The 142,857-nt window shown below is 44.5% G+C and overlaps 5 protein-coding genes across 11 annotated transcripts; 1 reads left to right on the forward strand and 4 right to left on the reverse strand.

The window, feature by feature from the left end:
- Window positions 1-2,439: 2,439 nt before the first annotated feature.
- POPDC2 (popeye domain cAMP effector 2) lies at window positions 2,440-13,665 on the reverse strand. Its single transcript, XM_077921707.1, has 4 exons — window positions 12,807-13,665; window positions 9,842-9,950; window positions 4,094-4,613; window positions 2,440-2,796 (listed from the first exon to the last, which is right to left on the reverse strand). Exons 1-3 carry the CDS (start codon window positions 13,295-13,297, stop codon window positions 4,131-4,133), a joined length of 1,083 nt encoding a protein of 360 aa, XP_077777833.1. The 5' UTR covers window positions 13,298-13,665; the 3' UTR covers window positions 2,440-2,796; window positions 4,094-4,130.
- A 3,545-nt stretch (window positions 13,666-17,210) lies between these two features.
- Window positions 17,211-22,248, reverse strand: COX17 (cytochrome c oxidase copper chaperone COX17). The gene is made up of 3 exons (XM_028712733.2): window positions 22,086-22,248; window positions 19,203-19,320; window positions 17,211-18,008 (listed from the first exon to the last, which is right to left on the reverse strand). Exons 1-2 carry the CDS (start codon window positions 22,217-22,219, stop codon window positions 19,236-19,238), a joined length of 219 nt encoding a protein of 72 aa, XP_028568566.2. The 5' UTR covers window positions 22,220-22,248; the 3' UTR covers window positions 17,211-18,008; window positions 19,203-19,235.
- A 2,759-nt stretch (window positions 22,249-25,007) lies between these two features.
- CFAP91 (cilia and flagella associated protein 91) lies at window positions 25,008-49,625 on the forward strand. 4 transcript variants are annotated; one of them, XM_077921141.1, is made up of 18 exons: window positions 25,008-25,148; window positions 29,501-29,577; window positions 29,868-30,025; window positions 32,112-32,195; window positions 32,770-32,826; window positions 34,049-34,230; window positions 35,021-35,198; window positions 36,364-36,521; window positions 36,631-36,813; window positions 37,070-37,209; window positions 38,752-38,868; window positions 39,576-39,647; window positions 41,140-41,286; window positions 42,283-42,504; window positions 44,636-44,784; window positions 45,693-45,784; window positions 46,793-47,073; window positions 48,193-49,625. In XM_077921141.1, the coding sequence occupies exons 1-17, from the start codon at window positions 25,049-25,051 to the stop codon at window positions 47,071-47,073; spliced, it is 2,397 nt and encodes a 798-aa protein (XP_077777267.1). In that variant the 5' UTR covers window positions 25,008-25,048; the 3' UTR covers window positions 48,193-49,625. The 4 variants fall into 4 exon arrangements, with proteins under 4 accessions (XP_077777267.1, XP_077777269.1, XP_077777268.1 ...); XM_077921142.1 differs by lacking the exon at window positions 25,008-25,148 and adding an exon at window positions 25,976-26,184; XM_077921143.1 differs by lacking the exons at window positions 46,793-47,073; window positions 48,193-49,625 and adding an exon at window positions 46,609-46,767.
- Window positions 49,626-52,009: 2,384 nt separating this feature from the next.
- On the reverse strand, window positions 52,010-113,182 carry GSK3B (glycogen synthase kinase 3 beta). Of its 2 annotated transcripts, XM_028712053.2 has the most exons (12): window positions 112,473-113,182; window positions 91,560-91,753; window positions 88,763-88,846; window positions 87,035-87,145; window positions 82,006-82,136; window positions 80,064-80,170; window positions 77,837-77,934; window positions 76,203-76,298; window positions 68,486-68,524; window positions 65,275-65,461; window positions 59,674-59,772; window positions 52,010-54,756 (listed from the first exon to the last, which is right to left on the reverse strand). In XM_028712053.2, the coding sequence occupies exons 1-12, from the start codon at window positions 112,558-112,560 to the stop codon at window positions 54,689-54,691; spliced, it is 1,302 nt and encodes a 433-aa protein (XP_028567886.1). In that variant the 5' UTR covers window positions 112,561-113,182; the 3' UTR covers window positions 52,010-54,688. The 2 variants fall into 2 exon arrangements, with proteins under 2 accessions (XP_028567886.1, XP_028567888.1); XM_028712055.2 differs by lacking the exon at window positions 68,486-68,524.
- An 8,104-nt stretch (window positions 113,183-121,286) lies between these two features.
- GPR156 (G protein-coupled receptor 156) lies at window positions 121,287-141,240 on the reverse strand. Of its 3 annotated transcripts, none has more exons than XM_028712831.2 (10): window positions 140,464-141,240; window positions 137,641-137,872; window positions 136,713-136,846; window positions 136,136-136,271; window positions 134,844-134,954; window positions 130,768-130,893; window positions 129,596-129,691; window positions 127,483-127,719; window positions 126,045-126,206; window positions 121,287-124,077 (listed from the first exon to the last, which is right to left on the reverse strand). In XM_028712831.2, exons 2-10 carry the CDS (start codon window positions 137,758-137,760, stop codon window positions 122,797-122,799), a joined length of 2,403 nt encoding a protein of 800 aa, XP_028568664.2. In that variant the 5' UTR covers window positions 137,761-137,872; window positions 140,464-141,240; the 3' UTR covers window positions 121,287-122,796. The 3 variants fall into 3 exon arrangements, with proteins under 3 accessions (XP_028568664.2, XP_028568663.2, XP_077777252.1); XM_028712830.2 differs by having other exon boundaries at window positions 126,045-126,209; XM_077921126.1 differs by lacking the exon at window positions 140,464-141,240 and having other exon boundaries at window positions 126,045-126,209; window positions 137,641-138,388.
- Between the last annotated feature and the right edge of the window lie 1,617 nt (window positions 141,241-142,857).

A 142,857-nucleotide genomic window follows, 5' to 3' on the forward strand; every position in this document is an offset into this window, starting at 1 on the left:
CAAGATGCAATAATGGCTACCATCGTGGATGGCTTTAAAAGTTGTTGTTGTTTAGTCATGTCCGCCCCTTCGTGACCCCCTGGACCAGAGCACGCCAGGCCCTCCTGTCTTCCACTGCCTCCCGCAGTTTGGTCAAACTCATGCTGGTAGCTTCCAGAACACTGTCCCACCATCTCGTCCTCTGTCATCCCCTTCTCCTTGTGCCCTCCATCTTTCCCAGCATCAGGATCTTTTCCAGGGAGTCTTCTCTTCTCATGAGGTGGCCAAAGTCTTGGAGCCTCAGCTTCAGGATCTGTCCTTCCAGGGAGCACTCAGGGCTGATTTCCCTAAGAATGGAGAGGTTTGATCTTCTTGCAGTCCATGGGACTCTCAAGAGTCTCCTCCAGCACCAGAATTCTTTAAAAGAGGAGTAGGCAAATCCATGCAGGATAGAGCTATCCGTGGCTGCTAGGCATGATGACTATGTTCTGCTTCCAGTCTTGGAGCCAGGATGCTCCTGAATCTCATTTAAAGTGGGGATTCCCAGGTCTTGCTTGTGAGCTTCCTGTCTCAGAGAAGCATCTGATTGGCCACCATGAGAACAGGATGTTGGACTGAATGTGCCTTTGGCCTGATCCAGTTGAGCCGTTCAACTGCTTACAACTGCCAACATCCCTGGCCTTTGGCCATGTCAGATCTTGTTACCGGATGCAGCATCTAGAGAGCAGCTTAACTCTCCAATTCAAACTTTATCCTAACAGTTTTCCTCAATGTTCTTGAGTTGCCCTGGAGTCACCCTTTGGCTCACATCTACATTCTGTTCTCCTGCACCCGATTTACAGAGCCATCAGTTCACAAACTACCAGTTTGTACCCACTGGCGGAGGAAGGGGTGGGTGCTGTGTGTGGCCCACCCTGGGTGTCATCCCTGATGGGGGGGGGTGACATCGCCGCCCCGCCCCCCAGGGACACTCGCTTCTGGCTGCAGGCAGCACTCCCTGCGAGTAGCTAACCCTGCCCCCCCCTGAGTGCACAGCATGGGGGCCGGAGCAGCTAGCTCCGCCTCTGTTTGTACCCCCAGTTGAGGTAAAAGTCACTCTACTGCAAGAAAGGTCAGTCATATACGCAGGTTATGACTTCCTCTTTCCACCCATCCCCTCTTAAATTTCAGTTCCAGCTAGGCAGCGTTTATCCTTCGTCAACCAGATCAGAAGACATGAAGAAAAGAATACAGTGGTACCTCGGGTTACAGACGCTTCAGGTTACAGACGCTTCAGTTTACAGACTCTGCTAACCCAGAAATATTACCTCGGGTTAAGAACTTTGCTTCAGGATGAGAACAGAAATCGTGCTCTGGCAGCAGCAGGAGGCCCTATTAGCTAAAGCAGTGCTTCAAGTTAAGAACAGTTTCAGGTTTTTAATGTAAGATGTTAACTTAAAGACATGCCCATATTGTACTCCTACTGCCAGCGGACTACAGACTGCGTGTGATCGAGATCACAAGTCACTGTGTGCATTGTCCCATAATCTTTGCTTTAACGTCTTTAGAGCGCCTTCATAACCCAGGTAATACAGTTGGGGGGTGACAGACCAATAGAGGTGGCTTTTTCTGCAGTGTTGGATGGCAGGTTGAGAGGAGTTCCCTACCAGGACAGACTTTGCTCGTGTGCTCAAGACATCGATTCCATAAAACATATTTTGTTGCACTGTGCAAAATATGAGCAAGCCAGGCCTGAACTGATATTACCCTTGCTGGTTCCTTTCCCAGGAAAATCAGAGGCTCACCATGTCAGGTTCCTATTGGAAGACCGGACAAACACTAGAACATTAGCAGTGGCAAAGTTTTTATCAGTGGTTGCAAGAACCAATGATCCCTATATTCTGAACAAAATGCTTGTTTAACCTGGAGGTAAAAGGTAAAGGTAAAGGTACCCCTGCCCGTATGGGCCAGTTGTGTCCAACTCTGGGGTTGTGCGCCCATCTCACTTAAGAGGCCGGAGGCCAGCGCTGTCTGGAGACACTTCCGGGTCACGTGGCCAGCGTGACGAAGCTGCTCTGGCGAGCCAGCGCTGCACACGGAAACACCGTTTACCTTCCCGCTATAAAGCAGAACCAATTTATCTACTTGCACTTAGGGGTGCTTTCGAACTGCTAGGTGGGCAGGCGCTGGAACCGAACGACGGGAGCGCACCCCGCCACGGGGATTCGAACCGCCGACCTTTCGATCGGCAAGTCCTAGGCGCTGAGGTTTTACCCACAGCGCCACCCGACTGGAGGTAGGCTGTATGAATTGTGTATTGTGTAATAAAGATTGATTGAGTTTCAGGTTAAAAACGGACCTTGAGAACGAATTAAATTCTGAACCTGAGGTGCCACTGTAATTCCCTCCTACCATGTTTTGCAATAGAAGACTACTCAACAGCCCCTCAACAGAGAGCAAATTCCATTCATTAGCTATAGATACCATTTCCAAGACGTTTAATGCACCTCACAGCAGAACCGTACGGCAAGTGCTCAAGAATACAATCAGAAATAGCCTGGTGCCACTACAGGTCAACAATCTGTGGGAAGTGTTCCAACATCACACTTCAGTCTCATGCATGCACTTCCAAGTGCGCCATGCGGGTGCTGGTGCAATCCACGTGTCGACACACAAGTAATGAGCCCCATTATGATCAGCCGTAAGTGACCATCTGGTGACGTGTGGGTCTTTGAGAGTCCAAACTCTTTCTCTAGAGTTCTGGGGTCTGCGTAGGAGCCAGAGGGGCTCGTCTTTTGGCAGAGGCCTGGCGATTACTCCTCGGGAGGCTTCCAGAAGCTGCAGGACAAAAAGCATATTGTCATTCTCGTTAGAACTATTTATCCACACTGTTATGCGTTTGTGGGGTCCAGAGTTTATGGGTGCAATACACCCATGATTTGTGGATCTAGTAAATGTTGGCGTTTAATCAGCGCTTGGAGTATTGAAATGGGCTGGCGGATGTTGGATTGAGCTAAAATACAGGCCAAACCTGTGCTCAGGAAATTGCCGGGGTGAACCATCAAGGAGATACAGTGGTACCTCAGTTTTCGAACTTCTCCGTTGACAAACATTTTGGTTTATGAACACTGTAAACACAGAAGTATATTCTTCGGTTTTAGAACAAGCCTCAGAAGTCGAACATGCCACGTGGCTTCCGCTAAGTGCAAGATCCAGAGGCCTAGCTGTCAGCTGTTGAGTCTTCGGTTTTCAAACATTTCAAAACTAGGACCCACGTACTTACGGGACCGCCTCTCCTGGTATGCCCCGCGGAGGACCTTAAGGTCCATAAATAACAACACTTTGTCAGGTCCTAATTTGCAACGTCTTGAACTGGCTTTGAAAGCTTATGCTGAACCTACATGTCTAGCAGGTATAACCTCCAGGCAGGCTTGAGGCTCAAACCTCACATTTGAAGCTGCTTGGATTGGGGCCACTTGTCAGGGACCGTGCTGAGGAGGACTGCACTGAGAAGGAATGGTGGGAGCCTCCCCCTCCCCCTGTTCCTGAATCTTCCCAAGAGCAGGAGGACAGTATAGATTTGGAATAGCGGTTTGCAGAGGGGCATAGTTCAGAAGGCAGAAGCTGGGAAATACTGGATGGGGAACAGCTAGCAGAAGAAACATTAGAAGAGAGAGTTAACAGATTCACAGTCTCTGGACAGCATTCACCCCCCTTCTCCAAGGACATGGAGAGCTCAGAAAGTGTTAGAATGGAAAACGCAGAAGTTACAAGCTCAGGTTACAAGACGTAGGAGTGGCGTAGATTAATAGGGACAAAGGGGGAGGAGTGACCCATTTCTAGGAGACGTGCTCTTTGTTCTCTCAGTGTGATTATTAAAGATTCTAACTGGTAAGACACTCCTTTCGTTTGATCTTTTGTTACTGCCATGGGGGAAGAAGCCAATTTCCCAAAGCCTGACACTACTTCATGCTGTAAGGAGGACTCAGACTAGCCTTTTGGAGTCTAGATGTGCGTCCTTCACATCCTGCAAGGAAAACCAGCACAATGGTGTGCACAGCATGCTGGACACATCAAACACCACCTCCCAGCACACACAGTTGTGTTTCTTCCTAACATCACAAAGAGTACTTACTTACACAGGGTGATGTGTGCCCATGTTAGAAGTGCCCTCACTTCATATATTCCCCTTCGCTCAAATAGTCCATAAAGGACCCTGTCAACTCAGCAAAATCTTCCATTACAAGACTGGTAGAATCCTCACCAGACAGGTCACTGTCAGGCCGAGGTCTCCTGAGATGGGCAGGAGGGGCAGGAGGAGACACAGTGCAAGGGGCCGCAGGAGCTGTCTGGACAAATGTGGGTGCATGGCCCGAGGGCACTGCTGGACCCTCGCTTTCCTCTGGTTCTTTCTCCAGCTCCATGTCAGAAGAGGCAGGTCCCAGGACATGGTAGAGGCTGGGAAGGCGGATGTCAAACCGCAAGCCGAATTTAGCAAAAAGCTTCTCATTCAGGGCATACAGTTTCTCTGAGATGTCAAAGCCAAGGAGGACTGAGAAGAGGCGGGCGATATAGCGCTCTTTGGCCAGGAGCAAGTAGAGATCCTTCCTTTGCCAAGTGATGAAGCTACAGTCAGTCTCTGCTGTCAGCGTTACCTGCAGAGGGAAGGAGAGAGGAGAGGTGGCTACCTCAGACCTTTGTATCGAGTGTAAAAAAAAGTCACCACACTGTCCAAACTTCTGCTGCAATACTGTCCCTGTTAAGTTGTGGGCGAACATATCAGACGACACAGCGATTCTTCAAACAGCCCTTGTTTATTCAGAGGCCAGAACAGAACTGAACTGAAGGGTTCAGCCAGCCTGCTTATATAGAGCTCCAGTACAATGTAACTTTAACAATTTTCTAAAACTATCCAATCACTGAACATCACTTTCGATCCCTTACAGTGGTGCCTCGCAAGACGAAAAGAATCCGTTCCGCGAGTCTCTTCGTCTTGCGGTTTTTTCATCTTGCAAAGCAAACCCATTAGCGGCTTAGCGGATTAGCGCTATTAGCGGCTTAGCGGGCTTAGCGGATCAGCTGATAAGCGGCTTAGCGGCTTGGGAAAAAGGGGGGGGGGAGGAAAAAAACCCTGCAGGAACTCGCAAGACATTTTCGTCTTGCGAAGCAAGCCCATAGGAAATTCGTTTTGCGAAGCACCTCCAAAACGGAAAACCCTTTCGTCTAGCGGGTTTTCCGTCTTGCGAGGCATTCGTCTTGCGGGGCACCACTGTATTTCAATAACTATCTACAGTATCCCCCTGCTGGCCCAGGGTGAGAACTTCAGTACATAACTTTTGAATTCAAATGTTTTTGGAAAGGAGATTTTACAATAAATATGCCTGGAAAAGTTTGTACTGTACTGTAGGAATGTTTTTTACTATAAAACGCCTTAGTACCTGAAAGATAACCTCTTCTCATATGTATCATCTACCTGTGCCCCATGATTATCAATCAGCTGAGGCTCTCCTTCAAGTATCCTCACAATCAGATATATGGGAGATGTTGACACAGAAGAGGACCTTTTTAAGAGTGACACACAAATGCACACTACTGTGGAATGTTCTTCTCGAAGAGGCTTACCTGTCATCAACCATAATGTATTTTTGGTGGCAGGTGAAGATCTTTTTATTTTCAGAGTCTTTAAAAATTACTTAAAATTATGAAATAGTGGACATTAACATTTTAATCTCTGAATCTCACTGTGATTTTAGGAGGTGTTTTGACATCACAAAGATGCTCTCTGCTGCTCTGCAAATAGCTACACAACAAATCCTAAAATCCATAACAAATTATGTTCTAGCAGAGTTCATACAGACAAGTTTCAACCACAGCTTAATAATATGTGGCTGAACTGTATGTACAAACTCTGCTGGGACATAATTTCTTTCAGTTTTTAGGATTTTTGTTAGACCTTTTCTTAGATTCGCAATTGTTTAATTTGTTTATCGCCAAGAGAAGTTTGGTGATGAGGCCTCCGATAAATGCAATGAATAACATTTGCCTCCACTGTGTGCGTTATGCTAGCACAGGTGTAAATAAAGCAAAAATCGCAAACCACCGTATGGTGCCAATTCTCTCTGACACCCAACAACACCGTTCCTGTATTTTATCTGAAATCATTTAAATGAGAGCTGCTTCTTTTGTTTTTACGGGGGAAATGTAAAACTCTGGCAAGAGAGAAAAGATGTGTGTTTCCCCAGACTTTTGAAATGTACACAGGATTTCATTCACTGGAGTGGGCAAATGAGACGTTGGCATGTGCAGGGTGGCAAGAGCTCAGCCACATTCTCCTGGAGGCCTCCCTGGGTCCAGGAATCTCCTTGGCCAAGACCCAAGGAATGGTGGCTTGGGAAGCAGAACATGGACAGGCGACACGCCATGTCCTTGAGTCTGATATTTAAGGCTGCTGCCAAGCAAGCAGTTGCTTCGGCCTCCTCACTGAGGGGAGCCAGAATAGGATCGCTTTCCGAAGGGAGCTCTGAAAGACTTCCAGGGATGAGAAACCCATTTTCAAAGCAGCATTTTCCAGCCCATTAGAAAACTTGGTCAGCTTATAGTGAAATCATATAATGTTATTCCAATGCAATAAAAATCAGTTTTTGCTGTTTTCTACAAGAAACGCAGTCAAACCTAATAGGGGAAAAGGATCGGTTTCTAAGGGAAGCAAGAGGAACGCTGCTGTGCTTGTTTCCTTGATACAGCCTCAGGCTTTAAAAATAATCTGATGCTTCAAGGAAATTTCAGCCAGTTTACGAGCTTCAGGGCAAAATGAGAGATGTGACAAGCTGCCCAACTGACTCCCTGTTGTTGTTGTTTTAAAAAAGCACACACACAGAAAATGTTGATTATGAGCAGAAAAATATCCAGAAGGGAATGGGTTAAAGTGTGTGTGTGTGTGTGTGTGTGTGTGTGTGTGTGTGTACGTACGCACGCACGCACGCGCACACACACACACACACACACACACACGTGTTCTTCAGAGCCTCCCATGTCTGTTTTTTGTTTTGTTTTTATAATAATATTTTATTAGAGTTTTCCAGAGAATTAACATCAACAAAAATCAACAAAAAACACAAAAAACAAACAACAGAAATCAAAAATCCAAACAAAAAAACAGAAAAAAGAAAAATACAAAGGAAAAAATTTAGCATAAAAAAAGAACACTCTTTCATATTATAACTTTCAAAACCTTATTCTCTTTGCTTTCACCCGCCTTCCCTTCTTGTATTCTACTTTAAAAATTAGTTCAGCAAGATCGTTCATTATTCATTTTAAACCTTTTTCCCTCCCTTTATAATCTTATTTATCTTAATCGCTAGAACCCCTTCATTTCATTTTCAGAGCCTTCAACATTCTCCCATGTCTGTTTTTTGGTTTAAAAAAGAAAAAGAAAACTGAGGAAATATAATGTATGTCGCATTTTTAGTTTAGGCAGCAACAAAACAGTACAGAACGTACGAAAGAAGTACGGTATGATGTCTGTGATGTTGAGCCCGTGAATTTGGAAAACGGCAAGCATCAAAGCACATTGCAGCCTCTGCAGTCACAGACAGCTCAGACTTGAAGCATCCTGGAAAGGGCCCAAATTTGCCACCTCCTTTCCTCCTAAAACTGTGTCCCATATCTTATCTACATCCCCCCTTAACTTTTGTAGCACAGCTATTCCATGAAGACGTTCGCCTCAGAGGCAGCTGCTGGGCACTCCGTACAGGAATGGATATTTGAGATTTTTCCGCAGCTTGTCATTGTGCGTTCTATTTTAAAGTTCCCTGCAGGCCGTCACCGTCCCATTGAGTATAGTGAACAATCCATTTATCAGCCCAGACGACAAAACTCTTACCGTGTCACAGATCCTGACTCTGAATTCTTAAAAGGACCTCAGACACAGGGCGGCACCACTCATTCCAAACATTTATGCAGGAATTGTACTTGGACTTACTGAGTGTTTTAGAAGAATTTTTTGATAGAGCAATCTTATGGCGTGTGGAGTTGTCCAGCGTTAAAAATACTGTGACATGGATGTCCCATAATAATGAAAGTTACAGATAGGTAGCCGTGTTGGCAACTCATTACCAAACTTAAAACCATGGAGAGACCTGGTCTGAACAAAGACATTGGATTCTTATCTCATTATACATGACAAAGCCATTTTTCACCTTCTCACCCCTTGCTTTTCCCTGTAAGACCTATTGCAGTCGTTAAGAGTCGTCAACAGGCTCATCACAGCTATCTGCCAATCACCCATTCCCACCACCCTTCTGAGTAATACCCCTCCCCACCTTCTCACTATATAGAAGGATCTGGCAACTTCCGTTTCAGTGTATCTGAAGAAGTGTGCATGCACACGAAAGCTCATACCAAGAACTAACTTAGTTGGTCTTTAAGGTGCTACTGGAAGGAATTTTTTTTTATTTGACCATAATAATGAAGTTAATCCCAAAGTCAGCTTTCCTCTGGAATGTCATGGCCATTTCAAACATATACAGCTGGTCTCAAGAGAATTTAAAGGCAAGCTGAACCCAGGAGAGCTCAGCTTTGAATCCCAACCCTTGGGCTTTGGGAATCCAGTTGCTTTGGAGATCCAAACAGCTATTTTAAGCATCCCCAGTTTGGATGTTCACCTTTCTTTTCTCTAACGGCAGATCTCCATAGATCACCACAGACACTGCTTTTGAAAGTCTCCTCGCTTTCAAAGTACAGTCGTACCTCGGCTCCTGAACGCATTGGGAGTCGAATGTTCCTGCTCCCGAAAGATTGAAAACCAGAAGTGAATATTCCAGTTTTCGAATGTTCTTTTGGAAGCCGAACGTCTGATGGGGCTTCCGATTGGCTGCAGGAGCTTCCTGCAGCTAATCAGAAGCTGCGCTTTGGTTTCCAAACATTTTGGAAGTCGAACGGATTTCCAGAACGGATTCTGTTCGACTTCCGAGGTATGATTTGTATGCAGCTTGCTATGTGGCATCAGTGGGGTAGAGGTAGGATTACTAAGAAACATAAGCCCAAAGATTTTTTGAGTGCATGGAATGACTAGAGCAGTTCTTTGCCTCTATTACACCCTCCCATCAGATGTCAAGGAAATAAACAACTACAGTGGTACCTCTAGATGCGAACGGGATCCGTTCCGCAGCCCCGTTTGCATCTAGAAGCAAACGTAACCCGAGTCCACGTGTCTGCGCATGCATGGGTCATGTTTTGGCGCTTCTGCGCATGACATCATTTTGAGAGTCTGCGCATGCACAAGAGGCGAAACCCGGAAGTAACGCGCTCCGTTACTTCTGGGTTGCCGCAACTCGAACGCACTCAACCCGAAGCACATTCAACCCGAGGTATGACTGTACAGTCAAACCTTGGCTCCCGAACGGCTCCATTTTCGAACAATTCAGCTCCCGAATGCCAAAAACTCGGAAGTAAATGCTCCGGTTTTCAAACATTTCTTGGAAGCTGAACACCCAATGTGGCTTCTGCTGAGTGCAGGAAGATCTTGCAACCGACCAGAAGCTATAATTCAGTTGTTGGAACGTTTTGGAAGCCTGGAACGGGCTTTCAGGACGGATTACGTTTGACAACCGAGGTTTGACTGTATCTGATTTTTAGAAGACATCTGAAGGCAGCCCGGTATAGGGAAGTTTTTAATGTTTGATGTCTCACTGTGTTGTAATTTGTTGGAAGTTGCCCCGAGTGGCTGGGGGAACCCGGTCAGATGGGTGGCATATAAATAAGTTGTTGTTCTTGTTGTGATATGATTCTGACCCAGAAAGTAAACAAAGAAACAAAAACCACCACACACACAACACACAATCTCAAAACCCCCCAAAGATGCAATTGTGTTCTGTGAGGTTACCTGAAATGTTCCCTCTTCGGAAGGAGGCAGTGATTCCCACTCAGGGGAATCCAGGAACTGATATGGGAAGACATAATGTAGAAATTGTCCGTCCTGGCTCACTCTAACCCTAATTGGGGCAGGGGGGAAGAAAAAGACATATTTTAAAGCAGATTCATTTTTTAAAAATTCTTCCCAAAGTTTATACAGCGCATGATAATACCTGCCCCCACCCCAAGGTGGATCTCAACAGAAATTACTCTTGCGCCGCTGGCCTCGCATCTGACGGTAGGGGCGCGGGGGAAATGTTCTGGCAGGTATACGAGGGAGCAGGTAAGTGGTCCTCATGCAGTTGCGCAAACATTTTTTAAAAAATATGTATTATTGCATTCACATCCCACCTTTGCATTAAGGCAGTCAAGGCAGTTTATAATACAAAATATTAACCCATCCTAAGAAATGCATACCCTCCAACATTTCTCCGATGGAAATTTGGACGTCCTGGTACAAAATATTATCAGGCGAACTTCAGGAGCTGATAGGCGTTTGGTTCAAGGCCTGAGTTTCTCTTAGGCCTTCCCAGAGAGCATCCACGTCTTGAATAGCTCCGGAGTGGGGGTGGGGTGGGGTGAGGGGCCCCCGACACGTCTCTCAGGGTTGCAAAACAGAAAGAGATGGCAAAGAGCTTCAAAAGACCCACTCCAAACGGAGTGAAGGCTTTTCGACATGAGTTGCACGGCAAAATATCACTTGATAAAGATAGGCATCGAAATTTCTGAATAAAACCCAAAAAGAAAAGGACAAAACAGCCCCTGGAAGGCAGGACACATGCTTATTATAAGCAGCACATGTGTACAGCACAGGATAGACAGCAATAGATGGCACCAATTGTGGATAATTTGCATCAGCAAACAGGCAGAGGGTGGCCTCTGCTGCAGTAGCTCAACTTCCGCTTAGGCAGTTGCATCGTTATCATTATCATCATCATCATCATCATCATCATCATCATCATTATTTAATACAGTATCATCTATGCAAATGACATTTTACAAGATTAAAGGCTGCATTGAGAATGGTGTGATAATGGCAATTATTATTCTATATTACAGTGGTACCTCGGGTTAAGAACTTAATTCGTTCCAGAGGTCCGTTCTTAACCTGAAACTGTTCTTAACCTGAAGCACCACTTTAGCTAATGGGGCCTCCTACTGCTGCTGCCGCGCCGCCGGAGCACGATTTCTGTTCTCATCCTGAAGCAAAGTTCTTAACCCAAGGTACTATTTCTGGGTTAGCGGAGTCTGTAACCTGAAGCATCTGTAACCCGAGGTACCACTGTATTCTATATTTATACACCGCCTTTCCCCCCTGATGGGACAGTATGGTCTTTGGTGCAAAAACTGGCCATGGACTCTTCATTTCTGATTATCTAAGCAAGTTTCAGGCTCTATACCAGGAAACATGTCTCTGTTTTGTTTTTCTGTTGTTGGGGGCTTTTGATGGAACACACAAGCAGGAAGAGAAGGGAACTATAGCTCAGTGGCCAATACAGATTGCAAATCCCCTTCCCACCCATTGTACAACCATCTCCTTTCCCTTACGCTTTATGTGCCCCAACCCTAATTCCTCCAGGTTGTGACAACTGCAAAACAGTCTCCAAATTCTGCATCACAGCATAAACTAAAAGAAGCCAACAAATCAAGCAAACTAGATAAAACCTGGCCCACGGGAGAAATATTTTTCTTTTTTAATGTAAAATTCCAGATCCCTTGAGTGTGGAACACTTCAGACATAACCGACATATGGCAGAAAAGAATGGAATAGATACAACCCAATTACGGCAACTGTTCCCACCATACAAAAAACCCTGAACCAAACTTCTGCTGCCACATTTAAAGCTTGTATTTTTTTAAGCCTTTGAGAAGGTGCAGCATCCTTGTTGTTTGCCAGCTGCTTTATCTGCTTTGTCAGGTAACCTTACCTGAAAACAAGGATTCACTTGCAAGGAGCCATGACCTTAATTTTACAGTACACCTCTCTCCCTAAACGCTGAGGGCCAGATTACATGACTGCAGGGCCATGCGCAACTGTAGCTCAACAGTCCTGCCAAGCATCCTCAGGAGGAGACCATTTGCAACAGAAAAGCATTGTGGATCCTTAAGCCCTCACCCTCCTTCCCCTTTTCCCATGGATAGCCATGTTGAGAAGGTAAAAAAAAAGCCTAAATCTGTAAGAAGGTAAAGCTGGGCTGCACAACTTCAGCATACAAGCTGGGACTTCAGAACCTCCAAGTGTTCCTATTTTCCAGGGATCCTGGATTTACAGAAGACATCCCGGTTTCTGATTTGATCCTGGAATGTCCCGGTTTTCCTTAGAACGTCCCTATTTCCATCAGAGAAATGTTGGAAAGTATAGAGTTATGTGACCCCCGAGCCAAGGAGATAAGTAACGATACAACCTGTAGAAGACATCTGAAGGCAGCCCTGCATAGGGGAGTTTTTTTATGTTTACTTTTTAATTGTGTTTTTATATATGTTGGAAGCTGCCCAGAGTGGCTGGGGCAACCCAGTCAGATGGGCAGGGTATCAATAATAATAATATTATTATTTTGTAATAGGACGTCCTTATTTTCATTGGATAAATGTTGGAGGGTATGGGATGGAATGCTTCTTCATACATGCACACAAAAGGAGCCCTCCATTAAGAAAACTAGATGCCAGAGAGGAAGTTCTAACCTAGTCTTCTCAATGGCATACAAGGTCTTTTTGGAGAAAATGACAAGAAGGGTGTACTCCATCACATGAGTTGAGTCCTCAAATGCAGAGTAAAGTGATACAGCCAAGACACAGGTTTTACCACCTATGTGAGAACTTGGAGAATGCATGGGTTGGTTTGTTTTTCATGCCACTCCATCTATTTTTCCAAAGCACCAGTTGGGTCAGTTTTCTAATGCCCAGAAAAAATATTGTCAGGGGAAGGTGCGGCCTACCTGCCAGACAACAAGAATGACAGACGATCAATTGACGTCTTGCCCTCCACAGCATAGTTCTGGTCTTTGGCCAGGGGCAAAACCTGCTCCTCACAACACTTGACGATTTCTTTGTAGACCTGAGGTGGCACTTGCAGAGGCTGGCACAGTTGCTTGTAGAGCATGTCGAATTCTTCCGGGAAGGCGTGTTGACGGAGTTGGTAAACTAGGTGAGCCAACTGAAGGAGACAGATCAGAACGAAGAGCATGTTCCAGATGAAGATGTCCAGTCCACAAGCATCTAGCCAGCCCCAGAGCGCAGCGCAGAAGAAACCAGCGGTCAAGACGCCAAAGATGAAGATGGAGCCAACCATTCCACTTCCTCCCATGAATCCCAAGAGGAGGAGGAAGCCAGCAAGGTGATAGATCGCTCCTTCCATATTCTGCTTCCATCCCTCACATAAAATTGGGTAGAAAACAATCCGATCCAAGAGGGTGCTGTTTGTACTCATTTTCCTTGTCTCCTAACCTCTGCACCAATATGTCTTGAAAAATTATACTGGAGAACTTGTAAAACCAGTTCCTAGAACTGGAGCTGAACAGTAGCTATGTCTGAGAGCAGCCTTTCTCAGCCTGTGGGTCCCCAGAACATTTTCAAAATTATGAATGTGTTTGCACCAAACACCCCCAGGAACCCCTTCCCCCAAAGTGGAAGACCAAATGTGGTTTGCAGGAGTCCAGTCTCATACCAATCAGCTGCACCAACTTGCAGAAGCACCAGAAATTCAATCTGGAAGGAAGCGACGCCTTTCAGTTTGAGAACTCCCGGGAAGAAGAGCTGGGAAGAGTTGCCTGCGGCTTGCTCCCTCGCCGGCCGTGTGAGAAAATGAAAATAGACTCGGGGAAAGAGCAGCAGCCAGGGCAGAAGGGGCGGGGAAGGGAGCAGCGGAGGGTACTTGTGTTTAATTTGGAATGTATAGCACCCGGCTACGGAAAGAAGAGCGACCCCAAATAGATAACCATGTTTGGAATTGAAATCCAAGAAGCAGAGGCCGAGAGGCGAAGAGAGGCCAGCCGGGCGATGGCCACTTAACATAACCAGAGAACTAGATTACACAGAGTATTGTCTGCGTAGATGCTTTCAGTCTGTTCCCAGGGCTTGCTTGGCAGAACAAATCCCCTCTCATATCACAAGGCGGGGGGAGGAATTTCCTCTATCATGAACTGCAAGCCGCAGAAAACAAGATAAGGTAGGGTTTTAGGGAGGGGGGGTGTTGGCTATAGACCACAGTATCCAAAGCAAGTGGCAACAGCTGGGATTTTAAAAATTAGACAGAAGCTGCGGATCAGAGTCTGGTCAAACAAGCTGCAATATTTCGAGGCTGCAAATTTTATAAATGATTCAGACAGAAGACTGGAGTGGTCAACGAAGGAAGTTTGCTTGACCTTTAACAGTGATATATCAAAAGAACAGCTCCTTTGCTGTCCCATTTCTTGCTTGGTGTTCCCCAGAGCTGCTTCCTTCCAGTGCTGGAACGCTTTGATTCCTATTTTTCAGCCACTAGAAGGACGCAACAGATGCGGTGGAGTGGACTTTCCACTTTTAATATTATGCTACCGATCTTAAAGCCACCGCTGTGCTGGGTCTGACTGCAGAGAAAGAGAGAACAGCAGAGCTTTCAAAATTTGTGTCATGACATTTTAATGTGTCGGCTTTAGTGTGTAGCTGTGTCACGTAAATGCTCCCGGCGCTCCTCCCGGGGCTGGAAATGGGTTGTTTTAACCTCCCTTTTGCTAGGAAAACTCAATTACTGTGTCACGAACTGAAGCACGTCTAAAAAGTGTATCAGCGACGTGAAAAGTTTCGAAAGCTCTGGAGTGCCGGGGGTCTGAGGGGGACAAGTATCCCTGTCTTTCTCTGTGAGATAGGAAGACAGCTGAGCTGCTGTCACAAAGCAATGTCAGACAAGCCTTACCTTACATTATATACTGGTGGTTTTTCTGAGCAGGAATGTGAGCAGGTTTATGTGTAAATACTGCATTGGGCAGGGAGGGGGGAAACGGAAAGAGATGAAAATTATTCCATTAAAAATGGATTAAAATATAGTCTTTTCCCTTTCTTTCAAAATAGAGTGATCCCCAAGAAAACAGAAGCTGGCCGTCCTACAATAAGGCATTTTCATTTATGATTTTATGTGAAGTGGAAAGAACTATCAGGCAACAAGGAACCCAGGATTAAGATGGTATTCAGACTTCAAATTACCCTGTAAAACCCGCAGAGTTAAACTGATCTCACACTTCTGAGCAGATAACAGTGTGGTATACTTCACATTTTTCTTGGCTTCCTTGAAAACAAGTGGCAGTATGCAAGGACTGGAGTTTTAAGAGTTTGAAATGCAAAACAATGTCCTAAATAAATTATGGTTGGTGCACACCTTAATCATTTTGTGTCACCAAATACAAAATATCAGGTTGACCCTTTCATCAAGAGGGACAAAAGACACCTCACACACTGCAAGATAACATGTCCTTGCAGATTTAAGTTATCCAAAGTAAGTTTTGGGTGCAAAGATCTCAGTATTCTCAGAACATCTGAAGTGTGTTTAATCTTGCCTGGCCTCCTTGGGAACAGGTATGCAGGGCCCAATCCAAAGTGTTGGTGCTGACCAATGGAGCCTTCCATGACTCAAGACCTGAAAGACAAACCTCTTCCCACATGAACCGACCCAGACCCTGCACTTGTCACCCGAGGCCCTTCTCTGTGTCCCCCTCCCTGAGAGATTTGGAGGGTGACAGGAGAACAGGCCTTTTCTATGGTGGCTCTCTCTCGAGGCTCGCCTGGCGCCATCATTAAATGTCTTTAGGCTCCAGGCAAACATTTGTCATTATCCAAGCCTTCAGCCATTAAATATTCTTGTTTAGTCGTTTAGTCGTGTCCGCCTCTTCGTGACCCCCTGGACCAGAGCACGCCAGGCCCTCCTGTCTTCCACTGCCTCCCGCAGTTTGGTCAAGCTCATGTTAGTAGCTTCAAGAACACTGTCCAACCATCTTGTCCTCTGCTGTCCCCTTCTCCTTGCGCCCTCCATCTTTCCCAACATCAGGATCTTTTCCAGGGAGTCGTCTCTTCTCAGGAGGTGGCCAAAGTCTTGGAGCCTCAGCTTCAGGATCTGACCTTCCAGTGAGCACTCAGGGCTGATTTCCTTCAGAATGGAGAGGTTGGATCTTCTTGCAGTCCATGGGACTCTCAAGAGTCTCATCCAGCACCAAAATAAATATAAGATTGTCCTAATAATTTATTCTAGAGGGACGCGGGTGGCGCTGTGGGTAAAAGCCTCAGCGCCTAGGGCTTGCCGATCAAAAGGTCGGCAGTTCGAATCCCCGCGGCGGGGTGCGCTCCCGTTGCTCGGTCCCAGCGCCTGCCAATCTAGCAGTTTCGAAAACACCTCCGAGTGCAAGTAGATAAATAGGGACCGCTTACTAGCGGGAAGGTAAACGGCATTTCCGTGTGCAGCTCTGGCTCGCCAGAGCAGCTTCGTCACGCTGGCCACATGACCGGGAAGTGTCTCCGGACAGCGCTGGCCCCCGGCCTCTTAAGTGAGATGGGCGCACAACCCTAGAGTCTGTCAAGACTGGCCCGTATGGGCAGGGGTACCTTTACCTTTATAATTTATTCTAATTTCAGAATTTAGGATTTCCATACATAAGGCCTTTGTGTGAGAGTTAGAAATTCTAATCTATTATCAGACTTCAAGGAAAAATACTAGTGGAGAATACAGAAAATGTATCAGAATGCAGAAGTCAACAGTTGTATCCAGTGCTTTTTCCCTGGGGGGACACAAGGGTACGCATACCCCTAAACATTTTGTGAATCTTTGTACTTTTTTCCATTTACTGTATTTATTGTTCCCAATTTGAACTATAAAATGGTGATTTTCTTGAGTGAAAATGAGAGTACCCCTAAACATTTTTTAGTAAAAAAACAACACTGGTTGTATCCATGGTGGCTTTTGTCTGAGCAAAAATTAAGTTTTCCTCTTGCAAGTTGGGTACCAGATTTTTAGTGAACCCCCCCTACTGATTTTTAACGCCCAGGCACCACCCCAAAAGCTGTTCCTGAGGGACCCTCTAGCTATAATAGGACATGACAAGGACACTGCAAAGGGGAGGGGGGGAGAGACCAATAAAAATCTGGCGCCTCAACTTGTAGGAGCACATTTTGCTAAAGCCACACTGCCAGTGGATGCGATTCCACAGAAAACGGAACTCCATCAGGCAGCTGCTCTCAGGTAAGGAGAAAAACAAGGGTTACATTGAGCTAATTCTGTTTAAGTAATATTGAGCAGACTAGAATTCCCTGAAATTTACAAGAACTGGAATGTCTTCAAGTGTCTTTTTCTGTTTTACATGCATCAGAGTCTGAAGGTGTCAGAAGCAGCTTTCATTTTATTTATTTATTGACAAAATAATTCCATCCACAAACTTGACACAGGCCAGGACCTGTCCTGCACTTCAATATAAGGTCACTTGGAAAGCTTTGCATCTTACCCTGAAAGCCCTGACAGAAAGATTAAATACAAATCTAACAAATAAAAGAAAACAAACCAACCAACCAAGCCAGCTTCACCACCCAACTACGCAGTTGACATTTGTGCAGCTTCGCTATGGATTTACTACAGCAGCCCCTTCTCCAGAGAGGTAAGTTATGCAATGCTGGAACCCATGAATTATATTTTTCACACACAAAGTATTATTATGTCCATCTACCCAGCTGGGTAGCCATGCAGCCTACACACAGCAAATCTACAATTTGATTTTGACCTCTGCTGAAAAAGGAGCTTGGCAGATTGCAATGGAAACTTGAGTACGTGCACACATACTTGTCCAATCCAACAGCATCTCTGAATTTTTATTGATTGAGCATATTTAATTCCAGTGCATACATGGGAGGGTGGTGACATAGTTTCCCAGATACAACTGCATCATACAGGAGCCAGTTTTGTTGTGCTCAAATGAGAATGTTAAAACATTTATTCAGGAGAATCTCTCATATTATCACTTAGGCAGGATCCAGCAGTGGAAGAAGACTGTAACTCAACACACTCCTCTGATTTTAGAATCCATCGTATTTTTCCCCAATAAATTCATCTTCTGATAAATAAACACCCGTGTTCAAGCAGCCATGAAGAGTAAAGTCCCCAAACTAATATTTCAACAGCAAATCACCTAGAGGGAAAAGGGAGAAAAGGTCCAATAAGAAGCAGTTTTAGCTATATATCTCATCTATTAGCAATGATGTTCCTCTAAAACTTATGTTGGGAAGTTAATGAAAGCAATGACTGCAAGTAAAACATACCAAGGATTAATTTATGCCTTATTTGTAGTTATTTTACGTCTACCATCATCACCACTATCTGCCACCACAGAACTGGCGGTTTTACTTAACCACAGTGACTTTGAAGACTTACTGGACTTGGAAGGTTAACACAATGGACCATATACTTCAAACTTTCGACGGAATGTTTGTACCCAAAGAATCCCTAGCAGAAGCCTGTCCAAGAAAGGAGAGTCTGCAACTTGTTCCAGTGCTAAATTTCTCTTACATTTAACAAAATCTACCTCCTGGCTTGTTACAAATCTAAAAGCATCAGTCACCCAATGCTTGCTTTTGTCAGGCATACAAAGTAGACACATTGACATTTTTGCCCAACGATTTTTAAGGTGTTTGGTAAAGTATATTCAGAGTACTTATGAAAGGCTCTCATCATGTTTTGATGTTCAAACAATACACTATAAAAGGAAGTTTATTTACTCCAAACTTCCTGTTTTAAATTCTTTACAAGCCTAAATCTGCAGGGGCGTGTTTACTATGTTAAAAGGTATTATCATGGTAATGACCCCTTGTTTGTTTTATTATTACATTCATATACCACACTCAAGTGGGACGCAGGTGGCGCTGTGGGTTAAACCACAGAGCCTAGGACTTGCTGATCAGAAGGTCAGCTGTTCGAATTCCCGCGACGGGGTGAGCTCCCGTTGCTCGGTCCCTGCTCCTGCCCACCTAGCAGTTCGAAAGCACCTCAAAGTGCAAGTAGATAAATAGGTTCCACTCCGGCGGGAAGGTAAATGGTGTTTCCGTGCGCTGCTCTGGTTCACCAGAAGCGGCTTAGTCCTGCTGGTCACATGACCCGGAAGCTGTACGCCGGCTCCCTCGGCCAATAAAGCGAGATGAGCGCCACAACCCCAGAGCTCACCCCGGGAGCTCACCCCGTCGTGGCGATTCGAACCGCCAACCTTCTGATCGGCAAGCCCTAGGCTCTGTGGTTTAACCCACAGCGCCACCCGCGTCCCTCACCTTGACAGCTACCAGCATGCATTTCCCCTGAAAAATGGCACCATTGCAAGAGGACATCCATTTACCTTCCAAACATTCAGATGTGTGCTCCATCTTGTTCATATCTTAAAACCCAAGGCTCTCATGCACTCCTTGTGGGCCTCAATAAGAGCACCACAGTGTTCTTCTCCTTTTTCGATGATGCTGCAAGACAAAATTTCCCAATTAAGCAATTTCACAAATTAGGGAGTTGACTTGATGAGCGCTGAGGAAGACTAGCCTGGAATTGACGGCACTCTTTGGTACAAATGCCCAACTGTACTCCACCTGCGTTTGCAGATTACACTTTCTTCCTCCAAAGGAATGAATGGTTGCAATTTGCGTCCCATTCAGATCACCTTTCTGGTAAGGCTACAGGAAAGCTGCATGTTGTTGGTTAAAAAGAATCAGGTAAACAGTCTTTTCTGTTTTACAAAATGCAGTGGCTGATATTTTGATGCGAAGAGAAGAGAACAGGGCTCAAAGAGGCTCCCTAACCCTTTTCCCAGAGGTGTTTTCCCAGTGAAGCACTATCACTAGCTACTCAGAAGCATGGAAATATAAGGGATGGGAAATCCCTGTATGGGGCAGCTACATATTCCTGCATTGCAGGGGGTTGGAGTAGATCAGAGCTTTCTAACCTGTGTGTCGCGACACATTAGTGCGTCAACTGCAGCGTGTGTCAAGTGAACACCCCTCACACTCAACCCAGGGCTGGAAAGAGGTTAGTTTTGTCAGTCTGCATTTCTTAGTGCAGAAAGTATTGATCTGATGTGTAGAGATCTTTCCTATTCTACTTAATTCAAGAGGGTTCTCTGTGTGAAAGAAACAAGCAGAAGGTTCGTGACTGGATTATTCCTTCTGCTGAGTACTTAAAGTGGCTTAAAGTGGTTCTGTTCTCTCTTCTGTCAAGGCCATGCGGACTATAAAAGTACGGCCAGAAGGAGCCCGGGTTTCACTTTCTCTATCTGTTTTCCTTCTGGTGTGGTGTTCCGTGCACAGTATGCTTAAGTGTTAAGGTTTAGACTCGTTACAAGTTATTTGTAAGTTTAAGTGACGTCTGCTGCAACTGGATCTCTTATGAACAGTGCCAATCCTGAATGTATTGGATTTGTGAAACATTATGCTCATTTGCCTTCAGGAGCAGTAAAGCTCTGCTGGATGAAATATTAATTGCCTCTGGCCTATTTTTGGAGAATCCTGCAACGTGTTTTAAGTTTTTACTCTGCTAACGATACAGTGGTACCTCTAGATAAGAATGGGATCCATTCCAGAGTCCCGTTCGCATCTAGAGGTAAACGTAACTAATGACGGCACATCTGCGCATGCACGTGTCGCTTTTCGCCCCTTCTGCGCATGACGTCATTTTGAGCATCTGCGCATGTGGCGAAACCCGGAAGTCACGCACTCTGTTCCTTCCGGGTTGCTGAGGAGTGCAACTCGAATGCACTCAACTCAAAGCAATAAATATACCTGAGGTATGACTGTACATTGGAATCTGTTCTGGATTAATATCGAGTAGAATTTCAATGACAAGTTTGACCTCAGTTTGCTAGTAAAACCGAATTACTGTGTTGTGAAAAGATGCGTGTCTAGAAAAGTGTCTTGCTGACATGAAAAGTTTGGAAAGCTCTGTACCCTCTGGGTCCCTTAAAGGTAAAGGTAAAGGTAAAGGGACCCCTGACCATTAGGTCCAGTTGTGGCCGACTCTGGGGTTGTGGCGCTCATCTCACTTTATTGGCCGAGGGAGCCGGCGTACAGCTTCCGGGTCATGTGGCCAGCAGGACTAAGCCGCTTTTGGCGAACCAGAGAAGCGCATGGAAATGCCGTTTGCCTTCCCGCCAGAGCGATACCTATTTATCTACTTGCACTTTGATGTGCTTTCGAACTGCTAGGTTGGCAGAAGGGACCGAGCAACGGGAGCTCACCCCATCGCAGGGATTCAAACCGCCGACCTTCTGATCGGCAAGCCCTAGACTCAGTGGTTTAGACCACAGCGCCACACGTGTCCCTGTGGCAACACTAAAAGGTAAAGGGACCCCTGACCATTAGGTCCAGTCGTGGCCGACTCTAGAGTTGGCGCTCATCTTGCTCTATAGGCCGAGGGAGCCGGCGTACAGCTTCCAGGTCATGTGGCCAGCAGGACTAAGCCGCTTCTGGCGAACTAGAGCAGTGCACGGAAACGCCGTTTACCTTCCCGACGGAGCGGTAATTATTTACTTGCACTTTGACATGCTTTTGAACTGCTAGGTGGGCAGGAGCAGGGACTGAGCAACGGGAGCTCACCCCGTCGCGGGGATTCGAACTGCTGACCTTCTGATCGGCAAGTCCTAGGCTTTGTGGTTTAACCCACAGCACCACCCGTGTCCCTTGTAATAATAATAATAATTTATTATTTATACCCCGTCCATCTAGCTGGGTTTCCCCAGCCACTCTGGGCGGCTTCCAACTGAATATTAAAAACAGTACAGCATCCAACATTAAAAACTTCCCTAAAGAGGGCTGCCTTCAGACGACTTTTAAAAGTAAAATAGTTGTTTATTGCTTTGACATCTGCTGGGAGGGCGTTCCAGAGGGCGGGCGCCACCACCGAGAAGGCCCTTGTAAACCCGAGTTACCGTGTCGTGAAAAGACGCGTGTCTCGCAAAGTGTCTCGCCGACATGGAAAGCTCTGCCCCCCCCCCTCTGGGTCCCCCCTTCCAACTCGACGATTCTCACACCAGGCCGCCAACGCCCATGGCGAGTCCCCCCAAGAGGAAAGGAGGAAGCGGCCGGGAGGCTGCCGGTTCCCGCAGGGGCTCCGCTTCCTTCTGCTCCGAGGAGGCGAGCTCCCGATGATCCGCCCTGCGCTGCCCGGTCCCCCGCCGCCCCCGAGGCCGGGACCCCGCCTGAGTCCTCCAAGGGCCACACGGAAGGCCCCCGTTACCCACCAGGCGTCGCGCGCCCGCTTGGTCTCCGGGCAGGCGCAGCAGGGCTTGAGGGAGGGCGGAGGCTTCTGCTCGGCCGCCGCCGCCGCCGCGGGGGACGGGAGACCCGGAGAGTCGCGGGGGGACACGGTCGACATGGCTGCCGGTCGCGCAGGCGCAGAAAGACGCACGCACCCACGCCCCGGCGCCGGGTGTCCGTCTCGCCACTCACTTCCGCCGCCTCTTCCGCCACACCCGGCTCGCCATTGGACGCCGGGCGAGGGGGAGGAGGTCGGTGGGAGTGCGCCTGCGCGCGCGCCCCAGAGCGGAGAAAGACCGTCCCGAAATGATAGAGGTGGGAGGACTTGGCTTCAAGGACTGCTCGAGGGTCTATTGCAGCGAAATAAAATAAAATAAAAAGACACGACAGCACAATCGCCTTGGTTTGCAGTTGGGCCAAAGGGGGGATGGAGAGGAGATAGAAATAGGCTGAGCCAGCCAGCAGTCTTCTACCTTTTCAGGATCAGATCCCACATTTAATATTGCAGCTGCAAGAAGGGTTTTGTTTTTTATCCACCCACCCCGTTCATGCCAACTTTTCTTTTCTTTTTTAAAGAGTGGCCGTGTCACGCAGGAATGACAGTATCAGGCTCCAAAAAAAGGAAAAAGATAAGGATAAAAGGAGGCAGACGAAGGGGCAACAACTTCAGCGAGAAGCAGAGTTTGTTTGTTGGCTTTGAATGGAATAATAATGCACAATATTTAGCAAACCCCCAAAAAAGAAAGAAAAAAAGAAAAGTATTACACTCCAAAATGCTTTCTGACACTGTTACTGTATTTGGGACTGCAAGCTCTTCAGAACAAGCGGCCTGCCCTCTTGTCTTCATAGATTCCTAGAGTTGTGGAGGGGGAAGGGACGACGAGGGTCATCTAGTCCAACCCCCTGCAAGGCAGGACTCTTCTGTGAAGTCCTATGCGCGCTGACCATGCTATGAGAACAAATGCAAACTTAAAAGCTAAGGGAATTCTGGACTCCTTTCCCTCCCTCTTCTCTCCTAAAAGAAAAAGAAAAAACCCAAAGAGAAATTAGCAGCGGTGTCGCTGATATGATCAAGAGCTGACGCACTACTGGAAGACAAATGCACTAAGCAACACATGGATACAAGCATCACAGTGGTACCTTGGGTTAGAGACGCTTCAGGTTGAAGATGAAGAAGGTTACAGACTCCGCTAACCCAAAAATAGTACCTTGGGTTAAGAACTTTGCTTCAGGATGAGAACAGAAATCGTGCAGCAGCGGCGTGGCAGCAGTGGGAGGCCCCTTCAGCTAAAGTGGTGCTTCAGGTTAAGAACAGTTTCAGGTTAAGAACGGACCTCTGGAACGAATTTAGTACCTAACCCGAGATATCACTGCATATCCGATGTCCTAAACATCGCTTTAGTAAAGGTAAAGGTACCCCTGCCCGTACGGGCCAGTCTTGCCAGACTCTAGGGTTGTGCGCCCATCTCACTTAAGAGGCCGGGGGCCAGCGCTGTCCGGAGACACTTCTGGGTCACGTGGCCAGCGTGACAAGCTGCATCTCGCGAGCCAGAGCCGCACACGGAAACGCCGTTTACCTTCCCGCCAGTAAGCGGTCCCTATTTATCTACTTGCACCCGGGGGTGCTTTCGAACTGCTAGGTTGGCAGGCGCTGGGACCGAACGATGGGAGCACACCCCGCCACGGGGATTCGAGCCGCCGACCATGCAATCGATCGACAAGTCCTAGGCGCTGAGGTTTTTACCCACAGCGCCACCCGCGTCCCTAAAACATCGCTTTACTTGCCTTGTAAAAAAGAAGGGGGGAACTGTCAGGCAACCCAGGTCTCCCTAGGGATGAAGTTCCACAAGCTTAGACCTTTGTTGGCAAGGTGATGTCTCTGCTTTTTAAGATGCTGTCTAGGTTTGTCACTGCAGATGGTGACAGCAGCCACGAAATTAAAAGACGCCTCCTCCTTGGGAGAAAGGCGATGGCAAACCTAGACAGCATCTTAAAAAGCAGAGACATCACCTTGCCAACAAAGGTCCGTATAGTTAAAGCTCTGGTTTTCCCAGTCGTGATGTATGGAAGTGAGAGCTGGACCATAAAGAAGGCTGATGGCCGAAGCATTGATGCTTTTGAATTCTGGTGCTGGAGGAGACTCTGGAGAGTCCCATGGACTGCAAAAAGATCCAACCTCTCCATTCTGAAGGAAATCAGCCCTGAGTGCTCCCTGGAAGGACAGATCCTGAAGCTGAGGCTCCAAGACTTTGGCCACCTCATGAGAAGAGAAGACTCCCTGGAAAAGACCCTGATGCTGGGAAAGATGGAGGGCAGAAGGAGAAGGGGATGACAGAGGACGAGATGGTGGGACAGTGTTCTCCAAGCTACCAGCATGAGTTTGACCAAACTGCGGGAGGCAGTGGGAGACAGGAGGGCCTGGCGTGCTCTGGTCCAGGGGGTCATGAAGAGGCGGACACGACTAAACGACTCAACAACAAATGTTTTAAACATACCTGAGATCTCTTGATGAAGGGCGGTATATCAATTTAATAAATATTAACAGCCCTCCGTTGTTAGTCCCCTGAATTTGCAATTAAGTGTATTGTGGGGGGGGGGGGGCTCATTTAATTTCACTGCACACAGGTGGTGTAGTGATAATGAAGGTTTATTATTATTATTACTGTTCTGGAAGCTACCAGCCTGAGGGAGGCAGTGGGAGACACGACTAAAGGACTCAACAACCACAAGGTTTGCCATCGCTCTTCTCCCAAGAAGGAGGCCTCTTTTAATTTCGCGGCTCCTCCCCTCCTGCTCCGAGCGCGGCTCCTCTGCCCTTTTCCTATCTCTGCGGCTTCAGGTGTGCGCGCGCAGGCCGCGCCCCTCCCAGTTGAGTCCCGGCGTTGCCATGGCGACGGCTTGGGCCTAGCAGAGCGCCGGGCGGCGGCGGCGGCGGCGAAGTGCCACGATGAGCCGCTCGGTGACGGTGGGTCGGGCGGCGGCGGCGCCCCCCGGGGCCCGTTACCGGAGGGCCGTGGCGCCCAGCCGGGCCTTCGACTTCCTCTACGGTGATTGGCGGGAGCGGCGCGGGGAAGGGCCGGGAACCGGGACTGCACTCCGCCTTTTCCCTCACGGGGCGCCGGGCGGGCGGCTGAAGGACACCCAGAAGAGGGGGGGGGGGCGATCGCCTTGAAGACACAATGAAAGACGGAGATGCATTGAAAACACAGATAATTACTAGAAAGACAGCGCGGGAAGTGGCATGGCTAATAATAATAATAATAGTATTTTTTTTTACTCTGCTTTCCCCCAGACACAGAGACTCACAAGCAGTTTACAGATAAAAAGAAGAGCTAAAAACAGCATGGGGAGGGGGGAGGGACGCAATGGTTTTTTTAAAAGAAAACCACAATTAATAATAATAATAATAAATTTTTATTTATACCCCGCCCTCCCCAGCCTCAGAGCGGCTTACAAGCAATAATAAAAACAAGAAGAATGATTACAACTTAAAAACAAAAATAAAATACAACCTTAAAATAATGGAACATTAAAATATTAAAATGTAGCCTCATTGCAGGAGGAGAAGGAAAAGAATAAAGAAAGAGAGGGAGGGAGGGAATCAAATTAAATCAAATTTAATCAAATCAATTAAACATGGAAATACATTAAAAAGACAGGTTTTTACATTAAAGACAGCACAGGAAGTGGCATTGTTATGATTATTTTTATACCCTGCTTTTTCCCCTGAAAGGGACTCCCAAGAACTCCCAAGCAGTTTTCTGTACAGATAAAAATAAGAACAGCTAAAAACGTGGGGGAGGGGAATAAGCATTTGAAAATACAATTAAACATGAATAGAATGAAGACATAAAGATATTCCGAGTTGTGCTTCATGGGAGCAGCGCCCACAACAGGCGCACAGAACCACAACATGCCGTAATAAAGGTGGATTATACCCTCCCTTCCAGTGAGTGCAGAAGACAGGAGATCATATTCATTTCCAGCTTTAAAAAAAAAAGTCGTCACCAATGATATTTCAATCAATCGTTGTAACTCATGTTAGATCACATTGGTCTTTACCACTGCCACCCGCTGCCCTAGGTGAGTGCTGCAAAGTGGAATTTGTGGGGTTTTTTTTCTTGCTACCTTTACACCTCTGCTCTAATGTGTTGGCTGCAAACATCAATTTACACAGGTAACTATGTACCTGTTTTACTATGTTTAGGCATTTCACTCCCCATCCCCAATGTGGTTCCTGGAAATGCAAATTGGCATGAGATTTTATTTCCCCTATAGTTATCTTGTTATTGCCCCGCCCCCGCCCCCGTAAAGTCATTTTTCTGACGCTTTGACACATTTTGACATTTAGCTCTTACCGTTCCCTCATCGATGTGGTTGATGCAAGCAGTAATCAATATTATTTACCTGTTTTCTGTTTTTTGTATCACAGCCTTTTAACAGCGCTCCTCATCCAAATAAACAGGAAATTTATGATATTTCCTTTCAACCTTTTTTATTGTGGTAGCACATCTGATTTGATTGATTGACTGATTTAATTTCTATACTGTTTAATATATTAATTTTTTCTCTAATTGGTGTACAAAAAACTGAAGCAACAGAAAACTTAAGCAAACTATTACATTTTTAAATGTTACATTAATACATACATATACATATACATACATATATATATATTCCTTCTGAAACATCTCTCAACCTCTGGGTTCTCACCCAGGGTCCAAATAAACTCTCAGCTCACCCTTAAGAGTCTCTCAACAAGACTTCCGGGTTGGCGCCATCGCCGAATGGCGGACTCCCTCCGAGCTCCGGAGGGAGCCTGCTCGGCAGGGGCTGGGTCCTACCGCGCCGGCGACGCGGGGACCCTTAAAAACCACGGACACGGAGTCCGTGGACATGGAGACTCGGCTGGCACCATCAGCGCCCTCCCGACTCGTGAAGGAGCCTTTTTAAAGGCTACGGATCGGGTGCCGGGGAGAAGCGTGGTGCTTTGAGTCCTCTGCTATCCCTGCCGAGCGAAGCCGCATGCCATCCGGCGGAGAGCGCTGACTTCTTCCATTGAGAATTCGGACTTTTAACAACAACCCGTGAGTAATTTGGAAATCGGGTTCAAAAGGAGAAAAAAAAAATTTTTTTTTGGATTTGAGACGAGCGGGGGGGGGGGGGATCCAAAAAGGAAGTCAGCCCCCCTCCCTATTGTAGACATTCTAAAACAAGGATTGGGAAGCCAAGGCCCAAAAAGAACGGTATTTTTGATAAAAACCAAGAATTCCATGATGGGAAACTACAAGAACTGTGCTGGAGGAAGAATCGAAGGAGAAGGAAAACGTACCCCCCCCCCCTGGGAACCGGGGCGATTGAGGAGTGAGCCTGGTGAAAAGAGCCGGAGATTTTGACAGCTGTCAAAGTAGCTGTCAAAGTCGGAATTTTAAAGAGGATTTTATTATGAGGACTTTGCTGGCTAAATTTGCTACAATTTGTTATAATTTGTTAAGACTTGAATACAAAATGGCGAAAACACGGATAACAACCGGACTTTTGGAAACAAAGTTACAACAATCCCCCTAGAGGAGTTTCGGGTCATTACAAAGATGGGCGTAAGCAGAAAAAAAAACTTCGGAATCTTACAGAACTGGTTATCTCCTGGGAAAGCTGCAAAACTGAAACAGTATTTTGTCTACAGGGTGTTCAGACTAAAAGGAGACAATAGAATTTTCTATTGAAGAAAGGAAGGGACTGAACGCAAGTTTTTGTTCCTGAATAACAACAACCCATGTAGAGTTACTAAACTTCTGAATAAGAACGTCTTAGCAGCGGAACAAGAGGAATCTGGACTACAACCTTGAAAGAACAATGGGGGGAGCTCTATAATTTGACAGTTTTAAAGATTAAAGATTTAAGGAATTAATTTTAAAAATAATTTAAAAAAAGGGAAAAACCTGCAAGGAGTTGGGGGAAAAATGGGATTGATGGATTTAAGATTTCCAGGCAGAAAACATAGATTGGTGGACAGGGGGAAATTAAACCGGGGAAGGGGGGGGGGGGAGAATTAGAATCCAAAGGCTTGCAACTATCTTCTGAATTGGTTTTCTTTTTTCTACTATACTTTTTATTCTTTACATTTCTATTCTCTGTGTTTATATTATAAAAAAAGGGGGGGGAATTGTGGAATGAAAATGGGGTGGGCCTTGGGGAGAGATCTTTTGTCTTTCTATCAAGGGTATTGATAAGGATTGCACAAAATTAAATTTGAATAATGGGGTAAACAAATTAAGTTTTAAATTAGAAGTGAGAGCTTGTGGAGACAACAATATGAAAGGGGAATATGGTAGGGGTGGGGGAAGGGGGGAGTCCCAGAAAGTGGGTGTTTGAAAATAAGGCTTTGAATGTACTTTCATCTTTACTTTCTGTATTCTGAAAACTTTAATAAATATTATTTTAAAAAAAAAAAGAGTCTCTCAACAAGAAGCATTTGTGGAAACGGCAGACATCACCCTAGTCTCTCACCCTAGACTTCCTTTATGTGGGCAAGCCCAAGGTGGATGGCACTTCCGCAGGCTGCCCACAGCTGTGCCCCATTCACTCGACAACCAGCTCCAGGTATAGCAGGTTTGTTTATTTTTCTAAGGGGCCCAAAGAATGGGGAAAGGTACTCCCCACACTCACAGCTGTTTCTTCAACTGGACACACGCGCACCCCAACATGAGTGCTGCAAACAGCATCACCACCCTTTTATTGTGGCATCCCGTCTGATCCTCTCCCCCTGGCCGTGTGGTGGCTGGAAAAAGGAACTTAAACCCACTATATTCCCCAATCTCACTTTATTTTGTTTGGCTGTATAGCTCCCCCCCCCCCTTCCCGGCCCTTAAACACCATAGTGCTTACACAGCAAGTGAGACACTAAGTGCACCTCTCTAAAAACAGGAAAACAATGGGAAGTGAAACACAAATTTGACCAGGAGTGTCACATAAAACAGACACAGTGCTTAACCCGGTTCAACTATTAGAAACAACGTTCCCCCCACCAGCCAGATGTGCCACAAGGAAACTAGGAGGGGTAAAAGGTACACGCCTCTTCATGTTCCATGGCAGACGTGACACGGAAGGGGTGAAGAAAAGCGGCTGCCATGAAGGGCAGGGCAAATCAGGGGTCAGCACTTTGCTCTCCAGACTCCAGGGGAGCCCTACCATTGCCAAGGCTAGTTTGAGTCAGTCTTGGTGTCTGCGGTGAGGCACTGTAAGCACTCCTTCGTAGCCATGTTTCATCTGAGTCACCAGCTTCAAAGTGAAAGAATAGCTGGGAGGAAGGGGAAAGGTCCTATATGTTATCACTCAGCTTAATATTCATTCATAAGTTTAATGAAAATGTTTCTATTTACTGTATTTATATGTGTTTTAGATCCATTATATACACTTTCAAGTGAGAGAGACCATGCACAAGCAACAGTACAGTCTCATCTGCTTCACGATGAAATGGTAGGTGCTTACAGTCTTTAAACAGTTCTTGCAGTTTTTGTTCAAGGCAAAGGAGGAACTGGAAGCACGGTTAGAGGGCTTTCAGATCTGTCCATTAAAGCTGGCATCCAGTGGTTGACAAGTAGACAGCCCTGCCCATCTGTCAAGTGGTCAGCGGTAGTGGGTGAGCTCAAGATCCTGGTTCTTTCCCAATAGTTATGTTTCCACACAAATACTAGCTCTTGTGCTGTTATTCTCCATATATTTACCTGCAATATTTGCCTTTTCTATCTTTTTTCCATGTAAAAAAGAGGAAAGTGCCAGCATTTAAAACCATGTTCAGTAACCTGATTCACTATCCACCATACTCTATGCAATTAGAAGAAATAAACCCTGTTCCCCCATTCATTGACCGAAGATGGAGAGGAAGGGCAGAACGGCGCATTGAGGCTCTTCAGAAGCTGGCTAGGTAAGGGCCCTCCGGAGCTGTAAATGGTTTTTAAAACGACTGTTTAGCCTTAGGTACATTTCCCCACAAAGTAGGTCAGCCCTTGGCATTAATGTAGCTTAGCCCTAATTCCAGCTTAAATATGGCTGCAGAAACAAAGAACCATTTTTTACTTTAATTTAATTTATCGGCGTGGCTCACTCACTTCAGTGCTGATGATGGTCAGACTACCCATCTCTTTGCCATGATCACAAACTTCACGTACAGCAAAACTTTTCAGACGGTGGCTCTAGGAAAAGGCCAAATATAGGTGGCCTTTTGTGGTGTGTATATGTGATTTTTCATTAGAAAAGTTGCAGTGTTGTCATGCCAAGTCTCTCCCTCTGCAGTTAGTTGACTTCTCTCTCGAAATAAGCGTCAAATAGCGTCATTTCAAAGCTGAGGTCATAGAGCATGAGGACATAATATATTACACTATATTTTTCGTGCACAGTATATTTTACTGCAATGTATGTAGTGCAGCACAGAAACTTTTCTCACCAGTTTCACAGACCTGACAGCCCTTGTTAAGGATTCTGCTTCATTTTTTATCCTGCCTCATTTGGACAGAAAACCCAAGAAAGCTAGATGTGCAATATTTAAAGCAATGGAAACATAGGAATCTGCCTAATACTGAGACAGACCAATCATTGGTTTGTCTAGCCCAAAACCGATGACATTGACTTGTAGTGTAACAACTTCAGACCAAAGGGAATATGTCCATGGTTGAGGTTTCTGACTGATTTCAAGGGCAGCCCCACAGAGAATGCACTATAGTAATCAAACCCGGAGTGAGAATGACTCTGGTGAGGTCTGGCCTATTTCGGAAAGGGTATAGCTGGCAAACCACCTGAAACCGATAAAAGGTACTGCTTGTTCCTGCTTCTATAATTGGTGCCAATTCAAGGGCTCGCCCCTAACCTTTTAGGGCAGATGAGGGGAAACTATGGAACCGGCAGGTGCTGTTCCACCGGCAGATGGGGCTCCAAGTCCCATCAGCTCCAGCCAATGGTCAGGGATGATAGGAGTTGTAGTCCAACACTGGGTAAACCACAGGTTCTCCATCCCTATTAACAGGGAGTCAAACCCCATAACATGCTGCACACCTAATTTCAAGACTGAAGGACACTAAATACCAGCACTTCAGTCTTGCCCAGATTGATTTCCATTTAGTTTAGTGTTTCTGCTGCCTCTCTGAATATGATGTAAGTGTGAGAGGGCACTAGGTGTCACTAGCAGAATGCTGGTTCCGTAGCTTCAATCTCTGTGCATCTTTACCCAAGAATTTCAGCTAGAATAGATGGTGAAAAGCATGAAGGAAAATTCTGTGGGTCCTGATAGGGGCTGTGCATTAATCTCCCAGCACTGCTTTCTGAGGTCTACCCTCTGGAAAGAAGTTTTATTTTTTTAAAAAAAAGGTAAAGGACCCCTGAGTCCAGTCCAGTCGCGAACGACTCTGGGGTTGCGGTGCTCATCTCGCTTTACTGGCCGAGGGAGCCGATGTTTGTCTGCAGACAGTTTTTCCCGGTCATGTGGCCAGCATGACTAAGCCGCTTCTGGCAAAACCAGAGCAGCGCACGGAAACACCGTTTACCTTCCCGCCACAGTGGTACCTATTTATTTACTTGCACTTTGACGTGCTTTCGAACTGCTAGGTTGGCAGGAGCTGGGACTGAACAATGGGAGCTCACCTCGTCGCGGGGATTCGAACCGCCAACCTTCTGATCGGCAAGCCCTAGGCTCAGTGGTTTAGACTACAGCGCCACCTGCGTCCCTCTAGCAAGAAGTAGTGCCTTTTAAAAAGTGTTTCGCACACCCAGAGAAGTCCAGGACGATCAAGAGGGTGGGTCATACATCTTGTGACACATCTCTGACCATCTCTGGCTGACCAGGGCAGGTTCCATCCCAACTTTGGGCCAAAAGTCCCATTGAAAATGATCTACATAATAACCAAGGGAGTCTGGAACTACTCTCCCTCCAGGAGACTCTTAGACAGGGGCCCAATTTGTACATTGTATTCTAGCAGGAGATATCAGTTTCTGACCACACTTTCTTTTTTAAAAATTAGATCTCAACCCTCACTTCAGATTCCAAGAATTGAATATGAAGATCCTGATGTTGGTGGAAGGAATCGCTGGAAGTATTTTGAACGGTGGGAACTGAACAGAGCAAATCATACTCGATTGCAATACGTGTTTTTATCATGACCAAATAAATGAGTATTCCACCAAAATATGTAGAAAGGACATTTCTGCCTTTCAGTTTCCCAAGGCATGGGAGTGTCTTGATCATATCGTTTGATTTCATGTGTGTGTGAAGGCTGTCAATCACAAGAAGCACCTCTTGTAATCTATATCATGTTAGACACCCACATGCCTCCATCCAGGCAAGGAAGAGGCGTCACCAGAGTTTGAGGACATGTTGCAGCCAGGAGGACACAGAGCAGGACTTGTTAAGGGTGTAGACTGAGCGGGGGCATGGCTGGGAGAGTCTCATGGGCGAGATAGAAAGGCCTGGAGGACCACAAATTGGCCCTCAAAGGCACCTTAAGCAATATCCTACCTCTAAATATGAGAATAGTGACTGAAAAGTGTCCATTACAACTGCAAGGTAGCTAAATAATAAGTTAATGGACCAAGCAGCCTAGGAGATCTATGCTAACTGAGGAAATGTTCTGCTTGTTTGCTTCACTGAGTTCGCCTAAACTCGCTTTTCTCTCTTTTCAGACCTTTCATCCCATTTCATAAGCCGATGCCACTAAATGTTGTCTATGCAATGTCAAAGTAAGTAATGATATGCTCACATTGTGATCCCGTTGTTTTTCAAGAAGCTGATGTTTCTAGTATTGAAAAGTCAAAAAAAGGAAGGAAGGAAGAAACCCGTAGGAGAGGGTTGGCTGTTCTTAGTTATCTGATCATTGGTTGGTTGGCTGACTAAATGATTGACAAAGATAAGGAGGGAAACACAGACTTCCCAGTCCCTGTGGAATGCATGCAGATGCCACCCCAGTTCACAGCTCCAGTTATACCTTGACAAATTAGGAAGCAAATTTCTGTGGGGTGGGGACTTCAGGTAATTTTTTTGTGGGGGTGGGTGGGAGGGAGTTGTGCCTACTTCATTAACTGCTGAAGGGGTGTTTTTGCTATTATAGTTTCAGGTAGCACTTCCTGGAAAAGCCGCAGTGGCACATCCAGAGAGTTTCGTACTACATTATGACTGTAAAAGTTGTATAGCAAACAAACAGAACCTTAGGTCTCAACAGATTGTCAGTGCGGTGCAATGCTGAGAGTGTGGGACTGTGACCATAGAGACCTGGGTTCAAATCTCTGCTTAGCTGTCAAGCAACTTGGGTACTCTCATGCCAGCTTTCCCTAACCTGATACTCACCAGATGTTTGGGACTACAATGCCCATCTTCTCCAGCCATTGGCCATGCTGGCTGGGGCTGAAGGAGAGTTGTACCCCCCCCCAAAAGCATCTGGAGGTTAAGAGGATGTGGAAAACTGTCTCACTCAGAGAAACTACCTCACAAGATTGTTTTGAGGACATTGTACAGTTGTACCTCGGTTTTCAAAAGTAATCCGTTCCAGAAGACGGTTCGAGTTCCGAAACGTACAAAAACCAAAACTTCAGTACAGAAAACTCAATACGGAAGCTGTGTGGCATGTTTGACTTCTGAGGCATTTTCGAAAACCAAAGAATTTACTTCCAGGTTTACGACGTTCAAAAAACGAAATGTTTGTCAGTGGAGACGTTCGAAAACTGAGATACCGCTGTACATTGGTAATATAAACATGCGATAAACAAGGCAATCCAAAAATAGTTTGTTTCATAAAATTTATATACCGCTTGGTTGTAAAAACAGCAAAAAATTCAATAACTATGGTCTATTTTTTAAAAAAATAATAATTAAAGTTTTTGAAAAACAACAACAACGACCTTAATTTCATTTTAAGTGGGTGAAAACATTTTGAAATGTATTGTTTTGCTCTCATTTGCTTTTTAGGCCAGAGACATACATTGACAAGGTGAAATCCAGGGACAAGCCATCATATCTCATTTCACGAAGTGTGGGTACACAGACGGATTATCGGGATGGTGAAGCTCAGACAGATCCCTACAGCCCTGAATATGTGGTGCCTCCAGGTTCCATCCCTGAGCTCCTGACCCTTGTCACGCTGACCTGGGGTGAGTTGAGCAAAGGACTGATAATTATAGGAGGGCTCTTTCCGACTTGCATGAAGCAAAGACACAATTTCCTGAATGTTAGATGATGGGTTTGCTCCCACATTCCACAGGCGAAATGGACCCAGTTCCCTGATCTATTACCAGAGCATTTGAGTTGGTGATAAATTCCTCAGTTAGGCTCAGCAGGTTTTTAGCAGGTCTAGTAATGCAGAAAAAGCTAAATCTTTTGCACTGTACATTGATTTTAACTTGTTAATAATGTCAGGTTTCTTATTCCTGCCTGTGCTAGTGGCTAAAAGACAGCTATGGAACAACAATGTTCTTTATATCAGAGTTAGCATTAAACAATTTACAACCCAGAGTTAATGCCTAATTAAAAAGCCTGACCGAATAAAATGTTTTCATCTGGCGCCAGATTCAAAGTCTATCAAAGCAGCAGCCGTACAGAAGGGCAGCAGAAAGTGCAAATTGCACTTGTCTTAATTAACATTACAGCAGCAGAAAATATGCTCACATCTTCTGTTATCCCAGCTACGTACAAGCGATGACCAAGCAGCCTCTCTAGTTTATTGGCCAAGTTCTGCAAGAGAAACCTGAGTCTTATCATGATCACTGTAATGAGAGCATCTGCAGCTTCGTCACTTTTAAAAAACACCGGCTTTTGGCCACCTCAGAAGTGTATGTGTTTTTCATACTTCCGCTTAGGCAGCTTTTTGCACTGTGGTTTATAAATGATATCACATTCATAAAAAATAAGCTATACACTCTTCTTGTTTCCTGCCCTTTGAAGGACGGGGCCTTCCAGCAACCCAGGCAGAAGTGGAAGTGATTGAACGAGCCCGAGAGAAACGTGCCTGGGAGGCCACGCTCCCCCCGCTCAGCGATGCCACACAGATTGCAAAGCGGCGGAGGATGATGGAGGAAATGGAGAGGAAAGAGTGGGCCTTCCGGGAAGTAGAAATAGAGGAGTAAGTCTTTCATTTTTACCTTCCTGTTTCGTAGCCCATGGAACCAAGGAATCTCTGCTCAAAACAAGCAACCAAAACAGGTTCTGAACAGAAACAGTAACTTCAGGAGACCATCGCTTTAACCACAATTCAAAGTGTTAGTGCTGACCTTTCAAGCCCTAAACGGCCTCCGTCCAGTATACCTGAAGGAGCGTCTCCACCCCCATTGTTCTGCCCGGACACTGAGGTCCAGCACTGAGGGCCTTCTGGCGGTTCCCTCATTGCGAGAAGTGAGCTTACAGGGAACCAGGCAGAGGGCCTTCTTGGTAGTGGCGCCCGCCCTGTGGAACGCCCTCCCATCAGATGTCAAAACGATAAACAACTACCTGACATTCAGAAGACATCTTAAGGCAGCCCTGTTCAGGGAAGTTTTTAATGTTTGATGTTTTATTGTGTTTTTAATATTCTGTTGGGAGCTGCCCAGAGTGGCTTATTAGTATCATTATCATCATTGTATCCATGATATAAGTTAATGGTCCTCCATGTGCAGGTGTCCCTAGAGATTAGTTTCCAAACTGGGCCATAGTTAGTGGTATATAGTTGATTTAGATTCTTTGTGACCATGAACCCTAGATACCTGATTTTGGTATGGCGTACCAGGATTTGAAAACCCTCATTATCCTATACTGTTCCCCCAGTGGGATCTTAAAAAACATCCTATCTGATTTGCCAAAATTAAATTTCAGGCCTGCCATCTCTTCAAAAGACCTCATAGGCTCTTGACAACCAGGCGCTTCTTTTTAATTAGCGGGAAATGTTTGTGGGCGTGGCCACCATACACAGCTGGCAGGCTGCATTTATTTTATTGGGTCATTGGTTCTGCAAGCCATTATAAAAGGTGCATGATAAAAATGTGCACTGAACAAAAAAAGAGAAACATTTGTTACAGGTAAATCATCTACTGCCATCCTTGTTTAGATCAGGCTTCCTCAACCTCGGCCCTCCAGATGTTTTTGGCCTACAACCCCCATGATCCCTGGCTAGCAGGATCAGTGGTCAGGGATGATGGGAATTGTAGTCTCAAAACATCTGGAGGGCCGAGGATGAGGAAGTCTGATCTAAACAAGGATGGCAGTAGTGTTTGAGATCTCTTGAAGCCTCTTCTTTTCCTATTCTTATTTTGAAGATTGCAAGAAGTTAGACTGGAACTCTTAAAGGCTCTGCTGAGGAAAAGGGAAGAGAACCGCAATGAGCTGATGGTCACCCGCTTGGATGCTCACTGGTTTAACCTCATGCAAGAAAAAGAAGAAAAAATTAAAAACATTCAGCATGAACATATAAAAGGTAATGGAAATGGAGTAGAAAGTCCATACCACTGTCTGCTCTCCCAAGCTACGGAAAGCTGATACAGATATTCATTTAGACGTGCCTCTTGTCTGAAATTCCTTCTCAGCAATCCGAAGACTGATAGCCAAGGGGAAAAATGTGGAAAGAAAACTGGATAAAAGAAATGTCATCAGGGACTACACGGAATTTGATTCCCAGCCTTATGCTCCTCTGTCAAGAATCGGCTACTTTCCAGACAACAGAGCCGACCGTTTCATAGTGAAGAACCCCTTTCTCAAGACCTATCAAGGTCAGTCAGGCTAGGGAAACCTTCCAGTCCATTTCCCCTTTTCCTGGACACATGTAAGCCACAAAGGACCTGCAGACTTCATCTCCTTTCTGCTCAGGGGAAGGTCAGTTTCATGTGCTCTCTTGTAATCTCTGTGCCGGATAAGGCCACATTGGCTCAAAGTGAGTCATTCTCTTTCACCACAGTTCCAATTTCTCTGCTCTTCCTCCACTTCCGCTTCCGCCCCACCCCAATGCTTGCATTCTCTCTTTCCTAGGATTACTTGAGCTGGAGGCATCTCTTCCTGACTCCGTCACTCAGCCCCGAACTGAAGCTCCCAAAAGGAGCACCACCACTAAGGATGGGTTTATTAAACGGTCGGCTAGACTAGAATTGGAACTGGCACAGGTTTACCAGGTACAGTGAGGCCATTGCAACTCTTCCTACCTGAAATCTGTCTCTTGCTTTGCTTCCTGAATACCAGCTTTAGGCCATTCTAGGCAAGAAAACTGTGCTGAGGCATAGGTGCCATCTTGGGTGTCAAGGCTGTGGGAATGTTGTGGAAAGTAGGAGAGGATATATTGATTAAATATTATCCCTCCTCACTCAAGCTAGTGAGCAAGGAGCAGAGCACATTCCCTTGTACATTTCAGGAAGCTAGTTGATGGATTTGTGAGAATCATTTAAGTTAAGCAATCCAGTCTGGCTTGTCCAGACTGGATTGTTCCTGGTAAATTTCCCCTTTACAGTGGTGCCCCGCAAGACGAATGCCTCGCAAGACGAAAAACTCGCTAGACGAAAGGGTTTTCCGTTTTTTGAGTCGTTCCTCAAGGCCAATTTCCCTATGGGCATGCTTCGCAAGACGAAACGTCTTGCGAGTTCTTGTGAGTTTGTTTCCTTTTTCTTAAAGCCGCTAAGCCGTTAATAGCCGCTAAGCCGCTAATAGCCGCTAAGCTGCTAAGCCGCTAATAGCCATGCTTCGCAAGACGAAAAAACCGCAAGACGAAGAGACTCGCAGAACGGATTAATTTCGTCTTGCGAGGCACCACTGTATTTCCCTCTTAAAAAGAATAACAACACGGCAGTCTTCTTTAAAAGTAATGACAAAGTTTACTTACATTCAGTTCATAGTAGTATCCTGAAGGCAGGCTTTATCTTGTAGTTACAGTTACATTTATAGAGAAAAGAAGTCTGAGCTAGGCTTGTAAGGATGAGCCATGTGTAAGGATAAGCCATGTGCGTCCGAAAGGAGAAAATGGAAAAAGGCGAAAAGAGGAAGATGGCTGTGTCACTAGCCCTTTGGTAGGGTCTGCTAGGGTCGCGCCCATCTACCTGGTCACACAGGGGGAGGAGGCTCCAGAGCGAGTATAACAAGAATGCCTTCCTGTCTGGAGCAACATTCCCGTGTGTGTCTACTCTAGGCAACAGGAATTGTATTTGACTGCTTCAGTGATGATACATCCCACAAATGGCACCCACAAAATTTTTAATGTGAGTGCCTGGCTGGGCGACCAAACGTGTTGTGTGCTGTGACAGGGCACTCCACCTGTCCACTGCGGCAGCGACATGTGACGTCATGTAGGTGCACGACACACACACACACACTGGGCCCCCGCAATGCTGGGTGGAACCTGGCGTGCCTGTGCTGAGGAGAAACCGTGTCATCTATTTTTAGAGGTTGCAGGCTGCTGTTCAACTTCTGCTGATCCTTTTACCTTCATACCATCCGTCTTCATTCTCTTCTCCTTCCCAGCCTCCCCTCATTATCCCATTACTTTCTAGCAGCTTGGGAAAATACGTGAAATGAATAGTGCCAATGTAAAACATGGACCAGGTGTTATAAATGTTTTGTACTAGTGCAACAGTCCTTTGGGTGAATTAAGAAAAGAAAAATGGTGAAGAGATGCTCTTCAGGTCACTTAGGCCTAGTTCCTCCGATGCTACTACCTTCTTTTCCAGATATTGCAAGACAGAAAGAAAAAGGTTAAGGAGCCGCATAAACCACTTCGTTTCCTTGAGAAGGTATCAAAGATCCCCGCTCGGCCTCCCACTCCAACACTGGAAGTGCCTTCACTGGTAGGTGGACTGTTTCTGACACTCCGAGGGGCCTGGGCTGCAGTTTTGGTGTGAGTGGAGGAAGATCAGAAAGGCAACAGGTAGAAATAATGACAGGCAGACAAGGGTCAGGGACAAGGGCGGAATCAGAGCAGGCAGAAGACCAAGTTCCAAGGCACAATAGAGGGTTGGAGAGCTGAGAACCAAGTTGTAGGTCAAAGGCAGGCAGGGGCACAACCGGACAAGGTGATGGTGGTCTGGGAAGGAAGGAGAGAAAGGGACTTGCACCAGAGTGCAGGCCGCTGCAAGTGCTTGCTCACCGTCCTGGGCAGCAGCACTGGAGTGGGGAAATGGGACATTCTGGGATCAAATCAGAAGCTGGGGTGGCTTCTGTACGTCCGGGATGTCCCAGGAAAGTTGAGACACTTGAAGGATATGCTGGAGTCTTCCTGATCTCCTGATCCTCTAAGGATCCTAAGCATCCTTAGAGTAGATTTGTGCTTTAATAATCTGAATGCCCCAATCTTTCCATTGCTGTGCTTCCCTTCTGCCCCCCCCCCATATTTGTAAACCAACTAGGCTGGTATACGGGGATTAAAGTCAATAAATGTGAGCCACATTCTCAGAAATCTAGGTAATATTGTACAGATCATTCAGTGATGTCCTTTCCTGAGTGTCTTCCTGCAACAAAGCAGTTGGCAATGGCAAACTCGTCTTGTCTTTTGCAGATTGAAGAAGAGAGAGAGCTAGCTGTGATTACACTGCAGAGCTTAATCCGAGGCAGAGCTATCCAGAATATGGTATTCTCTTGGTTTTTCTTTTCTTTTCTTAAGCCTCTAGTGGCAGATTAAAAACAAAATAATGAGAGAAAGGTGCTGATAGGCCAGCACAAGAATCTTGGGGGAAAGGAGAAATCGGGGCGTGTGGGATGGGTGGCTGCACTTGGAACAGAGTTGGGGTGGATCTTTAATAAATATGTAAGAAGGGACGCGGGTGGCGCTGTGGATTAAACCACAGAGCCTAGGGCTTGCCAATCAGAAGGTCGGTGGTTTGAATCCCCGCAATGACGGGGTGAGCTCCCGTTGCTCGGTCCCTGCTCCTGCCAACCTAGCAGTTTGAAAGCACGTCAAAGTGCAAGTAGATAAATAGGTACCACTCCAGCGGGAAGGTAAATGGCATTTCCGTGCGCTGCTCTGGTTCGCCAGAAGCGGCTTAGTCATGCTGGCCACATGACTTGGAAGCTGTACACCGGCTCCCTCAGCCTATAGAGCGAGATGAGCGCCGCAACCCCAGAGTCGTCCACGACTGGACCTAATGGTCAGGGGTCCCTTTACCCTTTACCTTTAAGTAAGCCTGCAGTCCAGGGAGGAGGAGAAATAAGAAGACAGCTCAACCATCCTCCTTTATTTTGTTTTGGAATGATGATATTTCTTCCCCCAAGCAAGATGTCCCTTCTTTGGGCTAGATTCAAGTGGGTTTTTAAGTTATTCAGCTGCCTTGCTGGGCTTTAGAGAAAATGAATCCCTTGGCCTCACATATCTATTTAGGACACACTTGAGTCCGTTACTAGGGAGAAATTCATTATAACTAGAAGAGGAGCCTGGTTGGATCAGGCTGATGACCCACCTAGTCCAGCATCCTGTTCTTGCAGTGGTCAGCCAATGCCTCTGAGAAGCCTGTAAGCGGGAGCTGAGGGCAAGGGCTCTCTTCCCGCTTGCCTTCTGGGGAGATTTCACATAGCTGTATTGATAAAGACCACCAATGTGCTTTTGCCTAGTGTCAGACCTGGACACCCCTTGTCTGCACACCAGGATCTCCTTTCCTGGTTTATTTCTCACACTCAAGATCAGGTCCCCACCCTACTTCTCTGGAGTGGATAATCAAAGTGCGGAAATTAATGGTTCTGCAAAAATTAACTTGTCAAATACATGACAAGCAAGTGTGATTCCTTTCCCAATATATTGTTTCCTTTCTTTAAAGACATTGTGACTCTGAAGGGGAAACAGAACACTCCCCATAAATTCAGATTTGTTTCCCTGTGTTGACAAGCATAGCCTGGTTCTTTAACATTGGTTGTTTCTCTACCTGGAGAAATAGATTCTCTTAGGAGGGAGTAGGCAGCTATATTTATGTTTTATTTGTATTTTACTTGTTCTGTTTGTTTATAAAACAGTGTAAAAACTGGGGTAATTTATATTTTAAAAACTGAGATGACAACAGTAAAGATTGGTGGGAGAGAACATTCAGTGAAGCTGCATCTTCCTTCCTTGCTTCCCTCTGACTTCCTGACAGATGTTTGAAGGGAAGGAAAAGCGACTAGAACTGATCCGCGAGTTGCGCACCACTCATGCGCTTCAGGAGGACGGGCAACTGTTGAAGAAGGCAGAGAAGCAAGTGACGTTGGCCTTGCAGAGGCAGCGGGATCTGCATGAGCACAAGGTTTGGCCATAAACATAGAGGCAGTGGACCAGTATCTTGTTTAAAGTCTTTCCCTCCTGTCTCCTACAACAATGTCTGCAACAGAAGCTTATGATGCAAGATGGCATTTGGTCATCTGAGGGAGGAATATAATCTCATAGTGGGTGCTTTGTTCAAGACAGGGCTTACTAGGAGTTTTGTATGCTAGGGTTACACAGAGGAACAGGATGGCTGGGTTAGCCAGTTGTTGGAGTCATCACTTTAGGCAACTTGCGCCGACTGAGGAGGTAGCTGTTAGGTGGCTTTGCAGCTAGTTGCCTGACCAAACCCAAAGAGTGCTCATTAAAGGTTCCTCATCATCCTGGGAAAAAGTGACAAGTGGTTCGCTGCAGGGTTCTCTCCTGGGTCCACTGTTGTTCAACATCTTTCTAAACGACTTGGATGAAGGAATTGAGGGGTTGCTCATCAAATTTGCAGTTGGCGCCAAACGGGGAGGGGTAGCTGATGCTGTAGAAGGCAGAACCGGGTTGCAAAATGACCTCAGCAGATTGGAGAACTGGGCTCAAGCTAACAAAATGAATGTCACTAGGGACAAATGTCTAGGTTCTGCACTTAGGCAGAAACAACTAGCTGCACAAATATAAGATGGGGGACACCTGGCTTGCCAGTAGTACATGTGAAATGGATCCCTTCTTCCTTTGGGGGTTCTCCAGCGGTTTGCTCCCACCATTCCTGTGTCCAACCAGTCCATGACACCGACCCTGCAGGTGTAGTTGGACTCCCAACTCCCATCAGCTCCAAACCACCAACTAGCCCTGCAACACCTGGAGGGCGCCACGTTGCCTATCTCAGTGCAGCAGCAGCAGCACACTGTTCCAGATTACTTTCACGTCTCCGGAAATAGCATGCATAATCTTTTCAAGGCTGGGTTCTGATGCTCAGGCCTGGAGCTCATTTCCTGTGGAAAAAGTAACTCGTTTTATAGAACGGAGAATAATTCTTCCGTGTTGCATTTAGATGTCTCTCATGGAAAAGCACTTGGCTCGGGTGGAAGGAAGAGCCCTCTCCAACATGCTAGACTTCCTCTCCAAAGAGCTGATTCGGCTCCAGGACGAACGGAGGATCCACGCTTTTGCTATGCTTGCTGAAAGGCAACGCCGAATTCGGGAAGCAGAGGAGAGCGGCCGCCGGCAAGTGGAGGAGCGGCGCAGGCGTGAGGAAGATGAGATCTTTAGACAGGTATGTGGGGGGACTGCAGTCCCAGTCATGGGGCTTTGAGTTTGTCCTGATACCTGAACAGTAAACTGAGTCAAGTGTGCTATCCCTGTGGGAATTATTTGTAGAGGACTGTTTCTGCAGGGTAAGAGGGAGCTAGACTGCTGTGGGGATGTGCAGGGCTCTCACAGTCAAGGGAGCATAGATAACATACTTTTTATCATCGTGTTTCATCCCAGTATTCAACATGTACCCCGAAATCACCTTCTGAGGCCCTTCTTCTTGTGCCTCCTCCTTGAGAGGCCCAGAGGGTGGCAACACGAGAACGGGGCCTTCTCTGCAGTGGCTCCCTGTCTGTGGAATGCTCTCCCCAGGGAAGTTCACCTGGCGCCTTCATTATACTCCTTTAAGCGCCAGGCAAAAAGATTCCTTTTTAACCAGGCCTTTGGTTGACCTGATTGACATCCTTTTAAAATGTGGCTCTTTTTTGAGGGGGAGGGTGTTATTTGGTTATTGTTTTTATTTTATATACAGTGGTACCTCTGGTTGCGAACAGGATCTGTTCCGGAGGCCCGTTCGCAACCTGAAAAGAATGCAACCCGCGTCTGCGCGTTTGCGCACACATGGGCCGCGATTTGCCGCTTCTGCGCATGCGCGAGTGGCAAAACCCGGAAGTAACCCGTTCTGGTACTTCTGGGTCACGGCGGGACACAACCTGAAGCAAACATAACATAAGGTATGGCTGTATTGTGATCTTTTCTGTGAACCGCCCTAAGACCTCCAGGTATAGGGCAGTATATAAATTCAATAAATGATCATAATAATAATTTCTAGATTCTGTCACAGAGCACACATTCCATACTTTGGAGTAAACTCTGACCATTCTGCGTACCTGACAGCTGATCCTTTGGCTGAACGTATATGTGCTAAACTAAATCCGCAGATAGATAACTTAGTCACGCAAACGCAAAAGCGAGCTTTGTGTTATTTATTCTTATATCTCACCCTTCCTCCCAGCTTGGGTTGGCTGGCAATGATCATTAGGCCAAGTGAGGCAAAGTCTTCAGGTGGCAGATGCTCTGGGAGGGGAGCAGCAGGGGAAGCTCCCAGCTGACTCCTCCTGAGCCTCTCCCCGCCCGCAACATCTTCCTCTCTTGGAGGACAGAACTGGGTAAGCCATACAGCCTCTCCGAAGGCCCCTAACCTAGTCTGCCACCTCACGTGCAGAGGAGGAGCCTATCCCATTGCGTATATTGAAGTGAGCTTGGAAACGAAGAACCACCGCCATCTTGGCCTCAGGTAGCAAATGTATTGGACTGGCTATAGGAAAACAATAGCTGGAATCGCATCAGTCCCTTCCACAATAGAGCCCTTTAGGGCTGGAGAGGCGTTGCTTTTCCACAATAAATTGGAATTGCGATTAAAACTGTGATTCTACGCAGCATTTAATCTAGTGCTATTTTAACTAGAAATGCCTCCCCCCCCTCCCCCCCTCCCCCAACAGCTTCTGAAATGTCTACTTAGAAGTAAGTTCCATTCAGCAGTGGTTATTGGCAACTTAAAAGTATATAGCTTGCCTGCCAGCTGTTCCTGTTGCTTGCAGTTGATCCTGGGGCTGGCAGATTTTTGAGAAATTTATCATTGAACAGCCCATTAATTGACACATGTCAATTTCTTTGGGGTGCGGCACCAACTAAAAAGGGGAAGAGATCGGTAGCTAAAGAATCTCTCCCCTACCCCTCCAAGAAATAAGCTGAAATGAGCCAGTTCAGAAAAAGGCTATTTAATGGGAAATTACACACTAATCCATCAGCCAGAATCAATAAAACAGGTGCAGCCAGCAAAGTGAATGTGTTTCATTTAAAGGTACAAGATGTGAAAAGCCTTCATAGCCCCCCCCCCCCCCTTCGGACAGGCACCTGATACAATTGCATTGTAGGATTTAAAAGTCACTACAAATCTTTTTTTAGGGGGGTTGCAAGATAAGGGGCATGAAATGCTGAAAATACTGGAAGTCTACAATTTAGAAACATCATTTGAACGCACTGTAAAATGGTATACATAGGTCCTAGTGTGGAAGCACCCAAAATGATTTGTGCTCCCTCATCATATGAGATGGTGCTAAGAAGGAGATTCTCCTTGGGGCTGTTTCCAGGTTGTTAAGGTGCACCAGAGTACAGTTGAGTCCTACCTGGAAGATGTCATCCTGGACAGCATGGAGACTACGGCTGACGAACAAGCTAGAGAAGAGATTCAAAGAGTGGCTGTGGAAATCAACGACATCGCTTATGAAATGGAAACACGGTATAGATTCTCAAGGGAACAGCAGCATATATCGCAATATAAAGTATTGTGGCACCTTAAAGTCTTAACCATTTTTGTGCAGGTTCGTATCCTGCCGACTACATGCAAAGTGTCATATTTTGGTTACCTGCGGATTGCTCAGTGGGTAGATTTTATTGTGGCATAAAGGTTTGTGGACTAGAGCCCCTTTGGCCAATAAAGTGCACTTCATAAAAGTGTATGTCACAGTAAATCTGTTGTTCTTTGAGGTGCCACAAGACACTCTCCTGATGTTGTTGCAACAGACTCATTCAGCTGTCGGTGTGAGATGCTGTGACACTTAAAGCCGAGCAGATGCTAAAAAAAAAAAAAAGATTTGAAAGGGCCATCTAATTAGGAAGAAGCTAGATTCAAAAAGTATTTCACTGTGAGTGTGATGTGAACAGCAGTTCTCTGTGCCCACCTGTGGTTTTTGTACCATATCGCAAACTTTTAAAGTTTGTGTATATTCCTTTGTACAGAGCTGTTCCAACTCGGGCATGTAGCTCATATATATATTATTATATATTTTTCACACCAGCGAGATGCCTCTCCTTCCTCCATTTGCCCTGGATCCAGCATTGCTCCTGTTTCCTGAAAGACAGCAAATGCAGGTCCTCCCCTTCCCCTGGAGTAGCACCCATCCTGATCATGGTGTGGAAGTGAGGTATTACCCCGCTCCTGTCAGATCTGGTCTTACGCCCCCTTCCCATCATGTAGGAAGTGTCCTCACTGACAGAACGTGCACAAATATTACTGTTTCACATTTTTAAAACAACAACAACAACAACCCTCCTGATGTGAAACAAAAAAGAGCGGAGGAATTGGGATGAGAGAGGAAATGAAGATGACAAAAATATAACCTTTTGTACAAATGATCTCCTCTTTAGTCGAACACACCTTCAGTCTGAAGAAATTGTGGCCGAGCTGGTTTATAGTTTCCTGATCCCCGAAGTGAGGAAAATGGCCATCAAGGAGAAAGGTAGGAAGTGTGAACAGCTTGTTTATCTCCCGAGATTGCTTATGTCTTAAAAGGGGATGCGGGTGGCGCTGTGGTCTAAACCACCGAGTCTCTTGGGCTTATCGATCAGAAGGTTGGCGGTTCAAATCCCCGCAACAGAGTGAGTTCCCGTTGCTCTGTCCCAGCTCCTGCCAACCTAGCAGTTTGAAAGCACACCAGTGCAAGTAGATAAATAGGTACCGCTATGGCGGGAAGGTAAACGGTGTTTCCGTGCACTCTGGTTTCCATCATGGTGTCCCATTGTGCCAGAAGCGGTTTAGTCCTGCTGGCCCCATGACCCGGAAAGCTCCAGCTCCCTCAGCCTGAAAGCGAGATGAGTGCCACAACCCCAGAGTCGCCTTTGACTGGACTTAACCGTCCAGGGGGGCTTTACCTTTGTGTCTTACCATAAATTTTGGATATTTTTTTTTCCCTTTTAAAAGAAGAGGCTCGTGCTGCAGTGTGAGCCTTTCCATGCCTGCCCACTTCCTCCACTACCGTCCTAGAAGGCAGTGGGGGATTCCTGTATAGGAGTGTCCTCTGCCTTTGCCATTTTTAATTATTTTCCTCTAATTCCTTTGAGGTCTCCTTTGCATAGCTCTCTGCCACCTTTAGAAGGCCCTCCCCTGGGGGCCTCTGTTTCTTCAAATGTAATCCAGGGTGCATTTTCCCATCCTTGTTCTGAAACGAGTGTGGGAGCCAGCTCTGGCAGAGTTTTATTTCTGTGTCACCGGAGTCTCTCAAAGGGTGGACTTGGCAAGCCACCGGAGTCTCTGCTGGTGATGTTAGCAGCTCTTGCCTTCCAGGGTTTCCCTTTGTTCTGGAAGACCGTGGCTGACTTAGCTGAGCGGAGGCTGGCCCCTTGGTCGGGAAGTTTCTCTTGCACACCTGTCTCCTGCCGAGTTAAGAGAATGATGTGGGAGATTGGGGAGCCCGATGCACCATTCTCACTGTTGGCCTGCCTTGGATCTACCACTTTCTCCTGCACAGTGAGACAGTCCCAGAGAAAGCACATTCACGCAGCTCATCAGATCATTCATGGGACTACGGAGACGACCGTGGGACAGCTCTTTGAGCTCCAAATGGCCACTGGTGTCGAACTTTCTCAGCTAGCAATCCCGAGTGCAGATCTGCCTCCTGCAGCAGCTGAAGAACAAGGCGCTCCTGAGCCGCATGAGCCACAGATTCCAGACAGTCAAAGAGAGCCTGAAATGCCACCTGAAGGCGATGGTACAGACCCCTCAGGCAGTGAAGAAACGGAAAAGAAATAGGTATGCTTAGAATTGTGTTCCTTCCCAGTCCTGCTCATGAGGCATCGTGGTCCCACCTATGCACAAGGCGGCCCACCCTGGGGCTTTTTTTTGGGGGGGGGGGAGGTTGGTTTCAGGGAAGCTTTGGCCTTTCTTTGTAGCTGTCCCTTGAATTGTTTGCTTTTCTCTGTTCCATCAGTTAGCAAGCAGAGTGGATGTACCTGCAGCAAAGTTGGGGGGTGGGGTGGGGGCTTTTGTTGGGGGTTGCCGATACTTGCCTGGGAATTTTTTCTTGCCCGTTTTCAGAGTGATGCTTTTGTATCTCTCTCTGCCTCCCCCCCCCCCCCCAATTTGGTCAAAGAACTTTTTCGTTTCTTACCCCGGGGCAAGAAAGCTTGCCCTGGACTCCAGTGAAGTCTCAGAAATTCTGAAATAGTGTGGAAAACAGTTGTCCTTTGAATGGATACGTAGCCTATTTCTATGCATGTTGGCTCAGTCCTACTGTGGTCAATGGCGCTTACTTGCAGGAAAGAATGCAAAGGATTGGTTGTCATTACATAGCTAATATGAAGCTTACCCTTGGGTTGGATTTTTAACAGATTTTGTGAGAACTATTTGATCAGGGTTACAGATATGTTTCCAAGTGAATTCAGCTGTTGTAAGTTGAGTATTTTTTATTAAGTTCGAGTTTGTATGTCTCTTGTGTGAACCGATAGTGTCTAATTGGGCCATAAATCTGATGTTTATAGTATTACAGTGGACCCTCTGGATACAAACTTAATTTGTTCCAGGGGTCTGGTCGCATCCCAAAAATTTCATAGAGGCGCACTTCTGCACATGCACGCAGCATGATTGAGCGCTTCTGCGCAAGCGTCGAAACCTGGAAGTATACACTTCTGAGTTTGCCGTGGCCAGCGTAACCTGAAGATTCTGTATCCAGAGGGATACGTAGGTAGAGGTACGACCGTATAGGGATTCTTTAGGAGAAATCGGATGAAGTTTCATTAATGAGGTGTTTTCATGTTTAAGACCCATCATGCAAACTCTTGCACATTGTTTCATAATGATGTGTATTTTTTACAATGAGTTTTACAATTCTCATTATTCATTGCTGATGGTTTGTATATCTTGCTTTTCCAGTTGCCCCTGAGGAACCAGCAAAAGGCTTGAAGTACCTTGGACTAATATTCACCTCTGAGGTCTTCCCCCCATTTTTTGCATTGTGCCCTCCTTTCTTTCTAAAACATCTTTGTGTTTACCATATCAAACAAACTGAGAGCAACAGCAGAATAATTTTTTAAATATTTTCATAGACTGCAGCGTTAAAATCTTGAAATCCAATTGGCAGCAAGAAAAATAAGAGTTTTGCAAGAAAAGCAGAACAATTAGAGATACTTCAAAAAACATACATTTGCCACCCCAAAGCTTAGGGTTAGGGCTGGTTTTTTTTGCAGCTGTGGGGAAAAGACAGCACACAGGAGAGTTTGGAAGTCTTATATCTTCTCATCATAGAATAAATGACACCCAACTACCAAAACTCTGGGACTAGAGGGAAGGTCTTGCAGAGAAGCCCTACAACCTCTCTTTGTCTCCTCTTCAAGCTCCAGCAGCCTTGGAAAGACTTGGGCAAAGGAAACCAGAGAGAGAGAGAGAGAGAGAGAGAGAGAGAGAGAGAGAGAGAGAGAGAGAGAGAAGCAAGTAAGGAATCTGCAGAAGGAGGGATGTTCTTGTGAAAGACAGAACAGGAATAGGGCACACAAGAAGAGACGGAGTAGAAGAAGTCAGGGCTGGAACATATTGCTGCCCTGTCATCTTCCAGCTTTGGTCCAAGGAATGACTGGGTTGACACTGGGGCAGTTGCTCATAGGACAGGGGCCATTTCCTGAAGAGAGGGCATAGGAAGGTAAGACTAGTCCAAGGTCCTAGGCGTGGCCAGCTCAGGGTAGCAGGGCGCAAGGCGCAGCAAAAAGGAGCTTGTGGAAAGCTCACAATGGGCATCGCTTGCCATGACACACTCAGGGACAACTGCTGAAACTTCAAGGCTTTCTGAAGGTAGGCTGGCTGGCACTTGAACCTCCCCCCACCTTGGGTTGTCTGTTCTTTTCAAGGAGCATCACCTTGTTCTAGAACCACGGACTGCTGTGCATTGAGGGATGAAATGGTGGAGTGTCCTTTGGGTTGGAGGAGTCCACACCTTTTGGCCTCGATGGTCTACGAAGGAGGAGTAACACCTCCTCCTAATGCATCTCTTCTCCAAATCTGCCTGTGAGCCAGATGGAGGATATGGGCAGAGAACGCAACAGTTGTGGGAGAGCCAGGGCAAACAGAAGCGGGGTCGGGGTGGGAAGGTTAAGCAATAGGGAGAAAATCAGAAGCAACGTAGGGGTGGCTGCTGCCACCTCCCTCCCTCCCAACAAGGACTCTGGTTATTGGCTGTCTAAGAACTGAAAATGGGAAGCACCAGCCTCCCAGGATGACTTCAAGCATCTTCCCACAACTCCTGCTCTGCTCTGCCCCAACCTGGCTGTCGCTTGTACGATTAATAAAAATGAAGAGGAGTCTTTTTTGCAATATATTTTTTTTAATTTATTGAAGCAGTAGTCACATGACCTTGCATCTAGCCTTTTAGTATAGTAACAGAATAGATCTGACCAGTCATTCGGCTTGAAAAAGAAATTTTCTTTTGCGCAAACAGACATCACATTGAATACATACATTATCCAGGACTGAAACCCAGCTCAGAGATAGCAACGTGCCGATTTGTTGGAGGAACAGCCCCACAAGACATGGTTATTATAAACTCTTCACACCATCACCAGATTTACTCAGGGGCTCAAAGAAAGGAAGTGCATTATAGTATGTCTCAGCACATCTTGCAGATAAAGTAGGGTCATCGAGGATGATAACTGTCAAATGGTTCCTCTTCCTTTCCATCAAATCCAATGGTTTGGTGGAAGACAGAAGCTGTTATCTCTTGCAAAAGTATCACAGATTAATACAGACCATTTAAGAAAACATGCTAGCTCCCTGTGTTTATTATATAAAGAGTCAAACCCCCCTTGTTGGGCGGGGTGAGGAACAGTTCTGGAAAAAGGTGAATAGGAGCAGAAGAAGAAGAAGAGACTTTTAATGGAGGTGGGATACAGAAAAGTCCAAGAGTTTTGAAATAAAGACCACACACTTTGTATTTTTAAATTTCATGTCCAGGCTAACCTACTTTTTATTTAATGCAAATTACAGTACCAGTTAACTATTTCCGAACCAAGTCACACAGAACAAAATGTATTTACAAAGGAGCAGAAGGGAGGAGGCAAAATAATAAAACATTAAGCATACTCTCCACAAAAAAGTTTATATTTAAAATGAAAAAATTAATCAGTCACAGAGGCATTCAAGTAGTAATAATGTTATACAGGTTTTGCTTCTTCTTTGAATCAAGACAGCTTTGTACGTGTATGCAATAGTTGGTATACAACCCACAGTCCATTATATATAGATTTTAGATTTTCTGCTTTTAAGATGGAAGTGATCACGGTAATTGTGTGCACAAGCCCAAGTGATCTATCAGCAACATAGTAACAAACGCAAATTTTACAGGCAAGCATATTATTTATATATATAAACGTTCATTTATATATATAAATTGTTTTCCCCCAAAAAAAACCCAAGAACAAACAACACAAGGAAGGAAAATATGTATCTCAAGCTAACCCTTTAGGTACAAGTCTTTATTACGCCTTTTCATTTTGCTTTTATTGCCTTGTCACAAATGAAGCAAGAAATTAGCCTCTATAGAAATATTGGGAATTCAAAGGCTTTCTGATGTATACTCCTGGCAAATGTAGGTCCTGGGTTACATACTAAACTGTGCTTTTCATGACTGGCTTTGACCTGTAGTGGCTGGGAGTTATAATGGATAATAGTTTATTGGTAGCATTTCTTAAGAAGCATTACTAATCTGGGAACATTTCAAATTGACACTAATTACGGACATTCACCATCACTTGGCTTATTTATAAAAAGAAGTATATGCTCAAGTATCAGTTTAGATGACTTCAGAGTAATCTTGGTTGATTCCACACACCCCTTTGTTTAAAGGAAGGGACTTCAAAATTAAGAGAGTGTCTTGATTGACTTTCAGCTGGGGACACAGAATCTTGTTAATGCCATCTCAGGGACATGCACAGTTGCAATGCAGACAAAGGATAGATCGAGAGACCATTAAGGTACTTCATTTAAAATCAAGCCACAAAAACAGACTTCTGAGTGGAGTGTCAGAAACAAAATGCTATCACTGACCTTTGTGTCACCAGAAAAAGTGCAGCCTCTGCCTTACTGGAATGAACACAAGATGATTACAAAAAGACAAAAAGCCAAAAACAAAACAGCAACCTTTGGTTTGATAAAAAGTTCAGCATTTTGCCACCGAAGAAGAGAATCTCACGTGGAATACTAACAAGGTCAAACACACAAGTGAGCAGAGTTTTCAAAGCAAGGCCTTTGTGCTGGGCACAGAAATTAAGGTCAACTTCAAAATGACTTTCATAAGAAAATAAAACTTCGGGGTGAGAGGGAGGGCAAGTGATAATCTACAACTACAGACTCTCAATACCACAGATTAATCTCTGGCCAAAAAAAGCAGAAAGGATGTGTGAGTGAGTGAGACCCCAATTCTTCCACCCCACTGCTGCCCCCACCCCCATTCCATGACAGCTTCTTTGCAAAGCCCTATTTTGCCTCTACAGAAACAAAGACTAAACTAAAGCTCCTAGCTAGAAGCTGTTGTCTACAAGTAACTCTGGACAAACTCTGGGAAAAGACGAGCAAAATGTAAACTTGCCACTTAGATGCCAAGATAGCAAACGTAAAATGAAACCGGTCACTGCTATTGTGGGCAAGGGAGAGAAACTTTTAAACGCCTACGAACAAAGCCATGGTTTGAAGTAAAAATAAAAAATTGAATGAATTTTCTTTTTAATTATACTACTGACATGAAATAACTCAAAGAAGGGAAACAAAGATTTCCATGTGTGAGACATCTGGTACAAAAAAAGGAATAAAATAAAATAAAAAAAATTATGGAAGCAAAGGCACTCCAAACTATATAGATATACTATACATCGCTAGAGTTATTGTTACAATAATACAGGCCGGTTATCTACTGTACAGAGTTAAAACTATATGGCTTTAAAAAGCTCGTCTACATTTTGTCTGATTATTAAAACAGATTTAACTGCCCTGAATGGTAACGTTTTGCTCATTAACAGCAGTTCCTGGGTCCACATATTTACATACAAAGCAATACAACTCAAAATTTTAAGAACAACTAATGTACAAACTTGAATTTGGTGAGGAGCTTTTGTCTTGTTTATTTACAAAAATGGTATTGAAAGACCTGGATCTAGATTTGTATAAAATTTTGTCTGCAGTCCCGCCATGATCCTCGAGAAAATAAAACCACCAGGATCTCAGTTTACACATACACACACACATACACACACAAAACAGTTTTAAAAAAAATAATTAACGCTTTTCATTCTTCTTCCCTGCTAGCGCCAAACTAACAGAAAGTAATGCAAATCCTAAGACACCATCTCTCTCCTGAGCCCAGACTGTCCTGCTCTCCTGACTGCAAACGGAGTTTTCTCTATGTCATCCTCCTACTTGTTCAAGTGTCTCAAGAGCTCTGATCGCGAGGGCTAGAAATCGACATGGAAGACACCTAGAGGCTCCTTTCCTGCAGCAAGAACCCCTTCCAGGCCTTATTCGCCAGAGGCTCATTTATAGAAAACTGGAGTGTTTAAACAAATATGGGTTCCATACCCATTCCCCTTGAAGCTATTGTAATAACCAGGTATCTGAACTTTCTGTTCATCCTTTTTTGAGACAGCCCAGCAGCTCCCTCCTTGACAAGCACCTTTAATCAGATTAGACTCTCAGACCCAGCTTCACAAACATGAGAAGAAAGAGGAGGCCCTGTTGCCTTCCGGTGGCTGCATCTGCATAATGCTGTGTTTCCCCCGGGCCAAATCAGCAAATCATGTTTCAAAAGATCCAACAATGAAATAAACTCTCACAAGCACCAAGATGACAGATTCATTTGAATGAGTGTAAGGCTAGGTGAGCACATCTCTCAATCCAAGTAGAAAGCCAGACGTAAAGCGCCTGTCTCGGCTGCTCCGGCAGCAATGGCGTTCCTTCTCGCAACGTCCCTAACGCCTTTCAAGAAGTATTGCTTTCGCTTCAAAAACAGAGAGACTTGACTTTTTGCCACTACAAAATAACCCAGAACACAGACACTAGAAACAGGCATTTCTGCTTCAGTCAGACCAATTATAGATTAAAAAATAAAAAGCAGCACTGTATCTATGTATATATTTATAATATATATATATATGTATATGTATATGTGCATATATACACACACACTTAGCTTTCTATAAGTCAGCAAGAGCAAGTAAACTGATTTGTCTACTCATTAATATACTACCATTGTGAAAGCGTCACAACAGCAACCGTGGAAGATCAATAAATAAAGATTAGAAAGAAGGAAGCTTTAAAAAAAAAGGTGAAATTAAATACAAATTCTAGATTTGGATTTTTGAATCACCTAAAAACAATGTGTCGATTTGAAAGCTCTAATTGCAATGGAAGTTTATGTCCATTCACGTTATAAACCCTGGCATTGTTTTCCTGTTTGCTTCTTTAAGAAGCCAGTTTAGAGTTTAAAAAAGAAGGGGGGCGAGGTGCAGAAGTACCTCTCCACTGGCTTCCTGTCTGTTTTCTGCACCTGGAGGGAGGCTCCACTTGCTCCCACCTGTTGAAGAATGCAAGTGGCTGACTATGGGCTCTTTTGTGCTTGACAGAACCTTTAATGTTCAGGGATCTTTAAGGTAGGTGAATGAGCATTTTTCATTCAAGCCGATAGTCTGTGTGTGTATATGTAACATACATATCTGCAGAATTCTCCAATGCTAGAACGGAATTTAAGATCAAGATTTGCCCTTAAGCTTTATTCATACAGCAATTGCCCCCCCTCCCCTCCCCCTCCCCCGGCTTTGGCAATTCAGTGTATTTTAGACCTCACATTTTCCTTCCTCCTCATCCCAACTCAAAGATAGTGAAGGTCTCCTGTGTATGTTATTCGCGGTGAGCAACTCCTGCTAAGCTCCCAACCAAATTCAAGTTGTGCACTACACCAAAAGTTGAAACTTCACTTAAAAATACAAGGCTTAAAAAAAGGAGCTTCAGCAGAATGAGGGTTCTCCTTTCTGTTGTGGGAGGGCATGAGATAAGATTCCTGATTCCAAAGGACACAACAGCAATTGTTTGAAATTAGAAGATTGTCGTGGGAAGAGACATTGGTGTGTTCTATTGCTCCACTTCCCTTCTTCCCACCCCACCTCTTCCCCTGCCCCAAAGGGCCCGCAGCAGAGTGAGCACACAATGAAACTGGTTTGAATTTCTATTTTACAAGGTTAAATAAGAACAACAATAATAAAAAAAAATCGAACACTATAATGAACAGGGTTTCCCCCCTCTTTTTAAATTTTTTTTCCAAATGTGACCAGCGTTGCTGAGCAAGACTCAAAATTACTGGCGATTGTTCCTGTACAGGTTGCTGCTTGTGACCAGTTCAGGTGGAGTTGGAGGCTGATGCTGAAGCTACATTATTGGTCTGAACTCGATCTCCTGCATTGGCATCTGCAAAGACCGCAAAAGAAAGCAAAGACACGGGTTAAATATGGGAAACTTGCTGCTTGTGGGCAGGCCTCTTAAGGCAGCTGTGGCAAGGGGAGAGACACCTGAATGTCAGCGAGAAATGGGGCACTTTTTAAAAGGGCCTGTTTGGTACCTGGAAAACAAGAGAGTCTTCTTCTGGAAGGAGTGTTACAAGCGTGTAGAAGAGCAGACATAAGCCTCACCTCAACCCCCAATGTTTGCTGGCTCCTTTTCGATATGAAGTCCCTGAACAAGGCTTCTGCTTCCACATAATCAGGAGTCCTGGTAAGGTAGGGATCCTGATCCTGTGGAGACTTCTGATTTATTTGGCAGAACATGCACAACACGCGCACGCCCCGACCTTCAGCTCTGCAGGCAAAGGTCTGAGAGGAGATGGTGTGCTGGGGGATACTGGGAGGGTGGTTTGCACTTTTAATCCTTGTGAGTTCCAGCAAACACGCAAAGATGGCCAAGGCCTAGATCAGACTATTTGGCTCAACTACAGCTGGACATGCCCCAAAGGTCATGGCTCTGGGAAAGCAATAGCAGGGCCTGATGCCAAGAACAGGTTTCACGTGCCACACACTGAAGAGTTGGGAAAGCAGGGGGAAAACATCTCTGCCCCTTTTCTCGTGAACACAGCTAGCAGATTGTGAGGTACTGATAAATCAAGAGGAACCAAGCAATACCGGAAGGCAAAGGTGGCAGCGTGTTACAGTGGTGCCTGGCTATGTCTGGGGCAGTTCCTCGCATAAAACCCATTTGACTAATAAACCTTGGCCAATCATGGTTTTTCACCAAATAGCTGGGGTTTAGGCCTCACATGCGCAACATCTTTTGAAAATAATTTACTGATGAACAGGTATTAAAACACTTGATTGATAAGCAGACACAAATAAACGGGATGCTAAGAGGTGACACTATTTGATTCTACAGAGTTAGAAAAGTATTGGGAGCCCACTCTGCTCCTTTCCCCCAACTCCTCTCCTGAATTCAGTAGACAATAAAAACAGGGTTCGGAAAAAAGAAATAAAAGATTAGTTATTTTTAAAGGCTGGCACAATTCCTATTAAAAGGTACAGGATACAGCTGTGTGATTTCCTGAGTCCATAATAAAACACAGCAAGAGGGAAAGGATAATTCAGAAGGGCTTCGTGGTGCAAATCAAAGCAAAAAAGAAAAATGTTGGACTGCAATAAACTGAGACACTCGCATAGACCTGTAGTATCTGATGTTTGTGAGTTGCTTTATTTGGTAGCTATTGCTATCTGAAAAAAGTGGGAGAGGTAGCAATGCTGCGAAGTTTACTGTGATGGGGCTGTCAGGTACTTGGTGAGCCATCTTTACAGAAGACAATAGCTGTGTAAGTACCCAAATTCTCATTCTCTGGTTGGTGCTGCTAAAAAGAAAGAAAGAAGGTTGACCTGATCTCTCCCTATTCCAGAGGAGTGGGGAATCCACTTTCTGCTGGATGGTGTAGTTCTCCTAAAGTCTACTACAATGGGAAAGCTTTATTTTACTTGAAACATACGCATTCTGTGCTGGTGGAGCTCTGCTTTCGTTCTGCTAAATTGCAGGTGCGGAGGAGGGCTGCTCCCCCACTATTTAGCAAAGAAAAACCAAGCACTTCTGTGCTTCGCAAGTTCTGCTTGGCATTCACAAAACCTGCTGTCATTGCAGGAGTCTTTGGGAGAACTACATTACCAGCAGACATCACCTTCTTTTCCTCTTCTAGCATCAAGGACAGCTCTTGCTGCCACCACACTGGCTTTGTTGGTAAAAGGGTTGAAGCACATGAATTCATATTTTGCTCAATAATGAATTAGTTTTGCTCACTGATTCCTGGATAAAGTATTTCTGAGACAATCTGATGTAAGTGAGATCCATCTCTACCAAAAGGCTATCCATTAGATCAAACTAGAAAAATAATGGGGGGGGGACGACACTTTGGGTAATATAATTAAGTAGCTCTTTAACATTTTTAACAGTCATATAAATACCCAAGTAGGAAAAAAGGATGAGTCAATAAATGCAGAACATACTCATTAAACCAGACTCCACAGCCAGCTATAGATTACCAATACATTTTTCATTCTCTGATGAATCTATAATTGTCCCAACATACAATGGTATGCTCCTGAATGTTTGGGCAAAGGTTGGGTGTGCCATGAAGGGCTTGACTGTGCTATAGGGTTCCCCATAGGCAGTGACAGACCCCCGGGTATAGGGTGGTATAAAATTAATAATAATAATATGCAAATGAATGGTTGGGAATGCTCTTTAAGGTTCCCAATTATTCGCTGGCAGCTCCTGTGTGTCTGATGTCAGGTGCAGGGTAGGTGGGTGTGGTTTGGGGGAAACAGCCTTAGGTAGCTAAGTATTGAAGTTTATGGCACCGCTAAGCTGAACAAATAGTGAACCGAGTGGCAAGAAGTGTAAAATGGTGAACCACTGAAGCCAACAAATGCTTATTTCATATACATTTGGAACTAGTGCCTATTATCCAGGAAAGAGATGTTGGGACCACAGCAGCTAATGCTATTAAAACTTGACTTGCTATGCATCAGCAGTGAAAAGGACAAACTGTATGTTAGGGTTTATTGAGAGAGAGATTGAAAATATAGCATTGCAATGCCCTTTTATGCATCAAATCATAGCAAGATTGGGAATCCTGTATGTAGTTCTGGTTACCCACTCATTTTTATTTCTAACTTGGGTTTTGAGTTGGCTGGTATCAATTTTATTTTTCCTCTCTTACTCATCTGATCCAGGTATAAGCATAAACACCCCGAAGAAGCACCTGGAGCCAATAAGTCGTCTGCATGAGTGCTAACAGACAGAGGTTCAGGTACTGCTGTAGAAAACTGAATTAGATTGGTCAACGCAATCTAGGGATGTGGTATTCATCCCATTTCCCCTGAAGAACCTGTTCTGCAGTTTGTTGGTGCTGCTTAATCTAGCTCTGCTGCTGGACACTGAAGTAACATTCAGGAGCTTGCAGTATTTTTACCAATTGTGTTCCTTCTTCCAGAGAGATGACCCGGCACATCTCAGTCCAAGCAGGGTCATATAAGAGATGAGGTCCTTCAGATACCCTGGACTCAAGTTGTATAGGGATTTATAGATCATAACCAGCAATGGACTGGTACCCTGTGGTGCTGCTGTGACAGTGTTTCTATTCTCCCTGTAATTAGCTCCAGGGAGCAAACTGGCTGCAGCATCTTGGACCAGATGAAGTTTCCAAACACTTTTCAAAGGCCGCCACACATACAGGTCCTTGCAGGAATCCAAACAGGATGTAACTAAGGCATCCTGGCCAGAGCAGACATCTCCAGGAACAGGAACCGTGCACTAGTTTTAAATGTGCAAATGTGCTCCTGGCCACTGCCTAAGGGTTCAATCTAGGAGTACTCCCAAGCTGCGAACCGGAGTTTTTCAGGGAGTGTAACCCCCTCCAGCACATCATGAATCCCTAGTCCCTGATCTGCCTTTCAACTGACCATAACCTTCAATTATTTCACCCTCCTCCAGTCCGTTACTAACACCAAACCAGCTTTGTCATATTTAGATGGAAAGGAGAGGTGGAATGGTGGCAGCAACCCCAAAACTCTGGACCTCTCCTAGAGCCATCCTGGGGCAGGACAGACCCCGAGGGACCCCTCAGGTTAACAGCAGAAGACCCACAGCAGCCCTTCCCTAGGACTCAGCGGCTCAGGAGCACCATCCCTCAAGGACTGCCTCTCTCCTTATGAGCCTGCCAGGCCCTTCTTTGTGCCCTCCTCAAGCGGTCCAGAGGGTGGCACTAGGAGAGCAGGACTTTTCTGCAATGGCTCCCCCTTTGTGGAATTCTCTCCCCAGGGAGGTTTGGCTGGCACCTTCTTTATACACCTTTAGGCGCCAGGCGACAATGTTCCTCTTTAACCAGGCCTTTGGCTGACTGACATCTGATACCCTTTAAAATGTGTTGTGGAAGGGGGGATTATCAGGTTGTCTTTGCTCTTATTTTTGTTATGTATTTTGTGTTTTTTACATTGTAATTTTATGTTGTGAACCGCCCTGAGATCTACGGATATAGTGAGGTATACATATACAATAAATAAATAAATAATCACAATAAGATTATACAAGCACCACAAAACAATGCCTCCAAATCCTATCCCAGGGAGGTGTCCCACAGAGAAACCATGGCCAATGGGAAGTCCAGGAGAACCAACTCCTGCTGTCTGGCTCCTGGTGCAGGTCATCCACTAACACAACCAATGCTTTTTCTGTCCCATAATCATGGCTGGAGCCAGTAATAAATGGATATGGATGATCTGTCTCATTCAGAAAAGCTTGGAGCCGAGAAGCGGCCACACACTCCAGCACCGTGCCTAAGAATGGAATACTGGGGACTGGCCAGTCATTATCCAAAACTGTGGGGTTCAGGGAGGGCTTTTTCAGCAGAGGTCTTATCGCTGCCTCTTTATGGCAGGGTGCAACCCTGCTTTGCTGAACGTGTTCAATCGCCACCCTTGCCCACTTGGTTAGTCTTCCTCAGCTGCTTTCATGAGCCAGGAAGGGCAAGGATCCTGCACACACGTGGCGGCCCTCACCTCTCTAAGAAACCTGTCCCCATCCTCAGGCTGCACTATCCCAGTAAGTACGGGTGTTGCAGAATGCTGATGAAATTGGAAATCTGGAGTGGAAATTGCTGGTGTTCCCTTATTCACCCCATGTCTGAAATGGAAATCAATCTCGCAAACACAATTGGTATTGGCTGCTCCCCCCCCCCCCCCCAGTTAGCAAACAAGATATGATCAATAACTGAGGACACACCGTGTCAGGGAAGACAGTTGGGGGGGGGGGGGGGAAATAGTTTAGCAAGCAAAAACGGGGCAGGCATGAAGAAAGTCTCACCTGAGGCTGCTGGAACATTTGTCGGGGTTGAAGCAGCTGCTTGACTCCGAGCATGAGCAGGTATGAGGGTCGAAGCCAGAGACGGATTACTTGACAGTTCTAGAAGGAAGTTGAAGAAGAGAGTATTCACAGCCAGCCCACAGGGAGCCTCTGCCAGTGTCTCCTATCCCACATCAGCCACATGGCCGTGTGTTGCTAAGAATCGATGATTCTAACTGCTCAGACAACTTCACTGGGAAAGACTGTCATCCTTTGCATCTTCTTTTCTGTTGAAAAGGTTTTTCTCTGCCATGATGTCTGCCAAATTGCCTATATTGCATTTCTTTTAATTTAAATTTCCCCCTTGTTGTCTTTGCACAGACTGTGCATTTGTGCATTTCTACACCCCCACACCTTGCTCCTGGAACTGTGAGCTATTTAAAACAAAACAAGCAAAATGATTAGTACGATTACACCACTAAATCACACCAATGATGTTGAAGGGAAGCGAGTATGAACTAGGAGATTGAAGCAGCAATCACTCTACCTTCCAAATCCCTAAAAGAAACGGTCGTTATTAGTAGTATTTCAGCTAGAGTACAAAATGAACTGCTACAGACACGCCCTTGGAATGCGAGTTTCAAAAGAGTGTTAGAATTGCTTAATGACTTCTTGTGACTGCATTCTTAACATCCTCCACTGTGGCTAGGACTGCCGACTGCTAGCTATGTCTGGTACCCCAACTATAGCAATATCTAGACCAGGATCACTTGGCCACCGTAGTCCATGCATCTTGAACCTCGAGACTGGATTACTGCCATGTGCTGCATTTGGGGCTGCCCTTGGGCCGGGTCCAGAAGCAGTAGGGGGGCAGACATACAACAGTGTGTGACACCTATACTGAACTAAAACATCTGCACTGGCTGCTCACATGGTACTGGGCCAGAGTCAAGGTTCTTGCATTGATCCTGTGCCCAGGATACCTTAAGGGCAATTATATCACAGTTTGACCAATGGAGAGAAGATGAGGTATACCTTAATTTGGTTCTGGACTATGTTCCTGAAACAGTATACAGAGTTGCCAGGCATTATAGTCGGGCCAAGCAGACACTCCCGATGTTATTTGTGAAGGTAGGTAAAATGAAATGATAACCTAGATGGTTGGTTGCTTGGTCGTTACATCAGACATAGGGCAGCAACCAGGTTTAGATGTTCGCTGGTAGAAAATGCTCTGGAGAAGGGCCCTTTGGTTTCTTTCTAATGGCAGCCTCTTGCACATTGTTGCTCTAGAGCAGTGTTTCCCAACCTTGGGCCCCCAGCTGTTTTTGGACTACAACTCCCATCATCCCTAGCTAGCAAGACCAGTGGTCAGGGATGATGGGAATTGTAGTTCAAAAACAGCTGGAGGCCCAAGGTTGGGAAACACTGCTCTAGAGAGCTCCTTGACAATGGAGACACTTGGTTGGGGAGCGTGCTGCTACTGCAAAGGGGAAGCTCAGATACACCATGTATGAGGAGGACACCCAGGTGTGTGCTGATCGGAATCCTGGTCATAAAACTGCCCTGTTCTTGAAAGGAGCTGAAGGCTTGTCTAAGTGAGGGTTGATTTAGACATGCTGTTGTATCTACATGGGTTTTCACAGATGGTTGCATATGGTGAGGGAAGTGTACAGATGACATTTGTTTGTTTTTATTTCTGCAGGCAGTTTGGTTCGATGGCCCTCGTGGTTCCTTCTAACTCTGCAATTCTATGCGATCACCCAGAAGAGTGCTGCTAATTGTCCCCTGTGTTACAGAGGCCAGGCTGGCTTCAACTAGAAGTCAGGTGCTTAACATCACCAGTCCCATGCTGTGGAACATTGTTCCAACAGAAATTTGGCAGCTGCCCTCACTTTTGACTTTCAGGTGTCTCTTGAATACCTTTTTCTACGGACAGGCCTTTACGAAATGTAAAATTAGAGCAGAAATGTAATTTAAAACTTAGTAATTTGCATCTTCATATCAATTTAGTTTTCCAAGAATTTATAAAATATTAAAAATGAACTTATACATAAAATTATCATGATCAAATGCTGCAGCGTATTACCACGCTTCATGATTTAGCTCTATATCACCTGTATTTGTTCTCACTTTGTTTTACAATACATACATTTTCTCTTAATAAAGCATTTTCCAAAAATTATTCAAAGCATCCCTCAAAAAAGGGCAATAAATCAGGGCTGCAAATCAGAGTTTCATGTCTATTTATACTGGTCAAAATGTAACAGACTGAATTGTAGAATACTTACGTGCTGCTGTTTATTTGAGACTGTGCTGCCCTAGATGGAGGTGGAGGGTGAATTAGCTGGCTGTAAATTATGTTTAATGCTGCCAGGGATTTTTTTTGTAGACCCAACATTCATTTGGTGAAAAATGGTTGGCTGGGGCTTAGCTGTGTTATGGATATGGTTGGTGGGAATGCTTGATAGTGAGGTTTATAGGTAGACCTTTGTCAAGGTTGGATTTGGTAGATGTTACAGGGTGTGGCGGTGGCTCCTATTTCAGTTATGTTGTTTAGTTTCTAATGATGCTTTATACCAGGAATTTTATTGTATTTGGTTTTTATTTATAAAGAATCCATGGGCCGCACACCAAGTTAAATTTCCATTTTTTTAAAATTAAAGTGTATTTAATATGAGTTAATATACACAATTAATATATTAGTTAAATATATGTACTTAAATACACACTAGATTTAATTATGAAACAAATCCATTACACAGACAGAAGTATGTGCTTTCATTAACAAAATTTTTTTAAAAGGCTTTATGGTGTTTTCCCCTTGAGTGTTGCCAAGGGCCACCCAGAAAGGCCCCAAGGGCTGCCGGTTTGGACCACCCTGGCCTGACGAATGCCCTGGTGGAGACCAAAGAGAAGAAGAAGGAGCTTCCCCATAAGATGGAGGAGAGGAAAAGCCAGGAGGTCCCCTCCATCCATCCATACAGGGACTCCTTGGGCAATAAGGACACAAGGGCTACAGATCCCCGGGGGGGGTGGGGGGTTATTTCTGGATTACTTATTTTGAAGTCAATCACAATCTGTGTCTGCTGGTGGCCAGCCAGTTCAAAACAGTTCTGACAGTCTAAATGGCTAACTGAACTCTCCTCTGTCTCTAACAACTCATAGAGACTAGATGCCCCAATATTCATGGGCAAATGACCTAGGCCCAAACTATCCCTATTTTTCCTGATACATCACTCCTTCTATCCCCCTCCCTGGGGGCTTCCAATTTGTCTTTCAGGGATGACTTTTTAAAATAGGCATTTTTTTGAATGCCTACATGTGCCCTAAGCTGGCCTTAAATTCCCCCCACCTGCCCCAAATTGCATTTCCCAGCAGTGATTGCTGCAGAATGTGTTTTGAATTGCAGCTATTCTATTAGTACAGATCTCATGTGAGATTAAACTTTCTGTCAAACATTTTTGAGGGATGGAAAGTAGAGTGAAAATTTACATACAAAATAGGTAACAAAACAAAAAGGGAAAGCAGATACTGTACTGTCAGTTTACTAGCACATTTGCTTCAGGAAACCAACATAAGACAACCTACTGCACAGTAAAGTTCTACATACTTGGGGCCAGCGGTAGGGCATTCTGTTTTTCACAAGTGTGTAATACTGGCGAGAATGCTCTTATAGTAATAATAATAATAATTTATTACTTACACCCCGCCCATCTGGCTGGGCCTCCCCAGCCCCCCTGTCCAGAGATGGCCTCTGTAACCATCGACTTAAGCAGCTGTCAGAGTGGCAATGGCAATTGTTTTGAGAGCTGAATATGTTCTTGCTAAAGCACCTCCAGATAAAACTGAGCCACAGCAAAAGGTCCTCCCGCCTGCTTGCCTGGGCCGTAGCCAACTAACGCATCCCATTTGTGCAAAGGTGTCCGTTTGCACAAGAGGTCTCTTCAGCCCCTCTCCCCAAATCCCTGTAAAGTTGGGGAACCCCAATAATAGATTTAAGGGGCACATGGGTGGGGGGAAGAGGCAAAGGAGTCCCTTTTCATAAGTGGAAATACTTCCACTAATGGCAGGCTTACGCTACGTTGAATACAACCATTAATTTCCCCTCCAGCCTGCCATTTACAGAACAGCAGAAATAATCCAAGACATACCAGTGATTTTAACAATATTAGTTTGAACTGCCTCAAGTAATTCAGTGCTGAGATAAGGCAAATTAAACCTCCAGTGTAGTTAACAAGCTGTTCAGAGCAGTGTTGTGGTTACTTTCATATATGCAGAAATGGAAGTTGGCATGGTGGGTCTCTGGTCAAGAGGAACTGGCAGCATTTACTGTTACCAATGCAACTAGGGAAGGAAGTACCATAACCCAGAGTGGAGCAAATGCTTTAAAGGCAGAAAAGGCGCATCTCAAGAGCAGCAGCATTTGTGCGCTTGGAAAATACTATCCCAGCACTCTCAGCACCCTTTCGAAACCTGACAAGTGGCCACGGCCCTTTCACTGACTTCAACGTAGAAAAGAGTATCTTCAAACAGGGCTGCAATATTATTAACTGGCTAATTTTTTTTTTTTAAAAAAAGCTTTAAATTAATTAATTAACATTGATAAAAATAAATTTAAAAGGTACTGCTGATTAAGCAGGTAACATTTTATTTTTTAAAATTATTTTCTATATAAAGGCAGCAGATGGCAAATACTATCTTCTCTCACATGCAAGCATAAATGCCTCTTCCAATGCCTGCTTTGACACATAGCATCCTATAAAAGAAAATATGCTTCTTGCTTCAGATCTTTTTTTAACCATGTGCAAATTAAATTGGTATGTTAACCATAGTTGCCATAAATTGTTGAGCTGCTGCTTCTTTTTGGCAAAGCTGTTTGGCAAAATTGCAAGAAGAAAAATGCTGTTTTTGAGCAATTTTTATGGGAAAACAGCCCTGCCGACATGGGCAAATTCAGACGTATGGCAACCCCATGTTAACCAAAGTGCATATGAGTAATTGCAATTGGGTTGCAGCCATCTTCCCAAAGAATCTGAACAATACAGGCCACAAAGTATGCTTCTGTTTTACAACAGAATTGTACAGTTCTTGAAAACATGTGCAAGGCAACTGCGAAAACATACTTCCTTAGCCTGCATTTCAGCTGGTCTGCTAAATCTGGACTCCTGGATGTTCTAAGATACATACTCAATTAGCTTATTAAATACGATTCCTGGTAAAAATGTGAACATGAGCAGTAGTTTCTATTCTTCCAAGAATATTTCAATCTTCTATCTAACAAGCAATTTCATCTATGACTAACTAGGAATTGAATGTCCCAGTAATCATGGCAATCATGACACAGAAGTATCCGCCTATTGAGATTATGGATGCGTATCTATGTCAAACAGCCTTTCTTCGATCAAGCCAGATTGACTGAGGGGTAAAGAAGTCTCTCTCTTGGACTTTTTAAAAAACCCTTTCTCTACATCTTCTCAACACCGTTCAAGCTTTGAAATATTCCCACTCTTTCCAGCTGCCCAACATTTCTATCCATCCCTTCTGACCACTATTTGAGATGATGCCATCTTTGTGCCATAAGAAAGTGCAGACACACAATCTTCCTTCGTGCTCCCAGACTACCTTGAGTGGTGAAGTTAAAGAGTGCAGGTTTCTCTCGCCCACTCGGTAATTTGATGTTTGGGTCCCGTAATTCATCAAAGAAAGAGTGTGCGCACGCTTCCAGCGGAGTCAGGCGTGCCGTGGGGGTATATTCCAGCAGACGGCTACATAGCGCTATTGCTTCTGGTGGAGTGCGGGGCCGGAAGACCTGCGGCAGAACAAGAGGGACAGTCCGTCAATACTCTTCTTTGCTCTTGTCGTTGAAGGACGGAGAATCTGAGGAACTAAACCGCTCAGAGTAGGAATTAGACATTAGCTGATAAAGTACTGAAGCTTAATCAAGCTTCTAGGGTTGAATGGTTAAGTGCAAGGAAGGTTGTTGTACTAAGGTGAAGTTACAAGGTCACAGGGTGGGGGGGGGGGGGACACAAGACACAGCTGAGAAGAACTTTTAGGAAGAGAGAAATAATCCATTCCAAACATAACAGGAATGCAGTCGGCCATGCATATGGGTTGGAGGAGAGAGAAAAGCAAATGAGCAGGATTTTCTGAAGACCACGTTCTGAAGCATTTACTGAAAGCAAAACCTTTAAGCAACCAACTGATTTTGTACTGGGTGTGGATTTATGCTGACTGGTAGGGACACTGATCAGGTCTCATAGTTTTGGTTTATCCTTTAATAATACACAGCAAGTAATTAATTAGGATAACTTCCAAATTTTAGGCGTTTGGGAGTATTGCTGAAGGGTACTCAGCCAGCTAGTTTTTCTCTCAGACATTTGCCATCGGAGGTTAGGTCAAACAGCATATATTTTTACTATTCACAATCAGTCTTTTGTCACCAATGTTGCACTCCATCTACCTTCTCCTCTCTCACACACATAAAAATTAAATAACCACACATTCACAGGTTCCTTAAGCATTTTCTTTCACCTACGCTACAGGTGCAATACAGGTCATGAGCAAACAGTATATGTAAAATCTTGAGACAAGGGTGGGACAAAAACTGGCAAATCCAACTCACAAAACACAAAGGATGAGACTCAGTTGTGGCAGCTCACTTGCACAGTGGAAACCTGCGTTTGCAATGAGACTTTTGGTTCTACTTATTCCCCATCCCTGCACACGCCCAAAATCCGCCCAGGAAGGATACTCAATCCTCTGGAGCAGATTTCTGGGTGCATGGAAGGCTGCTAGCGGGAAGAGAGGAAGGAGAAACCCCACCGAGGGAACCGATTCCCACACATGTAAAGTTGGACCAAACCCCAAAGCAATAGCATATACCACATGCAAAATCAACTGCAAATCTGCTCAAACAGATTTTGAAGAGAAGATATTTAAATTCAGCAGAACATAAACTGCGTCAAGAATCTCCTCATCACTAATAATGGTATAAGCTATTGGTGGGATTTATCAAGAGTTCTGAGTTCGTACAGAAAGCTAGTTTACATATGTGAGGGAAAGTAAAAAAGCTGAAGAATTAAAAGACAAGAATTAAGTTAAGGCGGGCAAACGATCACATAAGCAAAACTCTTCTGCAGTGCCCAGATGTTGCAAGAACTATTAAACTGAACCAGGCTGCGGCTTACTTTCATGCCTGGGGCAACTGTGGGAATAAGTAGTAATACCATAGTCTGAAAGGAATCCTATGGACCTCTAAAACAGACCATGATCTTAGCCCCTCTCCTGCTCTAGCCTGCTCAGGCCAAGAGAGAAGCCAAAGCAAGTCCTCTCCCCACGGGTATTGAATGCAGGGGTGCTCTTTTCAACCCAGGAAGAAATTACCATGTTGCACAGCCATAGTTTTTCTTTACTCTTAAAAATCAAAACTACATACACGTCCATGTAGCATCAATGTAGAGGAGGGAAAACTGGTCTGGGAGAATCAACAGGTGAAGGAATGTTGAACTATTCCCTCTTGCAAATGTCATGAACACAAGCTCACTTCTCTCCCCCACCCTAAACTGAATTTGGGCTTAGTTCTAGTTTCAGAACCCAGGAAAGGGCTAAGCAACTTCACAAAACACCTCTGAAAACTTCTCAGCACTTCTCCTCCTCTTGCCGGGTTAGGAGAGGTAATGAGAAGCTCCTGCAGCTGGCTTTCCTGGTACTACTCTGGCAGCAACTCCTGAATAGGAGACAGTGGCATCTGTGCCCTGACATACGCCTTGGAGCTACTTTTAAGTGCAACTGGTGACATGGGTTTATCTTTTACATTTTTACCAGGTGTCCCCTTCACTTCCAACAGGGATGGGGAATTTGTGACCCAGGTGATGTGGGACTACAGCTCACACTATCCCTGCTCACTGGCTCTTCTGGTTGGAACTGATGGGGGATGGAGTCCAACAACAAAATATCTGGAGGGCCTTCGGTTACCCATCCTAGAAACAATTTCACTGCCATATGTAAGAGAAAATGCCTGTGTTGTCCATCTATGATTGTGGCGAGACCAAGTTGTGGGGTCATGACCGAGTTGTTGAAGCACAACCATGTTTCATCTCATAAATTTTGGGGAAATTATCTCCATTAAAGAAGTTCAAATTCTTTTTTCCAGATACATAATCCATCAAGTTACTGAAAATCCCACATTCAAATTTGGATATACATTAAACCAAACTTTCCCCAAATTTTATGAACCCCAAATATTGTCCTAGAGCTTGTCGAATAAAACTGTACCCCACCCCCCTATGAAATCAGGTGGAAATTCCATCTAAGGTTGAAATGCTTTAGGTATACTTGCCTCCTTTAAAATAAAATGATGCTTTGTATTTTGCTTCATTACTATCTTTAGATGAACTGCTAACTGTGGAACTTTTCTTTCTCTCTTTCTTTTTTTACTTGTCTAGCTAGCAGAACTCAGGCTGACTCTATCTTTCACTCCTTCCATGAGTAAGCAAAAGCTATTCACACTTAATATGTCCTATAATGTACTGTAGCGTGTATTCTAGCTTCCACTATAACGGCAGGCCCTCGTGAAGATCAGGTTGCCCTTTCTCTGCTGGGACTTGGAAAAAGTAATTTGATACAGAATGTACTACATTAACAATGCCAGAAAATTGAAAGCCCAACCCCCGCAAGGAACTAGCAGCTAAAAACGAAAAACGTTGAGAGAGAGAGAACATTTGGCTCAGTGACCTCAATGGCTGCTTGGTGTCAACTCTTCCATCCTCATTTTTGCCTCTCCTCCTCCAACAATAAACCTGATGATATGAAAAAATATTTATGTACATACCCGTACTCCTGAGGTGAAATGTCCTGTTCCTGACGAGTCCTAAAGATGATAATGCAGTGAAATAATCCAAACAGGGGGAGTCAATCCAAAAGAATAGTCCAGCAAGGAAAAATATATCCAATATTATCAGAAATCCATGGTGATGGGGAAATATTAAATGTTTCATACAATTAGAACCTTTAAACATCAGTCTCCATAGCAGCAAGTCCAACTTTTTAAAAAATGATTTTGCACGGGTGAGGCATAGTATAGAAACATTTTATTTTAAATGCATGTTCCAATGCCAGTGACTTTAGTAAAAAGTAACAAAAAGATGAAATCAAATGTCTATGTAGAAGTAAAATTATATACTGAATTTTCAATATTAAACTGCAGTCTTCTTCCCAGTCTTGGAGACAGATTTCCACAGACATGGGGAAAAACATGAGACATGCTCTCATGTACAGACTACTCTTTTTTTTCTTCCTCCTCTTTGTCCCAAAAGCACAAGATGAGAAGTGTTTTTGAAACCACGCATGTAATAGATAAAGATCTTTAAGATTCAGTACTAAAAATAACTATTTTAAAGTTCTATAAGCTATGTGTGTATCAGGCCGCCGCGGATTATTCTTCATTTTGGATTGACTTCCCCGCCAATGGACTGTTAGTCTTTAGCTTTTTTGGCAGATATCTCTTTAGGGTGCTTCAGGAACTGGACAGGACATTTCAGAAGTGCTGGTAAGATCTGAACTCTCCCCCGCCCCTTAACTGCGGCTTCCTTCCTTCCTTACGCCCTCGTGGCCATTTAAAAGGGGGGAGGATTTGTTTGGTTTTTTCTTTGACAAGCGTACACTGATAATGCAATGAAAGAAACACACTGCCGTTGTTTAACTCTTCTCACTTACTGCAACCTGTTCTACTGCCTTATTCACCCACCAAGAACTACATAGAAGCATACAAACAACAAACATTAAAAGCAAGGGACTGTCACAGTTACAGGTTAAGTGGTCGATAATACAGCTTGCCCACACTTAAGCACAATGGGCCGCCTTGCAAGCTGGGGGTGGTCTCAGCGTTCTATTGTGCCTAGGTGCAAAAGGGCAGGGGGCAGAGTACGCTGTTAGCTGTGAACCGTCCTCACTATTATGTTTTAAGCATCATGGTTACTGTGTTTAATGTAGTTTTCAGTGAGGGAATTTCTGGGGCAAATAATCCGCGGATTATAGTTTAGTCTGCGGACTAAAATTTAGCACTCGGTCTGAAAACCGGCCCGTCACAGTGAAATCTATTGCAATCTAAAATAAGTCTTGGTGAAGGAAAGGAAAAGCTAAGCGCACAAAAGAGAATGCAATTGGGCAGACTAACCTTTAGTATGCAGACTAAATACGGCCAGATAAAATGCACAGGAAAGCCACACGCAGAAAACAAAAACTAAAATAAAACATGTGAACACTGATAGGAACTTTTCAAGTAGCTTTTAAATATTATCTCACTGGTCACAGATTTACTATTTTAGGTAGACTTGCTTGATTAGTTAAATAATTTTCACAGAGGAAACCACACTGAAAAATGCACATCTACATGTGGGCCCTGCAACAAAATGTTCCTTTGTGGAGCAGCCCTGTTCAGCGCTCAAGCCAACCATAGTCTCAATTCCATGATATTCCACTTCCATTTTCCTTCCCCTCCATTACTGGAATGAAAAGTTAAGAATGAAGAGATGCTATTATCACCATGTAAGTTGCTTTGGACTATTTTATAAATTAACAAATATAATTCAAGTAATCTTAAATGAATTGGTTGGGCAGAAAGTAGAGATGACAAGTTTCTAAATTCTCTTTTGAAACAGTGGATCACAATAATTTAGAAAGAAGTACTTTCTAAATTATTGTGATCTACTGATTCAAAGCAGAACTTATGCTTGAAAAGCGGGGGAACAACCCAAAACATTCATTATTGAAAAAAGGTGATTTTTCCCCTTTCCCTCTTATTTGTACAAGAGCTCTACTTCTCAATATATCATCAGGGCTGAATCAGTGCCATGATGGGTCCTGAGATGTAGCAGACTCTTCCAACTCCAAACTCATGTACCTGACAGTTGTGCACACATATGAGCATGCACGCACACAGACACACACACATGAAGAGTAGAAGAGAGCTACGTCATGCACAACAAAATGCAGGAGAGAAGAAACTGCTACACCTTTCCCATGCTTCCTGAAAGCAAAAAAATCCCACCCCCTCCCCACCGGCATGCATACATTTTGCAAAGGGGTCTCCCTGCGTAAAGGGAAATGTGGCTGCTGGTCCTGTTTCTGGCTGCATGCAACTTCTGTGGCCCAACCGATTCTGAGGATGGTCACAAGGGGCACTCTTGTAGCTCTCCACTGCCCTCAGAAGCTCAGAGACTTGACACCCAGAGGAGGGCATTTTCATATAAGCAGTCACAAAGCTTATACAGTCATACCTTGGGTTGCGAAAGTGATCCGTGCGGGAGGCTCGTTCGCAACCCGCAGCGCCATGTCTACGCACACTTGTGACACGATTCGGTGCTTCTGCACATGTGTAAAGCGCAATTTAGCGCTTCTGAGCATGCGCTGAAACCCGGAAGTAACCTGTTCCAGTACTTCCGGGTTTGGCGCGGTCTGCAACCCACAGTGTTCGCAACCCGAGGTATGACTGTAAACCAAAGTCTGTTTTTATTTAAAAGGAATGGACTATTCAAAACAGTATGGAATGCTACTCAGCCCATCTTGGGGCAGTAGGTTGTAAGTAGAAAGCGTGCGGTGACTCCTCGCCCAGAAAGGATCAGAGGAGAGGAGCCATTCCCACCATAAGGGCTGTCCTCCAGGGGCCTGTGGAGAAAGTGTGGGAAACTCCCCCCTTCCTCCTTCTCCCCGCCTCCCTCTCTCTCATACACACCCACCAGTAAATCTGGAGAAGTGGGAGCATGTAATAAGACGTGGCTGAAACAAAATACTGTGCTGTGGAATCAATGTATGCAGGGCTGGCCCAAGACATTCTGCTAAGGTGGACCACCAACCAAGTTATTTTGGCACCTGAGACAGAAAATCCCTCTCATTCCCAGAAGCAAAAACAATAATAGAACTAACAATTTCCTGCCCTTTCATTACACCCCCAAAATCAGCTGCCAGAGGCGGCCTTCTCCTAGCGGCCAGACTGGCCCTTTACGGGAGGAAAATGAACTTCTAAGGACACATCTGTGTGACACCCAAAATGAAACTTTTGCATCTCTCCTGTTCTGCAGGTGGCAGAAAACATAGGAAAAAAGAACATGCTTTCTGCTCTACATGGTTCCAGCCATCAAATACAGCCTTTGGGACTGCATGAATGGGGCAAATGAATTTTGACCCGATGCAATGAAGGTTTGTCACTTGCTCTGAGGAAGGCAAGGTCTCCACAAATGCATATGATGGGAAGGAGCAACTGTCTGTTTTCAGAGGAATTCCAAGCAGCGAAGAATGAAGCAGCAGGTGAATGCAGATTGTTGAAACATTGCAGGGAGAGAGATCATGATGTCAAGAAGTGGGTCCTGAAGAGGAACGCAAGGGTGCGAAGGCACCTCATTTGCTCTCTCTCTCAGGTAGTGGGGCAACCCAAAGCAAGTGCCTGTTATATGACTAGACAATAACAGCTATTAAGAAGAGGGAGGGAGGCACCCTGCAGCTAAAAATCCATAGTGGCAGTAGTCTTGCACACTTTGTTATTCTAAAGAACACAAAGGTTGCCCACCCTACAAAACGAGAGGCTGATGTGTAACCTATTTATTTAAAACATTTCTACCCCACCTTTTGAGTAAGATGCCCAAGGTTGTGAACAATAACTAAAGTCAACAAAACAGTCATTGCAACAATAAGATCAAGGAACACAACAGCAAATAAAATAAGTAGCTGAAAGGCCAAACATTCTGGTGAAAGTAAAACATGCCAGGAAAACTGTAAATAATTACCTTCCATGCACCACACTAAATACTCCAAGAGGAGCTAAAACACTTTCTAGGGGTGGCCAATAATTACTTACCTGGAACCTAAACCCTGTGGACTGGGATATTTTTGTTTTGTTTTTACTAGGAGTCTTAATAATTAATCTGTTTTTGACAATACAAGGCCTAGGAGCACACGGTTATCCGGGGGCCACAGGACCTCAATTTCCCTAACCCAGAACTAGGGGTGGGGAGGAGGAAGCAGGGGTAACCCTGCAACTGGTCAGAGAAGAACTCTGGACTCATGGTCATCTGATGGAATACTTTGGTCCTGACCCGACCAGTTCACCCAGCGTCCAGACTTTCTTGGATGAACTCCAATTTCCGCCAAGCAAGGCATCCTTCTTATCGGTCTAGCAGGTGGGCTTGTTCCAATGGTGCCTCCCTTTGCTACTGTCTCCCCCAACCTTATGCCCTCCTGGATTGTGGATTTATCAGTTCCTTTACTTCCTTGGCTCCCTCTGCGACCCAGTAAGATTCCTATGTGTAGAATGTCTTTTCAGTTACACTTCCATATGCTCATTCTGCATTAACTTTATGGGGTAATTTGGATGTGAAAATAAAGAGGAAGTCCTTTGTGAAAGAATTGGGTTGACAGCCAGATACCAGTTAACAGCATCAGATTGAGAACATTTGCCATTTTCAATTTTGCGGTCTAGCTGCCACTTACCACTAGAGCTGAATCACCGTATCTTCAACTACAGCTCCTTTTAGTGTCTATTTAGGAAATGTCAGCTTTGAGTGCCTTAATGTCTCCTATTTTTGCTGGAAGAAATAACTGGATCTTCACGGAAAACTAATAGAGTGTTCTATTCATTCTATTAATGAAACACTGCTTTATCATCTATTTGGCTGTTTCTTTAATTTTTAGCCAAAACTGAGTCAACAGAACATGATGTTTCTGGTATGCTGGACTCCACAGTGCCTTTATAGGAAGAAATGATGTAACACTGAAAATGTTTTGAGGCATACAATGTGGTCATGGTCCTATGGTGTCTTCTTTCTGGCCAGAAACTATTGTTCATATTAATCTTGTCTCGGATATTTGCAGATGATCACACACTCTTAAATTATATCCTCGAGGTGTGGTGACTAACAGATGGACAACAAAAGTGAATTCTGTGAGCCTTTTCGTGGCCATGAGACTTATATTGCAAGGTTAGAAGGCTAAACATCCACTATGTCCCACTCAGTGGTCTGAAGATCTCTGCCCTTTATCTGAGCACATGACCAAATATAACTATTTGGACATAGGAACTGCTTATATTAATCTATACATTTAAATTAGGATTGATGTAATATTTGTATTATCAATGTCAACTGCCTTTGTTTGTTTTTTCTCCTTTCTCTCTATTATATTTTCAAGTTTGTTTTTAAAATTGCCCCGTGCAACAAAAATTACCAGAAATCTACAAAGAAGGCTTCTAAATTGTTATTGCAGCAATTATAGCAATGAACTCTCAGTGCTCTGGCCACAGTAACAGAGGAAACATGGAGTAAGACTCCACCTACTGACCTGAAATAAAATTAACCGGGCCATTCAGGGCTTTAAAAGTAAAATTGTAGTGCCTTGAACTGAACCTGCTACATGTTTCCTATACAGTGGTACCTCGCAAGACGAATGCCTCGCAAGACGGAAAACTCGCAAGACGAGAGGGTTTTTGGTTTTTTGAGTTGCTTCGCAAGACGATTTTCCCTATGGGCTTGATTCGCAAGACGGAAACATCTTGCAAGTTTGTTTCCTTTTTCTTAACACCGTTAATACAGTTGCGACTTGACTTCGAGGAGCAACTCATAGCACGCGGTGTGGTAGCCTTTTTTGAGGTTTTTGAAGACTTTGGTGATTTTTGAAGCTTTTCCAAAACTTTTCCGAAACCGTGCTTCGCAAGGCGAAAAAATCGCAAGGCGAAAAAACTCGCGGAACGAATTAATTTCGTCTTGCGAGGCACCACTGTACCCATGTTGAGCCTCACAAACTATCTACCAAGGATGGCTTCACACACAATGTGTTGGATAATTGTCATGAAATCATTTTTAGTGAGGACAGGGTGCAACCAGCTCACACTTAAGGAGCTCTTTCACGGAGAAAATAATCCCACTGAAAGCACAGAACCTGTTTGTCCCCAAATGAGCTGACCTCTTAAGCATCAACATTTCTATCTTGCCTGAATTCTTAAGTCAATTTAATTGCCCCCATCCAGCCACATCCCAAAACATGCTTGTCTCTTCCAGCAGCCACAAATTTCAAAAGAATTAAATACTATTGGGTAGAACAACAGTCACTCAATATTACCCTCAATTTTGCTCAGACAGGAGTGGAACTATCAGAGTGTGAAGCCTGAAGACTGACAGCTTCTAGCAACCATATAGCATACAATTCCTAGAACCTTTGTTGCAGATGGTAAACCACCACAACCAAAGTAGTTTCTATTCTGTATTCTGCCCTAACTCTGGGTTGATATGGATCGTGGAGATAAATATAATCCAAGGGTCACTGGAACTGCAACCCTGCTGCCTAGCCATCATCTCTCCCTCCAACTTTGTTCTCAGAATTGATTTCAGCAAGACCTTCTCAGTTAAGAGGACATGTCTAAGCTTAAGTTGTCCGAGGACTAAATATATGTAGGAAAACACACTCTGTCCCATTCACAGCTGCGATCCTTCCCTCCAGAAGAATAACGTGGCAAGATTGCCCTGGCATCTGCAGAGCTTGCTTCTCCCCACCCTCTGCTCTAAGTGAGCTGAAGGGAAGCTCACATTGGTTTCTGGCACTTTACAGAGAACCAAGTACTAAGAGGTGTGTGGGTGCATGTTTGTTGTTTTTTTATAACTGTACTGTGATACTTCCCTGTGAGGCAGGAAATGGTTCTAATTCTATCGCTCACCTCAAGAAAGAGAATCATATAGGTTCACAATACATCAGGCGCTGCTTGTCTCCTTATTGGTGTGGACAACAGCTATAAACATGAACGATAAGGATCTCTATTCATTTTTCTTTTTGATTAATAGCCAGAACATTCATAACAAATGTGATACCACCAAATTTTGTATAGTGAAGTGCTACTGTTGAGGAATCCAGTCAATACTTCTTTCCTTTCTCTCCCTACACACCTCCGTTTTCTTTCACCCCCTCCAAAAACACGCAGCCTTCCAGAGCCACAATGAGCATTCTTAACCCTCAATGGGTTTTTTTTGGGGGGGAGCCCTTAAAAAAATAATTCCTAAAGATGTTTCGTACGTCTACAAGCCCTGTGGTTAACCTGAGCATACTGCAGCCTCCCTCTTGTTCCTCAGTTACTTTGTTTCAGCTAAAATCCTATCAATATTCACCAGCTGAATCTCCTGTTAAACAGGTGAAGCTAATCAAGTAATAAGACACCCTGAAACTTCCATATTTACACAAGACTTCACACACACACACACACACACACACACACACACGAGTTGGCTATGAAGAATAAAGGGTTGGATTCCCAGTACATAAGTAGGAGGGGTGGGATGTAAAGGAAGGTGCAGTTGAAAAGAGAAATATGTGTTTCACCCCACCTGACTGGAAGTGTCTTCCAGTTACAGTACCAAAGATACTATTGTGAACATGGTTAAAATACAGGCATTAACATTTATAGGACCACTGAGTAAAAGTGCCTTGGTCTGCTCATTAACTTGTAAAGATTAATGTATGGACCTCAGCGTATCCTCTCCAGGCACCCACTACTAGTTCGAACAGGCTCTCACCTTAGTCCATGGATGTGCCTTAATCTGGGGAAATTTAAATTCAGTGTAGTTTGGATTCATTTCTCTAATCTGTTCTCTTGTAGGAGTTCCAAGGACCTAGAAAATAGAAAACATGGTCTATTAGCACCTTGAAACAATATAGCTATCGCAGCCAACATCTGTATCACGCAGCACTTATGGTAAAAGGAATGGATGCAAACAGGAACTGCACATCTAGTGAGCTCTCCAACTGCGGCCAAGTTTACATTTTAATCACTGGCTGTATCTCTTACTATTCCCTGGAGTACCGATCGCATAATTAATTCAAATGTATGTAGGACTATGCACCATAATTAACATTATGCAGACCATCTCTGAAGCACTTAAATAATTTTGTACAAAATGCACTTTAGATAAGCCAAGTGCTACCTTAAACATACTTTATTTTACTACCAACAAAAAGAAGAACCTTCATATGAGTACATTCTATATAAGAAATGCCCTTTTTTTCCTCCTCATGGTGTGAGTGACGGATGATTTGTGTCCAGCTCCGTTAAAAAACATTGCCTTTGAGGGGATACAGCCCTATCTGCAGCATCTGATCACAGCAACTCAATCACAGAATGTATATTCTACGAGACCTGTTCAGACCTGCATTTGCAAGCACAAAAGTTGTATAAGGAGCCAAAGCACACAGCATGTTCTACAATGTGGACATGTTAAGACTTAAAATTTTGCTGTCAAGAGAAGATGAACACTGAAGGACAACAGCTGTAGCAGAAACTCCTACAGAATGAATTTCATTGGATACACACCAAGAGATCTAAATGAAGAACTAAACTGAATATGATGAACTGAACAAAATCTATTATTTTGTCTGCATGAGAGCAATATATCTGTGTGCATTTATATAGGTTTGACCACTGAATTTGGTGGAGAACGATTTTGTTCTGTCAATCACAGACTGAAAACCACCCCTTGACGCTGATATAAGCCGACCTAGTTTCACAACTTATCCTCTACGTTCCTCAATTCCAGGCATGCAATTCCTTTTGACAACTTCTCTGGCCCTGATATCTATCACATGTAAGTTACAGGGCTCTGTTTTTTGAAGTTGGATTGCGGGGATACAAAGCCAACTTAGAATTGGGTCAAAATACATTGAAGGAAACTTCTGAGTCGCAGCAAATACACCTGCTTCACAAATAATCAGAAGATTTCACTCTTTTCCATAGCTAGGGAAGACTACTTGCTACTGGATCATGTCACAATTAATGAGCAATGAACATTGTGAGGGGTGTGAGGAGCAGGAATCATTATGTCTGGCCATTTGGTAGTGATTCCAATACGTATTTTTGCACTTTTAGATACGTTTTCTGTTTTATATTTATTACTTATTTAGGTTATTCATATCTTGCTTTTCATGGTAGAAAAATTCACAAAATGGGTTTTCTTGCATTTCTAATGTAGTGAAGCGACTCTGAGTGCAGAAGGGGCAAAAATTACTTATTTACTTACCTGGAAAATAGAAGCCAGTATCACATTTACTTTTAAATATAAGGAGGGTTTTATATAAACCAAAGTTACATTAAAATTACTATTATTTCATTTCCAATTTAAAATGATGCCCAAATAATAATAAACACCCCTCATACCTTGATTATTTCCACCAACTGATCTACACCACTGTCGCCTGGAAAAATTGGTTGTCCTAGCAACAGCTCTGCCAATACACAGCCTGCAGACCAAACATCTGGGGGAGGGGGGAAGAAACACAGGAAGATATTGAGGGTTACATAGATCCATTTTCTCTCTCTCTCTATATATATATATATATAATGCACACGTGCGCGCACACACATATACACACGCACAGTATAAATAGAAATAGATGCAGAACAGTAAGGCTTACTTTACCAGGTAAGCATTTAGGCCGATGCAGAGAAGCACCGGCAATGTTCATACAAATGGTACCTTATATGAATCTGTACCAGGACAAAACTTGCAAAGCAAAATTATATACAAAAGTAACTCAGTAAGACGGTGCCGGTGTTCTTTTCAGATTTTGCCAGTTTCCACACACCCCTCCTCTAATATGAAATTCATTCTATTCCATAGATATTTCCATTTGCATCTCCATACTGCCGCTCACAATCCCACTCACTCTCATTTCAGACCTTGTCGCCTTGGCTCACCACCTTCCTCTCTAACAACATCCCAATGCTCTTCCCTGGTAATTTCAACATGTGTGGTTCTTTTAAAAATGTGTTTTAGTAACAAAATATTACTCAATATTACAGAGCCATTATTGGTTAGAGTGTTGGACTGGGACCTGGAAAACCACCGTTCAAATGCCCAGACAATCATGAAGCTCACTGGGTTACCTTGGGACAGGTACACACTCTCAGCCTAACCGACCTCACAGGGTTTTTGTGAGAATAAAGTCAGGGAGGAGAATTATGTGTGTCACTTTGAGCTCCTTGGAGGAAAAGTGGAATATAAATGTAATCTAAATAAATAAATAAATAAAATGTTTATTTATACAATGTAAAATTTAAATCTCAAAAGAGGAGGAAGGCACTGTGCATTCTGGCTTCTAGTTCCTTGTAAAGGACAAATCAGCGTAGCTCAAAGAAGACAACTGAACACTATTGTCTACCATATGGTATTGTGGCAAAGAAAGCTGCAAGAAAAGAAGCCTAGTTTCCAATATTTTAGAAAGAAGAGTGCTGCTCTACCAATACTGACAAGATCGCATGCAGAGTAGTCTGCTTCAGTCCCAGGTATACGTTAGAAAAGCCGTCCCCAATCGGGTGCCTTCCAGATGTTTTGGACTACAACTCCCATCAGCCTCAGCTAGCAGTATGCATGAGAAGAATGATCCTGCTATGCTGGAAAGGGTTCAGGGAATGCTTGATGTGGCATGCTGAAAATAATTCAGGAAACAGCAATGATAAGGCAATGGACTCATTAACTGGAACTATGCATTTTCAGGTGACCACATAAGCTGACCATATCAGCTAGAAAACTGAAGATTTCACTTATGTAATAAATAATGGGTGGATTGTGGCTGACATTCTGCTTCTTATATTTCTGCTTGTTCTAGAGCTGTGGTAGAAATGTCTCATTTTAAATGCAACATGGTAGCAAACTGGACTTATACTGAGAGACCCAGATTCAAATCCTCAAGCATCCATGAAGGTCACTCACTGGGTAAGTATGGACCAGCATCACTATTTCTCAGCCTAATTACCCAACAGTGTTGTGGCAAGGATAAGAACTGAGGGAGAAAGGCCATGCACATTGCCCTCAGCTCACTGGAGGACTGGCAGGATTTGTTAAATATGCAATTAATCAATCCAATAATCTCGAAGCCAGTCCAGGGTCTGATGCCATAAACTTCCCTGCAGCAGACTTTGGGTAACCTTTATGCCTTTTATAGTTGGACTGTCTCACTACAAAGCAGAGCTTGCATCCTGCAGAAATAAACAAAGGTGGCATTGTTGATATGGCAAAAGAAAAGGATCAGAAAATGCCACGATGTCACACAGAAATAGAGGTGGAAGGTCCTGAATACTAGAATTTGCCTTGGCTCCATTTAACAGGATGCTGAAAATACAGCTGATGAGAATCTTTTATCTTGATTTTCAGGTTGGTTTTATAATGGAACAGCATGGGTCACCTACCATTCATTGCAAATACTGGATATCCATGTGAACTGTAGCTTTGGGGGGGATGGAAGTGCAGTGTTCCATAATAGCTCCTCAACAGGAAGATTTTAAGCGGTTTTGTTGTTGTTGTATTTCAGGATAGTTGCGATTGTGTAGTCTACCATTCTGATCACATAAAACATAAATGTTTTAAAAATAAATACACACATACCTATACTGGAGGTATAATCTGTAGCTCCAAAGATCAACTCTGGTGCCCTATAGTACCGAGAGCAGATATAAGAGACATTAGGCTCTCCACGAACTAGCTGTTTTGCACTGGACATGAGGAAAGAAAAAGGAAGACGTTATTTTTTAAAACAAAAACATGCAGTGCAATTAAACACACAAATGTTATTTTGCTTTAAGATGAACCTTCATTTGCAGCTCTTCACTACGTAGACCTCCTGTTGCATACCTTTTCACTTTCCCAAAGTCTGGGAGAAGGCACAGATGTTTAGGATCAGGGGCAACGGAACCACAGGATCCGAACTACAGAAAAGGCCCAACATCTTTAACAACAGCATGACAGCTGTGTTATCAAAATATTCTGTCTCATTATGAATCTAATTCAGAAAAGGATGCCACTGCTATCATATTCAACAGAGAGAGGGAGTTAAGACACCATGAAACACATTAACTGTCTTTTGGCTTCCTGGTCTTTGCAATACAATGTACCACAAGGTACAATCTTGTCCCCAATGCTGTTTAAAGCTATATAAGGTCTATGGATGAAGTTCTTAGGAATTGGGGGCAATTGGGTGTCATCACTTCTCTACTTCACCATAACATCTGAGTCACAAGGGGTTTTGCATTCTCTGGGTGCACTGCTGGACTGGATGAGGGCCAATAAACTGAGCTTAAACCTTGGAAACAAAGAGACACTCTGGGTTGGTAGTTCCCGTGCCCACAAGACACACCACAGCTAGGCTACTGATGGGGACAGACCATCGCCAGAGCATAACTGCAGCACTCAAATGTACTGGCTGCCCGTACATTACCAGGCCAGGTTCAAGGTTTTTGTATTAATTTAAAAAACCCTTAAAATGCTTAGAGACTATTGTAGTTAAGTGGTATAGAAACTGTTCAAATAAAATAAAATAATGAATTCCCCAGACACTTATATCATTAATTCTTCTATAGAAATGTCCTTATACTGTGAAGTCTTACAAATTTCAACTACAGTGGGGCCTCGCAAGACGAAAAGAATCCGTTCCGCGATTCTCTTTGTCTAGCGGTTTTTTCGTCTTGCGAAGCAACCCCATTAGTGACTTAGCAGATTAGCACTATTAGCGGCTTAGCGGCTATTAAAGGCTTAGCGGCTGAGCTGCTAAAAGGCTATTAGCGGCTTAGCGGCTTAGAAAAGGGGGGGGGGAGCGGGTAAAAAATGGCAAGACTCGCAAGACATTTTCATCTTGCGAAGCAAGCCCATAGGGAAATTCGTCTTGCGAAGCAACTCAAAAACGGAAAACCCTTTCGTCTAGCGGGTTTTCCGTCTTGCGAGGCATTCGTCTTGCGGGGCACCACTGTACTCCATTAGGAGTCCTTCTAATGACCTGCTGGGGTCAAGAGGAGGGGTGGTCAAATGTTGCACTCCCAGCCATGCCAATGAAGTGGCCCTGCAGAACTACTCTTCCATCCTCTCCTGCAACCTGAGGAATGGCTGCTGCCAAGTGACAGCCGCTGGCGAGAGAAGACTGGCATCTGAGCAAAGCAGATATTGGCCCTGCGTCCCTTCACTTCTATGCTGTAACAATAATGCCGTTGTGTAGTTTGCCTGTCTCTAAAATATTTACTTTCAGACCATATTTGCCACAAGACTAATGCATTTTTTGCAATGAGACTTAATGTGTGGTACAAAATGGCCTAGCTATTGCTTCGCCATAAACTTCAATATACATACCTATCCGACGTGACTCAGCCATGGAAAATTTAACACAGAGGCAATCAAGCGCACTTTGCTCATTTCCAAAATTAAGCGTAATACTGTTATACATGGGAGTGGCCTTGTCATGCAAGCCAGAATAACCACAACTACTGAAATGGAGCTCAGGATAAACACCACTGTCCCTCCACTATGTTCAACTCGACTAATTTTTGCCAGAGACACTTACCTTCCAAAATCACAAAGTTTTAGGACAGCTGTGTCGGGGTCCAGCAAAAGATTTTGTGGTTTTATATCCCGATGGCATATTCCAAAGGAATGGATATAGGCTAAACTTCGGAATAGTTGATACATGTATAACTGGAATATAAATAAGAGATTTTAAAATAAATATTATCTCCCATACTAAAACATGGCAGGAGGTTTAACGTACTAACTTTTCTATAATGCTTGACAACTAAAAATATGGTTAAAACCAACACTTTGATGTAATGTCCAAACACTGTCCTTTTTTCATAATAAATGTATTCTGTTTTATTTTTTTCTTTCACACTTGTCTTCCACTTCAGAATTCAAATCAGCTTAATAATAGAAACGATCAAAACAGTAGCAGAATAAAAAATAGAAGTATAAAATTATTAGAAAGATTAGCCAATAGCAAATTCTAGTTCATCAGTTATTTTATCAATTAAACTAATTAACACTACTCCATATCAAATCTAAAGAGGTTTAACACTTCCTCCTCATTTATAAAAATAGAGAAAAGCTGAATACTATTTCAAATTTTATGGAAACAAGTACTGTGGAAAGCTGAGAAAATATTTACATGCAAGAAAAAAGAATGAAAACCGAAGGGAACAGGAAATATGAAAATATTTTTTAAGAAAGGCCCAGCTGACAATGGGGACAATTATAGAACAATTAGCTTAGTATCTATTATGAGTAAGTTATACTTCAGAATCTATGGCAGTGTTTGATTTGCTCCCCCAGAGACAAGCTATGACTGAAACTGAGTAATGTCATTGTTGATAAAAGACTGCTCCATCTTAGTCTCTGAAAAGAAGTCTACACAAAAGAGTCAGTTATTGGATGGTCAAACTCCAGAACAGGTAAAGAGTATTAAACACCTTGGGTTACTGTTCTATACAGCATTTCTTGGACCACATATAGACTCTATGATGTCCAGAAAGTGAATACAAGTGAGAGAGGCATTACGAAGGGTGAGCTCTCTCACACAATTAAGTTACCGAGCTCAGCTCTTTCATGGAGTTCTACTGTGGGGATAGTCATCTGAGAACTGGGTCAAAATACATTCAAAAAAACTTACTGGAGTCCCTACAAATACCCTGCCTCGTTAATAGGAGGGGTCTTTCACTCTCTTCCAGAACTATGGGACAATATTTCTTACCAATGTGACTTATTAGTTGTTTGTTACCTGTGGAGACACAGGGAAGAAAAGCCATTTGGCTCAAGCCACACCAAGAGAATCCAAAGATCTCCAAGGAGAGTTGCATACTCTATTTTTGCAGTCAGCAAATGGGAAGCAGACTAGTGACTAAACCAGGGACCTAAAATGATCTAAATCCATCCCCCTTTTCAAATTCCTAACTAATTATCTGATTTTTATTTTATCTGTCCTAAATGTGAAACAGGGGTGCAAGATCTACTACGATTAAAGTATAAGAGAGAAATGAAAGAGGTAGATATACAATAAGCTTGTTTAAGTTTTACTCAAATCCATAATTGCAACTCTGAACTCTATGGAACCATTCTATCCTGATATTTAAATTTATATTTCATTTGTATTTATATTATATTTATATTGTATTTAAATCCTGATATTTGAATTTAAATTTCACCTACTAATGGGTGGCTTCAATTATCCTCACATAGAGGATAATTCCAGGCATGATGAAGAGGTAAAATGTTTAAATATCATTAAAAACTGTGCCATAGATTAGCTGGTCATGGAACCAACCAGAGGGAAGTCAGCCCTGAACTTAATTTTAAGTGGCACGCAGACACACAGAAGCTAGTGCAAGCTGTGCTTTTGAACCGGCCGGGAAAAGGGACCACAGTACAAACAAATTCAACATATATGTAAGTGGACAACTGCCAAGAAAATCAAACACAGTCACGTTTAACTCCAGAAATGGAAACCTCTTTTAGCAAAAAGAAATTTAAGCAGACAACAAAGGATACATAAATAAAATAAAAGACTGAGCAGTACGTTGCTAAAAATGGAATAAACAACAACAAAAATCTTTAAATACATGAGTAGCAGGAGACTGGCAGGGAGCCGGCTGGATCATAGGATGAAAAGAGTTAAAGTTGTGCAAAAGGAGGAGAAGCAGACTGAGAAGAAACTGAATGACTTATCTGCATCTGTCTTTACAATGGAAGATAAAGGGCGACTCCCTACACCTGAACTTTTAAAGAAACGGAGGAACTGAGGCAAATTGTAGACAAGAGACAAAGTTCTTGTACTTCTGGCCAATGAGCCAAACCATTTCCTCCAAACTAGGCATACCTGTTAAACAGCTGATGCCACTGGGCGATGGGCAGGGTTCAATTCTGCTGAGTGCTGCTTTGCCAGCATGTTCCCTGTGGGCAAAATGTTGGCAAAGAAGAGCCTTTCCCCCCAACCCATGAGTCAACCTGACTGACAGGTGGGTTAAAGTTAGCCGGGGGAGGCAGGAAGATAACTATCTGGCCTGCTGAGCCAAAAGGGTTCCCCATCCCTGTTCTAGGCCTTACTGACAAAGCAAAAACGATCATCACATATTGTCTTGTCAAATCTTGTGCTGAAGTCTTGCCTGTGGGTTTCCCACAAGCCTCTGGTTGGCCACTATGAGAACAGGATACTGGACTAGGTGAGCCGTTGGCCTGATCCTGCAGGCTCTTCTTATATCACCAAGTCCAGGTGGCATCTACCTGAGAGCATTTAAACTCAAATGTGGAATCGCTTATCTGACATTATCTGACATTTAGAAGACATCTGAAGGCAGCCCTGTTCAGGGAAGTTTTTAACGTGTGACATTTTAATGTATTTTTTATCGTTGTTGGAAGCCACCAAGAGTGGCTGGGGAAACCCAGCCAGATGGGCAGGGTACAAATAATAAATTATTATTATTATTATTATTATTATTATTATCATCATCATTATCATCATCATCTTGCTTTACCTTTTTTTATTAACATAAAATAAAAATGCAAACAAACAAGAGATGGGTCCTTCTGCATTATCATTACATTACACCACATTTCTAATATAACAGCTTTGTTTTATTACTGGAATGGCTCATAAGAAGGGGACAATAGAACAGAGTATGTTACAATAAAAAGATCTATGGATTTTGCTGGTTTTTAATCTAACTCTTTCTGTTCTACTATTTATACATAATCCACACCCTTTAAACACACTGAGGATCAGGGGGGGGGGCAGCAGTGTCTTTCTCCAGTTTGTTCACCTCCATTAGACTACTTACTAAATTTGAAGAATTTGTATTACATCTGGGTCATTGGGGCAGAGGACTGGACTCTGCTCTTTATAAGGAACTGCCCAGGGAAAAGGTGAAGGCTATGAAGCCTCAGTCATAGCAGACAGGAAGGCCACAGTGAGGAGTATGTATTATTATTATTATTATTATTATTATTATTATTATTATTATTATTATTATTATTATTATTCCAGCTTCTGAACTAAGAACAGTGCACTGTAAGAGTTACAGGCAACAGTAACGCTAATGGTGTGCTATTAAAAACGCAAGTGCTAAAGATATTTCAATTTATTTATTGTCCAAACACAGGCCAGGACATGTCAAGCAGAAGCTATTCATTAGAACAGAATCAACAAAGCTATTCCTGCTCAATATCTTAAAAAGTCCTTGTCGTTTTTGGGTTTTTTATCAGTACTTCCAAGATATTGCAAGAATCAGCCTTTCTAGTTTTTTGGCACTTTGCTATTTAAGCTGGAAACCCATTGGAGATGGCAAATGGAAGCCATTTTGGCATATGGGTTGCATACCTATATAAGTAATAAAATTGTAAGAATGTCATCATGCTGTAGTTCATGGGGCCACCACTGGGTAGTGCTGCAAACTACAGCACGTTGACCAACTAGGCCAGTGGTGTCGAAGCTTTTTTCAAAGAGGGCCAGATTTGATGAAGTGAAGGGCCGTGAAGGCCGACCGAAGGGCCGACCAAAGTTGTTAACCTTCTTTATTATTTTACCCCAGGAAAAACTGCCACAGGGGCCAGATTAAACCGACCGACTGGACGAATTAGGCCCCCGAAACTGACTTTGGACATGCCTGAACTAGACTCTCAAAGCTACTGGGCCATCACAGCAGCTCGGAGGTAGAGGAGGAGGAAGATAGAGGCAGGACATTCCTGGCCCAGGCCAATGAGTGTATCGGCATGCCAGACAAGTAGACTGGCTAAGCCAGCCTTCAGCTTCACAACTGCAGCAGACTGAGATGGAAAAGGGAGAGCAGCCCTGCACCGCTCCTTTCAGATTGGAGTTTGAAAGAATCAGTGTTGGGCTTAATTTTCCAACCTTGTTGCTGCCACTGCTTGCAAAATTAAGGGGAACAAAGGAGATAACGTCTCCTCTTCCCTCCCCAACATGGCTGCTGCCACCACAGCTGTTGCTGTGATAAAGAGAAGTTTGTATTTTAAAATGCAGCAAGGGGGGGGGGGACTACATAAAAGTTTGGTAAGGTGTACAGGGAGGGGGAAAGGAGTTGGCAGGTGGGAGATGGGCTGGAAAGCAGGGGTAGTAACCCCTAGCAACCTAACAGAATCACAGAATTCTAGAGTTGGAAAGGACCAGAAGGGTCATCTAGCCCAACCGTCTGCATAAATAAAAACATATAAGTATCATCTGTACACTTCCCTCGCCATGTGCAATACCCTTGAAAAAGGTATTCCATGAAATCTCATGTAGATATGACAACATGTCTAAATCAACCCTCACTTAGACAAGCCTACACTTCAAGAACAGGGCAGTCGTATGGCACATCTGAGCTCCCCCTTTGCAGTAGCAGCACGCTCCCCAACCAAGTGTCTCCACTGCCAAGGAGCTCTCCAAAGCAACACTGCTGCACAATGTGCAAGAGGCCGCCATTAGGAAGAAACAAAGGGCATTAGCAAACCCATTTCTACCAGCGAACATCTAAACCTGGTTGCTGCCCTATGTCTGATGTAACAACCAAGCAACCAACCAACCATCTAGGTTATCATTTCATTTTACCTACCTTCACAAATATCATCGGGAGTGTCTGCTTGGCCCGACTATAATGCCTGGCAACTCTGTATACTGTTTCAGGAACATAGTCCAGAACCAAATTAAGGTATACCTCATCTTTCTGGAAATGGGAAAAAGACAGGGATGAAAGAAGAAAGGTTATATGAAACCAGAAGTATGGTATTTTTTATGGCGCTTTTTACAGGAGGGGAACCATATTTTTTTTAACACAATCTTGTTTACATCCATAGACCATATACCAGTAAATGCATTAACTTTTGTAGCACAAGACAACCATGTCTGTAAATGCCATATCAGGCGGATTACGGTACATTTTTTCAGTGCAAATGAGGCCAGGCAAGTAACAGGATTACTTTGACCCATATTTCAACCCCTTGAAAAAGGTATTCATCTGTTTAAAAGGAATTGTATTTAAAACATATGCAAGTATATGGTGACATGGTATCTTCAAGTACTAGTAACAGATTGAAGGGCAGGCTTCCTGGACGATGTGTTTATGAGAACTAGGTACCATGAAGCATGGGATGGGAAGACTGGAAAGAAGAAACCAATAAATTTAGAAACTGCAAAATGTAACCTAAATGAGGCATGTGGTTATAACAGTTCCTTCCCAATGAGTGCCATTTGTAATTATATTTTGCACATTTGAGATTTTACAGGGTACAGTTAAAATACTGCCTCTGTAGGCATATGCGTTCCAAATGATCAGCATGTAGTAGCAGGTGGCAGGGTGGGGCACTGGTGTTCTAGCCTCCGATGTCACTGTTGCATACTGGGAGGGCGAGAGGGAGGGGACAGGCAGCGGCAAAGATGGCGTGGAGCAAAAGCACTGGCAGAAGTGGTGGGTTGCCTTTGCTGGACGTGTCTTGCTCCCCCCCCCCCCACGTCCCAGTATGCAGCAATGATGTGGGCAACCAAAGATCCGATGAGTACCCTGCTACATGCTACAGCTCTTGACCAGTCTCTCTAACCAATTATTCATCTGATTTAGCTTCTCTCTCTCTATCTTTCTCTTAGTAAAGGTAATGGGACCCCTGACCATTAGGTCCAGTCGTGGCCGAATCTGGGGTTGCGGCGCTCATCTCGCTTTATTGGCCGAGGGAGCCGGCGTACAGCTTCCGGGTCATGTGGCCAGCATGACTAAGCCCTTCTGGCGAACCAGAGCAGCGCCGGAAATGGTTTACCTTCCCGCCGGAGCGGTACCTATTTATCTACTTGCACGTTGACGTGCTTTCGAACTGCTAGGTTGGCAGGAGCAGGGACCGAGCAACGGGAGCTCACCCCGTCGCAGAGATTCAAACCGCCGACCTTCTGATCGGCAAGTCCTAGGCTCTGTGGTTTAATCCACAGCACCACCCGCGTCCCCATCTTTCTCTTACTTTCTTTATAAAACATTCTATTAATGTGGTCTCCCTGTCCAGAAGAAGGTGCTGATGATGCCAGCTCAACTGAGCTCCACAGCCAAAAGCTAGCAAGTTCTCATGCATCCCATTTCTCCCCCTGTAAAGTTCTCATTAAATTCCTCCTCCTTGCCACTGTTTGTTCACTCACCCACCTTCTGACTTTGAGGGCTACTTTTGTAGGAAGGTGACAAGAATGAGGAGGAGGAGGATGCACAACTGCCTGAAGTTTGCCAGCAACTGCTGATTCCACTACTCAGCTGCTACCATCTCACAAACCCAAATGATTTGCTTCCTGCACACCTCTCAAAACGTACCTTCTCTCCACTGGAGTAAAAGAAATAGCGCAATCTGACAATGTTACAATGATCGAGCTTTCTCATGATTTGAAGCTCTCGATTCTGAAAGAGAGAAAAATATTTGGCAGGTATTACAAAGGCACACAACCTATTATTAATCTTTGCATTAATTTATTTATGTACTGCTCAATTGTCAAAATGGCTTCTAAATGGTTTGCAAGTATACAGCCCAATATAAAAATATATTATTAATATTAACAGTAATATAATTTTATCAAAACATTCAGAATGATACATTTTAAGACAATTAAAATAGTGTACCAGTTAAAACAGAAATTACAACAAATAGATCAAGCTAGGAATTGAGGTTAATGCTTCTCTGAACAGGTGTGCCTTCACGAGCCAGCAGTATGCCAGTAAAGCTCCTCATATTTCAGCAGGGAGATTAATTTCATACATAAGAGTTTAAACTCATTTGTTTTGTTATAAATTACCTCTCATTACAAAATCAATTGTTTATTTACAATATTTATATACTTCCCAATAACCAAGTTTTTATGGACAGTTTACTGTAAAAACTGAAAACTTCAAGAAGTAAAATATAAACATGAAAAATGAGACAGAACCAAGCAGAATATTACATTAGTGCAAAGAATTTTAAACACACTAAAATAATTAAGACTAAATGGTCTGGGGAACTAAAATGGTATTTCTCTGGCACTGAACAGACCCCCCAAGTAAGTGTCAAGTGATCGTATCTGAGGAAGGCATTCCACAACTGGGGTGTGACTACTAAAAAGGAATTCTTTCTAGTAACTGCCCACTGCACTCCATTTGTCAAACCACGTTAGTATGTGGAAGGCATGAGGACAGGATTCAAGAACATTTCAGCATAGCTAACCTATATTTTGCTTTTCAGAAAGCTTATGGATCTTAGACAGTGTGACACACCATTGTGCATAATTCATGTAATTTTGCACTTTAATTCACTACACAAGTAAGGCTACACCTGAAACTAGCATTGACTCTGGGACAGTAAAACTCAGTCTACAGTCTCTGTCATTGTCTAGTTCAGGGCTCTACCACTGTGGGGGGGCCTGAGAGCACATTTGAAAATCTAAGGAAAGTTCACAAGTCAAGCACCAATTTTACAGAAAAGACTGGTGTACTCAGGGACCCCCACCACCATCACAGAAAATAATACAACAGGCCAAATCCACAGAACAAGCAAACAACCCCAACCAAAACACACAAATAAAATTTAAAAACTGAAGGGGCACAAGGCTTTGGTGGGCACCATGATACCTTTGAGTATGTATCTAGGGACCCCAGCTTTAGTTTGGGGGCAGATAGGCAAGTTAAAGCTATTCCTAAAACCTTAAAGCCCAGCATTAGAGGACTCTCTCCTGCTCCAAAGCAATATCCTTGCTTCCAAATTCAAAAGCAAAAAGGTGTCTCAGACATTTCCCCTTACTTTTTAGGAGGAAAAAAGTGTGTCTTATGGAGCGAAAAATATGGTATTTGCTTTGGAGGTTGTTGGGTCAAGCAAGGAGAGGAGGCAGACCTCAAAACCCTCCACAATAAAACCCTACACCACCCCACAATAAAATACAAAACAGTCTTTTCTAGCTTGGAGTTAATTTTAATTTTGATTGCTCATATTACATCGCAGAGCCTGATTCCCTCCCACTGAATCTTTTGTGTCCCTCCTTTACTTCAGGAAGTGACCAAGAGTCTTCCAGATCCCGCACACCAATGAAGCTTATTTTCTAAGAAGTGAAGGGTTAAGGACATAGTGAATCCCAAACTTTGGTCTCCTGTTTGTAGGTGTATGAGTTGTCCAGGTCCTTACTTCTGTCACTCAGGGTGCCTGGGGAAAGCACTGAGTTGTAAGCTAAAGCCCAGGTTCCCTTTGTCCCTTCACGCTCTTTGGGCCAGTTAATAGCTGGTTCTGATCCTTTTCTAAGGACCAGGTGAGCTATAAGGGGTCAGGAACTTTGACTGAAACCACCACCTTTTTCTTGCCCCTTCCCTGTGCAGCAGTACCACCAGAAATTTAAATGCTTCCATGTTGCTTCACTCTGCCTCATAGGGTTCATCCCTGTTATTGACTTGGATGGAGGCTGATCTGCTCAGCAGAGGTGTACTGCTCAGCAGTTGAGTGACTCAGCTGCTTCTATGTAAAGCCAGATCCTCATCTATCCCTGGGAAGCAGTGCCAGGGGTAAATCTCCCACTGGCTCAATGTATTATTACTTGGTAGTAGGTCTGAAGGCTGGTATAAGGAACTGGCATAGTTAGGGAGCTGTTGAGTCCTTTGGCCACTGCTGATCAGAGATGCTTGAGCAATCTCCAGTTTCTCGATGGGAGAAGTGTCTGGTGGCAACAGATAAAAAGACTGGGCACAAAAGAATCACATTCTGCTGGTTCATCCAGACACCCTCCCAGCAAGAAATAGACTGCCCCAGGGGAAATCTCCAACTACCCATGGGTGAACATGCCTAAAGGAAGCAGTGCAACCTTAATATATCTGAATAATTTGAAGTTTTAAAAATGAAATGACTAAGAAAGTAGTTTTCTTTCCACCTGATTGTTGAGATGTCATCACATCACTACAAGGTCAAAAGAAATGCATTAGAGTTCAAAGGCAGAATTTCCAGCTTCCTTCCTATATATCCTGCACAAAAATACAATCATAAGACTACAGTGTCAATGCTCACAATATACTCCCTAGGGAAACATCACTCATCAAGGACTGACTCATAAGAACAGAATAAATAGTATCATGAATGTTCTTGACTTTTCTTACTTCTTACCTTAAACCTCTTGTCTTGCAGAACTTTCTTAATGGCAACCAGTTCTCCTGAATCACAGAGTTTGGCTTGATATACAACACCAAAAGATCCATTTCCAATCACTTTGGTGTCTGTGTAACTAACTTCTTGAGGCCTGTCTGGACCCTGTCCAGGAGTTGCTACCACTGTGGTCACTTTGCTGCCATCTTTGTCTCCTGAAATATACAAAAAGTGAGACAGTTAATATGGAAAAATCTATTACAAAAGAAAATATCACACAAGGTATATGTCCAAATAGAAAACTGTGTTATGAGAGAGTTTTTTTAATATGCATTTCCTTATAAAAAAAGAGTATTCCAACTACTTATTTGTTCCACAATATATATATTTTATTTTTGCAGTTTCCTATTTTCATAAGATGGAGAAATATAAGCTGAATATTGATCTACTGATTTTACTGAAACTACTGCAATAAATCTTGAGTATCTGGCTAAAACCTGTAAAGTGCTATTCAGGTGAGACTGCCAGTGAACTTCCTGATAAAAAAAGGACATTGCTGTGCAAAGTCAGAGATCTGGGACACATGATGGCCACTGTAACACATTTCTACTTTTCTGCAGATAAAAGCATTCCTATCCAGTTCTCCTTTTAGCTTCTTCTCTCTGAAGACTTTGAAGATTTGGCATTCAGGCTATCAGTAGCATCAGGGTTAAGAACACAAAAAGATAAAAGTTCTTACATTATACTTGGCAGAATATCAGTAAGATTTGGGCTCCCTTATTGTTTTTCAGTGTTAGTTACAATAGAGTATATTGGTCAACTGTGAAAATAACCTGAACTCAACTGGGTTGCTTCTTTGAGAAACGTATTCTTTTAAATATGCAGAGCACTGAAAAATACTATAATAAAATCAATACTGAAAGGTTAACATTGCAGAAGCACTCAAACAGAAACTCTGTGCTGGAAAGAACTGATCCTTTTTTTGTTTTCAGTTTTACAATTACACCATTTTCCATTCTTATACAGTAGTTCTTTTCGACTTCCCACTCAGCATTCCATGACAGTTCTTTTTAATTCTTGCTCAGCTGCATATGCATCAATTCTTTCATCTTATTTTCCACACTTTAGTATCTTTTATATTGTCTCCTGTTGGTCACAAAGTATCTCCTACCTGGAATTTATATTTGAGGACATTTTTTGTAAATATTCCCCTAGATATTCTCACTCACTCATCTTTTTGCCATCTTGATTTCTTATTTTGGATGTCATACTGGGAAGCTCTGCATATTCAGTTAATTTATTTAGCCATTGTTCTTTCCCTGGGGTCTCTCTTTGTTTCCAATATCTTGCATATACTATCCTCACAGCTGTTGCTGCATATAGAAATAGGCTGTGAGCTTTCTTTGGTAACTCATTCCCAAGTATGCCTAGAAGGAGTGCTTCCGGTTTCTGGGGAAATGGGAATTTTAATATATTTTTAACTCGTACACCATCTCCCAAAATTCCTTTGCTCATTTACATTTCCACCATAAATTAATAAATGTACCCCCTACTTCTAGACATTTCCAGCATAGTTTTGAGCTTCTTTTATACATTTTAGTCAGTTTGATTGGTGTCAGTACCATCTATATTGCATTTTTTAGCATATTTTCTTTTATATGATCATGCAGAGTTCATTATTTAATTCCATATTTTCCCCCACTCAGCAATTTCAATAATATGCCTAATATCAATAGCCCATTTTGTTCTTGCCTCCTTTATAAGTTCATCTTTAGTCTCCCATTCTAGCAATAGTTTATATATTTTAGAGATTTTTTTTGTTAGACCCTAAAATCGCTTTTTCAAATTCTGATTCTTCTTGTACAAATCCTGTTTATCTTTTTTAAACATCTGCTTTGTTTGGAAGTATTGAAACCAGTCAAGTATCCAATTTTGACACCTCCTCCCTATCTCTTAGTTTTATGTTGCCATTTTATATTCAAGGTCTTTGTCCTTTTCCCAGATCCTATCCATATTTATCCTTTTTACTGCAACCGCTTTCACCAACCCGGAGTGTTACTTTCTAAAATATATTTATGCCTCATCCAGACCTTAGACAGACACCTGATTTAAAAATCCCTTGTGTACCCTAGTTTTCTTATACCAGAGATATACACATGCCACCCATAGATCAGATCAGCACCTTCTAAATCCAGTATATTTACACCCTTCAATTTGATCCACTCTTTCATCCATCTTAAACAGGTTGCTTCATAATCTAATTTCAAATCTGGGAAAGCAAACCCACCTCATGTTTTTCATCTGTTAGTATTTTATATTTAATCTCTGTTTTTTTCTTTTGCCATAGAAAGTTTAGTATGTCTTTTTTCCATTGTGTAAAGCAATTGGAGTTAGATATTACCGGTAATGATTGAAATAAAAATATCATTTTGGGGAGAACATTCATTTTAATTACAGATATTCTACCCAAAAATGACAGATTCATTTGCTCCCATTTTTTAAAGTCTTTTTTAATTTCGGTCCACACACTTTTATAGTTATCTTGAAATAAGTTCAGATTTTTAAATGCAGTCCAAACTCCTAAGTATTTAATTTTCTTTTCCACTTTATTTCCTAAGTCATTTCCCAATTCTCTCTTTATCTGGTTATTTATTATCTTTATTAATACAGTATAAAGCTAAGGTTCACTAGAAATGAAGTTCATCCACCTGGTAAATAAGGGATATCCATGTTAATTGTGTTTTTATTTTTATAGACTTGTTATAATTTCTATTATATCAAAAGTCTGGAATGTATTACTGATGTCTCTGGCCACTTTTTTATGTCTCTTGACCTGTTTTCTAAGATAACCTTGTTCTATGCTTGATTTTGTACTTTTATTAAAAAACCTACATTTTAAAAAGCAGACAAAGATGGTGGACACGTTGCCACCTAATAAAGCATAAAATCAACAATATGCATACGTACAAAATATCCATTCCTCATACATTCAAATAAAAATGTTTATAATTCACTAATCACTCATCTCCGGCCCTGCTCCGTCCAGACCCGCTGGTCCTGGAAACAAGGAGAAACTGTATTATGAAAGAGTCCTGAGTATCTGTTTCTTAAAAGACACTTAATGCAACATTCAGATCAAGTTTTGACTGAGGAAGAAGCGTATTATTCTTTGGTGTGGTGTGAAAATAGCAAAAAACTAATCTAGAGTTTCCTTGCTCCCAACTACTCATAACTGATGTGATAGTTTGTCCACAATGGTTACATCCCATACATTCTGAGACAACAGTGGCAAGTCCAGGCATTCCATATTCTTCTGTTTTTGAACTATCGCTAGGATGCTATTAGCAATATTGTTGTTGTTGTTGTTGTTTAGTCGTGTCCGACTCTTCATGACCCCCTGGACCAGAGCACGCCAGGCCCTCCTGTCTTCCACTGCCTCCCACAGTTTGGTCAAACTCATGCTGGTAGCTTCGAGAACACTATCCCACCATCTCGTCCTCTGTCGTCCCCTTCTCCTTGTGCCCTCCATCTTTCCCAACATCAGGGTCTTTTCCAGGGAGTCTTCTCTTCTCATGAGGTGGCCAAAGTCTTGGAGCCTCAGCTTCACGATCTGTCCTTCCAGTGAGCCCTCAGGGCTGATTTCCTTAAGAATGGAGGGGTTTGATCTTCTTGCAGTCCATGGGACTCTCAAGAGTCTCCTCCAGCACCAGAATTCAAAAGCATCAATTCTTCGGCGATCAGCCTTCTTGATGATCCAGCTCTCACTTCCATACATCACTACTGGGAAAACCATGGCTTTAACTATACGGACCTTTGTTGGCAAGGTGATGTCTCTGCTTTTTAAGATGCTCTCTAGGTTTGTCATTGCTTTTCTCCCAAGAAGCAGGCGTCTTTTAATTTCATGACTGCTGTCACCATCTGCAGTGATCATGGAGCCCAAGAAAGTAAAATCTCTCACTGCCTCCATTTCTTCCCCTTCTATTTGCCAAGAGGTGATGGGACCAGTGGCCATGATCTTCGTTTTTTTGATGTTGAGCTTCAGACCATATTTTGCGCTCTCCTCTTTCACCCTCATTAAAAGGTTCTTTAATTCCTCCTCACTTTCTGCCATTAGAAATATTAGTAACTCTTTTAATGTCTGAATTACTATGCTTATATATACTAAATAGACATAATTGAGGGGTAAGCTCCATGTTTTATTTCAATATCTGAGCTATTTTCTGAGAAACCTCAAACAGAAAGCATGCCACTAACAAGCATTCCTAATCCTACCATAGTATGCACCTTTATGACTACAATTTCTCCAACATATTTGAGTTACGCCTACTAAAACCACTGGGGCAAGTAAAGTTGCAGCTGTGTCAAAAGGGATTTGCAGAGAACTTTGAAGCCTCAACTATCAGCTGATTGTCAGTGCTTCAAAGACTCTCTGCAGGCACCAATGATCAGCTGATAGTAGGCGCCTGAAAAGAACCTTGCACAGCTGAAATCCCAACCATCATCTGAGATCAGCTGCACAGAAAGCAGTTTGTATTCAAAGTGCTTCCTCCAATGCTTTGAATGCAAACAGCTTCCCCTGGAAAGAAAGAAAAAATGAGGGTTTTCTTTTCTTTCCAGAGGAAGCTATATGAAGTTTTTTCCACAAAGGCAAAAATGCTCCATTTTAGGAACATTCTCCCCCCCTGCAGATACTTTAAGGCACCTCCTGTCCTGGCTCCACTCATCAAATTCAGAACTTGAGCTTTCACCACAACCAGGTTTTATTCAGGAATTCAGCACAGTACCCAAACATAGGTCTACAGGTGACAAAATAAGGCACAACAGAGCTTTAAGTTATATGACCAGGCATTGCTAAGCTGCTGATTCAACGAGCAACATACACTCCACACTGTGCCGGCCAGGCACTCCTCTGAGTTGGCCAAACATGCAGTGTCAGCTTGCACCACCACTGGCGTCACTGTGTCCTTTGAGATTGATATGCCGAAAGTAGCTAACTACCTAGGTACCTCTCCCAAGGGGGAAGGCTTCTCCCTGAAAGGAAAGGGCTCTCTAGCCAGTTCTCTCGCAGGTACAGAAGCACCCAGAAGACCCACAGATAATTCATTCAAGCCCTCCTGGAGATCCAAACCTCCCCCCATCAATGCCACTAGGACCTTCCCCTACATCATCCATTTCTTGGTGTCCATAACCATCAACCCCGGCCCACTAGAGCTCTCGCCAGATCAGACTCCCCCAAAACCATCCCATTCCTCCTCTGCATCAGACCACCATCTCCAGGAAGTGTCCTAGGGACACATTTTAAAGGTACCCCTGCCCGTACGGGCCAGTCTTGCCAGACTCTAGGGTTGTGCGCCCATCTCACTCAAGAGGCCGGGGGCCAGCGCTGTCCGGAGACACTTCCGGGTCACGTGGCCAGCGTGACATCGCTGCTCTGGCGAGCCAGAGCCGCACACGCAAACGCCGTTTACCTTCCCGCTTGTAAGCGGTCCCTATTTATCTACTTGCACTTAGGGGTGCTTTCGAACTGCTAGGTTGGCAGGCGGACCAAACGACGGGAGCGCACCCCGTCGCGGGGATTCGAACCGCTGACCTTTCGATCAGCAAGCCCTAGGCGCTGAGGCTTTTACCCACAGCACCACCCGCGTCTCCAGGGACACATTACAGCTCTCTTTAACCAAGGATGAGCTAACTGACGTTTACAGGGACCCTCTTTGGAAGTGCGCTCCCGGCTGGGCAGTATCTGGTTTTCAACATTGTGATATACCATCTGTTCGGGTTCCAAGGGGTTGCTCGAGAGCAAGCAGGCAGATACCTTCCTGCTCGGCTGTGAAGCCTTGCTTTTGATGCCAAAATAAACTTTATCTGTCCAGAGCGCCACTCTCCCGTGGCTGGCTCATTCACTGGCAGAATCCGTGAGTGGACGGTCCTTAAACCTTCCCCAGCAAAGTACTTTTTTTGACGCCCAGTCTGCGCCTCCCCTCTCGGCGCGAAAGCTTAGTGTGCAAGGAGGGCGTGGGTAACGGAGGACCTCTCTCCTCCCCGCTTTGCCCAGGCAAGGTGTCCTGGCACTGCCTCGCCTCCTCCGAGCCCTGAAGCTCCTCTCCACTGGAGGCGTGGTTACTCTCCTCTGCTGAGGAGGAGCTGCTTCCCACGATCTTTGGGGGCTCTCTGTAATCCATCCTCCTGAACCGATGGCAGTTCCCTGACACCATCAGTTAAACATTGTGATATACCAATATATCATGATGTCCAAAATAAGGATGTAGAGGCATTGGCTGACTTCAGGGTTTCTCCTGCATTGTGATTCACTGCCCCCTGCATGAGGCAGGGGAGAGCTGAGTCGGCAGAGTTAACAGGGGCTGCAGGAATCAAGAGATTCAGGGGCTTCATCATTTTTCCCACTGTAATTTTTGCATGGCACACAGACACACACCATGATTCGCGATATATTGCCAGGTCAAAAATTATGAAACAGATATCACGAAATGGACTTCAAACCGGTTTTGGACAATATATTGATATTTCGCCCAGGCCTACAGATGACTGGTGCTGAAAGCACAGCTTCAAAGGGGGTTGCTATAACCACCAAACAACAGGTGGACAATTGTACAAAACTCCTTTGAACTTTTAACAGATTATGCAATGATGTCAAGTGATTTACAGGTGGCCTGCATGTGAAAGGAGAGGTAAGCATCTCGCTCACTGGCCAGATCATGTTTCCTAACCTTGCTCTAAAACAACATTTTCTTTTTCCTCTTTCACGAACGTTGACTACACAGTATCATTGAGATTCTTGGGCTTCCCAAGTATCGCACAGCACACACACCAAAAAAAAGCATCCTGACAATATATTTAAAAGTATCTGTACATAGGTTATCAGCAACCAAGGCTTTTCCAGACTTTTTAGGTATTCTTGGCAGATCCCAAAGCAATTATTTTCCGTTCACAAACAAGTATTATCAAGATACTTAGCATGTGGACATGCAGGTTTATGGTTATGCAGCACTATCCAGTAATATGGACAGGCATTCTGCATAATTAGTAACACAACCACTTTTCAGTAGCTAGGATTATCTACACACGTGCCTTCTCATTCCATTTAAGAAAGACAGTTCTAATAGAACTGGCTACAAACTTGGGACATTATCAAGCTAAAGTTAAGCATGTTTAAGACCTGTTGATTTCAGTGCCAGAGATATATGAGCAGGTGCTTAACCCAACATGGTTAATTGGGCACATACTCAGCTCCATGCAGAATTAAGCATCTACATTTTTTAAAATTAGGAAAAGCAGAGGGCCTTGGTGCCAAGGGAGATGTTTATGGATAGTGCAGTTTCTGCTGTCATTGTGGTGGGGACTCCAGGTCTAGCGCATGCTGGTTGCTGGGACACTTACAAAACAACGCATAAGCACCACATTCCTTCCTTCTTGCAGTTGTTATTGTCATATGCTGACAGTGAACTGCTTTTCCTTTGCTTCAAAAGTTGGGAGGCGGAATACTACAGGGCTCCACAAAACTCCCCCACTTTTCCATTTTAGATTTGGAAGGAAGAAGAGGCTCATGATGAACAGAATGTGTTTCTAGCCCTATGGTAACTTCAAAAAATTACTTTTCCTTACTGAATATGCCTACCAATGGCTATTGACAGCAATAATAGCCCCAAATGGAACCTCAATAGCTGACACCAGACACAAACAGTAGGGGATTGCTATTAACATTAAATCCTGTTTGTGAACTTCTCAAAAGCACCTAACTGGCCACTGTGGGAGAAAAGATGGACTAGATTGGCTTTGGTCTGAATGAATATTCTGGATCATTTTATGTTTTAACTGTGAAGAAATCTTTAAAAATTTTGCTTTGTAAATTTAAATGCACGCCAATCAATGGATCGTGAGAATTCCAGAAAGGGAGAAAAAGCAGACCCTAAAATTGTAGGGTCAGCCTATTCCTGCCATTCAGGCCACACTCAAGCAATTTCACTATTCAAAATTAACCACTTTAGTGAAGGCAGTTGGTTTTACACTTCCTTAGATTCAAAGCTATATAAATCAGTTATTCTCAGATCATACTTTATGAGACATTCTGACATCTTTTACAGGCTAAATACAGAACAAAATCCCTAAACAAAACTCATTTCTATATGTGAAGTAAACTGTTGCAAACAGTATAGATTATAAAATGACTATGGCTTCATTCAGACAACCATATCTTAATAATCCACAAGATGAACAAGGCTTTTGCTCTTCAGGCAAACTATGATTAAACCAGGGATATTCTAATTATTAATAATTCTATGCTTGTCTAACTATGGGGAAATGTGGCTACAGCAGTGTTAGAAATTAGCCAGGTGCCAGGTGGATGTGCATTCACTGGCGGAGGAAGAGGAGTGCAGGGGGAGCGCACCGCCCCCATCAGCGTGATCCCAGTGGGGTGCCATCGCGGCTGCCCCGCCCCATGTGCTGGGTGCCATGCCCCCACAGGCGAAGTGCCAAGCCTCCGGGACGCATGCCATGCCCCTGCGGATGGCGCATCATGCCCCCAGGACGTGCGCCAGCCCTGCCCCCGCCTACTCTCTGCCCCCCCCGGTGCCGGAGCACGAAGCGCCACCACTGTGTGCATCTGGCTATCAACCACTTGTGACCAAGTGAAGAAGCCTGGTCACCAGGATGGCCCCTGACATCTCCACCATCTGGAGAATTCTATCAGGTATATTTTATCTGCACAATCAGAATGAATTTTAAGAACCAAAAAGTCATATTGAAAATGTCTTGCCCAAAAATGGCAACTAGGCATCCCATTTTTGCAACTGTTACCCTAGTTTAAGAAATCATTTGGCACCTAGCATATGTATTTGAGTTTCTTAAGTCTGGGCTACAATTGAGGAACAAGCCAAAAGCTTAAAACAAATTTCAAACCACAGTTTGCTTATAGTCCACTTGATTTGAGGGGACGGGGACCCCAGGATCTTTGCTTGTCTTGAAGCTGGCAATCATAGTTTTCCAGTTCAAAAATACGGAAAACTATGACTAGGCACTACTGCATAACATTCCAGTATACCACAAAGGGATGAATGAAGAGGTTTGTTGTGTATTCATTTTGTATTTTATGTTATGAACCACTTTGTGATCTTCAAATGAAACAGGGTATTCAAATTTTAATAATGATGATGAGATGTCAGATCTATAAGGTCCTGTTGACTGTGGAATGTGGAGTTAACTTTTGGTATGAAGGTAGCATCAGTCCATTATACTACAAGATCTCTATAGATTATACACAATTCTTTTAAGATGGACAAGGTCCCAAGTTCAGACAAGAGTCTTGCTGAGGTCACAGAAACCAGGAACAGCACTTTGAACAATAGGATTCAGAGTGGCACCTTCTTCAGGGGCTTGAACAGTAGGTGTTGTAAGACCATTATGACAGTATGTAGATCCCATGTTGGGAACCTATGTTGTATCACGGACTGCTTGAGATGTGAGCTGTGGATAGCTAGATAGGATTGAGGACAATGCTGAAACCTGTCTTTTCAACGTGTTTGGTTTGAGCCCCAATTTGAACCCATCTTGTAGGAACAGTACAATTTCTGGTAGTGGCACTTTGGAAGAGCTTTTGTGTTTATTCTTGTACCAGCATAAGAAGGTCACCCAGGTAGAACCACAGGGATGACTGGTTTGTGGGAGGCAAAGACTGCTGGGATTATAGTCCAGCAATCCACCCCTTTCTGAGTCTTTTCCCGGTGGTCTTCCAGATGGTCAAGTTCAGCCATACTGAGTATGAGCAGCTCCTGATGTGCTGGCAGAGTCTATGGTAGCGCTATGGCCAGACACAATATATCTGGGAACCACAGCTGACTTGGCTAAAATGGCACTGAGGCATTGCAGGTACCATTAGAATGAATTCTGTCTTCTCCAGCCATATTTTCTTTAGCAAACTTGCAAGTAAGGGGGTCAGATGAAAGGCATCCATCCCTTCCACCATGTGGGATGGGAATCTGGTAAAGTATCTTCTGAGTCGGTGGTTTGAGTCAGATGTGAATAGTTTCACTTCATTTTGTGCGACATTTTCTTGTATATCTGTCTACAAAGGTGCTACACCCCAGGCATTAGCAGTGGTCTGCTCAGCCAGTCCACCTGAATGTTCTCTGTCCCCTTGACATGGCTCATTGTCAGGGAGAGATAGTAAGCCTCCTTTTATTGACAGTGCCCTGAGTAGGATGACATCCAGTTAGAAGTACAGATGAATCCCTTCCTTACATATTGTATCATGAGCAACCATGATTGTCATGAATATTCTTGATGCTGATGTCAGGCCAAACAGTAAAACACATGTGATCACTGCCACACGAGTACTTTATAGTTTCTTGATCTTTCATTATTATCAACACGACTGGACTGAACTGAACTGCTTTATCAACCCACTCATATATTTGTAGCGTGCCAGCACACTGGGGGGAAAACTGAAAAGGATGAGCCAATATGATACAAAAAAGGGTCCAAATTTGCAGACCCCTGGATGGAATCTATGGTAGTTTCAAATGCTTCTTCTTGATGCTACCACTGACATAACTGGCAGGCATATACCGTAAGTAGTCCCTTCCCTGCAGTTTGAAATTAGAAGTGTTCTCCACATTTACTCTGCCTAAGCCCTCTTAGCGATGAGTTCCCTTGATCCAACACATACTGCAGCGTTTTAAAAAAGAAACTTTTGCAACAATATCCCCAGAAGGAAGCGCAATCCTGTTCCTTTCCAGTACTGAACACAAGGTTCCTACCTCAGGTGGTCAAGATAGTGGATAGTGGCAGTCACCAGATATTCATCTCCACACCTTATCAGATTTTTTTTAGTCAAAACTGTCACTTTCTCCTTTTCCCATCAGCAAACATCTCACTGCTCCAAAGGTCGATACCAAATGCTCTCCATCGTTGGAAACAGACAATGTCATAATGCTTGGAATACCATATACTGCCTCGGCTCAAAAAAGGCTATTGCAAAGTTGGGAAAGTTCAGCAAAAGGCAATTGAAATTATCAAGGAGCTGGGGGAAAATTCCTGTGAGGTAACATTACATTTGGAGGAGTTCTAGCTGGGGGGAGGGGATGTAAGTAAATGGGGAGGGGGCATAATAAAAGATGCATAAAACTCTGCAAGGTGTGGAGAAAGGGGAGAGTAAAGAATGTTCTCAATAATACTAGAACTAAGGGTCATTCAATGAAGCTAAATGTGGGAGGACTGAGGGCAGAAAAAAAAGAAATACTTCTTCACACAGAGCATATTATAGAACTCACTAGCGCAACATGCAATGACAGCCACCAAATCAGACAGTTTTAAAACAGGTTTAGACAAATCCATGGAGAATAAAGCTATCATCAGCGACTACCGTTATGGGAGACTATATGGCTCTGTATACCAATGGCTGGAGTGGAGATTAGGAGTGGAAGAATGCTTGTACACTCGTGTCTTGCCTCCAGGCTTTCCACACACATCTGGTTGGCCACTGCAGGAACAAAACGTTGGACTAAATGGACCTTTGTTCATATGTTCCTTTTTAGACCCCGTGGCTCCAGGCATGAGTGAGTTAACATTCAACTTCCTCCTCCAGGCACACCTCCCATAGGAAATGGGAAAGTGCCCTAGTGACCCTTGCAATCTCCCATTTCATGATTTTTTTTTGGGGGGGGGGTTTCCTGGCTACAGTAGCTCACCTCAAAAAAGCATCATCAACGGAGGACTGGGAGCATCAATTTTTTAAACAATTAGGTCAAGAACTTTCATTCATCATTTTGATTCATCAATTAAAGCTGCAGCCCTAATTTTAAAATAAAGGGTGGCATTCAGCATAACACTAAATGCATGCACATGAGGTCCACTCGTGCAACAAGACCCGCCCCCAATAAGGCTGCATGTCCCCTAAACCTTTTCTGAGGGTTCCCCCTGCCTTCCAGAGCAAATGGGGGGGGGCACAGGGGGCAGATAGAGGGACAAGAGGAAAGAAGTCCCAGGTGTGCAAGCAAACATCATTCCATGCATGTAACAACTTAGTTGAATATCACCTTTCATTTCCATCAATGAATAACCTTGAAGTCATCAGGAACTGTAAAGGTTTTTGATATAAGCATGTTTATATTGGAAGTATTAATAATTATGTAGCAACCCTGCATAGAGTAATATAAGCAAACAGTGACCTCTTCCAAGCTCAGGAAAATACAATCCAAAATCTTAACAATGATGGCGAAAATTGTAACAAATAATGAATATAAACAAAAACTGTCCTAAGCCTGTGTAAACAGTTGGTAGCTGGATGATGTGACAGTCTGTAGCGATGAAATGGCACTCCATGCAAACTAAATACAAATAAATTATTTGAAAACACAAATTTCATCATAATTTGGGAATACATTGTTTCCCTGGAGACAAATCCCATTTGATAGCTTCTGTTGTAACCATGTTAACTTGATAATCCAAACAGCTATCACATTCTTTCTGACTTTCTCCCTCTCCTACCCCATATAGGAAGCTGCCTTTCTTCAAGGCAGACCAGCAACCCATCTGCCCAATACTGCCTACTCCAGCTATGTCCACAGCATCTGGAGGTAGCGAAGTTGGCTTACGACCATTCTCCACGATCACTGGCCATGGAGGGTGGAGCCAAAGGGTTGTAATCCAAAACACCTGGAGGGTGCCATGTTGGCTTTCCCTGATCTACTTTGTCTGGCAGTGGTTTTTAATGGCCACAGGGAGAAATCTTTCCCATCACCTGCTGTCTAATCTTTTTAACCAAAGACGCCAAGGACCGAAACGGAGAAGCATGCAGAATATGCACTCTAACACTGAGCGTCCCCATTCTTTCTACCCTTACTGTACTGATTTAAAAAATTGTTCTTAACATGATCTCATGCATGTTTGCTCCAAAGTAATTCTTACAGACTTCAGTGGTACTTATGCCCAAGGAAGTGGAGAGAATGGAATATCAAAATTGACTCAACTGCAACTTCCAAGTGCTGTCCGCCCACATGCGCAATGAAGAAGCAAGAGGGAGGCCAGTACTATGCGCTGCACAGCATGTTTTAAAACAACAAAAAGAGGGTACTCTGCTGGAAAGAGTCTACTTTTTCATACCCCAAATACAAAATTAGAGTAAGCAGAGAGATGTCACCATAAAATCAGAACTTTTTGCAGTCAACTGTTCCAAGGGAAAACCAAGTACGTATTCAACAGCTAAGTCAGCATCCTCAGGGGCATTTCACCTGCTTTTCTGTTTTCTTTCTGTCAATCTGGCCTTGAAGTAAGGGAGAAATTGAGACTGCCTGGCCAAGGGTTCTCGGGGAAGACAGCAAGAGTTAAAGCGAGCCACCCCTTCCAGAAACAATAATCCCAGAATCTGTTTCTCTCCTGTGACTCAACTGATTTAGAATGAAATAATTCACATCCCTGCCACCACCACTTAAGACAAAAGGAAACTTTCAGGTAGTTGCAGGTGGCAGAAAGGAAGAAGCAACTGTCACAAGGAGGTAACAGGAAATATGAGCAGAATTATGGTTGCATGGGCAAATAAAAAGATTTTAGAAGTACAGACAAGTGTGCTGGGTAGCAGGACAAGATGGTAGCCAGTGTATACATTTTAGAAAGTTTCTGTGAGAGACATGACTGATTTTGGAAGTAGAAGGTGAGAAGACCTAGCTGTATCAATGAACGGTCCAAGAGAATATAGGCCGCCTTCTTATGCAGCCTTAGGTGGGAGTTAAGCCCCAAAAACATGGTAGGCCTTTCTTCTAAGTAAACATTCATAAGTTGGCGCTGAAAACAAGAGACCAACAGTTTGCTTTCTTTGCCTGCAGAAATACAGATCACTCACAGATAGGAGAAACCACTTTTAAGACCTCAAGATGATAAGCACACTTTCAGGGACTGTCTCATTGGTCATCAAGACCATGAACAGACCCTACATGGCTATTTATCTTAATGACTTGAAGGATTTAAGAGTCATGAGACAGAGGAAGCAACCAGGCTAGTGAAGACCAGCAGAGATGTGTGCCACTCCTTGCAATGTCTCCTAATGTGAGAATAATCTAAAGTGACCTGTTTTAAAGTGGCAGCAGTAACGTCTATCCCAAGTAAGACACAGGAGGAAAGCCTATTTTCATTCAGTCACATTCAGTGTGAAAAAGCGTGCAAAGAAATTTTGAATTATTATTATTATATATTGAATTTATATACTGCCCTATACCCGGAGGTCTCAGGGCAGTTCACAGAAAAGATCAACCTAAAAATGAATGATAGTATTATAATATATAAAACAGGTATGAGTAAGAAAATAATTTAATGTGGAGTGTATGAAGACTCAGAGATTCAATTGGATCATTCAAATTACATTACTGAAGAGACATTATGACTTTATGCACTGAAAACTGCTCATCCCTACCAATTACATGAGCGTGTTGAATAGTGACATTTCATGTGGTTTTCATTCCTCTTTTTGTAACAATGAGTATAGTGGCAGCATTTACACTTAGGAAGGCCACAATGCTTATTATATATATTCCTAGCTGTACATATTCCACTGAACACAATGGCCAGAACTGGATTATTTATATCATATATGGCTGAAATATGAATGAGACTTCTGGACACACATGCAACCACTTGTTGTGCAAGACAACAAACAAATTAGGAAGTTTTCAGTTAACTATGGTTTCCTATTTTGCCAAAGTAGGGGTTGCCTTTGAAGACTGTTCAGAAACTGCAATGGGCGCAGAATCTGGCAACCAAATTGCTGACCAGACAGTCTGAATATGTAGCACCAGTTCTAGCACAACTGCACAGGCTTCTAATTAGTTTCCAGGATCAATTCAAGATGCTAGTTTTGAGCTGTTAACCCTTATGCAGCCCAGGACCCCAATACCTCAGGGGCCACCTCCCCTCACATGAACTAACACAGACTCTATGCTCATAATCTAAGGCCCTTCTCTCTGTGTCTTGTCCGAGGGAAGTGAAGAGGGTAGCAACCTGGGAACTGGGCTTCTTAACAGTTGCTTCCCATTTACAGAACACTCTCCCCAAAAGCTTTTACTCCATTTCAGTTGTACGTTGCTTTTAATGTATGCTTTAAGTGACTTTTTGTTTTTCAAAAAGTGACCCATAAGTTCAAATCAGAACAACAGGCTTTCTAACAAGGTGGGTCCATAAGGCTCCTTCCTATGCATTCATCAGCAGAGATGTGAGACTATCCAGACACAGCCAGTGGATCTTGCTTTCAAGAAAACATGCGCAGGATTGCTCTGCATTGACTTTGTGGTAAGCGACACGCCTACGTTTATGAAAAGCTTTTCTGTTACAGAAAAGAACATTATCCACAATATAAAGTAATATACTATCAGTGTATACAGTATTTTTTAAGACAATCCATTTTATACCAAATCAATAGTAGAAATTGCAGAAACAGCTAATTAAATGCCTATTGCACATAGGAGAAATGGATCTATTCCCTTGGTTTATTAACAGACAAAAGGGCACTTTTAATTTATTTACAGAATATATGCTGATTTGTTTCTGCAAACCTAATTTTAAAACATTTAAGCCTTTCTGTTGCCAAATATATATCTTTAAAAAATTAGTGGCACCAAATCAGATTTAGACTGACTTGAGTTCTTTTGAGATTGCTTCCTTTGTTTGACTCCTTGTTTGTAAGATTTTAAAACTACAAGCAATTTATATTGGTTCAGATTTTTTTCATGTAGATTGGCTTTTACTTTATAATGTGGGGACTTGGATAGACTGCTCAGGATTCACTTAAAACTTTATGCCAGACAAAGAATCTTAGCCACAGAATTTGGATATTTGATTCTTGATATGTGAATTATGCGAACTTTCAGATCTGTCATTTGGTAGGAATTATCAGTAGTTTTGTATGTATTTTATGACTTGGTATTACTATTATTCTTAATGATCCTGGGTATTAGGGCCATGCGAATTATAAATATCAGAACAATATTAAATACATAATTGCATTGTTTGGTCTGACATTTGAGGTTCAAATCAACACACACAACTTGCCACTCACTTTAGAAAACATGCCTCCAACTAAAACCTAAGTGATCTGGTTGAAGACTCAAAAAGGAAACCTATTTTGATTCAGTCATACAGTGACTACAAAGAAATCTTGAATGGCAATCCACATTTTATGTATTGTATTGCTGCTGTAGTCAAAACAAAATTTTAAAAATCCTTCCGGTAGCACCTTAGAGACCAACTAAGTTCGTTATTGGTATGAGCTTTCGTGTGCATGCATGCTTCTTCAGATACCATATCTTGCTGACTGTTTGTATAAAGCCTAAGAGGTAATAAGAATTTTACAGAGAAGATCCATGGTACATGGAAAGCTATTACCTTCTATATAAATCTCATCAAGGAAAACTGATAACAACTAACTGATGAAGTGGTAAAGAAAAATATGTAGGAGCCAGATATATCAAAAGTAAGGACTAAGGCAGATCTGCCATGGGGTGGCTAGGGAAGGGTTGCCTATGCATTGACACCAGTAAAATCCTGCAACGAAAATGCTGCAGTGTTGAGTGCTTCTGTTCAGCCATTCCATTCTGCCACCCCATCATGTCCCACAGTCAGTTCACTTTCTGCACCATGTATGCCTAGACCTCAATTGTTTGAGGGCTTTTCCCCGCTTCATGGGAGGGGTTGGAGGGGCCCAGACACACAGATGTCAGATCCCAACTAAAAGAAAAGCTTGGATTTCTTCATTGATTTCTATGGGCAGTTCTCCCATAGACATTTAAAAATAGCTTCTTATTGTGAACCAGGAAATGACCTGCCCAAACAATGAGACTGTTTTCTATAACCTTTATTTATTTAGAACCATCGAGCTAGAAGAGACCTCAAAGGTCATCTGCTCCAAATCCCTGCTGGTGCAGGAAAACCCATTGCTAGAGCATACATCTTTGTGTTTCTTCCTTGAGCCTCCTTTTCCAGTCATTCCATTTCCCTTCCCACCCATTTTTTCCTTCTCTATGGTCAATCAGCATTCCATGGGCACTGAGCAAGCACCAGACTCACTGGGCTGCTTTTTGGAGGGGGGTACACAAGTACTCATTCTCAGCTAATGTATTGGATTTCTTCATTTCATCTCTCTGCGCAGCTCTCAAATCCAGTTTTCAAATTTCCCTCACTCCTCATGTCAGTCAGCATTCCATAGACATTGAGCATCTTCAGTCTTCATTAGATTGTTTTGGGAGGCGGAGACGGGATAAGGGTTTTTTCTAAAGATTTGTTTATACTTCTGCAAACCTTCGTTTCCTCAAATCTGTTCATACCTCCCTCTTCTGTGTTGTCATTTTGGCTATGTAAGCAACAGCAGTCAAAGAACAGAATTGTAACTAAAATATAGGATTATGGCACAAATGAAAGTTATTTTCCTCATTCTTAAACAAGAACTGAAATAGAAAGGCACAGGTCAAACCATGCTATGCTTTGATCAGCCTAGCAGGTGACTGAGCAAGTGGGATGTTCCTCTCTTCAGAACTAAAGGCAAATACTGTATCAAAAGGTGGAGTAGTCCAATTTCACCTGAAGACAGAGCTACATATATCCCAAGGCCCTCATATTATCTGGTGTCAAAAGTGATATAAAGTGTTACTCTTTTCTCCCTCAAAAACCACTGATTTCTGCATGGGGTGAAATCAATTAGTAACAGCCAGATCCACAAAATCTTTAGCCCAGTGTTTCCCAACATTGGGCCTCCAGCTGTTTTCGGACTACAATTCCCATCATCCCTGACCACTGGTCTTGCTAGCTAAGGTTGATGGGAGTTGTAGTCCAAAGACAGCTGGAGGCCCAAGGTTGGGAAACACTGCTTTAGCCAATAGGTTCTAGCAGATTTAGACCCTCCAATGTCGCCTCAATGTGACTGTGCTTCCAAGTCTCTAGGTGCTTCCAAGTTCTTCTAGATAAAAGGCACTAAAAGAATAAAGAAATAACCTTAAACTCAGCAAGTCCAGACTCACTAGGATGCTCCACAATATACAAATCCCATTCTGCTTTAAATTAAAATACCACTAAGATTTGTGGTGCCCACTAATAACTGAATAACTTGATTAAACATTACAGTCCAGGTTATCACTTAGGTTAATCTTCTTAAAAAAATATTTAAAGAATGTCACAGATTAATTACATAGCAAATTTTTAAAAAATTATATTAAAGCAAGTGTTTATAAAATTGCATGTGGCAATTTAAAGAGGCATTCATCACAACCTGGGCTGCTCAAACAGTTAAAAAATCTTTCTTATTAATAGTACTATTAGTTTGTTGATATGCTTACTAAGTATCATTAATGGGGGGGGGGCAATCAATGGATGGCATCTCTCTGCCACAAGGATGGGGAACCACTCCAGACTGGTGAACCAGATTGTTATTCTCCCCACCCCGCCCCCTCTGCACAGGGCAAGTTTGACAGGTAGCTCACCTGTCAATTACCTGACATCGTAATAACACGAGGTGACCTTTTTTGCCTGCTAGTTTGCACAGCACTTTGAGCAGGGCTTCTGCAAATATGACAATTGGCTGATTGTTGGATCTTCCAAAACCCAGTTCAAAGCACCACAGAAAATAGCACTTTAGAATTCTTCAGAAGCCACACTGAGACGGCTAGCTTGCCCTGCACTGTGAAAGAGCCTTGGCAAGCACTGCCAATGAGCTAATCAGTAATGCCTGCAAGCACCCCTTCTGCCAAGCCCCGCCCTTACCTGCCCCAGACCTGACATCATACATGACATCAGGTTAGGGCAGGTGGACGTGACTTCGTTGAAATAGCCTGATGGGCCAAATGTGAAGGCCTGGGAGGCATAATTAGACCCACAGGCCAAAGGTTTCCCACTACTGCTCTATCACAGAATTGCAGAACACACAACCAGGACAGGAATTATGGCAAGGAAGGTTAGACACCCCTGATTTTTCCCTAGGAATGACTTATGTACAAACCCCAGCCTGCATTACTGTGATGAGATATACAGGGAACCTCACGTTTGCCTTATGTATAGTTTTACCCAGAGAATTTTAATACAGCACTGTGAAATTTAAAACAATCTTGAAAATCAATATGCGACTTACGATGCAATCTAGGAGTTGGAAACCTGTGACCTTCCAGATGTTGTTGGATTTTGTAAATCACTTAGAGGTTTTATTTATAACCAAGCAGTATATAAATTCTGTTAAGCACATTCCGATTCAAATCAGCCCCAGCCAGCATGGCTGCTGTCAGGGATGACGGGAGGTGTGGTTCAGTAACATTATGCAGGGTCACAAGTTCTCCATCTCTCTTAGATGTGTCAAATAGGGTTTACTTCTGAATAGACACATACAGTACATGATTGACTGGTACTGTCATGTTGTTCTAGGATGCCAAATAAATAATATAGCAACTCTAAAAAACCAACAATCTGCAAACTGATTAATAATACTGTAGTTTAAAAAAAAGTGTAATTCTAAAATTTGTGGTCAACTAACATTTCTTCCAAGAATACCTCAAAACTGATCAAAGAATCGCCCAGAGAATTAAAAATGAACACTTCCAAGTCTTAATATGCTGTGTTGTCACACAGTTAAAAGTTATGGGGTCAACGAAGTTTTGATGAATGAGCTGCAACCTCTCAATGCTTTTTACATCAGAATAAGTAAAACACAGGCAATGTGTCTAGTATTTCTGAAATAAAGAAGTTTTGTAACACCAAAAGTATATTATCTAAAGCACCCAACATGTGCCAATTATATTCTACATTTTTACAAGTACTACTGACACTCAAGGCATTAAATTAAGACTGTTTACAACTTGAACCCGTGGCCCAGGTCTTCATAACTCATAACCAATCAAACAAAAAAAACAAGAGCCTGATAAACATGTTGTGCTTGTTGCATGGTCCTTCAAGAACTGCAGGGCTGTCAGGCACCTGGCAGTCTGGGGAGCTTTTTTTGGCTTGGTTCTGAAGGCCGCCACCTCCTCCTGTCCAACATTCTTACACATTTAATTGCTGTGTCAAACATTTCAGAAATTAATGGATAAATATTCCATAAAACTTCTGCCAAACAATAATCCTTAATACAAGGCCATATTATTGCATGGTCAGATAAAATCCCAAGCCAGTGTTTTTAGGACTGCAGCCTTGGGGGTGGGGAGGGACCTTTTCAGGTCCATAAAAAGATAGCCAGATTAGAGCCTTATTCTAAAATCCATGTCCTACAATGGAGCTAACCACAGAGTCCTTTTAAATACAAGCTATATCCATAAATACGAGTTCTTTGAAAGCAGCTGGATTAAAACAAATTTGAAGTTCTATTTGTAGTAAGTTTTACAATACCACACACATTTTAATTTAAACGATTCGAGAACTGATAGTTCACCAGGAAGTTCCATTAGCTATAGGCATAAAGAAATCCATCATTGTTCAGGTGTATGAAACGGGGGTGTGTAAGATCAAATGGAACCACGGCCCTCGCCATTAGAAGGCACCCCTCATAAAAAAGGCAAAAAAAATATAAGAAAACCTGAAATAGTATGAAGAGAGTCGATCAAGATCCAATCACCTCTTAAAGGTTGTGTGAACAAAGTAAATCCACCCTTGACAAAAGCCACTGTGCCGATCCGAAGTGTAGCTACACAGAGGGATCTAGCAGAAGCATCGAGCAAGACTTTAGGTCAGGAGGAGATGCAGAGAATCCCAGGCTGGCTTTTTATTCTAAATGGAGGGCGGAGGGTGGGCCTCTTGCAAGGGGTGGGGAGGGGAGGGAGCCCGGAGAAAAGAAAGGAAGAGCCGCCTCCAGGCCTCCTCGGACACTGGGGCAGAGAAGGGACCGAGAGGGATCCCCCGAGAGATGCGGCGTTTAAGGGGGGGAGAGAGAGCGAGCCACGGATATTGGCACAAATCCATACTCACGGCTAACTTTCATGCTGCCAAAGGCCGAGGGCTGCTGCACCGGCTTGCAGCTTTCCGCAAAGGAGGTGGTTCTCGGCCGCCCGGACATGGTGCCTCGCCTCGCCGCCGCCGCCGCCACCCCCCGCGCTGGCCCGATCAACTCCCCTTCTTCCTCCTCCTCCTCCGGTGCCGAAAGGGAAGGAGCAAGATCCAGGCTCCCCCGCCCAAAAACACGGCTGTGGGGGGGCTCCCCCTCAAAAAGACCGTCTCTCCCCCCCCCCTTATGGCGAGGGGGCCGCCATCCTCTGCCTCGGCGGCCCAACCCTGCCCGACCCAGTCGCCGCCCCCCGAGGGCGAGAAGAGGAGCCGGCCTTGCTCGGCGGAGAGTCAGTCACACGAGGCGGCGGCTGAGGGGAAAAAGGGGCGCCCCCTTTTCTTCTCCTTCTTCTTCTCCCCCCCCCCCCCGGGGTGGGGGCGCCGGGAGACGCGGGGAAAAGGGCGGACTCTTCTTCCTCGCCCCTCCGCCGGGCGGAGGAATACGAGAGGCGGGAGGAGGAGGCGGAGAGGCTGCGGAGCCCGCTCCCCGAAGGCGGCGGCGTGTGAGGGGCTCCTCCTGGCTCCTTTCTCCTCAGCGCGGACACAGGCCGGGCCTGGCGCTGCTTCTCCTCATAGCGCCCAGCAGGCGGGCGAGCGGCGGCCGGAGGGGAGGCGGAGGAGGGCGCTGCAGTGCGGCGGCGGCGGGCGGGCGGCGGGGCGGGCCATGGCGGCGGCGCTGCTGCTCCTGCTCCTCCCGGCCCGGCCGGCTGAGGCGTCGGGTCGCGCTGGGCGCCGCCTTTTCGCTCCTTTGTCCGCTGCGCGCTGTGGGGCCGTGGCGGTTCCTCCTTCGCTCTTGGCTTCCGTCCTCTCTGGGCTGCTGGGGCTCGCCGCGCTTACGCAGCCTTCCTAAGTGCCCTTCGAGAATGCCGAAAGGAGCGTCCCGTCCCGAAAGGCGCCGCCGCTGCGCTTTCTTCCATCCTACACCCAAAAAGGGGGAGGAGGGAGGGGAAGCGGGAGCCTGCTAGGGCTTACGCAACCCGGCTAAGTGTGCTCCGTGAATGCCAAGCCGAACGGCCGAAGCGGGCCAGACCCGAAAGGATTCGGGCCGCCAATCCTCGAGAGCTGCCGCGGAATGCCCTCCCTCCTGGCACTACCTCGCCACCAATGAGCGGCGGCGACAGGAAACTTCCTCCGCTCCGCGAGGGCGGCCAATCACAGACGAGCTACGAAAAGAACCCCAGGGTGTACCCGTCCCTTCCCTTTCGGGAGCCAATAGGAAGCCGCTGTCCCTAAATGGTCGCTGCGGCAGAGCCAATGGGACGACAGGGTGCTTCCCACGACAGGGGGACGGGCCCGGAGACCGTCTGATGCAAAATGGGTGGGGCCTAAGGCCAGCGCGGCTCCACCCTGCGCAGAAGAAGGGAAAGGGAAAAGCCGCGCCCGGCTGGGGCGGAGACTTGGCTTGGGCTGGGTTCAGATTGGCTCTTGGCGCCTGAAGTGCTCTTTCGTGATTGGGCGGCCGCGCTGAGGCGGCCTGGGAACGCCAACCAGCTTCCTTTCCGGCCCGCTCTGCGCCCCCATCTCGCCTGTGACGCGCGCTCCGATTGGAGGAGCTGCCTGTCCCCTAATGGGCGCGGCCTCGCCCGCCTCCCGTCTGAGGGGCCGCAGCTTCTTTCTTCGGCGAGGCGGGTCGGCGCCGCCTGGAACTGGGCCGCGAATGGCAGCTGCCTCCCGGCCAGGCCCGCTGGGAGCTCCCTTGGCCCTCGGCTCCTCCTCCGCAGATGCTGCCCCTCAAAGAGAATTACCAGGAATAAGTAATAGAATTGGTCTGGCCCCTTTCATGCGAGGATCTCAGGGCGGCTGACAGGAAAATAAACACACAGAATGCATGAGAAGGACAAAAAACAAACCCAGAACCACCTTTCCCACACAAGCACGTTTCAAAGGCCATACAGGGGTACCTCAGGTTACAGACGCTTCAGGTTACCTAGAAATAGTGCTTCAGGTTCAGAACTTTGCTTCAGGATGAGAACAGAAATCGTGCTCCGGCGGCGGCGCAGCAGCAGCAGGAAGCCCCCATTAGCTAAAGTGGTCTTCAGGTTAAGAACAGGCCTCCGGAATGAATTGAGTACTTAACCCGAGTATGTTAATCCGGGCTGGCCCTATCATGAGGCGGAGTGAGGCACTTGCCTCTGACAGATGCCGAGGTAGTTTGTTAAATCTTTATGCGCCCCCTTGCCCAGATTATCCGGAGCTTTGGGCTGGGCTGTCGCCAATATGCTGATGACACTCAGCTCTATCTGCTGATGGATGGCCACACTGACTCAGCCCCGGACACACTGATCAGATGCTTGGAAGCTGTGGCTGGATGGTTTCGTGGGAGCCGATTGAAACTAAATCCTTCGAAGACAGAGGTCCTATGGCTAGGTCGGGATGGCATGGGGATGAGGGACCAACTCCCTTCTCTTGCGGGGGCCCAATTAGTGCCATTGCCTTCCGTTAAGAGTTTGGGTGTAATCCTTGACGCCTCCCTTTCCATGGAGGCGCAAGTTACAGCAACAGCCAAGGCGACATTTTTCCACCTTCGCCGCATCAAGCAGTTGGTCCCTTACCTTTCCCGCCCCGACCTGGCCACAGTGATCCATGCGACGGTCATCTCCAGGCTTGACTACTGTAATTCGCTCTACGCGGGGCTGCCCTTGAAGTTGTCCCAGAAACTCCAGCGGGTACAGAATGCTGCAGCGAGGCTCCTCACAGGGTCTCTGCCATGGGAGCATATTCACCCAGTGCTTTTCCAGCTGCACTGGCTCCCGGTGGAGTACAGGGTCAGATTGAAGGTGCTGCTTTTGACCTTTAAAGCCCTTCACGGCCTAGGACCCTCGTACCTACGGGACCGCCTCTCCTGGTATGCCCCACGGAGAGCCTCAAGGTCCATAAATAGCAACACCCTAGTTGTCCCGGGTCCTAGGGAAGTCAGATTAGCCTCAACCACAGAGCCAGGGCCTTTTCAACTCTGGCTCCAGCCTGGTGGAACGCTCTGCCTCATGAGACCAGGGCCCTGCAGGATCTGATTTCTTTCCGCAGGGCCTGGAAGACAGAGTTGTTCCGCCTGGCCTTTGGCTTGGAGCCAATTTGATTCCCTCCCTCCCTCTCTTTCTTTTTTCTTTTCCTTTTTTTTTTTTAATAATTTTTTATTAATTTTCCAAACATGTATTATACACCAACGACAAAACAAAACAAAACATACACACAAATAAACATGTATAATTTCATAAACTCATTTTCCTTCACCTTGTTTCCCGGACTTCCCCATACCCCCCTTTTTCTGCATCCTTATTTTTCCCTTTTATCAGCAACCCTCCATTTAATTAATTAATTCATCTTCATTGTAATTCCCTTAAATTTATGATATACAGCTGCAATTCTCTGTTTCTTAACACCATAACATCTCAGCACTCCTCAATATTACAACAGTTTTTAAGATATATTTTAAATTTCTTCCAGTCTTCTTCCACTGTCTCACTCCCCTGGTCTCGGATTCTGCCGGTCATCTCTGCCATTCCCATGTAGTCGATCACCTTCGCTTGCCATTCTTCCAGAGTGGGTAGCTGCTGCGTCTTCCAATACTTTGCCAGAAGAATTCTTGCTGCTGTGGTAGCATACATAAAGAAAGTTCTGTCCTTCCTTGGCACCAATTGGCCCACCATGCCCAGGAGAAAAGCCTCTGGTTTTTTAGGGAATGTCCATTTAAGGACCTTTTTAATTTCATTATAGATCATTTCCCAGTAGGCTTTAATCTTCGGGCAGGTCCACCAAAGGTGATAGAAAGTACCCTCAGTCTCATTACATTTCCAACATTTATTATTGGGCAAATGGTAAATTTTTGCAAGTTTGACTGGAGTCATATACCATCTATAGATCATTTTCATTATGTTTTCTCTTAAAGCATTACAAGCCGTAAATCTAACACCAGTGTTCCATAACCTTTCCCAGTCATCAAACATAATGTCATGACCTATATCTTGTGCCCATTTGATCATAACCGATTTTACTGTTTCATCTTGTGTATTCCATTTCAGCAGCAAATTGTACATTCTTGACAAGTTCTTAGTATTGGGTTCTAACAGTTCTGTTTCTAATTTCGACCTCTCCTTCTGAAAACCTATTTTCCTGTCTTGTTTAAATACCTCATTTATCTGAAGGTAGTGCAACCAATCTCGTACTTTAGACCTTAATTTATCATAACTCTGTAATTTGACCCTTTCACCATCTTGCTCTAAAATTTCACAATATTTTGGCCATTTGGACTCCATATTAAGTTTTTTTGTCTCTTTAGCCTCCATTGGTGATAGCCACCTGGGAGTTTTACTTTCCAATAGATCTTTATATCTTATCCAAACATTGTATAGTGCTTTCCTAACAATATGGTTTTTAAAACCTTTATGCATTTTTACCTTGTCATACCATATATAAGCATGCCAGCCAAATCTGTTGTCGTACCCTTCCAGATCCAAAATGTCTGTGTTCTCAAGAAGCAGCCATTGTTTCAGCCAGCAAAACGCTGCCGATTCATAGTAAAGTCTCAGGTCCGGCAGGGCAAACCCCCCTCTATCTTTTGCATCAGTTAAAATCTTAAAGTTTATTCTGGGCTTTTTGCCCTGCCAGACAAATTTTGATATGTCTTTTTGCCACTTCTTAAAACAGTCCATTTTGTCCAGGATCTGGAGTGTCTGGAATAAAAACAACATTCTTTTCCTTCTCCTCCTGCAATGAGGCTACATTTTAATATTTTAATGTTCCATTATTTTAATGTATTTTATTTTTGTTTTTAAGTTGTAATCATTCTTCTTGTTTTTATTATTGCTTGTAAGCCGCTCTGAGCCCGGCCTTGGCTGGGGAGGGCGGGGTATAAATAAAAAAATATTATTATAATATTATTATTATTAATAATAATAATAATTATATAAACTCCATGTTTGAGGCTTTCAGGAATGGTTTAAGCTGAAGCTGTTGTTACTAATGAAAGTTAATGTTGTAAAACCTACCCGCCCTGAATTCCCCACAAATGGAAGAACTTTCTAGGTGCAATTTTAACTCCACTTCTCTGAGAGTAAGCACCATTGAATTCAATAGGATTTACTTCTAAGTAGTTATGGTTAGGATTGTGCTATTGGATCTGTTTATAACTGAATGATAAGAAACCATGAATAGCATCAAAAGATTTCCTCCCTCCCGATCGGGAAACATGATATAAACTTTTCTCTGAATACACATTAGAGCACATGGAGTCAACTTGTGAAGACAATTGACAAAATATCCATTCTTCTGGACCATTCTTAAGCACATGCGACAGCTGACACCTGATAGTTCAGGTGAACCATTTTCCTCCTGGACAAGGGGCTGGAACTTTTCAAATCTGAAAAGAGGACATTGTCAATAGATGGAATGATATAACAAGTAATTGCCAGACAAAGCTTCCAGACTGATTGTGATAATGGATAAATTCCATGGAACCAGTCCCTGCAATTACAACACCTTATCCAATTACATGCAAGCAGCATGCCCAATTTCTGAAACAGTACATGGATTGGAACATGGCCAACCTTCGACATTTGTACTTCTCTGAATTTTGCAATGCCAAGGAATGTGTGCAAACATGCCCATGGTAAGGTAAAGTGTGCATATAAAGGCACATTAGTGGAAATAAGATGCAAAAATGCATTATATTGTGTAAGTTTTCTTGGCAAAAATGTATATACTTTGGAAAAGGTGCACACAAAAAATGAAATTGGGATAAAATCATACTAAAATGCTGATGAATTTCATGAAGACTTTTTTTTGTGGGGGTGGAAATCACAAAGTGATGTGGAAAACCAAACTTTTGAAGTATTATAGAACTTTATAATGTTAACTGTACAATAGAGCAGTCAAAATGTAGGCATATAGATACAGGAGCTTATATTACAGTTCTCAAGGGAGAAACCAACAGTATAAAGCAGGCCTGGATCCATTGGCCAAGGCCACAGTGACACACAAAGCTTACACTGGGGGAAATAACCCAATAATAGGACCTGTAAGTGTCTCTTTTACATCTAAAGGACAATTGAAAACTGTAAAGTTCTTAGTAGTACAAGGGAAAAGACCCGCCTCGTTTGGCTGAGCATTGCTGAAAGCACACAGACTACATTAGAATGAAATACATATAAATTAGATGTACAGACATTTTCAGCCCTACAAGAAATCCTCAGTCTTAGATACGCTGAGGGGAGCAAAGACTGGGATTCATATCCAGGGAGCAGCCAGTCAAAGTAGTTTAAATCCAGGGTCGTTCCATATGCCTTCTGAGGGATGATCGAAACTGATCAGAAGAGACTGGAATAAGGCAGCATAATCTTCCCTGGAGTTTTCCGAATGGGCAACACCTATACAATCCCCAGCTCAACTTGATGGAACTGTGAGGACTATAAAGTCGCAATTGCTCAGCTGCCCCATTCCATGAATGGAACGTAACTGGCGTTTCCGTGCACTCTGGCTTCCGTCATGGTGTCCCATTGCGCCAGAAGTGGTTCAGTCATGCCGGCCACATGACCTGGAAAGCTGTCTGTGGACTAACGCCAGCTCTCTTGGCCTGAGAGCGAGATGAGCGCCACAACCCCATAGTCTCCTTTGACTGGACTTAACTGTCCAGGGGTCCTTTACCTTTAGCTCCATGAATGGAGGACTCGCTAGTAATGTTGAGAGGATGCCAACAATGTAGCAAACTGGACGTTTCCCAGGTATTGCATAGTTGCCGTTTTTCACAAAACCTGTCAGAACTTTGGGTACATCTAGGGATATTGAATCAGCAGCATTGGTTCCTTCCAAAGTTTTCAGCACTCTTGGAACCTTTGTAACACCTGCTAAGAAAATGAGTTTTGTGGCACCTGGGAGACAGGCAAGAAGAAGCCTTTCCATGCTTCATCCTATGGAAGACGGCCTGTCACGTAACATGAATTCCAAGGAGGATATGCAATGCACTAAATAAACCAGAAATAGGGACACGGGTGGTGTTGTGGGTTAAACCACAGAGCCTAGGACTTGCCGATCAGAAGGTCGGCGGTTTGAATCCCCACGACGGGGTGAGCTCCCGTTGCTCAGTCCCTGCTCCTGCCCACCTAGAAGTTCGAAAGCACATCAAAGTGCAAGTAGATAAATAGGTACCACTCCGGCAGGAAGGTAAACGGCGTTTCCGTGTGCTGCTCTGGTTCTCCAGAAGCCGTTTAGTCCTGCTGGCCACATGACCCGGAAGCTGTACGCTGGCTCCCTTGGCCAATAAAGTGAGATGAGTGCCGTGACCCCAGAATTGGCCACGACTGGACCTAATGGTCAGGGGTCCCTTTACCTTTAAATAAACCAGAACAGGGCTATTAGATGGGAAAAGAGAGTTTAGATACTGAAATGTCACCAGTATCTATGGAAAACATTTCACCATTGTAACAGAACCTTTAGTTGGACTATTATTTTAAGGGAAAGAATGCACTGAAAACCATGATAGCAACTCAGCTACAGCATTCGGCTTTAGCAGCTTACAAGATCGTTTACCAACTGGGCTGTCAGCATGGGAATGCTGAATGATCTACCAGTCTCAGACATTGGAACATCTGGAACATACCCCAGTAAATGCTTCCAAAATAAGATGTGCAGAGCAGGAATTTCTCCTGTCTAGGGTAATGCATTGCTGCTTAGGAGATCTTGGGCTTTTTTAGACCAGACATATCGAATTAAGGATAGAGGATAGCTGTATTTTGTGAGGCATGTAAGTGGTTGTCTCTCCTCAGAAACTTCTGATGGAATTACATGACACACAACCTAGGATTTCCCAGAAGAAAACTTTATTCAATTCAATAGTTAAGTAAGGTGGCCATATCTGGAAGATCTGGAAAAGGTGGTCAAGCACTTCCCTTAACATATATCAGCAGTTTCCAGCAGAGCACACGCACTCTTGAATCAGGACAGCTTCAGTCTTTTCCAGCCCCTATTTGGAAAAGAAGGTTTGTTCCTGCTAGATGCTCATTCAAAAGTATACAGACCCACAAAAAGTGAGTTGATACTGTTAAGTGAGGAACTTAACAGCTGGTGTGTAGAAAACCCAAAGATCTATGGCAGTGGTGTGCAATTGCCTACGCACTGATGGCCTGTCAGGACTCTGAGGCTGGCCGACTGACCTATTTTGGGCAAGCCACACCCACAGGTTCTACACCCCGTGTCCTATATATTGGAGCAGGTGCAAAAAAAGTTCAAGCCGCGGCTGCAAAGGAAGAATCAGGAGCACTGATTTGCTTTTTTTGGTCTCCAAAACTAGAATTTAATCTAGGTTTCTGGTTTGCAGTAGCCCCTCAAAGACCTCCCTGCTAAGGTAGAGCTAAAACAAATGGTTCTGCAGGCTTATCACCCCTAGAATTTAGCTCATGTGTTATAAGTTTGCAGGATTTAGTTCCTAACCCACAGTGCCCTTACTTTAGTTATGCATTGAATGAATGAATGAATTGTGTTTACCTTCCGGTCACTCAGATGCCTGCTACCTTGGCTCGCTGCTTCATCACTAGGACTGAGATGCTTCAATAGCTGGGGCTCCACTTATGGAAGGAGCCTCTTCACTAGATTGTTCCAAAGTTATAGACCTGGCTAGCTTCCCCCAAGTTGCTGCAGACAATTAGATCAGGAGGTTCTCATTTGGAAAAAATATCGTCATGTACTAATGAAAGGAATGAGGAGCCAAGCTACTTTTGTTGGTAAACATGGAGAACTCAACTCAACCTGTTACCTCATGACTCATATTTTTAATTGCAAGATCAAAGCCAAGGCACACGAAACAGGTCAGTCACTAGAGACAGAATCTGTTCTTTACTCTCAGTGATGTGTAAGTCAAGCAAGATCTATACCAGCAACGACCATTTGGAAACCTATCTGAAGGCTGCCACTTAGTCGACCCTTACGGGGCTCCTGGGGTTTCCAGAGTGCTTTGTAGACAAACATAACAGCTGCCGCCACATAGCAGCCAACTCCTAGGGGCTGAGGCCCTTTGGCACCCCCAATAAAATATTTAAGGGGGCTGCCCCCCCAGTTGATGGACATTGCCTTTCAAATGGTGTGTGTGTGCTTTGCACCATGTGATGTGTGTGTGTGGTGTACCTGGCCTCCCCAAATATTTTATTCCAGGTTGGCACCTTGTGCTGCCCACCCCTGGCATGTGGCTGATTGGGAAAGTTGTGTTACTTCAGGGGATCTACAAAAATGAAAAGTTGGCAGCCCCATCCCTCCATGTTGCTGTCAGAGCTTGCTTCTCAAATGATGCTCTCCAATAAACACTGCAGTTAGGATCACAGCTACGTTATGTCAGTGTTAGTTCCTCCACATTAGCCAGTGACATAGCAGGGCCGTAGGATGTACCTATCCAGCAAGTTTTCTTATGTAACATGGTTAATAAAATGCCACACAGAAAACTGTACAGTGATACCTCGGGTTAAGTACTTAATTCATTCCGGAGGTCCGTTCTTAACCTGAAACTGTTCTTAACCTGTAGCACCACTTTAGCTAATGGGGCCTCCTGCTGCCGCCGCGCCGCCGGAGCACGATTTCTGTTCTCATCCTGAAGCAAAGTTCTCAACCTGAAGCACTATTTCTGGGTTAGCGGAGTCTGTAACCTGAAGCGTATGTAACCTGAAGCGTATGTAACCCGAGGTACCACTGTATTTGGATAGGCATGGATTCAAGTTCAGTAAGCCCACAATTATGACCACAATTGCCTTCCATTTTCATACAAAGCTGTTTCTCTTGATTTATTGCCACTAGATGGCAACACAGACAACCATTTTTAAAGTCCATTTTTTAAAAAAAGGACAACTCCACTTCTCTCTGAGGCGCAAGTCTGGGCAGTGTGTCTGGAGGTTCCGGGCTGCCCAGATGGCAAGAGCGCACACACACACCTTGGTCTCGCTGATGTGGTCCAAAGGAAAACAGAGCAAGACATTTGGCACCAGCTTGGCTGCAGAAGTCTCTGCCCTCGATGAGAGAGCTTGTCAGGAGGCAGCTTCTGAAATCCCCTCAAAAAAAGGCACCTGGGACCACACCCTCCCCCCCCCCCCAGCAATCCACTGCCCTCCCCGCCAGACCTCCACGGCTGGCCTGGTCTCAAGGTTTGTCTGCCCCCCTCAAGGTAGCAGAGGGAGGCCTGCACACCAGGATACCACCAGGAGCCACCCCAAGGTCTCAGGTTTCCACCCTGAAATAGCAGGGTCTGAGGGGGGGGGCGCTCTTGACTTGACAACCCCTACACATAGGTGGGCTCCAAATCCTCAATGAAGTTCACAACTGGTTGACGCTTGCCGTAAAGCTTTGCACAGTAGTCCAGGGCCACACTGAGCTCAGGATCTGTATCAGTGATGCAGCTATCACTAGAGGAAGACAGGCGGTCGTGGCAAACTTCACAGCGCTGCCTGCGGTCGCAATGGGTCACCCTCCCAGAGGAACTGCTATCAGAATCAGGATAAAAGCGCTGAGAAGGGACAGCGCTGAGCACTGTGTGAGTCAGAAAATTCTGATGATGACGGAGATTCCTGGATCTGCTAAGATAAAGAGTGGACACGCCATTCTTCCCTTGGCACTTGTCTAACAGCCAGCCACACCCATCGTTGCTGGAATGCTTGGACCAGTTTTCAGCCTGGTAGTTCAACCTTTTCTTAACCACTGGTGATGACAAAGAGGGTGGCTGATGCAGGGAACATCTGTCCTCCGTGTCTCCTGCTGCAGCCTGATGAAATTCTGTTAATCCACTGAAACATCGTTGCCTTCTGCTGGTTGCATTGTCCACAAAATGCCAAGTATCAGGAGCCATGGAGCTGGGGTTTTTCCTCCCCTGTCTTGACTTACAAGGACTAAGCTTCATAGACTCTTCTGCCTGGCTCTCCTCTGGCTCCCACAATGTGCACATGTTGCAATCGACACTTGGCTCAGGTCCCCTGGGAGACATCTGGGCAACAGCAACGTGGTTCATACTTAGCTCTTGCAATATTTCCTGAAGCTTTTCACTGCTCACATAGCTGGTCCCTGGAAGCTGCCTCTGAGGCATACATGGCGGCTTTGCTTCCTCCCTCGGTGTGGAACAACTCTTCCCGAGTGGGTCCTGCGGGGTGCCCATACTAAGTGTGGTGGTATATTGGGTGAACCATTGATCTTGGTCACTTGAATGACCAGCGACATTCTTGCATCCATTCAGAGGTCTGTACCCAACAGCAATTTCTGGCAGTATTTTCTGCTGGTGTTGATTTGTGCGTTCCAGATCATCAGTAGAATCTTTTTGACTAAGCAATCCTGGTTTGCACTGTGAATGTGAGAGCCTAGAATGCTGCCTTGAGTTTAGCCCCTGACCAGGTGAAAAAGGAGAACTCATTGGGTTTTCAACTGCTGCATAAGAACAATTGGCTGCAGAGTAAGAAGAAGGAGGAAACGGAGAGTCAATCGCATTGTATTTTTCCTCCGCAGTCACAAGTCTCATCAGCTTCTTCTTAGCATTATTCACTTGCTCTTGAAGAGTTGCAATTGCTGTATCTTTCTATATTGAATAAACCAAGGTAAAATTTGTCAGAAAAGTGAGGGTGTGCAGGTAACAAACAGAAGTTAGGCCTAATTACCCATACAGAAGAATTGAAGTAGAATAATTCAGAAATAATGAATAGATATGCAGTTATTTAACATATACTTCCAAAGTAAATTATCTATGCCGATTACAAGTACAGTCGTACCTTGGTTGTCGAACAGAATCTGTTCCGGAAGTCCGTTCGACTTCCAAAAACGTTCGACTACCAAGTCATGGACTCCGATTGGCTGCAGGATTTCCTGCACTCAATTGGAAGCTGCGGAAGCTGCGTTGGACGTTTGGCTTCCAAAGAACGTTTGCAAACACTCACTTCCAGGTTTGCGGCGTTCGGGAGCCAAAACAGACGAGTACCAAGGCGTTCGGGACCCAAGGTACGACTGTACAAGTTACAAGCACATAGACATAAAAAATAAGCAACATAAAACCAGAATATCGAACTCAATACTGAAATCTCAATAGATCTTAAAAGCCTGGAAATTGTTGTCTGGCAATAAAAAAATTATTTATGTATTTATGAAATCCAGTTCACGGCATAAGAATACAAGATAAAAACACAATACATAATTTTTAAAAAATAAGAAGGAAAACAAAACAATGACTCTCCCACTCACAACCTAACAGCAAATAAACAACAATGGTTCTATAGATGGGCTGCAACCATGGAGGAGAACCTGAAGGACCCTCTGATTCCTTATGCTCCACCTGGATAACCAAGGTCCTCTGATGGGACACTCTTGGTGGTTCCCCCCAGTCTGAGGTTCAGAAGGGAGCAAGCCTTTACTGTGGCCGGTCCTGCCCCGTAAAACTCCCTACCAGCAGAGCTTCTAGAGGAATCATCCCTCCCTTTCTTCATTTTAACCAATCAGTACTTATTGATGTCTTAAATGATGGTTTTATGTTGTTGCTTTTTGCTGATTTTATTCTGATGAGTTGTATACCATCTTTATATATATTTTTATAGAAGTGTGGATTATAAATATGTAATTAAATAAATAAGCTTTGCATTTTGCCACCCGCCTTACTTCATTTTGTGAACAAACTTCTTGGGGCATAAAGTTAAGGGTAAGCACATATTCATAACGGTTGCACATTCGAAACCTCTTGGTCGTGTGTAGGAATGCACAAAAGTGTTGGACACGCATGTGGGTTCAGACACACACAGCATCTGCGATATTGGTTTATGGTTTCTTCTCAAAGATAGGATAGTTTTCTGACAGAATGTTGTGAGCGTCTCTTCATTTAAACCAAATGATATTCTCTCATAGAAAGTGCTCCACTGAATCAAACTACCTGCCTGTCAAATCGAACATTCGGTGAACTGAACACCTCCGGAAAGCTCACAAACAGGGCAAGTTCTTTGTTCTTGTGACATGACGTCACCATCGGTCCCAAGAACCATTTTCGTACCTCACAATATCTAGACAGTTTTATCCTAAAGTACCGTATTTTTCGCTCTATAAGACGCACCAGACCACAAGACGCACATAGTTTTTGGAGGAGGAAAACAAGAAAAAAAATATTCTGAATCTCAGAAGCCAGAACAGCAAGAGGGATCGCTGCGCAGTGAAAGCAGCAATCCCTCTTGCTGTTCTGGCTTCTGTGATAGCTGCGCAGCCTGCATTCGCTCCATAAGACGCAGACACATTTCCCCTTACTTTATAGGAGGGAAAAAGTGAGTCTTATAGAGCAAAAAATACGGTATCTCCTACTATGTTTCCTTAACTGTGCTGTGTTCTGATCCATGTATACGATGCACTTTTCTTAAGCCAATAAAGGAGATTGATTGAGTGAGTGATATTTTCGTACCAAAAAACCTTGAACTTGGCTTGGTAGCAGACTGGCAGGCAGTAAAAATCCCCTAGACAAGGTGTTGTTATCTGCTAGCAACTGTTTGCCGCCGCAACTGAGTGGAAGTTTCTCACCTCTACCAGCTGCTTCATCATGGAATCCTTTTCCCCCAGCAGCTGGTAGATCTCTTCATCACTGTACATGGTGGAGTGGAAGTTCTTGCTTGAGCTGCTAAAATACTTGGCCATATTGTTGACGTCATCTTTCTGTTTCTCAAAAGCCTTCCATTTTCTGACCTGCTGAACATGAAAGTATATTGTAGACCTATGAATTAATTGTATTAGAGGAAAACTGAAAGATGACGAAGATGGAAAGAGGAAAAAACAAGTGAGAATTAAGAAAACAAAAACATTTATCCCTGAAGCTGCATTATAGGCTTAGGCCTCTGTCTGTAAACACAACACAGACCTGAAGCTAATACCATATTTGAACCTTTTCCTCGTTTTTTTCCTAATATGAAAAGGCATTGCTCATGCAGATAAGTTTCTTATCCTATACAGTGGTACCTTGGTTCTCAAATGGCTTAGAAGTTGGACAACTTGGAACCCAAACACTGCAAACTTGGAAATAAGTGTTCTGGTTTGCGAACTTTTTTCAGAAGCTGAACATGCTCCATTTTTAGTGCCACCCTTCCATTTTGAGTGTTATGCTAGGTCTACCTGTTTTTGCTATTTATTTTGCATTTTTGCGCTTTTTTTGTTTTTGTGACTGTGTGGAACCTAGTTCAGCTATTGATTGATTGATTGATTGATTGATTGTATGATTGTAGTACATTGTTTATTGCTTTCATTTTATGGATCAATGGTCTCGTTAGATAGTAAAATTCATGTAAAATTGCTGCTTTAAGTGTTGTTTTTAAAAGCCTGGAACAGATTAATGTATGGGAAAGCATGCCTTGATTTTGGAACGCTTTGGTTTTGGAACGGACTTCCAGTACAGTGGTACCTCGGTTTCCGAACGTAATCCATTCTGGAAGACCGTTCGAGTTCTGAAACGTTCAAAAACCAAAAACTCAATAGCTGACAGCTAGGCCTCAAGATCATGCACTCAGCGGAAGCTGCGTGGCATGTTTGACTTCTGAGGCGTGTTCAAAAACCAAAGCATTTACTTCCGGGCTTATGACATTCGAAAACCGAAATGTTTGTCAACAGAGATGTTCAAAAACTGAGGTACCACTGTATATATTTAACTTCTACCCTGCCTATCAATCCAGAAGATTCCCTAAAGTTGGCTACATACAATACAATACAATACAATACAATACAATACAATACAATACAATACAATACAGTACAGGCTGCTTCTATCCACTGGTTGATTAACAAACAGATAAGTGCTATCTTATACATATTTGAGGCTAAATTATCTCAGTAACGCATTCCCAGCTCACTGCCGGCACCTCAGCTATCCTTTACAAATCTCATTTTTGAGGAAACGTATTGCGCTTTTCTGGGGGGCAGGGGGCAGTTAGCAATGTTTTGGGTGACTTCTTCCTCCCCTCCAGTTTCTTACCTGTGGAATAAAGATTAAACAATTGATTGTAGATGTGCAGACAAAGATTCCTCCTGAGGTAAATCCAAAGACCAGGTTGTGCCACAAGTGGAAAAAACGATTCACCACAAGCATAGCACCCGTTGAGAGGAAAATAATGGCTATTCCAATGATGAGGGTCAGGGACTGATTGACAGGTGAACAGCTGAGATCGTCTGTCAGGCCAGCAAGGTAGGCCCCATAGATCAAGAGGATGCCCTGCGGTGAAACAAAACAGCAACACTTGGTTATAGAAGTGTTAATTCAGGAGAAAGAGTTCTAGCATTTTGCAGAATGTGGGTATTTTAGTAAGGTGTTGTTGTTGTTGTTGTTGTTGTTGTTGTTGTTGTTGTTGTTGTTTAGTTGTTTAGTCGTGTCCGCCTCTTTGTGACCCCCTGGACCAGAGCATGCCAGGCCCTCCTGTCTTCCACTGCCTCCCGCAGTTTGGTCAAACTCATGCTGGTCCCTTCAAGAACACTGTCCCACCATCTCGTCCTCTGTCGTCCCCTTCTCCTTGTGCCCTCCATCTTTCCCAACATCAGGGTTTTTTCCAGGGAGTCTTCTCTTCTCATGAGGTGGCCAAAGTACTGGAGCCTCAGCTTCACGATCTGTCCTTCCAATTTTAGTAAGGTGTCGTCTTCCAATTAACCAGCCCCTAATTATTATTTTCATTACAGTATTTATTAAATGTACCGTATATACCACCCTTCCTCTGAGGATCACAGGGTGGTCTACAATATAAAAACACAAAAATAATGTTTCTGGGCCCAATTCAAGGTGCTGGTTTTGATCTATAAAGCCTTCAAGGGCTCAGACCGGCAATACCTGAAGGACCGCCTCTCCCCATACAAACCAGTCTGGACCCTGGGATCACCATGTGAGGCTGTTCTTCCTGGGCCCACAAGAGGGATGGAGGGGGGCGACTCAAGAACATTTTCTCCAATGGCTCCGTGCTTGTGGAAGACTTTCCTGCTTTACTTGTATTTAAGACACCAGGCAAAAACATTCCTCCTTTGGCTAATTAAACAATCCACAGCCTTTTAAACTACTTGTGTGGAGGGGGGGGGTTAATTGTTTAAGGCTTTATAGGTCAAAACAAGCACTTTGAAACGGGCCCAGAAACTAATTGGCAGCCAGTGCACTTGAGCCAGGATCGGTGTAATATGCTCAAACCATCTTGCCCCGGTGAGCAAACTAGCAGCCAAATTCTGCACCAGCTGAAGTTTCCAAACCGTCTTCAGAGGCAGCCCCATGTATAACATGTTGCAGAAACCTAATCAGATTCAAACACATATTTGTTGCCGGGTCAGCACCTTTACTGTTGATTTAAACAAAAATTCGTTCGGCCAAGATGATCTAGCAATTGCATTCAATAATCTCTTCCTCCCTTGCAGATTTAAAGGGAAAGTTGAAAGCAACAATGTGTTGGGAAAGGAGAGAGTCTGAATTAGGCCACCCACCAAGAACCCTCCAACCATGCAGCCTTACCAGATAATTAAGGTAAAAGGTAAAGGTACCCCTGCCCGTACGGGCCAGTCTTGACAGACTCTAGGGTTGTGCGCCCATCTCACCCAAGAGGCCGGGGGCCAGCGCTGTCCGGAGACACTTCCGGGTCACGTGGCCAGCGTGACAAAGCTGCTCTGGCGAGCCAGCACCAGTGCAGCACACAGAAACGCTGTTTACCTTCCCGCTAGTAAGCGGTCCCTATTTATCTACTTGCACTGGTGTGCTTTCGAACTGCTAGGTTGGCAGGAGCTGGGACAGAGCAACGGGAGCTCGCTCTGTTGCGGGGATTCGAACTGCTGACCTTCTGATCAGCAAGCCCTAGGCTCAGTGGTTTAGACCACAGCACCACCCGCATCCATAATACAACTTAGAGAAGAGCTTTTACAATGTGTACCAGCAGAGGGGCCAATGTTCAGGAAGAGCCCTGGGTATGACAATAAGTTACAAGTGTTATAAAAGTTTGTCTGCGAAATGTGGGGGTATGAGGGTCAAACGAGAAACGGCGTTTGTCACACACTTTGCCCTTGCCTGGTTCATTTTCTAAGAATAAATAGCCATGATCAATGAGAAACTGGAACCAATTTCATACCTTAAATCCCAGAAAGAGAAGAAGCCAAAGATCAGAGTACGTTGATGTGCAGAAGTAGCCTTGGCTCACTGTGCAAGTCAAACCTCTCTCCGTCACCTAGCAGAGAATTGAAACACAAAACAGAAAAGGCTTCTTCCCATCTGCAAAATGCCCAGGATGCAACAGAATTGAAATGTCTATCAGACTTGGAATAAATAATGGAGTCACATGGATATGCTGGAATTGTTTGTTTGCTTGCTTGCTTGCTGCAATCACTGGCAGCATCCACATTGTCACTATTTTCAGGTGGGATTCAATCCTATCCTGGCAAATTCAGGCTGCACTATTAAAGCATATTTGGAGCTTTTGCACAACAAACCTGCTACCCCAAAAGATAATACATTTTGCGATAAGAAAAGCGACGGGGAAATGCACTGTCAAGCCGGATAACACCTGCTTTGATGCACATTATCTAAACTCTCCACAAGCTGATCAAGCTGAGTGCGTATTGAACAGCCAGTTTGAAAGCAACCACAATCACACCCACTTCAACCCCTGCTTTCTTCAGCCTCATTGTTTCCCATTTGTAAAACAGAATGGTCATCATTAGGCTCCTTCTGTGTGATGAATCTACTAATTAGCCTGCATTTTTAATCTTTCAGCCTCTGTATTCCCGAGCTGTAAAATGGGAACAGTGCTGTACAAAAGCCTGTTGAAGTTGGCATGTAACAATTCTCTGGCATGGATTTACTAAGCAGCTTGGCTAGTAGTCCCTTCTCTCTGATAGTCACTGTTCTGTAACAACAACAGAAGATAAGTGTGTCCTAAAATACCTAATTATAGAAGCTAAATCCCACAGCAATGGGTTACATGTGTGTTTTGTTACCTGTTTGACTAACTCAATAATCTGAGATTTGCCTAGGGAATTATCTGCTCAAGGTCTGCCTTAAATTCTCATTTATAGCACATTTACAGCAGTGATTGCATTGGCTCTATCTTCAAACTCAAAGCTCCCCCAACCCCATATCATTAAGCTCCAACCTGACCTCACCCAAGTACTGTATAATATGGGGGCAGGGTTTTCCTTGTTTTCATATTTTAAAAGTTAGTGGGTGCACAGCTTTTTCTTAGACTGTGAACATGGGTGCATCCCTATGTCCAGACATCCAGTCTGCACTCCCTCCTCATCTTACCTTCAGATCTGCATGGAGACTTTGGAAACACTGGACTGGATCCACAAACATCCATATCAAGAGCAGGATAATGTCCGCCAGCACTAACACAGACACCAGCACCAGCAGCTGGAAATCTTTGATAATCTGTAAAAGAGACACTCAACTTGCTCACTTTGTCATCTGCTGTGTCAATATCGCAGTTCATCTTTTGTGTGCACACAGAGGAGTTTTCCCCAGAACCATATACAGTGGTACCTCAGGTTAAGTACTTAATTCATTCCGGAGGTCCGTTCTTAACCTGAAACTGTTCTTAACCTGAAGCACCACTTTAGCTAATGGGGCCTCCTGCTGCCGCCGCGCCACTGGAGCACGATTTCTGTTCTCATCTTGAAGCAAAGTTCTTAACCTGAAGCACTATTTCTGGGTTAGCGGAGTCTGTAACCTGAAGCGTATGTAACCCGAGGTACCACTGTACAGTACCGAGATAAGCAAGACTAGAGAACATAGCCAGAAATCAGGACCAGCTAATGTTTCCTTTGTTATCAAATACCAAAAAGAGTGAGATGACAAAATAACACCACAGAAAACAAATTCTTTATAGTGCCTGGACTCCCCTTCTAATTTCTGAGTGCCAGATGATGAATTTAGCATGTTAAAATGTAAGCCATGTTAAAATATAAGCCAGACTGGCTTCCTGGTGAAGTAATTGCCTGGCGAGATGGACCATTAAAACAGTGTTTCCCAACCACTGTTCCGCGGCACACTAGTGTGCCGCGAGATGTTGCCTGGTGTGCCGCGGGAAAAATTAAAAAATTGAAAGATTTTTTTTTAAAAAAAAGTCAAATTTTCGATTGGGGCGCCGTCACTAGATGACCCCTGGGGTTCCCTCCCTCCCTCCCGCTCTGCGCCTCCCTTCTCGTCCTCCTCCTCCGGGGAGGCCCTTCCTGGCTCTCGGCCAAGGCTTGGCGGCTGCCACTCACTCACTCGCTCGCCCACCCGTCCCTCCATCCCTGCACCCGGCCTCTCCCCCTCCGCCCCCTGCGCGGGGGCTGCCGGGATCCGTAGTCCCCTCGCCCTTGGGCTCCGCGCCCGCGCGGGGTGCGCAAACTACGTTTCCCAGCGTGGCCTGGTGGGCCGGGCGTTTTGTTTGAAGCGCTCTTCTCCCGGCCATGGAATGAGCGCAGCGGCGGCCGGGCGGGCAGGGGCTCTTCCGCGCAGACCCTGCGCAGCCTGCCTGCGCCCCCCGGAGATCGGGCGGCAGGATGGAGCCCGGGGATCCCCGCGGAGGCGGAGCGGCGGAGGCGGAGGCTGCCCCCCAGGTAGGGCTGCGTCGGGGGTTTTTTATTTTTGCAATGCTGCATCCGCGCCGGAGGGGACGCATCGGACCACGGGGAGACCCCTTGGCGGGCGTGCAAGGCAATGCATGCGTGCAGGCGTTGCATGGAGTGCAGTGCAATGCAATGGCAACGCGGCGCCCTGCATGCATGCATGCAACTTCCACCGGCGCTCCGGACTTGGCAGGTGAGGGGGGTCCCCAGTGGGCGGCAGAGAGAGCCGGGAGGGCGAAGGGGAGCCGGGGGGGGAGCAGCGCTGCTCCCCGAGCCGAGCCCGGGGGGAAACTTCGGCGTCGTTGCGCCGGGTGTTGGAAGCGGAGGCTGGCGGGGGCCCCTCACCTGCAAAACCTGGTCGCCTCTCATATATTTCGTGCATTGCATTCATCGCCCGCTTTCTCCTCCAAGGAGCTCCCGGGGGCGCGCGTGGTTCTCCCCGTGTTATCCTCGCAACAACAGCCCTGCGAGGTGGGTCAGGCGAGTGGCCCAAGGGAGCACCCAGGGATTGTCCTGGCCAGGTGGGGTGATTTGAACCCTGCTCTCTGCCCGGTCTTCGTCCTCATTTAGCCCCCACATGTGCATGACTGTGCATGACTGAGGTTTTCCCCCCTCGTCTTGGCTATGGTGTGAGTCTGTGCTGTTAATTAATGGGGTTCTGCCTTCGGAGAAGATGAGCCAGCCCTCAAGGAGGTGATTATGTAATTTGCTAGCAATTCATGTCCCTCCCGGCGTGACGCTGCGCGCTGACGTCACGGGGCTGTAATGGTGGTGTGCCTCGAGATTTTTTTCATGAAACAAGTGTGCCTTTGCCCAAAAAAGGTTGGGAAACACTGCATTAAAAGAGCACAAAGGGGAGGGTGATGACCCATTAAGGGAGTCGTCAGCAAAGCTAAAACTGCACCAGCAGGAAAATGGGGGAAGCCCTTCCCTGACCTCAGAGTTACGGTAGGTAGAAGACCAAAGGCCACTAGTAGAGTTTTTGGGATTGCAGTTTTGCCTGATGTAAGCAAAAGGAAAAGATAGTTGCAGTTTACAAGCTGGAAAAAGGTCTGTCCGGTCAGAGCAGTGTGGGCTGCCAGTTTGAATCCAAGTCAGCAGCAGCCATGGGAGAGACAGAATCCTGGCCGCCCCTCCGTCAGGCTCAGGCTTGATATGTGCAAATAAATCATATGTCCTAAAGACACCACAGTCTCCGCTGTGCCTCATTTCCAAAGGAAACATGAAGCCTGGAGCCCTTGGAATCTCACAAGGCTGTGGAGATTGGGGTGGCGTGTAACAATATAATTAAAAACCGCTAAACATTTAAAGTTTAGCCAAGCTATTAGATGACTTACAATCCGTTTAAAAACACACCATACTGATGAAAACCGTGGTCACCAAAAATGAACAACAAGCCAATACCTAAAACCAGTGCTTTTTTCTGGGGGTATGCAGGGGTACACATACCCCTAAACCTTTTGTGAATCCTTGTACTTTTGTCCATTTACTATATTTATTTTCCCCAATTTGAACTATAAAATGGTGTTTTTTCTTGAAACAAAATGAGAGTACCCCTAAACATTCTTTAGGGGAAAAAGCACTGCCTAAAACATTAAATAACAGCAGCCTCCATAGAAAGGAGTGATATTATGAACCACTCCGAGATAAACGGGTATAGGACGGCATGCAAATTTAATAAAACCAAACAAACAAACTTTATTTAAAGCTTTAAGGGAGTCTTGCCATCTGCTGCTCCTTGAGAGGGCCCTTTGTCACCAGAATAGTACCTGGACAGTTCTTGGTGTCATGGCTGTGTGGGCTGGGGTGACATATGGCTCGTTTTAGTAAGCCTGCCTGCATGGCCCACTGATGTGGGGATAGGTTGGGGAGGCAATGCCCCTGAACTCCATCCTGCATCTCCACGCACAATTCAGTCAGTGCTTGTGTGCCATTGGCCCAGCAAACTGTATCTTGTCGACATTCAGCTAAGATGATGGTAGCTGGGACTACCATAATTCTCTTTTTCCTTGGATAATGGTGGTTTTGCTTATCTGGGACACAGGTGACGCTGTGGTCTCTAAACCACTGAGCCTCTTGGGCTTGCCGATCAGAAGGTTGGCGGTTCAAATCCCCATGACGGGGTGAGCTCCCTTTGCTCTGTCCCTGCTCCTGCCAACCTAGCAGTTCAAAAGCATGCCAGCGCAAGTAGATAAATAGGTACCACTGCGGCGGGAAGGTAAATGGCATTTCCGTGCGCTCTGGCACTCATCACGGTGTTCTGCTGTGCCAGAAGCGGTTTAGTCATGCTGGCCACATGACCCGGAAAGCTGTCTGTGGACAAACGCCGGCTCCCTCAGCCTGAAAGCGAGATAAGCGCCCCAACCCCATAGTTGCCTTTGACTGGACGCAACCGTCCAGGGGTCCTTCACCTTTACTTATTTACTTTGAGTGGTCAGTACAGCTTCCCGGCACGAGGCTAAAGCTGTATGGGAATTCAAGGAAAGGTCAACCAATCTGAAAATAGATTCAAGAGACTGCCAGCCTCTACCACCACCTGCCATGTTCTGAGCCCAGCACTGCTGGAGTAAAGTCCCATTGACAGGAGGGAGGGGCATCACTAGGTGAGGCCAGCTGCCTCCAGGTAGCAGCTCTCACTGAGGGCACTTTGTCCAGGGGCCACTGAATCCGGTCCCATACATGGTGACTGCTTCCAACATGTATATCTTAGTGCCAGTAACTGTCTTATTTGTTTCTGACAGCTGGATGTACATTGTAAGAACTCACCACTCTCTTGTCTGGAACTTGCCGACTGAACACTTTGTACAATCGCCAACTTTTCCCTAGAATGGGGCCAAAAGCCAGAGAGACCCCAATGCACAACAAGCTGATTCTCACCTGTAGGGGTACATGTTGGGTTGTGGAGGAGAAGGAGAGAGAAATAAAAACAAAGAGGTCCATAAAGCTAAGTTTCAAGATAAACATGAGATATTTGTAATCAAGATCTCCTGTAGCTTTTAAAAATAATGGCAGCCACTCTGCCACAAGGACAGAAGAAGCGTGATCCCACTAATTCTCTTCAGTGCCACTAACAATGTTATCCTGGTCCTGTTCACATCTTGGGAGCCAATTCCAAGAGCTTGGTGCTGGGGAATGACTGTTGAGCTCAATCGCACACCCAAGGAATACAAAGAGATAAATCACAAACTAAACAACTCTGTATGCTGATTTACAAAAATTCGTTAACAATAATGTATGACATTTCAACAACTTCTATTCCATGGAATCTTAAATAATATACACAATGCCAAAATAACAACAAGATACCCGGATTTCAGTGTGTGTTTCGTAACTGTTCTTCTGGTTGGACCGAAAAGGAACGATACAATGGCAATTAATGCTCCACCAAACAGGTCAGCTCCAGCCTTGGAACAGCAGTTTGCTCTTTTCAAAAACAGAGATTGAAATCTGGGTACCTTGTTGTCGGAGTTCCATTGGGATCACATGAGCACAAGTATATACAAAGATAGTTGTTTTCATGGACTTATTTTAGGAATATTCAGACTGTTTGGTTTTAAGATACTGAGCTGCGCATGTCATTATTATTTTTGGCATAGTAGATATTATTCAAGATTTCATGTAATGGAAGGTGTTGAAATGTGGGTTTCATGGCTGAATGAGGATTATAACCCCAGTCTCAGTCCAACACTCTACTCCCTACATTGGACTGGCTCTCAAAAACTATTTATTACATCTCTCAGATATTTATCTCAACATAGGCTACATAGGATTCCCAGGTAGTCCCTCCCACCCAGATGCCAATAGAACCAAGCCTGCTTAGTTTCTGCAAGGTTATTGCATCACCTTCCTTCAGTCCATGCCTTGGAATGTTACACTTTAGGAGTTGAAAGAACAGTTTGGACATTCTGGAAGAGTTCTTTCTGAAGGGGAACTATGGGGCAGGATTAATCTGTGTGTGCATGCATCATTAGCCCACGTACCCCTTTGAATTCTGCCTAATATAAAAATGTCCCCACAAGAGCAATGCCCCGTGAGCCACACCGCCGGCTTTCACCCACCTGAACCAGCATCTCCAGGGATGGCCTGGTCAATGAATTATTCCTTTCAACTCCAAAGAGGTAAGCGCTACTGTAGGTCAAGCCACTGCCCAGCAGGGTCACTATGTTCAGGTTAGGACTGGACATTTTCACAATCCTCCAGCAGACAAGGGAGATAAGAAAACATGGAGGCAAGGGTTAGGAAAGAGGAACCATAGAATGTTGAAGCTCAACATCAAAAAACCGAAGATCATGGCCACTGGAAAAATGGAAGCATTTTTCTGTTTCTTGTTCTGAATTTGTTCTAAACCGTTTTATATTCATTGTTTTATTTTGCTGACTTAAAAACAATTTTATTAACCTGTGGCAACCTTGGGAATATTTGTTGTTAAATATCTGCAGTGTTAATGCAGATAATCATGCAGTTTGCACAACATGATATATTCTGCTCTTTTTAAAGCTAATTTTCAAATGTCCAGAGAAAACAAAAGCCTTTCTATACTGTATATGATAGCAAAAGATTTATCCGGAACAATGGAGCCTTAGAGCAGTATGCCCAGCTACTGAAAGCATGACCACAATATATTTCTGGCCTTACCTGTTCTTTCTGAAGTGAATTGTGAAGATGAGAAAGAAGAAACTGAGCAGGACTCCACTAGTAAGGAAGACCCATGCAATGCCCAAGATGGCTGCTGAAAAGGGGGAGTTCTTGCAACTGCTGTCAGAGGATGTCTGAGGAAAGACAGATGGGAGATAGTAAGGACCCCTTTGTCTCAAAGACAGATGGGGGGGGGGGCTACTTAACTCGAAGCAGCATAATTTAAGAGCTATATTGGCCACCTCAGGAAAACCAGAAATAATTAATATCCACAAAGAGAATGCACACCCGCAAGTGTCCCTATTTTCCAGGGACAATCCTAGATTTACAGAAGCCATCTTGGTTTCTCATTTGAATCCAGAATGTCCCGCTTTTCCTTAAGACATCCCTATTGTTATGTACTGAAGTTCTCACCCTGGGCCAGCAGGGGGATACTGTAGATAGTTTTCACTCAGGTCTGCATATGCAAATAAGGGACTGAAAGTGATGTTCAGTGATTGGATAGTTACAGAAAGTGGTTACAGTTGCGTTGTAGTGGAGCTCTATATAAGCAGGCTGGCTGAACCCTTCAGTTCAGTTCTGTTCTGGCCTCTGAATAAACAAGAGCTGTTTGAAGAATCGCTGTGTCGTCTGATATGTTCACCCACAACTTAACACCTATTTTCATCAGAGAAATGTTGGAGGGTATGGAGTTATCCAACCCCCGAGCCATCTGAGGGCAGCCTTGTCTAGGGAAGTTTTTTAATGTCTAATAATGTTTTGATATATGTTGGAAGTCACTCACTTTGGGGATAAAGTTGCTTCCTCTGGTCCAACTCTTCAATCCTAACATTATAAGAATCCAAAAAAACCCACACATTTTAAACTGGCATATATTTACTTCAAATAACATTAAAAGTTGTAACTCTTTCCTTATCCATTTACCCACAATTGTTATAGTACAGAGGTCCTGCGCGGTCTTCTGCTCTTGTTCCAGGATGTTTTCGCACTGGTTAGAGTAATTGAATCCCATTTCCACGGCGCATTGTAAGCCTTCCTTCAACCGCATTGTCTGGACAGTGCAATTTACCGCGTCGCAGTCCCAAGAAACTCAAGATCGGGTGTATCCAGCGGCAGCAAGCAAGATGTGCAACAAATTCCTCTGCTCTTTTCAGGGTGTCCTGAAAAGGGGGAGGGAGGGTTGATCATAAGCAAAACAGTGACAGAAACATGGCAGCAATTAAGTTAACAATCAAAGTCAACTTGCTCATGGGGGCCAACTTGAAACTTGGTTTGGAACTCTTTGCTACATCTCACCAACTCTGATGATATGCCATAATTATCGTGTGAATCAGGGTGGCGGTAGCATTTGTCGTTTCTCCCAGTTACGTGTGTCCAGGCAGGCGGTCGTTGTATAGATTGTGGCTCACTCAAGAACTGGCAGAGTGGCCTGGCTGAGGAGGAGGTCTCTGACTTGCCCGCCTGGTAGCTCAGTCAGCGGAGCACCAGACTCTTGATTTCAGGGTCATGGATTTGAGCCCCACATTGGGCAAAACATTCCTGCATCGCGGGGGGTTGGACTAGATGATCCTTGCGGTCCCTTCCAACTCTACAATTCTGTGTTTCTAGGATCTCTGCCATGCAAAGGTGTGCGGTGAAATTTTTCATAGGGGGACAGTTAGGGCCAGAGGTGTCAGCTTGTGAGTGCTGTGGGGGACGGGGACGTCATGCACATGATGTCCTGATGTATAAGCATCAAACCTCCCACTCCAAGCTGGGCAGAAGCTTTCCAGGCTTTGGGAAGTTGGCAGGAAGGCTCTTGGACCCGTCAGAGCATTGCATCTCCCTCCCTAAGCCACGCAGAAGCTTCCTGGGCTTTGGGAAAGTGGCGCCAGGGGAACATTTAGACAACTCGCCCAGTCCCCCTGGTCCAATGACCACATGCCACTGCTGCCCTGCACTCATTCATTGGCCTGAGGTCAGCCTCTCTCAGCTTCAGTCCCAGGGAGGAGGACACCAGGGATAGATCCTGGACCTTTCTGTATGCTAAGCATGTGCTCTGCCACTGAGCTACAGCCTCTGTTCCGCACAAACACATGCCATGTCTTTATGCTTCTTTTCAAAAAGTCTTGGTACAGGGAATAATGGTTTAGGAGTGGTCTTTCATGTTTGCCTCTTTCAAAGCGCTCTCTCTCTCTCTCTATCTCTCTCTCTCTCTCTCTCTCTCTGTGTGTGCGCAAAGCATTAACTGGCCTTGTGTAATAAGCCAAAATGGACAATGGTCAAGCACAGAGGCAACAGGCAGCAGTGCTCCTCCCAGCACACTGTCAAGATCTCTGTCTACAATAAGCGAAGTTACAGGTAGGTAGCCGTGTTGGTCTGCCGTAGTCGAAACAGAATAAAAAAATTCCTTCCAGTAGCACCTTAGAGACCAACTAAGTTTGTTATTGGTATGAGCTTTCGTGTGTATCTGAAGAAGTGTGCATGCACATGAAAGCTCATACCAATAACAAACTTAGTTGGTCTCTAAGGTGCTACTGGAAGGAGTTTTTTTTATTTTGTTACAATAACCGAAATTCATCAAGACACAAGCAACTAGCTGACCCTGAGAGTAAATTCTGGTTGGACAAGAGGAGTGTCCAAGTCAAAGCAGATTCAAGTGCTTTACATCAAAAAGCCACCAAAGGTTTAAATTACTATTTGAGGGGTGAGATGGAGAAGATTTGGAGCAGTTCCATTGGACAGCTTTGCCCAGGTAAGGTGCACTCAAGACTGGCCATGCCTCACACCTGGACTTCCATTACTGGAAAGGAAAGAAGGGGAGAACGTTGTGGCCTCTTCCGTTGTCATGGTACATAAAGGGGGGGGGGAGAGCGCAGAATATAATGTCCCAGCCATCTACCTTGAGAGAAACTGATGCTTATAAAGTGAGCAAAATGAAGTCCAGACAACCAGCCTGGCGTAGTGGTCAGAGTAACCTGACTTGGAGGGGAGAGACCTGGGTTCAAACTTCTGGATGACCTTGGATGGGTAGCTCTCTTTCAGTCTAACCTACATCACAGGGCTGTGGTGCATTTAATTTGGAAGAGGGGATGGAGCAGGTATGCCCCCCATCCCTTCCTGAAAGGTCCATCATGCCATACATACATTAGCCCTTACTCAACTAGGCAGGCCAGTTATTGCTCCAGGTGAGAAAAGCCTTCCCCACTACTGATGAGGTCACTGGAGCCAATTAGGTGGGAAGTAGTATTCCTGTTTCACGGCCAAACGGGAGAAGGTGAATGAAAGTCCTGCTGCAAGGAGTTCTGCAGATCCTCCTGGAGCCCCACCAGCCGAAGGGTCAGGGTGCACACGAAGGTGAGCAGGTCACAGAATCATAGAGTTGGAAGGGAGCCAAGGGTCATCTAGTCCAACCCCCTTGCAATGCAGGAATCTCAACTCAAGCACCCAGGACAGATGGCCACCCAACCTCTGCTTAAAAACCACCAAGGAAGAAGAGCCCACCACTTCGGGAGAGAGGAGTCCAAATAGCTTTTGCTGTCAGAAAGTTCTTCCTGATGTTGAGTCGGAAACTCCTGAAGCCATGGGTTCGAGTCCTACGCTCTGGAGCCGGAGAAAACAAGCTTGCTGCCATTTCCATGCGCACAGTGTGCTCTTTTAAATATTGGAAGATGGCTATCGTATCTCCTCTTTTATCCAGGCTGAAGATGGACATTCCTCCTCCGCCCTCCACCCTCGACCAGGCAGCGCAAGAGAAGTCCGTCCTTCTTACCTGGCTGGGCGGCAGGTGCGCAGGTTTCCCCAAGCAGCCCTGTCCTGCGCTTCGAGGGCGCACCGGAGCTGGAAACCTCCGGCCAGGGAGCGGGTCGCAGGAGGAAGAATGGGTGGAAAGGAGGACGGCCGCTTCTTCCAAGCAAGGGAGGGGACGGGGGTGGCTGGGGGGGGGGGTGGCAGCCTCGGCTTCACTGCACAAGACGAGCTGGAAGCGGGTTCCTGGTCCAGAGCAGAATGGAAGTGCGTGCGCCTCCCGCGCACCCAGATCCAAAGTTGGGCTGCTGCTGCTGCTGCCCCGAGATCACGAGCCGAAAAGGGGACCCCGCTGGGGAATCAAAGCCCCCCGAGTCCAGTTTGGAAGACTCCGCCAAACAAAGCAAAATACCTCCCGGGTACCACCCCCCCCTCCAATCCATCGCCTTCATTTCAGCCGCATGGGGGCTGGAGAGTTAGAGAAATCCTTTGCCAGGCTCGTCCCTTAAGAGATCTCTCCACCCGAAGATCCCTGGGAACTTTCTTTCTCCCCATCTCCCGCCAGATGCTCCAGCCAGTGCCATTATCTGCCTCTCCCCCTTGAATCCAACAGGTTTCTTCGGACAGCACCCAGACTGGGCTTGAGAGGAGTCCGAAGGGGCTAGCATAGCCTTGGACACTTCTATGACCCGTGTATTTAGGCAGGGATTTGCTGGGCTCCTGGGCTGCATCACATTATTGTGTTTTATTATTTATTTGTGCTTAACTGAATATTTTAGGGACGCGGGTGGCGCTGTGGGTTAAACCAGAGCCTAGGGCTTGCTGATCAGAAGGCTGGCGGTTCGAATCTCCGTGACGGGGTGAGCTCCCATTGCTCGGTCTCTGCTCCTGCCAACCTAGCAGTTCAAAAGCACGTCAAGTGCAAGTAGATAAATAGGTACCGCTCTGGCAGGAAGGTAAACGGCGTTTCTGTGAGCTGCTCTGGTTCGCCAGAAGCGGCTTAGTCATGCTGGCCACATGACCTGGAAGCTGTACGCTGGCTCCCTCGGCCAAGAAAGCGAGATGAGCGCCGCAACCCCAGAGTCGGCCACGACTGGACCTAACGGTCAGGGGTCCCTTTACCTTTACCTTTTTTAACTGAGTATTTTATTGATGGCTTCTCTGTTTCTAATGATGGATTTATTTGTACAGTATTTGTTGCATTTTGCATACTAAGCGGTATATCACTGTTATCAATGATGATTGTTTTCTGAGATGGGGGGTGGGATTTCCTCCTAAGGCCTTGGGTCATGGGCAGATGACCTGGGCTGTCAATACAGCTGTGCAGAGTGGCTGGGGAAACCCAGCTGGATGGGTGGGGTATAAATATATTATTATTATTATTATTATTATTATTATATCACGGCCAAACATCCCTGACCCACCTGTCAGCTCCTTGGTATTCTAAAGAACCATGTAAGGGTAGACCAGTAACTAGAGAGTAAATGGTAAAAGACTCATGACAAATATGACCAAGCACACATGGGAATCTAACTGCAGCAGCCAGTAAACTCTCCACTTTTATTTCTAGCCAAAAATCCCATCTCCAAGGTTTGCACAGGTAAACGTGTAAGGTTGCATAATATATAAAGCAGGACATGTACAGGCTTAGGAGAGGTAAAAGGGAAGGGACCCCTGGATGGTTAAGTCATGTCAAAGGTAACTATGGGGTGCGGCGCTCATCTCGCTTTTCAGACCAAGGGAACCGGTCTTTGTCCACAGACAGCTTTCCGGGTCATGTGGCCAGCAGGACTAAACCACGTCTGGTGCAATGGGACACCGTGACGGAAACCAGAGCGCACAGAAAAGCCGTTTACCTTCCCGCCGTAGCGGTACCTGTTTATCTACTTGCACTGGTGTTGCATTCAAGCTGCTAGGTTGGCAGGAGCTGGGACAGAGCAACGGGAGCTCGCTCTGTTGCGGGGATTCGAACCGCTGACCTTCTGATCGGCAAGCCCAAGAGGCTCAGTGGTTTAGAGCACAACACCACCCGTGTCCCCTTAGGAAGGGGATGACAGCTCAGCATCGACTGATGTTCTCACATTCCACCAGGCAACTTCCCACTGCACAAAGTGTACTATCGATTACAGCTCTCGCCTGTCCTATGCTCATTGTTTTGTGGTATTGTGTTGCCTTTTGAAGTCCACTTCTTTTGTTCCAGCAGCTGAGGGAAAGCATCTGTTTGCTGGTGGGTGCACAATGGGTCCTCTTGGTACCTTGATAAAACTATTAACTTTGCAGCTGTGGCTGGTTTTGTTTGTTCGTTTGTTGGGAAGGAAGGGGGAAAGAGCGCTGTGCAGCTTTGCTGCAAGCGAGGCAGGAATTTCCCCATCAAATTGCACTTCTATAGCTGGCAATTCCAACTGGAGCTGGCTTGGTA

This window comes from Podarcis muralis, chromosome 17 (genome assembly GCF_964188315.1).
Source record: "Podarcis muralis chromosome 17, rPodMur119.hap1.1, whole genome shotgun sequence".
In the NCBI taxonomy this organism is placed as follows: Eukaryota; Metazoa; Chordata; class Lepidosauria; order Squamata; family Lacertidae; genus Podarcis; species Podarcis muralis.

Excerpts from the sequence above, each read along its gene's own strand:
- POPDC2 (XM_077921707.1), bottom strand. The coding sequence starts at position 13,297 with ATGAGTACAAACAGCACCCTCTTGGATCGGATTGTTTTCTACCCAATT. Across the intron at positions 9,951-12,806 it reads TCATTCTTGTTGTCTGGCAG|GGTTAGAGTGAGCCAGGACG; the intron begins GTAGGCCGCACC and ends TGCCCCAATTAG. Across the intron at positions 4,614-9,841 it reads CCGAAGAGGGAACATTTCAG|GTAACGCTGACAGCAGAGAC; the intron begins GTAACCTCACAG and ends TTCCCTCTGCAG.
- COX17 (XM_028712733.2), bottom strand. The coding sequence starts at position 22,219 with ATGTCGACCGTGTCCCCCCGCGACTCTCCGGGTCTCCCGTCCCCCGCG. Across the intron at positions 19,321-22,085 it reads AAGCGGGCGCGCGACGCCTG|CATCATCGAAAAAGGAGAAG; the intron begins GTGGGTAACGGG and ends TTTGTCTTGCAG.
- CFAP91 (XM_077921141.1), top strand. The coding sequence starts at position 25,049 with ATGAGCCGCTCGGTGACGGTGGGTCGGGCGGCGGCGGCGCCCCCCGGG. Across the intron at positions 30,026-32,111 it reads GCTCTTCAGAAGCTGGCTAG|ATCTCAACCCTCACTTCAGA; the intron begins GTAAGGGCCCTC and ends TTTAAAAATTAG. Across the intron at positions 45,785-46,792 it reads AATGGCCATCAAGGAGAAAG|TGAGACAGTCCCAGAGAAAG; the intron begins GTAGGAAGTGTG and ends TCTCCTGCACAG.
- GSK3B (XM_028712053.2), bottom strand. The coding sequence starts at position 112,560 with ATGTCCGGGCGGCCGAGAACCACCTCCTTTGCGGAAAGCTGCAAGCCG. Across the intron at positions 91,754-112,472 it reads TGGCAGCATGAAAGTTAGCC|GAGACAAAGATGGCAGCAAA; the intron begins GTGAGTATGGAT and ends TGTATATTTCAG. Across the intron at positions 54,757-59,673 it reads AAATGTTCCAGCAGCCTCAG|ATGCCAATGCAGGAGATCGA; the intron begins GTGAGACTTTCT and ends CGGTCTTTGCAG.
- GPR156 (XM_028712830.2), bottom strand. The coding sequence starts at position 137,760 with ATGCGGTTGAAGGAAGGCTTACAATGCGCCGTGGAAATGGGATTCAAT. Across the intron at positions 130,894-134,843 it reads AAGTTCCAGACAAGAGAGTG|ATTATCAAAGATTTCCAGCT; the intron begins GTGAGTTCTTAC and ends TCTCTTTTACAG. Across the intron at positions 127,720-129,595 it reads TTCTCTTTCTGGGATTTAAG|GGCATCCTCTTGATCTATGG; the intron begins GTATGAAATTGG and ends GTTTCACCGCAG.